Source organism: Chiloscyllium punctatum, chromosome 42, assembly GCF_047496795.1.
Source record: "Chiloscyllium punctatum isolate Juve2018m chromosome 42, sChiPun1.3, whole genome shotgun sequence".
NCBI lineage: Eukaryota > Metazoa > Chordata > Chondrichthyes > Orectolobiformes > Hemiscylliidae > Chiloscyllium > Chiloscyllium punctatum.
This window is the reverse complement of record NC_092780.1, coordinates 15,625,051-15,768,441: the sequence shown is the minus strand read 5'-3', so window position 1 is coordinate 15,768,441 and position 143,391 is coordinate 15,625,051. Positions and strand designations below refer to the sequence as shown.

At 41.8% G+C, this 143,391-nt stretch overlaps 12 protein-coding genes and 1 pseudogene across 12 annotated transcripts; 1 reads left to right on the top strand and 12 right to left on the bottom strand.

Moving 5' to 3' along the window:
* Positions 1-4,450: 4,450 nt before the first annotated feature.
* Positions 4,451-5,497, bottom strand: LOC140465553 (heat shock protein 30C-like). Its single transcript, XM_072561093.1, has one exon. It carries the CDS (start codon positions 5,303-5,305, stop codon positions 4,646-4,648), a length of 660 nt encoding a protein of 219 aa, XP_072417194.1. The 5' UTR covers positions 5,306-5,497; the 3' UTR covers positions 4,451-4,645.
* Positions 5,498-10,146: 4,649 nt separating this feature from the next.
* Positions 10,147-10,933, bottom strand: LOC140465552 (heat shock protein 30C-like). The gene is given in 1 exon segment (XM_072561091.1): positions 10,147-10,933. A coding segment is annotated over 1 exon segment (660 nt). The 5' UTR covers positions 10,807-10,933.
* Positions 10,934-18,090: 7,157 nt separating this feature from the next.
* Positions 18,091-19,050, bottom strand: LOC140465551 (heat shock protein 30C-like). Its single transcript, XM_072561090.1, has one exon. It carries the CDS (start codon positions 18,943-18,945, stop codon positions 18,286-18,288), a length of 660 nt encoding a protein of 219 aa, XP_072417191.1. The 5' UTR covers positions 18,946-19,050; the 3' UTR covers positions 18,091-18,285.
* Positions 19,051-21,940: 2,890 nt separating this feature from the next.
* On the bottom strand, positions 21,941-22,904 carry LOC140465761 (heat shock protein 30C-like). Its single transcript, XM_072561488.1, has one exon. The coding sequence runs from the start codon at positions 22,793-22,795 to the stop codon at positions 22,136-22,138; it is 660 nt and encodes a 219-aa protein (XP_072417589.1). The 5' UTR covers positions 22,796-22,904; the 3' UTR covers positions 21,941-22,135.
* Positions 22,905-27,728: 4,824 nt separating this feature from the next.
* On the bottom strand, positions 27,729-28,649 carry LOC140465550 (heat shock protein 30C-like; annotated as a pseudogene).
* A 10,873-nt stretch (positions 28,650-39,522) lies between these two features.
* LOC140465549 (heat shock protein 30C-like) lies at positions 39,523-40,577 on the bottom strand. The gene has a single exon (XM_072561089.1). The coding sequence runs from the start codon at positions 40,375-40,377 to the stop codon at positions 39,718-39,720; it is 660 nt and encodes a 219-aa protein (XP_072417190.1). The 5' UTR covers positions 40,378-40,577; the 3' UTR covers positions 39,523-39,717.
* A 4,651-nt stretch (positions 40,578-45,228) lies between these two features.
* LOC140465548 (heat shock protein 30C-like) lies at positions 45,229-46,013 on the bottom strand. Its single transcript, XM_072561088.1, is given in 1 exon segment — positions 45,229-46,013. A coding segment is annotated over 1 exon segment (660 nt). The 5' UTR covers positions 45,889-46,013.
* A 7,155-nt stretch (positions 46,014-53,168) lies between these two features.
* On the bottom strand, positions 53,169-54,127 carry LOC140465547 (heat shock protein 30C-like). The gene has a single exon (XM_072561087.1). It carries the CDS (start codon positions 54,021-54,023, stop codon positions 53,364-53,366), a length of 660 nt encoding a protein of 219 aa, XP_072417188.1. The 5' UTR covers positions 54,024-54,127; the 3' UTR covers positions 53,169-53,363.
* Positions 54,128-57,018: 2,891 nt separating this feature from the next.
* Positions 57,019-57,983, bottom strand: LOC140465546 (heat shock protein 30C-like). The gene has a single exon (XM_072561085.1). It carries the CDS (start codon positions 57,871-57,873, stop codon positions 57,214-57,216), a length of 660 nt encoding a protein of 219 aa, XP_072417186.1. The 5' UTR covers positions 57,874-57,983; the 3' UTR covers positions 57,019-57,213.
* Positions 57,984-62,810: 4,827 nt separating this feature from the next.
* LOC140465545 (heat shock protein 30C-like) lies at positions 62,811-63,729 on the bottom strand. The gene has a single exon (XM_072561084.1). The coding sequence runs from the start codon at positions 63,600-63,602 to the stop codon at positions 62,943-62,945; it is 660 nt and encodes a 219-aa protein (XP_072417185.1). The 5' UTR covers positions 63,603-63,729; the 3' UTR covers positions 62,811-62,942.
* A 10,195-nt stretch (positions 63,730-73,924) lies between these two features.
* LOC140465760 (heat shock protein 30C-like) lies at positions 73,925-74,968 on the bottom strand. Its single transcript, XM_072561487.1, has one exon. The coding sequence runs from the start codon at positions 74,777-74,779 to the stop codon at positions 74,120-74,122; it is 660 nt and encodes a 219-aa protein (XP_072417588.1). The 5' UTR covers positions 74,780-74,968; the 3' UTR covers positions 73,925-74,119.
* A 3,504-nt stretch (positions 74,969-78,472) lies between these two features.
* On the bottom strand, positions 78,473-79,435 carry LOC140465544 (heat shock protein 30C-like). Its single transcript, XM_072561083.1, has one exon. It carries the CDS (start codon positions 79,311-79,313, stop codon positions 78,654-78,656), a length of 660 nt encoding a protein of 219 aa, XP_072417184.1. The 5' UTR covers positions 79,314-79,435; the 3' UTR covers positions 78,473-78,653.
* A 14,458-nt stretch (positions 79,436-93,893) lies between these two features.
* kat2a (K(lysine) acetyltransferase 2A) lies at positions 93,894-136,105 on the top strand. Its single transcript, XM_072561485.1, has 18 exons — positions 93,894-94,169; positions 98,816-98,939; positions 100,327-100,472; positions 101,749-101,838; positions 103,858-104,039; positions 105,284-105,475; positions 108,200-108,306; positions 110,481-110,591; positions 112,128-112,264; positions 113,650-113,858; positions 114,548-114,674; positions 123,971-124,081; positions 124,166-124,309; positions 126,146-126,260; positions 129,025-129,061; positions 132,653-132,716; positions 133,508-133,592; positions 135,271-136,105. Exons 1-18 carry the CDS (start codon positions 93,936-93,938, stop codon positions 135,462-135,464), a joined length of 2,409 nt encoding a protein of 802 aa, XP_072417586.1. The 5' UTR covers positions 93,894-93,935; the 3' UTR covers positions 135,465-136,105.
* Positions 136,106-143,391: the final 7,286 nt, after the last annotated feature.

Here is a 143,391-nt window from a genome sequence, read left to right as displayed (position 1 = left end):
GGCTTCCCTTGCCCGTCCCGTCTGTCCCCTTGGCTGGATCAGGATCACGGCACAAACCCTGGCTCAAGTCGGATCACGTGTCTGCCGAGTAGGTTAAAATTTAGATGACCAGTTCAAGAGTGTACCCCGTCCATGTTATCAGGGAGAGTCCATGGTTGATCAACGCCGAATTGCTGCAATAGTTGGTTTGGAATTGTGGCTCCCCTCCACAGTTGTCCAGCCGTTGCTCTCGGTCTGATCGAGAGTGTGGAGCTGGAAAAGCACAGCAGTCAGGCAGCATCAGAGGAGCAGGAGAATCAATGTTTCATGCAGAAGCCTTTCATCAGGAATGAGGCTTGTGGGCCGGGGGCTGAGAGATAAATGGGAGGGTGTGGGGTTGAGCGGGGAGGGTGGGGGGGAAGTTAGCTTAGAAAGCTAACTTGGAAAGGTGAAAGGTCAGAGGGTGGGAGTGATGGACAGGTCCAGAGGGCGGTGCTGAGTTGGAGGTTTGAGAGTAGGATAATGTGGGGGAGGGGAAATGAGGAAGCTGCTGAAATCCATATTTATCCTGTGTGGTTTCAGGGGCCCAATGCGGAATATGAGGCTTTCCTCCTTCAGGCATCGGGTGGTAACGGTTTGGAAGTGGAGGTGGCCCAGGACCTGCATGTCCTTGACAGAGATGGAGTTGAAGTGTCCAGCCACAAGTCAGGGGTGGGGTTTGTAGATGAGGGTGTCCCAGAGATGTTCTCTGAAACGTTCCACAAGAAAGTGTCCTGACTCTACAATGTAGAGGAGACCCCAGCAGGTGCAACAGATGCAGGAGATGACATTGGTAGAGGTAGAGGTAAATTTCTGATGGATGTGAAAGGATCCCTTGGGGCCTTGGACGGAGGTGAGGGGAATGGTGTGGGCACAGGTTTTGCACTTCATGCGATGGCAGGGAAAGGTGCCAGGAATGAGGTATGGGCTGGTGGGAGCGTATGGACCTGACGAGGGAGTCACGGAGGGAATAGCCTTTCCGAACACCTATATAGGCGGGGAAGGAAATATATCTCTGGTGGTGGGGTCCGTTTGGAGGTGGCGGAAATGGTGGAGGATGATGGTTTATATGCGGATGTTGGTGGGGTGGAAGGGGGGGACCAAGTAGGTTCTGTCCTTGTTGCATTGGGAGGAGTGGTGTTTAAGTCAGTGGTGTGTGAAGTGGAGGAGTTGCGCTGGAGGGCATCGCCAACCACATGAGAAGGGAAGTTGTGATCGTGGAAGAAGGAGACCATCTGGTACTTTCTGAGGTAGAATTGGTCATTGTAGTAACAGATGTTGCAGAGACTACACAAGCCAGATCGACTGAAACTGACAAGCTGTTTATTACAAGCGATATCGCTGGAAGAGAAATTGATCAAGGGTTCTCTTCCCTGTGCTGAGAATCAAGCCATTTTATATAGGAATATTGTACAATGATGATTATTAAAAATAGGGAAAATACAATGGTCTTGATAATCAAGTGAACCAGTTACAATGGTGATAATCACAAAGCAATTATCAGAAGAATGTCCTGAATCTAGATACAATGAAGCATCCTGGCAGCTTCAATCAGTTTGTAATTTGAGGAGATTCCAGCTCGCTTTGATGGTAGGTGGGATGGTCTGCTTCCTTGGCATTAAGGTGTTTCCATTGTTGCTCACCTGTGAGCCAGGTGTTCTGATGCCACTCCGACTGACCTGAGTTTTGTGCGGCTTTGGTATCACTGGGGTACAAGACAGCCCTTAGAGCTTTGGGACAGCTGGGTTTAGTGGGTCCAGGAAGCTTATTATCAGGTTGTCTTGGGAAATGTATTTCCTGGTTTGTGAACGACTACGGTCATGTCTGGTTTCCCTTGTCAGCCTGTTTGGTCAATGCTGAGGCATTCTGGGTGTTTCATGTATTCTTTTGACAGGCTTGATTTTCTGTGTTCTGTGTGGCCATGCTGTGTGTAGACAGGTTCGCAGATCTTTTCCCACAATTATAAAATCCCGTTGCGAATAATGGGTATGCTATAGGATTTCCAATTACTGTACAGAAAATGAAGAATGTGCAAAAATGGTTCAGATCAAGCCAGCAACAAACAAGGCCATTTGGTCCACCATGCCAGTGTCATCCCTTTGGAAGCAGTATTCAATTATTCACATCTCCCATGCCCTTTTCCCAAACTCTGCAAGTTTTAGGAAGTGTGTGCACAATTCCAGTTTGTGAGAGTCCTTAGAATCTGTTCCCTGAGTGCATAGGTTTAAGGTGAGAGGGGAAAGATATAAAACAGACCTACGGGGCAACTTCTTCACACAGAGATTGGAACATGTATGGAATCAGCTGCCAGAGGAAGTGGTGGAGGCTGGTACAATTGCAACATTTAAGAGGCATTTGGATGGGTATATGAAAAGGAAGGGTTTGGAGGGATATGTGCTGGGTGCTGGCAGGTGGGACTAGATTGGGTTGGGATACCTCGTCGGCATGGATGGGTTGGACCGAAGGGTCTGTTTCCATGCTGTAAATCTCTATGACTCTATGACTCTAAATAGCACAACAGAAGGAGAATAGATAACTATTTAGTTTCACTATTAATTCAGACTTTTTGACAATTGCACTGCATGTAATATTTTTGTAATGGATCTCCTGTGGCATTGCTCGCTTCTACTCAAGCACTGTTGAGATTGGTAATATTTCTTGCTGTTCTGTAAACTACTTGCTTGTCAGTCAGTGTGATCCAGTCAATGTGCTGATGGAACCAAGTTGCTGAGTGACATTGAGAGAAATATTACACATCTTCCTGATGCTGTAGATAGGGACCATTCATTGAAACATTAGATTCAAAGGATCTTAACATGGTAGATGCTAAACTGATGTGTCACACCAGACAGAAATCCTGGAAGATTGATTTAAAAATAAGGACCGACCCATCGAAGGTTGATATCAGTAGAATTGTCTTCTTTCAGAGGACTATCAGTTTGAGTTCACTTCCGCAATGATCAGTGGTGGCTGCAACATTCAGTGCATTTGATGCTTTGTACAGATTATTGTTTACATGAGGAGTGATCAGTTATCTGGGAGGTTGTGTTCTGTCCATCATTAAGTCATTGGTGACCATATGGAATACAGACATATGTTTGATGGGTGGAATGGCCTACTGATGTTCATAGTAGCATAAGAGTGTAAGACCTTGGAGCAGGAGTAGGCCATCTTGCCCCTCCAGCCTGCTCCACCATTTATTAAGGTCATGGCTGATCTTTTCGTGTCCTCAGTTCCACTTACCTGCCTTCTCACTGTAATCCTCAATACCTTCATTGTTCAAAAAAAAGGTCTATGCCCTTTGTCGCAGTTTCATCTGTCAGTGGAAACATCCTCTCTACATTTATCTTATCTATTCCCTTCATAATGTTATATGTTTCTCTAAAATGACCCTGATTCTTCCAAATTCCAATGAATATAATTGCATTCTACTCAGTTTCTCCTCATACGTCAACCCTCTCAACTCTGGAATCAACCTCGTGAAGCTTTCTCAAGTAAGAGACCAAAACTGCACGCAGTACTCCAGGTGTGGCCTCGCCAGCACTCTATACAGCTGCAACATAACCTCACTGCTTTTAAACTCAATTTCTTTTGCATTGAAGGACAACAATCCATTTGCCTTCCTAATTACGTGTTGTATCTGCACACCAACCTTCTATGATTCATTAAAAAGGATGCCCAGATCCCTCTGCATAGCAGCACACTGCAACGTTTACCTTTCAAGTAATAGTCGTTTTCACGGTTGCTCCTACCTAAGTGGATGATTTCACATTTATGAACATTGTATTCCATCTGCCAGACCTTTTACATGCTCACTTGAAATATTTATGTTCCTTTGCATAGTTTCCCAGTCCACCACACACTTTGCTGTGCCACTCGTCTTAGTGTCATCTGCAAACTTTGAGACATTCCACGTGGTCCCCAACTCAAAACAACTGTGTAAATTGTGAATAACTGTGGTCCCAACACTGTTCCTATTCTTTATGATGAAGTGTATATTATCATTAAGATTATTGAAACACAAACTACATAAACGTTGCTTCTGATGCAAGTAACTTCAACTTTCTTCCCCGACAATTACATTGATCAATTAACCACAATGAAAGTGTTTCCCACCGTTCAATAACTGAGTGGTGGACAGACTGGTGTCTGAGTTGGATGACAACCTGTTGTCGCTCATGATAGTGACGCTGCAGGGATTATCCCTGAGACTGAGGTGTACACAATTATTTCAGCACAGTCTCTTCACAATAGCTTGACATCTTTGTCAAACCTGAGCTCAGAATTCGGCAGATCTTGACCACCTGATTTTGTTTCTGTCTTTTAAATTAATCCAAGTAAAAAAGGCTTCTTTCCCTTAATTGAGAATAATGTAAGTTAGAGTGATATATCAGTTTTCTTTTTATCAATTAAATAGGCAGAATCATCATAATTAAATTTCAAAGGTGTTTATTCTTCCAATATACATACAGAAATAAACCACAAGAACATTGATAACAGCACTTTACAGGTTTCCAAGTTGAAAACTATTAATTGGACAGCAATATCTCTTTATCTCACATTCACAGAAATTCATTGCTGCTTTTGAACAATTATTACATCTTCAGCTGGTCATTGTAACAGAGTCTTAACTGTCCATCTGTTCTTCAGCTTTCTTCATTCCCACATCCTTCCCACTCTCCTGTTTCTCTGTCTCTTGGTCAGGATTGAGCCGGGGAGTGGTTGTTGTATCAGCGGTGATGTTGATGGGGACGGTCTGTTCATTCACAGCTGGCAGTGCCAGGCGCGGGGCTTGAACCTTCAACTGACCGTCCTGTGACAAACAGCATCGAAGAGCTTCAGCATCGACATCCTCTGGCAGCTGGAATTCTCTCCTGAACTCTTCATATTTGTAGCTGTAACAGCCGCTGCCATCATCACATTTCTTCTCGTGTTTTCCTGTCACCAGCACTTTTCTTCCAATTACTTTCACCCTCAGGTCTTCTGGGGAGAAGTGCTGGACATTCAGGGACACAGAAAAGCCATCTCCATCCTTGTCCTCGGATTGTCTTTTACCTTCTCCATTAGCATCAGATTTGTTGTCTCGAGTTCCTGGTATTTCCCCAAAACATTCTGCTGTCAGATCCTCAAGAACTCGATTGATGAACTTCATGCCCTTTCTCGCTTCTTCCACCTGTTCCCACCTGTTACATTCAAGTGGTTCCCAGAGCCTGTGTGCAACAGGCGCCAGTGTGTATATAGGCTGCTGGCACAGACGTGAAGGGTGGAAAGCCCGATAGCTCAGCATTGTCTCTGCCTCTTCTCTCACTTCCCTCAAACTGACTGATGTGAACTCCCAGTCTTCAGTCTCTGATCTGCTGCAGCACTCTGAGCTCACACCTTATATATTCTACTGCCAGAAATCCAGACATTTCCAGAATGTCCTCAAGTTTGCTGGGTTTATCACACGTGAGCTGAAAATACATGACCTCACATCTGAGCCTTACTTTAAACAAGAATGACTCGACTCAGTGACACCCACTGAAGGACATCCACAGACTTCTGGAATGTACTCAGACAGTGACAGCTTGGATGGGAGGAGCAATGTTAATGATTGACAGCTGAGCAGAAGGCTGAGTCTGTGCAGGAAAGTGAGGTGTGTTCAAACACAGAGAGGATTAATTTATTGAAATAAAACCTCATGACAAGCAGGAAGGACGAGGCAGTGTTTGGTTTTTCTGACATTCCTGTTTTCAGTGACTTTCTCGATATGAATGTGATATTGATCTGTTTCAGATGGAGGGAAAAGTAAATGAGTTTCTTTATGTTCAGTAAAGTCTTTATTGCCTTTATTACCTTGTTTGTGATAACGATAATGTATATGAGAAAATGAAACAGTTCAAAATGAAGCTGTGTCCTTTAATATTATAAAACCCCGTTGTGAATCATGGGTTTGATTCAGTATTTCCAATTATAGAAAATGAAGAAGGCGGAAAAATTGCTTTAGATCAATCCAGCAACAAACAAGGCCATTCGGTCCACCAGGCAGGTGTGATCCCTTTGGAAGCACTATCCAATTACTCGCATCTCCCATGGTCTTTTCCCAGACTCTGCAAAATCTGTTTTGTCAAGTGTATGGACAATTCCAGTTTGTGAGAGGTCTGGACTCAGTAACTGCTACTGGAGGAATTCCCGAGTCTTCCGGAATGTCCTCAGAGAGTGACAGCACAGATGGGAGGAGCAATGTTAATGATTGACAACTGAGCAGAAAGCTGAGAATGTGCTGGAAAGTGAGTGTTTGTAAAAGCAGAAAGGGGATTAATTGATTGAAATATAAACTCATGTCATGAGATAATGAAGTGGCTGTATTTGTTTTTCTGACTTTGGTATTTTAAATGATTTGAATGAGATTGATGTGAAATTTATCACCGATAAAAATGCACCAGCCGCTTTTAAATTGAATAAAGTATTTATTCCGCCCTGAAAGCCATTTGCTGTTTTGTAATTGTCATGAAATATATTGAAAGGTGAAAAATGTAGAAGTGAAGCTGCTGCATCCTTTTGAATTACTAAGCCCTGTGACTAATTATGAGATTTACAAAATGAAAAATGGAGAATACACAACAATACGTTTAGAATGTGACAGCAGATGGCGAGGCCATTCGGTCCATCAGATCAGTGTCAACTCTTCGGAAATGCTATGCAATTACTCCCACCTCCCATGCTCTTTTGGTAAGCTCCGCAAATTCTGTCTTTGCAACTATAAATACAATTCCAGTCTGTGACAGGCCTTTGGGGTCTGCTACCTCCTTGCACTCCCATTTTCCGTTCTGGTTTATGAGAAACAGAACCAAAGAAGGAGAACGACAAATCAAATTTTAGGTTCAATATAAATTTTGTGTCTCTTTGCTATTTGTGCTGGATTATTATGTTTCTATTGTAACTCCTGTGGCAGAAGTCACTCCTACTCTTGGACTATGGGTATTGTTGTTAATATTTCTCGCTGTTCTATAAACCACGTGTTTGTCAGTTAGTGTGATCCAGTAAATTGTCTGATGGAACCAAGGTGTTGAGTGATATTGAGGGAAGTATGACACATCTTCCTGATGCTGTGACACAGTGACCATTCTTTAAAGCATTAGATTGAAAGGGTCTTCAAGAAAACCACCACCATCCCTGTGCCAATGAAAGCACATGCAGCGTGCCTGAATGACTACTGCCCAGTGCCTCTGACCTCCATAATTATGAAGTGCTTCGAGAGATTAGTCATCGCTCATATCAACTCCTGCCTCCCAGCCTGCCTTGATTCCTTGCAATTTGCCTACCAGCGCAACTGATTCATGGCAGACTCCACCTCCCTAGCCTCTTTGGAACATAGGGATAATTAAGATAATTAGCTACTACAGCTCCGCTTTCAACACTATAATCCCAACCAAACCCATCTCTAAACCCTGAGACCTGGGTTTCTGCTCTCGACTCAACACCTCGATCCTCAACTTCCTCACCCACAGACCACAATCAGTGAGGATAGGCAACAGCATCTCTTCCACAACAATCCTCAGCACCGGTGTCCCACAAAGTTGTATACTCAGCTCCTTACTGTACTCCCTGTACACTCATGGGTGGTGTGGCCAAATTTCATCTGAAATCCATCTCCAATTTGGCTGATAACATCACTGTTATAGGCTGGATATCAAACAACGATGAGACAGAATACAGGAAGGAAATACAATGCTTAGTGTCGTGGTAATAACATAACAATCTCTCCCTTAAGGTTAGCAAAACTGAAGAGCTGACTTCAGGAAGCAAAGAGGAGGGGAAACCCCTGTCTAAGTCAAAGGAGCTGAGGTTGAGATGGTCGTGAGAGCGCGTTCCTCTGGAGTGACAATCACCAACAATCAATCCAGGACCACCATCATGGATGTGACGGTGAAGTCAGCACAGCAATGCCTCTTCTTCTTCAGGAATTGAAGGAAATTCGGCATGCCCATCGATCCTTCATCTACTTTTGTAGATGCTAGATGCAACATTGAAAGCATTCTGTCTGGATGCATTCTGGTTTGGAATGGCAGCTGCTCTGCCCAGGACTGTAAGAAACTACAGAGACTTGTAAACAGAGCTCAGTCCATCACACAAACCAGGCTTCCATCCATTGACTCCATCTACACTGCTTCTTGCCTCAGAAAGGGGACCACCATCATCAAAGACCCCTTCCACCCCGGTTATAATCTCTTCCAAGCTCTTTCATCAGGGAGAAGTGCCAACAGCTGAAACACACGTATCAACATGTTGAACAACAGATTCTTCCCTGCTGTTAGTAGACTCCTGAATGGAAATGTCCAGTTTCAAATCTAATGTTGATCTTACTTTTTGTGCACTCTCTTTGCAGCCATAACATTGTATTCCTCGAACTGTTCTATCAATTATGCACTTTGTATGGTATGATGTATTTATACTGCATGCAAAACAAAACTTTTCACTGTACCTAGGTACATGTGATGATACTAACTCAAATCCAATCAAATCTTGGCTTGTTAGCTGCTGAAAGGGTGTGTCACATCAGGCAGAAATCCTCAAATCAGCAGCAGAGTTTAAAAATAAGGGCTCACCCGCATAAGGTTCATATCAGGAGTATTGTCTTCTTTCAGGTGATTACCAGTTTGAATTCTCTTCCTCAATGATCAGTGGAGGCTGTGTCATTAAATGTAGTTAAGCTTTGTACATATTCTTGTTTAAATAAGGAGTAATGAGTTCTCCAGGAGGCAGGATTGTAGTGGTCAGTTCATCATTAATTCGTTAGTGACCTCAAGGAATAGCAAAATGTGATTTAAAGGCCAAATGGCCTACTCCTGTTCTGATTGTTTATGTTCAAGGGTATAGCATCATTAATATTATTGAAACAGAACCTTCATAAAAAGTGGCTTTTGACGCAACCAACTTGACCTTCCATTCCCAAAAGCCACAAGAATCATTTAACCCCAATGAAAGTGCATCTCACCATCCAGTAACAGTGTAGGGTACAGATTGGGTTGGATGACAAGCAGTTATTGCTAAAAGAAACTGAAAGAACTGTGGATGCTGTAAATCAGAAACAGAAACAAAAATAGAGGTTGTTGGAAAAGCTCAGCAGGTCTGGCCGTGTCCTCAGTTCTGAAGAATGGTCACTGGAACCACAACATTCACTTTGATCTGCTGAGCCTTTCCAGCAACTTCTGTTTTTGAAGCTGTTGTTTCTGATTATTGTGAAGCTGCAGGGAATATCTCTGAGATTGAAGTGTAGAAAATTGTTCAAGGACAGTGTCTGAACTGTAGTTTGATATCTTTTGACAGAGCTGGTTGCTGGAAGTATTTGCAAGGATGTTGGATCCACTGGAGTGTTGAGTTGTAAGGAGAGGCTGAATAGACTTGGACCTTTTCTCCAGGAAGACTGGAGGCTGAGGATGACCTTATAGAGGCTTATAAAATCATGATGGACACAGATAAGGTGAACAGGCAAGGTCTTCTTCCAAGGATAGGTGTGTCCTAAACTAGAGGGCTTAGATTTAAGGTGAGAGGGGAAAGACTTACAAGGGACGAGAAGGGCGACTTTTTCACACAGAGGGTGAGCTGGCAGAGAAAGTGGTAGAGGCCAGTACTCTAACAACATTTAAAAGACATTTGGCCAATTACATGAGCAGGAAAGGTTTAGAGAGATATAGGGACTAGTTAAGTTTCCGATACCTGTTCAGCATGGTCGAGTTTACATGCTGGATGACTTGATGTCTCTATGACTATATGACCTGAGGTTTGACTTAGGTAGATCTAGACTGACTGATTTTATGCCCAGTTTGAACTTAATCAAACCTAAAAGGTGTATTTACCGTAACCGTGAATAAGGGAGGTCAGAGTGAAGATTATTAGTGATGTATCAGTTTTGCTTCTATCACGTAAGAAGGTAGAATCATCATAGATAAAATTCAGAAGTATTCATTGTTCCAACATACATACATAAATAATTTACCTGTACATGAATTCTGATAAAAGCACTTTACAGATTTACAACTTGAATACAATGGATTTGACAAAAGTATATTTTCATCTCACATTACAGAAACTCATTGCTGCTTTTGAACAATTATTAGATCTTCAAAAGTTCATTGTAACAGAGTCTTAACTGGACACCTGTTCTTCATCTTTCTTGTTCACCACAACCTTCCCTTTCTCCTGTTCGTCAGCCTCTTGGTCAGGACTGAGCCAGGGAGTGGTCCTTGTATCCAGGATGATGTTGATGGGAATGATCAGTTCATTCACAGCTGGCAGTGCCAGTCGCGGGGCTTGAACCTTCAACTGACCGTCCTGTGACAAACAGCATCGAAGAGCTTCAGAATCGACATCCTCTGGCAGCTGGAATTCTCTCCTGAACTCTTCATATTTGTAGCTGTAACAGCCGCTCTCACCATCACATTTCTTCTCGTGTTTTCCTGTCACCAGCACTTTTCTTCCAAATACTTTCACCCTCAGGTCTTCTGGGGAGAAGTGCTGGATATTCAGAGACACAGAAAAACCATCACCATCCTTGTTCTCGGATTGTCTTTTACCTTCACCACGAGCATCAAACTTGTTATCGTTAATTCTTCGCATTTCCCCGAAAAATTCTGCTGTCAGATCCTCAAGAACTCGATTGATGAACTTCATGCCCTTTCTCGCTTCTTCCACCTGTTCCCACATGTTACATTCAAGTGGTTCTCAGAGCCTGTGTGCAACAGGCGCCAGTGTGTATACAGACTGTTGGCACAGACATGAAGGGTGGAAAGCCCGATAGCTCAGCATTGTCTCTGCCTCTTCTCTCACTTCCCTCAAACTGACTGATGTGAACTCCCAGTCTTCAGTCTCTGATCTGCTGCAGCACTCTGAGCTCACACCTTATATATTCTACTGCCAGAAATCCAGACATTTCCAGAATGACCTCAAGTTTGGTGGGTTTATCACACATAAGCTGACAATAAATAGCCTCATATCTCAGCCTTACTTTAAACAGGAATGACTCGACTCTGACACTCACTGGAAGGATTGCAGAGACTTCGGGGATATACTCAGAGTGACAGACAGATGAGAGGAGCAATGTTAATGACGGATTGGCGAGAGAAGGCTGAGCCTGTGCGGCACAGTGATGTTTGTTTGAGAAGAGATTGATTCATTGAAATATCAACTGAAACCATGAGGGAATGAAGAAAGAGTTTTTGGTTGAAGAACTTTGTCATTTTCAGTGATTTATAAAAGATTGAAGGGATATGTATTAGTTTCTGATGGAGTGAAATGCACAAAAGTTTTATTTATTTCCTAGAAAGTATTTTAGGCCTTTAGCTCATTTGTAGTAAAGATAAAATATATTTGAAAATGATATCCTTAGAAATTTAGCTGCTTTGTCCTTCAAAATTACCAAGCCCTGTGCCAACTATGATGTGGTAATATGAGATTTGCAAAATAAAAAATGAATAATATGCAACAATAGTTTTGGTATCACACAGCACAAAGTGAGGCCATGTGTCATCTCTTGTGAAAGCGCTAACCAATCACATCTGTTCCTTTGCCTAACCTCTGGAAATTATACTTTTTAACGTTTATATACAATTCCCTATTTTTGGATGCTTTAAGAGAAGACAAACAAATTATGTTAATATGTTAGATTCATTAAATGGCTATCATTTATTTGACATTTGTGCAGCATTTAACACATTTTTATTGATTCTGTTGTAGTACTGTTCCTTTCCATCCATCACTGTTGATGTTTCTCACAGCTCTGCAATAAGCTTTTCTGTGTCAATGTAACTCCGTAATGTTAATGATGGGAGAAGGCCACTGACTGATGCTGAGGAGAATGTTACTTAGCTGATTGGTAATGTCAATTGAACCTTTATTGAAACATGCCATCAGAGGGAACTTTGGATTGCAGTTGCTGTAAAGATGGAAGAGCGCATGCAGAAATGTAGAGGTAGGGATCACTCTTTATAAATAACGGTTCTCTCAGTGTCAGGAGAAACCTCTTCTGGCAGGGAGTCATTAAATTGAATTCTCTTTCCGAGTGAGTACTGGATACTGCATCTATGAATATATTCAGTTGTGTGGGAAAGATCATTGTTAATATGGAAGTGATGTGTTATTGTGATAGACATAAAACTAGAGTAGAGGCTATCGTCATTATCAGTCGGGATGTTAATGAGCAGCCTCGCAGGATTCAAGGGCTAAATGGCTTACTCCTGTTCCTAGTCCTTGTGTTCAAGAATTTTGTCCATACTCTTATTCAACTGGAACCTTATAAAAGCTATTTATGATGCAAGTAGCTGCTTTTATTCCGAGATAACTAGACCAATTTTTTTTTTCAACCCTGTAAAATCAGTTCCCACCATCCAGTAAGTGTGCGGTGCAGTGACTAGTGTCTGTGTTGAGCAACAAGCTGCTGTTGCCGCCCATTATGAACACGAAGAGGAACTCTTGTGTCCAAGGAGGTCCTCGGGTTTGTTGTACTGGCTCTGTACTGTAGTTCGGTCTCATAGACAGAACCAAGTTCAGATTTAGGCAGATCTTCACTTGCTGAGTCATTCTGTGTTTTAAATTGATCCCAGTAAATTATATTTTTATCTTAACTGTCAAAAATGTCAACTTTGACAATTTTAATGATGGAGCAGTTTCATTTTATGAGGTTAAAAGGAAGAATCATTGTCATAAACTTTCAAAAGAGTTTATTTTTCCAAAATACGTACATGAGCAACACTTATACTAACCCAGTACATATTGACAAGTTGAAGACAAATACGTTTCAGCAATATACATTCATCCTGGTCTGAGAAATACATGACTGCATATGAACAGTTCTTATAACTTCTTCTTTCTCTGTCCCTGTCTCTCTCTCTCTCTGTCTCTGTCCTTGTCTCTCTCTCTCACTCCCTCTCTCTCTGTCCCTGTCTCTCTGTCTCTGTCCTTCTCGCTCTCTTTCACTCTCTCTCTCTGTCCCTGTCTCTCTCTCTCTCTCTCTCTCTCTCTCTCTGTCACTGTCTCAGTCTCTGCTGCCCTGTGGAGCTGGGAAGCCAGTAACACAGCCCCCTCATCCAACCACCCCAGGATCACGTTCCTCAGCAACAAGGGATGTGTGGTGTACTGAGGGAGGGCTGTGGTGCTGGGAGGGATTCCTTTTCTTTCAAAGGTTTCGGGACACCATGATTTCAAGTTTGGGGGGTGGGGGTGGGGCGGGGCGTTGGGGGCTGACCACTTTCCTAAACTTATCTAAAGTCATGCCATAAAGGGTCGCCATACCTACCTTCCTTATTCTGCTCCCAAACGATATTGGCTGGTAAACAGGGTATTCCCTACCTTACTCTCCAAGCCTGATGATTACAGTGGCATTTGTTACTTCCTGGAGAGATTCAGTGTCCGGGGACCGCTGCCTCAGCGGGACAAGTTAGACTTGTCCCCAGGGTGGTCCCTCTCCTGAGGAGTGGGAGTCCCAAAACCTCATGGACGTCTGGTTCGAGCTGGGAATAGAGAACAGACTGCAGCACTGACAAACACAGAAACACACAGGACAAACAGATGAGAGAAAAACAGGACAAACACAAGACAGACAAACACAACAGCAGGGCCCCTGTCAACCTCCCACGGTCTGGGGACTTCTTTGGATTGAAGCAACAATTTAATCGGTGATCTCTCCTTCTATCTTGCCAGGCTTCCCTAGCCCGTCCCGTCTGTCCCCTTGGCTGGATCAGGATCACGGTACAAGCCCTGGCTCAAGTCGGATCACATGTCTGCCGAGTTGGTTAAAATTTAGATGACCAGTTCAAGAGTGAACTCCGGTCCATGTTATCAGGGAGAGTCCATGGTTGCTCAACGCCGAATTGCTGCAATAGTTGGTTTGGAATTGTGGCTCCCCTCCTCAGTTGTCCAGCCTTTGCTCTAGGTCTGATCGAGAGTGTGGAGCTGGAAAAGCACAGCAGGTCAGGCAGCATCCGAGGAGCAGGAGAATCAATGTTTCAGGAATGAGGCTTGTGGGCCGGGGGCTGACAGATAAATGGGAGGGTGTGGGGTTGGGGGGGACAAGTCCAGAGGGCAGTGCTGAGTTGGAGGCTTGAGAGTGGGATAATGTGGGGGAGGGGAAATGAGGAAGCTGTTGAAATCCATATTTATCCTGTGTGGTTTCAGGGGCCCAAGGTGGAATATGAGGCTTTCCTCCTCCAGGCGTCGGGTGGTAATGGTTTGGAAGCGGGGGCGGCCCAGGACCTGCATGTCCTTGATAGAGATGGAGTTGAAGTGTCCAGCCACAAGACGGGGGTGGGATTGGTGGATGAGGGTGTCCCAGAGATGTTCTCTGAAACGTTCCACAAGAAAGTGTCCTGTCTCCACCACGTAGAAGAGACACCAGCGGGTGCAACAGATGCAGTAGATGACATTGGTAGAGGTCGAGTTAAATTTCTTATGGATGTAAAAGGATCCCTTGGGGCCTTGGACGGAGGTGAGGGGAATGGTGTGGGCACAGGTTGTGCACTTCATGCGATGGCAGGGAAAGATACCAAGAGTGAGGTATGGGCTGGTGGGAGAGTATGGACCTGACGAGGGTGTCACGGAGGGAATGGTCTTTCCAAACACCTATATGGGTGGTGAAGGAAATATATCTCTGGTGGTGGGGTCTGTTTGGAGGTGGCGGAAGTGGTGGAGGATGATGCTGTGTATGCGGATGTTGGTGGGGAGGACAAAGTAGGTTCTGTCCTTGTTGCATTGGGAGGAGTGGTGTTTAAGTCGGTGATGTGTGAAGTGGAGGAGTTGCGCTGGAGGGCATCGTCAACCACATGAGAAGGGAAGTTGTGATCGTGGAAGAAGGAGACCTTCTGGTACTTTCTGAGGTGGAATTGGTCATCGTGGGAACAGATGTTGCAGAGACTACACAAGCCAGATCGACTGAAACTGACAAGCTGTTTATTACAAGCGATATCGCTGGAAGAGAAATTGATCAAGGGTTCTCTTCCCTGTGCTGAGAATCAACCCATTTTATATAGGAATATTGTACAATGATGCTAATTAAAAATAGGGAAAATACAATGGTCTTGATAATCAAGTGATCCAGTTACGATGGTGATAATCACAAATCAGTTATCAGAAGAATGTCCTGAATCTAGATGCAATGAAGCATCCTGGCAGCTTCAATCAGTTTGTAATTTGAGGAGATTCTAGCTCTCTACGAGGGTAGGTGGGATGGTCTGTTTCCTTGGCATTAAGGTGTTTCCATTGTTGCTCATCTGTGAGCCAAGTGTTCTGGTGCCTCTCCAACTGACCTGAGCTTTGTGCGGCTTTGGTATCGCTGGGGTACGAGACTTCCCTTAGAGCTTTGGGACAGCTGTGTTTATCGGGTCCAGGAAGCCTATTGTCAGGTTGTCTTGGGAAGTGTATTTCCTGGTTTGCGAGTGACTAAGGTCATGTCTGGTTTCCCTTGTCAGCCTGTTTGGTCAATGCTGAGGCATTCTGGGTGTTTCTTGTATTGTTTGGACAGGCTTGATTTTCTGTGTTCTGGGTGGCCATGCTGTGTGTAGGCAGATTAGCAGATCTTTTCCCACAATTATAAAATCCCGTTGCGAATCATGAGTTTGATACAGGATTTCCAATTCCTGTACAGAAAATGAAGAATGCGCAAAAATGGTTCAGCTCAAGCCAGCAACAAACAAGGCCATTCGGTCCACCATGCCAGTGACATCCCTTTGGAAGCAGTATTCAATTACTCATATCTCCCATGCTCTTTTCCCAAACTCTGCAAGTTTTAGCAAGTGTATTCACAATTCCAGTTTGTGAGAGTCCTTAGAATCTGTTCCCTGAGGGTATAGGTTTAAGGTGAGAGGGGAACGATATAAAACAGACCTACGGGGCAACGTCTTCACACAGAAGGTGGTACATGTATGGAATGAGCTGCCAGAGGAAGTGGTGGAAGCTGGAACAACTGCAACATTTAAGAGGCATTTGGATGGGTATATGAATAGGAAGGGTTTGGAGGGATATGTGCTGGGTGCTGGCAGGTGGGACTAGATTGGGTTGGGATATTTGGTCGGCATGGATGGGTTGGACCGAAGGGTCTGTTTCCATGCTGTAAATCTCTATGACTCTAAGTAGCACAACAGAAGGAGAATAACTAACTGTATTTAGTTTCAATATTAATTCAGAATTTTTGACAATTGCACTGCATGTAATATTTTTGTAATGCATCTCCTGTGGCATTGCTCACTTCTCGATTAGATTAGATTAGATTAGATTAGATTAGATTACTTAATTACTTCTACTCGAGTACTGTTGAGATTGGTAATATTTCTTGCTATTCTGTAAACTACTTGCTTGTCAGTCAGTGTGATCCAGTCAATGCGCTGATGGAACCAAGTTGCTGAGTGACATTGAGGGAAATATTTCCCACTTCCTGATGCTGTAGGTAGGGACCATTCATTGAAACATTAGATTCAAAGCGTCTTGACCTGGTAGATGCTAAACTGATGTGCCACACCAGACTGAAATCCTGGAGGATTAATTTAAAAATAAGGTCAGACCCATCGAAGGTTCATATTAGTAAAATTGTCTTCTTTTGGAGGACTATCAGTTTGAGTTCACTTCCGCAATGATCAGTGGTGGCTGCAACATTGAGTGCATTTGAGGCTTTATACAGATTATTGTTAAATGAGGAGTGATCAGTTATCTGGGAGGCTGTGTTCTGTCCATCATTAAATCATTGGTGACCTTATGGAATACAGAAACATGTTTGATGGGTGGAATGGCCTACTGATGTTCATAGTAGCATAAGAATGTAAGACATTGGAGCAAGAGTAGGCCATCTTGCCCCTCCAGCCTGCTCCACCATTTATTAAGGTCATGGCTGATCTTTTCGTGTCCCCAGTTCCACTTACCTGCCTTCTCACTGTAATCCTCAATACCTTCATTGTTCAAAAAGAAGGTCTATGCCCTTTGTCGCAGTTTCATCTCTCGGTAGAAACATCCCCTCTACATTTATCTTATCTATTCCCTTCATAATTTTATATGTTTCTGTAAAATCACCCCTGATTCTTGCAAATTCCAATGAATATAATTGCATTCTACTCAGTTTCTCCTCATACGTCAACCCTCTCAACTCTGGAATCAACCTCGTGAAGCTTTCTCAAGTAAGAGACCAAAACTGCACGCAGTACTCCAGGAGTGGCCTCACCAGCACCCTATACAGCTGCAACATAACCTCACTGCTTTCAAATTCAGTTTCTTTCACATTGAAGGACAACATTCCATTTGCCTTCCTAATTACGTGTTGTACCTGCACTCCAACATTCTATGATTCATTAAAAAGGATGCCCAGATCTCTGTGCAGAGCAGCACGCTGCGACTTTTACCTTTCAAGTAATAGTCCTTTTCATGTTTGCTCCTACCTAAGTGGCTGATTTCACATTTATGAACATTGTATTCCATCGGCCAGACCTTTACCTGCTCACTTGAAATATTTATGTTCCTCTGCAAAGATTCCCAGTCCACCACACACTTTGCTGTGCCACTCGTTTTAGTGTCATCTGCAAACTTTGAGACATTCCACGTGGTCCTCAACTCAAAACAATTGTGTAAATTGTGAATAACTGTGGTCCCAACACTGATCCTATTCTTTATGATGAAGTGTATATTATCATTAAGATTATTGAAACACAAACTACATAAACGTTGCTTCTGATGCAAGTAACTTCAACTTTCTTCCCCGACAATTACATTGATCAATTAACCACAATGAAAGTGTTTCCCACCGTTCAATAACTGAGTGGTGGACAGACTGGTGTCTGTGTTGGATGACAACCTGTTGTCGCTCATGATAGTGACGCTGCAGGGATTATCCCTGAGACTGAGGTGTACACAATTATTTCAGCACAGTCCCTTCACAGTAGCTTGACATCTTTGACAAACCTGAGCTCAGACTTAGGCAGATCTTGACCACCTGATTTTGATTCTGTCTTTTAAATTAATCCAAGTAAAAAAGGCTTCTTTCCCTTAATTGAGAATAATGTAAGTTAGAGTGACATATCAGTTTTCTTTTTATCAAGTAAATAGGCACAATCATCATAATTAAATTTCAAAAGTATTTATTCTTCCAATATACATACAGAAATAAACCACAAGAACATTGATAACAGCACTTTACAGGTTTCTAAGTTGAAAACTATTAATTGGACAGCAATATCTCTTGATCTCACTTTCACAGAAATTCATTGCTTCTTTTGAACAATTATTACATCTTCAGCTGGTCATTGTAACAGAGTCTTAACTGTCCATCTGTTCTTCATCTTTCTTCATCCCCACATCCTTCCCACTCTCCTGTTCCTCTGTCTCATGGTCAGGATTGAGCCGGGGAGTGGTTGTTGTATCCGAGGTGATGTTGATGGGGACGGTCCGTTCATTCACAGTTGGCAGTGCCAGGCATGGGGCTTGAACCTTTAACCGACCGTCCTGTGACAAACAGCATCTAAGAGCTTCAGCATCGACATCCTCTGGCAGCTGGAATTCTCTCCTGAACTCTTCATGTTTGTAGCTGTAACAGCCGCTGCCACCATCACATTTCTTCTCGTGTTTTCCTGTCACCAGCACTTTTCTTCCAAATACTTTCACCCTCAGGTCTTCTGGGGAGAAGTGCTGGACATTCAGGGACACAGAAAAGCCATCTCCATCCTTGTCCTCGGATTGTCTTTTACCTTCTTCATTAGCATCAGATTTGTTGTCTCGAGTTCTTGCAATTTCCCCAAAACATTCTGCTGTCAGATCCTCAAGAACTCGATTGATGAACTTCATGCTCTTTCTCACATCTTCCACCTGTTCCCACCTGTTACATTCAAGTGGTTCCCAGAGCCTGTGTGCAACAGGCGCCAGTGTGTATACAGGCTGCTGGCACAGACGTGAAGGGTGGAAAGGCCGATAGCTCAGCATTGTCTCTGCCTCTTCTCTCACTTCCCTCAAACTGACTGATGTGAACTCCCAGTCTTCAGTCTCTGATCTGCTGCAGCACTCTGAGCTCACACCTTATATATTCTACTGCCAGAAATCCAGACATTTCCAGAATGTTCTCAAGTTTGCTGGGTTTATCACATGTGAGCTGAAAATACATGACGTCACATCTGAGCCTTACTTTAAACAAGAATGACTCGACTCAGTGACACCCACTGGAGGACATCCACAGACTTCTGGAATGTTCTCAGATAGTGACATCATAGTTGGGGAGCAATGTTAATGATTGACAGCTGAGCAGAAGGCTGAGTCTGTGCAGGAAAGTGAGGTGTGTTCAAACACAGAGAGGATTAATTTATTGAAATAACAACTCCTGACAAGCAGGAATGACGAGGCAGTGTTTGGTTTTTCTAACATTCCTGTTTTCAGTGATTTTGTTGATATGAATGTGATATTGGTCTGTTTCAGATGGAGGGAAATGTAAATGAGTTTTCTTTAAGATCAGTAAAGTCTTGATTGCCTGCAGCCAATTACCTTCTTTGTGATAATGATAATGTCTATTAGAAAATGAATCAGCTCAAAATGAAGCTGTCTCCTTTAATATTAAAAAACACCGTTGCAAATGATGGGTTTGGTACAGGATTTCCAGTTACTGCATAGAAAGTGAAGAATGCGCAAAAATGGTTGAGCTTGACCCAGCAACAAACAAGGCCATTCGGTCCACCAGGCCGGTGTCATCCCTTTGGAAGCACTATCCAATTACTCACATTTCCCATGATCTTTTCCTAAACTCTGCAAATTCTGTTTTAGCAAGTGTACGTACAATATCAGTTTGTGAGAGGCCTTTGAATCTGCACCCTCTTCACATTAACATTGTCCTTTCCAGTTCAGAAGAAATAGCACAACAGAAGGAGAATAACTAACTGTATTTGGGTTCAATATTAATTTAGAATCTCTGACAATTGCACTGCATGTAATATGTTTGTAATGGATCTCCTGTGGCATTGCTCGCTTCTACTCAAACACTGTTGAGATTGTTAATATTTCTTGCTGTTCTGCAAATCACTTGCTTGTCAGTCAGTGTGATCCAGTAAATGTGCTGATGGAACCAAGTTTCTGAGTGGCATTGAGGGAAATATTACACATCTTCCTGATGTTGCACATCGGAACCATTCATTGAAACATTAGATTCAAAGGGTCTTGACATGGTAGATGCTAAACTGATGTGTCACATCAGACAGAAATCCTGGAGTCGGAGGATTAGTTTAAAAATAAGGTCCTGCCCATTGAAGGTACATATCACTAGAATTGTATTCTTTTGGGGGTTATCAGTTTGAATTCTCTTCCCCAGTGATCAGTGGAGGCTACAGCATTGAATGTGTTTGAGGCTTTGTACAGATTGTTGTTTAAATAAGGAATGACCAGTTATCTGGGAGGCAGGATTGCAGTGTTCTGTCCATCATTAAATCATTGTTGACCTTATGGAATACAGAAACGTGTTTGATGGGTGGAATGGCTTACTGATGTACAAAATAGGATAAGAACGTAAGACCTTGGAGCAGGAGTAGGCCATCTGGCCCTGCCAACCTGCTCTGTCACTTAATAAGGTCATGGTTGAACTTTTTGAGCCCTCAGCTCCACCTACCTGCCCTCTCACTGTAACCCTTAATTCCTTCATTGTTCAAAAAAATCTATCTTAACTTTAAAAACCTTTACTGAAGTAGCGTCACTGACTTTAGTGTGCTGAGAATTCCATCGATTCACAACCCTCTGGGTGAAGATGTTAATTTTTAATTCTGCTCCCCCCTAATTTTGCGTCTGTGTCCTCTTGTCGCAATTTCACCTGCCAGTGGAAATATCTTCTCTACGTTTATCTGATCTATTCCCTTCATTATATTACGTGTTTCTCTAAGATCCCCCCTCATTCTTTTAAATTTCAATGAATATAATGTCATTCTACTCAGTCTCTTCTCATACGTCAACCCCTCGACTCCAGGATCAATCGTGTGTAGCTCCTCTGCACCCTCTCTCATTCACGTAAGAGACCAATAATGCACTCAATACTCCAGGTGTGGCCTCACGAGTACCCTATACAGCTGCAGCATAGCGTTCCTGCTTTTAAACACAATCATTTTTACAATGAAAGACAACATTCTTTTTCCATTCCTAATTAGGTGTTGTACCTGCCTACCAACCTTTGATGATTCATGCACAAGGACACCCAGATCCCTCTGCATCACAGCACACTGCAACGTTTTACCATTCAAGTAATATTCCTTTCTATTGTTACTCTTACCTAAATGGATGACCTCATATTTATTAACACTGCATTCTTTCTGCCAGACCTTTACCTACTCACTTGAAATATGTAAGTTCCTCTGCAAAGTTTCACAGTCCACCACACACTTTGCTATGCCATTCATATTAGTGTTATCTGATAAATTTGACACTTTACACGTGGTCCTCAACTCCAAATCATCTCTGTAAATTGTGAATAATTGTGGTTGCAACATTGTTCCTATTTTTTATGTTGAAGTGTGTAGTATCATTAATATTGTTAAAACAAGAAACCAACATATATGTTGCTTCTGATGGAAGTAACTTCACCTTCCCTCCCTGACCGTTACATTGATCAATTAACCACAATGAAAGTGTTTCCCACCGTTCAATAACTGAGTGGTGGACAGACTGGTGTCTGTGTTGGATGACAACCTGTTGTCGCTCATGATAGTGATGCTGCAGGGATTATCCCTGAGACTGAGGTGTACACAATTATTTCAGCACAGTCTCTTCACAATAGCTTGACATCTTTGACAGACCTGAGCTCAGACTTAGGCAGATCGTGACCACCCAATTTTGTTTCTGTCTTTTAAATTAATCCAAGTAAAAAAGGCTTCTTTCGCTTAATTGAGAATAATGTAAGTTTAGTGATACATCAGTTTTCTTTTTATCAATTAAATAGGCAGAATCATCATAATTAAATTTCAAAGGTGTTTATTCTTCCAATATACATACAGAAATAAACCACAAGAACATTGATAACAGCACTTTACAGGTTTCCAAGTTGAAAACTATTAATTGGACAGCAATATCTCTTTATCTCACATTCACAGAAATTCATTGCTGCTTTTGAACAATTATTACATCTTCAGCTGGTCATTGTAACAGAGTCTTAACTGTCTATCTGTTCTTCAGCTTTCTTCATCCCCACATCCTTCCCACTCTCCTGTTCCTCTGTCTCTTGGTTAGGATTGAGCCGGGGAGTGGTTGTTGTATCCGAGGTGATGTTGATGGGGACGGTCTGTTCATTCACAGCTGGCAGTGCCAGGCGTGGGGCTTGAACCTTCAACTGACCGTCCTGTGACAAACAGCATCGAAGAGCTTCAGCATCGACATCCTCTGGCAGCTGGAATTCTCTCCTGAACTCTTCATATTTGTAGCTGTAACAGCCGCTGCCACCATCACATTTCTTCTCGTGTTTTCCTGTCACCAGCACTTTTCTCCCAAATACTTTCACCCTCAGGTCTTCTGGGGAGAAGTGCTGGACATTCAGGGACACAGAAAAGCCATCTCCATCCTTGTTCTCGAATTGTCTTTTACCTTCTTCATTAGCATCAGATTTGTTGTCTCGAGTTCTTGGTATTTCCCCAAAACATTCTGCTGTCAGATCCTCAAGAACTCGATTGATGAACTTCATGCCCTTTCGCACATCTTCCACCTGTTCCCACCTGTTACATTCAAGTGGTTCCCAGAGCCTGTGTGCAACAGGCGCCAGTGTGTATACAGGCTGCTGGCACAGACGTGAAGGGTGGAAAGCCCGATAGCTCAGCATTGTCTCTGCCTCTTCTCTCACTTCCCTCAAACTGACTGATGTGAACTCCCAGTCTTCAGTCTCTGATCTGCTGCAGCACTCTGAGCTCACACCTTATATATTCTACTGCCAGAAATCCAGACATTTCCAGAATGTTCTCAAGTTTGCTGGGTTTATCACACGTGAGCTGAAAATACATGACGTCACATCTCAGCCTTACTTTAAACAAGAATGACTCGACTCAGTGACACCCACTGGAGGACATCCACAGACTTCTGGAATGTACTCAGACAGTGACAGCTTGGATTGGCGGAGCAATGTTAATGATTGACAGCTGAGCAGAAGGAGGGGTCTGTGCAGGAAAGTGAGGCTTGTTCAAACACAGAGAGGATTAATTTATTGAAATAACAACTCATGACCAGCAGGAATGAAGAGGCAGTGTTTGGTTTTTGTAACATTCCTGTGTTCGGTGACTTTCTCGAGATGAATGTGATATTGATCTGTTGCAGATGGAAGGAATTTTAAATGAGTTTTAGTTCGTAAAATATCACGCCACACCAGGTTATAGTCCAACAGGTTTAATTGGAAGCACACTCGCTTTCGGAGTGACGCTTCTTCATCACTATCAACTGATGAAGCAGTGTCGCTCCCAAAGCCTGTGTGATTCCAATTAAACCTGTTGGACTATAACCTGGTGTTGTGTGATTTTGAACTTTGTACACTCCAGTCCAAAACCGGCATCTCCAAATCATGAGTTTTATTTAAGTTCTGTAAAGTCTGGATTGCCTGCAGACAATTCCCTTGTTTATGATGATAACACATTTTTAAAAAATGAAACACTTTGAAATGAAGCTGTGTCCTTTCATATTATTAAACCCCGTTGTGAATCATGCGTTTGATACAGTATTTCCAATTATAGAAAATGAAGAATGCGGGAAAATTGCTTAAGATCAACCCAGCAACAAACAAGGCCATTCGGTCCACCAGGCAGGTGTGATCCCTTTGGAAGCACTATCCAATTACTCGCATCTCCCATGGTCTTTTCCCAGACTCTGTAAATTCTGTTTTAGCAAGTGTATGGACAATTCCAGTTTGTGTGAGGTCTGGACTCACTGACTGCTCCTGGAGGAATTCCCGAGTCTTCCGGAATGTCCTCAGAGAGTGACAGCCCAGATGGGAGGAGCAATGTTAATGATTGACAACTGAGCAGAAAGCTGAGAATGTGCTGGAAAGTGAGTGTTTGTAAAAGCAGAAAGGGGATTAATTGATTGAAATATAAACTCATGTCATGGGATAATGAAGTGGCTGTATTTGTTTTTCTGACTTTGGTATTTTAAATAATTTGAATGAGATTGATGTGAAATTTATCACCGAGAAAAATGAGGCGAAAGTTACACCAGCCGCTTTTAAATTGAATAAAGTATTTATTCCGTCCTTAAAGCCACTTGCTGTTTTGTAATTGTCATGGAATATATTTAAAGGTGAAAAATGTGAAAGTGAAGCTGCTGCATCTTTTTGAATTACTAAGCCCTGTGGCTAATTATGAGATTTCCAAAATGGAAAATGGAGAATACACAACAATACGTTTAGAATGTGACAGCAGATGGCGAGGCCATTCGGTCCATCAGATCAGTGTCAACTCTTCGGAAATGCTATGCAATTACTCCCACCTCCCCATGTTCTTTTGCTAAGCTCTTCAAATTCTGTCTTTGCAACTATAAGTACAATTCCAGTCTGTGACAGTCCTTTGGGTCTGCTACCTCCTTACACTCCCATTTTGCCGTCCTGGTTTATGAGAAACAGAACCAAAGAAGGAGAACGACGAATCAAATTTTAGGTTCAATATAAATTTTGTGTCTCTTTGCTATTTGTGCTGGATTAATATGTTTCTATTGTAACTCCTGTGGCATAAGTCACTTCTGCTCTTGGACTAAAGGTATTGTTGTTAATATTTCTCGCTGTTCTATAAACCACGTGTTTGTCAGTTAATGTGATCCAGTAAATTGACTGATGGAACCAAGCTGGTGAATCATATTGAGGGAAGTATAACATATCTTCCTGATGCTGTGCCACAGTGACCATTCCTTAAAACATTAGATTGAAAGGGTCTTCAAGAACACCACCACCATCCCTGTGCCAATGAAAACACATGCAGCGTGCCTGAATGACTACTGCCCAGTGCCTCTGACCTCCATAATTATGAAGTACTTCAAGAGATTATTCATCGCTTATATCGACTCCTGCCTCCCAGCCTGCCTTGATTCCTTGCAATTTGCCTACCAGCGCAAAAGATCCATGGCAGACTCCACCTCCCTAGCCTCCCTGGAACATAGGGATAATTAAGATACTTAGCAACTACAGCTCCGCATTCAACACTATAATCCCAACCAAACCCATCTCTAAACTCTGAGACCTCGGTTTCTGCTCTCGACTCAACAACTGGATCCTCAACTTCCTCACCCACAGACCACAATCAGTGAGGATAGGCAACAGCATCTCTTCCACAACAATCCTCAACACCGGTGTCCCAAAAATTGTATACTTAGCTCCTTACTATACTCCCTGTACACTCATGGGTGGTGTGGCCAAATTTCATTTGAAATCCATCTCCAATGTGGCTGACAACATCACTGTTATAGTCTGGATATCAAACAATGATGAGACAGAATACAGGAAGGAAGTGTCGTGGTACAAAGATAACAATCTCTCCCTTAAGGTCAGCAAAACTGAAGAGCTGACTTCAGGAAGCAAAGAGGAGGGGACACCCCTGTCTAAGTCAAAGGAGCTGAGGTTGAGATGGTCGTGAGAGCGCGTTCCTCTGGAGTGACAATCACCAACAGTCTATCCAGGACCACCATCATGGATGTGATGGTGAAGTCAGCATAGCAACGCCTCTTCTTCCTCAGGAATTGAAGGAAATTTGGCATGCCCATCGATCATTCATCTACTTTTGTCGATGCTAGATGCAACATTGAAAGCATTCTGTCTGGATGCATTATGGTTTGGAATGGCAGCTGCTCTGCCCAGGACTGTAAAAAACTACAGAGACTTGTAAACAGAGCTCAGTCCATCACACAAACCAGGCTTCCATCCATTGACTCCATCTACACTGCTTCTTGTCTCAGAAAGGGGACCACCATCATCAAAGACCCCTTCCACCCCGGTTATAATCTCTTCCAAGCTCTTCCATCAGGCAGAAGAGCCAACAGCTGAAACACACGTATCAACATGTTGAAGAACAGATTCTTCCCTGCTATTAGTAGACTCCTGAATGGAAATGTCCAATTTCAAATCTAATGTTGATCTTACTTTTTGTGCACTCTCTTTGCAGCCATAACATTGTATTCCTCGAACTGTTTTATCAATTATGCACTTTGTATGGTATGATGTATTTATACTGCATGCAAAACAAAACTTTTCACTGTACCTAGGTACGTGTGATGATACTAAATCAAATCAATTCAAATCTTGGCTTTTTAGCTGCTGAAAGGGTGTGTCACATCAGGCAGAAATCCTCAAATCAGCAGCAGAGTTTAATAATAAGGGCTCACCCACATAAGGTTCATGTCAGGAGTATTGTCTTCTTTCAGGTGATTCCCAGTTTAAATTCTCTTCCTCAATGATCAGTGGAGGCTGTGTCATTAAATGTAGTTAAGCTTTGTACATATTCTTGTTTAAATAATGAGTGATGAGTTCTCCAGGAGGCAGGATTGTAGTGGTCAGTTCATCATTAATTCATTAGTGACCTGAAGGAATAGCAAAGTGAGTGTAAAGGCCGAATGGCCTGCTCCTGTTCCTATTCTTTATGTTCAAGGGTAAAGCATCATTAATATTATTGAAACAAAACCTTCATAAAAAGTGTCTTTTGACGCAACCAACTTGACCTTCCATTCCCGATAGCCACAAGAATCATTTAACCCCAATGAAAGTGCATCTCACCATCCAGTAACAGTGTAGGGTACAGATTGGGTTGGATGACAAGCAGTTATTGCTAAAAGAAACTGAAAGAACTGTGGATGCTGTAAATCAGAAACATAAACAAAAATAGAGGTTGTTGGAAAAGCTCAGCAGGTCTGGCCGTGTCCTTAGTTCTGAAGAATGGTCACTGGAACCACAACATTCACTTTGATCTGCTGAGCCTTTCCAGCAACTTCTGTTTTTGAAGCTGTTGTTTCTGATTATTGTGAAGCTGCAGGGAATATCTCTGAGATTGAAGTGTAGAAAATTGTTCAAGGACAGTGTCTGAACTGTAGTTTGACATCTTTTGACAGAGCTGGGTGCTGAAAGTATTTGCAAGGATGTTGGATCCACTGGAGTGTTGAGTTGTAAGGAGAGGCTGAATAGACTGGGACCTTTTCTCCAGGAAGACTGGAGGCTGAGGATGACCTTATAGAGGCTTATAAAATCATGATGGACACAGATAAGGTCAACAGGCAAGGTCTTTTTCCAAGGATAGGTGTGTCCTAAACTAGAGGGCTTAGATTTAAGGTGAGAGGGGAAAGATTTACAAGGGCCGAGAAGGATGACTTTTTCACACAGAGGGTGAGCTGGCAGAGAAAGTGGTAGAGGCCAGTACTCTAACAACATTTAAAAGACATTTGGCCAATTACATGAGCAGGAAAGGTTTAGAGAGATATAGGCACTAGTTAAGTTTCCGATACCTGTTCAGCATGGTCGAGTTTACATGCTGGATGACTTGATGTCTCCATGACTATATGACCTGAGGTTTGACTTAGGTAGATCTAGACTGACTGATTTTATGCCCAGTTTGAACTTAATCAAACCTAAAAGGTGTATTTTCCATAACCGTGAATAAGGGAGGTCAGAGTGAAGATTATTAGTGATGTATCAGTTTTGCTTCTATCACGTAAGAAGGTAGAATGATCATAGATAAAATTCAGAAGTATTCATTGTTCCAACATACATACATAAATAATTTACCTGTACATGAATTCTGATAAAAGCACATTACATGTTTACAACTTGAGTACAATGGATTTGACAAAAATATATTTTCATCTCACATTACAGAAACTCATTGCTGCTTTTGAACAATTATTATATAATCGACAGTTCATCGTAACAGAGTATTAACTGGACACCTGTTCTTCATCTTTCTTGTTCACCACATCATTTCCATTCTCCTGTTTCTCTGTTTCTTGGTCAGGATTGAGCCGGGGAGTGGTTGTTGTATCCAAGGTGATGTTGATAGGGATGGTCCGTTCATTCACAGCTGGAAGTGCCAGGCGTGGGGCTTGAACCTTCAACTGACCGTCCTGTGACAAACAGCATCGAAGAGCTTCAGCATCAACATCCTCTGGCAGCTGGAATTCTCTCCTGAACTCTTCATATTTGTAGCTGTAACAGCCGCCGCCATCATCACATTTCTTCTCGTGTTTTCCTGTCACCAGCACTTTTCTTCCAAGTACTTTCACCCTCAGGTCTTCTGGGGAGAAGTGCTGGACATTCAGGGACACAGAAAAGCCATCACCATCCTTGTTCTCGGATTGTCTTTTATCTTCACCACTAGCATCAAACTTGTTATCGTGAATTCTTCACACTTCCCCGAAAAATTCTGCTGTCAGATCCTCAAGAACTCGATTGATGAACCTCATGCCCTTTCTCGCTTCTTCCAACTGTTCCCACATGTTACATTCAAGTGGTTCCCAGAGCCTGTGTGCAACAGGCGCCAGTGTGTATACAGGCTGCTGGCACAGACGTGAAGGGTGGAAAGCCCGATAGCTCAGCATTGTCTCTGCCTCTTCTCTCACTTCCCTCAAACTGACTGATGTGAACTCCCAGTCTTCAGTCTCTGATCTGCTGCAGCACTCTGAGCTCACACCTTATATATTCTACTGCCAGAAATCCAGACATTTCCAGAATGACCGCAAGTTTGCTGGATTTATCACACATAAGCTGACAATAAATAGCCTCATATCTCAGCCTTACTTTAAACAAGAATGACTCGACTCTGACACTCACTGGAAGGATTCAAGAGACTTCCGGAATGTACTCAGAGTGACAGGACAGATGAGAGGAGCAATGTTAATGATTGATTGGCGAGAGAAGGCTGAGCATGTGCGGCACATTGATGTTTGTTTGAGAAGAGATTGATTCATTGAAATATCAATTGAAACCATGAGGGAATGAAGAAACAGTGTTTGGTTGAACAACTTTGTTATTTTCAGTGATTTATAAAAGATTGAAGGGATATGTATCAGTTTCTGATGTAGTGAAATGCACAAAAGTTTTATTTATGTCCTAGAAAGTATTTTAGGCCTTTAGCTCATTTGTAATAAAGATAAAATATATTTTAAAATGATATACTTAGAAATTTAGCTACTTTGTCTTTCAAAATTACCAAACCCTGTTGCCAACTATGATGTGATGATATGAGATTTCCAAAAATAGAAAATGAATAATAAGCAACAGTCGCTTTGGTATCACACAGCAGAAAGTGAGGCCATGTGTCATCTCTTGTGAAAGTGCTAACCAATCAAGTGTATTCCTTTGCCTAAACTCTGGAAATTATACAGCATTAGTGGTGCTGGAAGAGCAGAGCAGTTCAGGCAGCATCCAACGAGCAGTGATGCTGCCTGAACTGCTGTGCTCTTCCAGCACCACTCATCCAGTATTTGTTTTTCAGCATCTGCAGTCATTGTTTTTACCTCTGGAAATTATACCTTTAAACGTTTATATACAATTCCATCTTTTTGGACGCTTTAAGAGAAGACAAACAAATTATTTTAATATGTTAGATTCATTAAATTGCTATCATTTATTTGACATTTGTGCAGCATTTAACACATTTTTATTGATTCTGTTGTAGTATTGTTCCTTTCCATCCATCACTGTTGATGTTTCTCACAGCTCTGCAATAAGCTTTTCTGTGTCAATGTAACTCCGTAATGTTAATGATGGGAGAAGGCCACTGACTGATGCTGAGGAGAATGTTACATAGCTGATTGGTAATGTCAATTGAACCTTTATTGAAACATGCCATCAGAGGGAACTTTGGATTGCAGTTGCTGTAAAGATGGAAGAGCGCATGCAGAAGTGTAGACGTAGGGATCACTCTTTATAAATAACGGTTCTCTCAGTGTCAGGAGAAACCTCTCTGGCAGGGAGTCATTAAATTGAATTCTCTTTCCGAGTGAGCACTGGATACTGCATCTATGAATATATTCAGTTGTGTGGGAAAGATCATTGTTAATATGGAAGTGATGGGTTATTGTGATAGACATAAAACTAGAGTAGAGGCTATCGTCATTATCAGTCAGGATGTTAATGAGCAGCCTCGCAGGATTCAAGGGCTAAATGGCTTACTCTGTTCCTAGTCCTTGTGTTCAAGAATTTTGTCCATACTCTTATTCAACTGGAACCTTATAAAAGCTATTTATGATGCAAGTAGCTGCTTTTATTCCCAGATAATTTTGCCGATTTTTTTTTTCAACCCAGTGTAATCAGTTCCCACCATCCAGTAAGTGTGCGGTGCAGTGATTAGTGTCTGTGTCGAGCAACAAGCTGCTGTTGTTGCCCATTATGAACACGAAGAGAAACTCTTGTGTCTAAGAAGGTCCTCGGGTTTGCTGTACTGGCTCTGTACTGGCTTTATTGAAACATGCCATCAGAGGGAACTTTGGATTGCAGTTGCTGTAAAGATGGAAGAGCGCATGCAGAAGTGTAGACGTAGGGATCACTCTTTATAAATAACGGTTCTCTCAGTGTCAGGAGAAACCTCTCTGGCAGGGAGTCATTAAATTGAATTCTCTTTCCGAGTGAGCACTGGATACTGCATCTATGAATATATTCAGTTGTGTGGGAAAGATCATTGTTAATATGGAAGTGATGGGTTATTGTGATAGACATAAAACTAGAGTAGAGGCTATCGTCATTATCAGTCAGGATGTTAATGAGCAGCCTCGCAGGATTCAAGGGCTAAATGGCTTACTCTGTTCCTAGTCCTTGTGTTCAAGAATTTTGTCCATACTCTTATTCAACTGGAACCTTATAAAAGCTATTTATGATGCAAGTAGCTGCTTTTATTCCCAGATAATTTTGCCGATTTTTTTTTTCAACCCAGTGTAATCAGTTCCCACCATCCAGTAAGTGTGCGGTGCAGTGATTAGTGTCTGTGTCGAGCAACAAGCTGCTGTTGTTGCCCATTATGAACACGAAGAGAAACTCTTGTGTCTAAGAAGGTCCTCGGGTTTGCTGTACTGGCTCTGTACTGCAGTTCGATCTCCTAGACAGAACCAAGTTCAGATTTAGGCAGATCTTCACTTGCTGAGTCATTGTGTGTTTTAAATTGATCCCAGTAAATTATATTTTTATCTTAACTGACAAAAATGTCAACTTTGAGAATTTTAATGATGGAGCAGTTTTAATTTATGAGGTTAAAAGGAAGAATCATTGTCATAAACTTTCAAAAGAGTTTATTTTTCCAAAATACGTACATAAGCAACATTTTTAATAACCCAGTACATAATGACAAGTTGAAGACAAATACTTTTCAGCAATATACATTCATCCTGGTCTGAGAAATACATGACTGCATATGAACAGTTCTTATAACTGTAAAAGTCCATTGTAACAGTCTTAGCTGTACACCTGTTCTTCATCTTTCTTGTTCCCCACATCTTTCCCACTCTCGTGTTTCTCGGCCTCTTGGTCAGGATTGAGCCAGGGAGTGGTTCTTGTATCCAGAATGAAGTTGATGGGAACGATCAGTTCATTCACAGCTGGCAGTGCCAGACATGGGGCCTGAACCTATAACCAACCGTCCTGTGACAAACAGCATCGAGCAAAGTGGTGGGTTTCAGGGCAGGGGCACGCTGTACGGACAGGTTAGCTTTGGCCAGTAAAGTGACCTCATCGCCAGTTCTCCAGGTGGCAGTGAAATGCTGGGTTGCTGCTGGATTTAGCAGCAGGGAGACCGAATGGGGAACCAAAACAGTGCATGGGTGACCCAGCACGATGGGGGGTGTCCTTTTCTACTGTTATCGCGGCTGCTGCCACAGCTCTCAAACACAGCAGCGTTCCCCTTACAACAGGCGGTAAATGTACAGAGTGAAAAGCAACAGGGCTGTGGGGATCCCCATGGAGCTGTGTTAAGATGCCGCATGTAAACTCCGCGGATTCATTGACATTGAGGTAAAATGGCTGAGTGTAGTCTGGAACCCCCAGGGCAGGAGCAGAGACTAATCGCTGTCTTAATTCAGTGAATGCCTGTTCCATCTTTGGTGTCCAGGTCACTTTTGTTGGCTGCTTTGGTGAGGATGCCTCCCGTAGGGGCTCGTCAATGGCACGGTGGTCTGGGATCCAGTGCCTGCAATAATTTACTATTCTCAGGAAAGCCTGCAGCTGAGTTCTTGTGGCTGGCGGGGGAAGCTGAGTAATGGCCATGACCCGTTCTTTGGATAGTGCCCTGAGGCCATGTGAGAGTTTGTCTCCCAAGGACTGTACTTTGTATTGGCAGAGTTGCATTTTCTCCATTGAAACCCTGTGTCCATCTTTTGCTAGACAGTGGAGCAATGCCTCAGTGTCCTGTGTGCATGATTCAGCAGAGGTAGAGGCCGGTAATAAATCGACCTTGTATTGGAGGAGGGTGCTGTGGCACGGCAGGTGTAGGGTGGAGAGGGTACAGTGTACTGCAGCAGCGGGGACTGTGAGGCTCTCAGTGTAATCCTGGGGAAGCCGGTTCCATGTGTACTGGCAGCCGCCGTACATAAAAGCAAAAAGGTACTGGCTCTCGGGGATCAATTTAATAGAGAAAAAGGCTGGGCAGAGGTCAATCACACAAAAACAGGGAACGGAGGCAGGGATGCTGCTGAGTATGGTGTTAGTGTCCGTGACTACTGCGGAGCAGGGATCCACAATTGCATTTACAGCCCTCAGATCCTGGACAAAACACCACTTTCTTGGCCTCCCGGGTTTTGGGATGGGTATCATGGGTGTATTACATGGACTGGTCATGGGAACTAGGACACCCTGTTGTAGGAAGGAGTCAATAACCGGCTTGATCCCTTCTACTGCTGCTGGCGACAGTGGGTATAGGTGGCAGAATGGCTCCCTGTTTGAGAGTGACTGTGTGTATTAGGGTGGACACCACTTGGCGTGCATGTTTGGGGTGCTGTGTCCACAGTGATGCTGGAACATGGGCCAGCAACAGGCGGTTTTCATCGGAGGGGTCAGTGCCGGGGTTTGCGTCGTAATAATGGCTTGGAGTGTTGCAGGAGCGCAACGCACACAGAACTCATCCTGCCTAAGTTGGGCAACCTCTACCGGGGGGCCGGGGGCCTGACTAACTGAGTCAAAGTGGAGGGGTTACACTTCTAAAAGAGAAAGCCCAACCCCCGTACAACTGAGGGGAATCTAGGTGCTTGTGAGTATGACCAGGCGCAGCTGGAGCTGGCAGGGCCGGAGCTTCGAGGGAAATGGCTGCCCACAGCATGGAGTAGTGTGTATCCAGGATTTCCAGCGTGAGACCCTGAGGGGGGCAGTGGATGCTGGCATTCAACTTGCACAATGTCTGCCGACCCAGGAGGGCCACTGAGCATGAAGCGGAAATCATTGCAGTATTGGGGACAGTGACAGCTCTGATGCTGAAGTTGACAGGGTCAGATAGTCACTCTACCATGGGTACTTCATACTCCCTGATGAGATGCTGCAGGCTTAAAATTATTTGGACCACGAAGCAACATTTAATTATGCCAATATAATTTTCTGAAAGCAGTATTGGTAGTTTGGGAGATTTAGTTTTAGAGTTTTCTTTTGCATTTTAATTCAGCCATATAAAGTTCACGTTTATTCTCATGCAGAATCATCCTGCACCTCAGTCCAGGATGCCAAAATGCTACTTACACTGTATTATACTATATCATTGAACTCTATTGTATTATTTTTAAATAAACATACTACTGAAAACTCTGATAGAGAAGCAGTGTACAGTCTGAAGCCAATTTAGCTTTAGTGCAACCGTTTGGATCTACTTTAGTCAATTCTTTGACTAGTTAGAGAGTGACAGAAGGGCAGTCATAGTGTATATGAAGAGCAGGAACATTAATACCTTATTAATAAAACTTATGCAGAACTTTCATTTCATAATTACTCATTGTTCCTTAAAAGAAAAACCATCATAGATCACCAAATGCAAATTAATTCAAGACACCTCTGGATCTTCAGCTGCATGGATTGAAACGTTCAATCACCAGCAAGCAAATGTGCATGCAAGGCTGAACCCAAAGAGTCCAAGTTTCTCGAATGTTCAGTGATCATGTGTGTCCAGGCACTAAGACCCTGCTGAGTACCAGCATGAACTGTGACAGGCTGCCGGACCGTCTCTGCTTTCTCTCTCACTCTCTATCTGTCCCTGTCTGTCTCTCTCTCTCTCTCTCTGCGTCCCTCTCTCTCTCTGTTTCTGTCCTTGTCTCTCTTTCACTCTCTCTGCCTTGTCCTTATCTCTCTCTTTAACTCTCTCTCTCTCTGTCCCTGTCTCTCTCTCTCTGTCTCAGTCCTTGTCTCTCTCTTTCACACCCTCTCTCTGTCCCTGCCTCTCTCTCTCTCTCTCTCTCTCACGCTCCCTCTCTCTGTCCCTGTCTCTCTCTCTCTCTCTCTCTGTCACTGTCTCTGTCTCTGCTGCCCTGTGCAGCTGGGAAGCCAGTAACACAGCCCCCTCATCCAACCACCCTAGGATCAAGTTCCTCAGCAACAAGGAATGTGTGGTGTACTGAGGGAGGGCTGTGGTGCTGGGAGGGATTCCTTTTCTTTCAAAGGTTTCGGGACACCATGATTTCAAGTTTGGGGGGTGGGTGGGACGGGGCGTTAGGGCTGACCACTTCCCTAAACCTATCTAAAGTCATGCCATTAAGGGTCGCCGTACCTACCTTCCCTATTCTGCTCCCAAACGATATTGGCTGGTGACCTGTATAAACTGGGTATTCCCTACCTTACTCTCCAAGCCTGATGATTACAGTGGCACTTGTTACTTCCTGGAGAGATTCAGTGTGGGCGGACCGCTGCCTCAGCGGGACAAGTTAGACTTGTCCCCAGGGTGGTCCCTCTCCTGAGGATTGGGAGTCCCGCAACCTCATGGACCTCTGGTTCGAGCTGGGAATAGAGAACAGACTGCAGCACTGACAAACACAGAAACACACAGGACAAACAGATGAGAGAAAAACAGGACAAACACAAGACAGACAAACACAACAGCAGGGCCCCTGTCAACCTCCCACGATCTGGGGACTTCTTTGGATTGAAGCAACAATTTAATCGGTGATCTCTCCTTCTATCTTGCCAGGCTTCCCTTGCCCGTCCCGTCTGTCCCCTTGGCTGGATCAGGATCACGGTACAAACCCTGGCTCAAGTCGGATCACGTGTCTGCCGAGTTGGTTAAAATTTAGATGACCAGTTCAAGAGTGTACCCCGTCGATGTTATCAGGGAGAGTCCATGGTTGCTCAACGCCGAATTGCTGCAATAGTTGGTTTGGAATTGTGGCTCCCCTCCTCAGTTGTCCAGCCTTTGCTCTAGGTCTGATCGAGAGTGTGAAGCTGGAAAAGCACAGCAGGTCAGGCAGCATCCGAGGAGCAGGAGAATCAATGTTTCATGCAGAAGCCTTTCATCAGGAATGAGGCTTGTGGGCCGGGGACTGAGAGATAAATGGGAGGGTGTGGGGTTGTGCGGGGAGGGTGGGGGGGAAGTTAGCTTAGAAAGCTAACTTGGAAAGGTGAAAGGTCAGAGGGTGGGAGTGAGGGACAGGTCCAGAGGGCGGAGCTGAGTTGGAGGTTTGAGAGTGGGATAATGTGGGGGAGGGGAAATGAGGAAGCTGTTGAAATCCATATTTATCCTGTGTGGTTTCAGGGGCCCAAGGCGGAATATGAGGCTTTCCTCCTTCAGGCATCGGGTGGTAACGGTTTGGAAGTGGAGGTGGCCCAGGACCTGCATGTCCTTGACAGAGATGGAGTTGAAGTGTCCAGCCACAAGTCAGGGGTGGGGTTTGTAGATGAGGGTGTCCCAGAGATGTTCTCTGAAACGTTCCACAAGAAAGTGTCCTGACTCTACAATGTAGAGGAGACCCCAGCAGGTGCAACAGATGCAGGAGATGACATTGGTAGAGGTAGAGGTAAATTTCTGATGGATGTGAAAGGATCCCTTGGGGCCTTGGACGGAGGTGAGGGGAATGGTGTGGGCACAGGTTTTGCACTTCATGCGATGGCAGAGAAAGGTGCCAGGAATGAGGTATGGGCTGGTGGGAGCGTATGGACCTAACGAGGGAGTCACGGAGGGAATAGCCTTTCCGAACACCTATATAGGCGGGGAAGGAAATATCTCTCTGGTGGTGGGGTCCGTTTTGAGGTGGCGGAAATGGTGGAGGATGATGGTTTATATGCGGATGTTGGTGGGGTGGAAGGGGAGGACCAAGTAGGTTCTGTCCTTGTTGCGTTGGGAGGAGTGGTGTTTAAGTCAGTGGTGTGTGAAGTGGAGGAGTCGCGCTGGAGGGCATCGTCAACCACATGAGAAGGGAAGTTGTGATCGTGGAAGAAGGAGACCTTCTGGTACTTTCTGAGGTAGAATTGGTCATCGTGGGAACAGATGTTGCAGAGACTACACAAGCCAGATCGACTGAAACTGACAAGCTGTTTATTACAAGCGATATCGCTGGAAGAGAAATTGATCAAGGGTTCTCTTCCCTGTGCTGAGAATCAAGCCATTTTATATAGGAATATTGTACAATGATGATAATTAAAAATAGGGAAAATACAATGGTCTTGATAATCAAGTGAACCAGTTACAATGGTGATAATCACAAAGCAATTATCAGAAGAATGTCTTGAATCTAGATACAATGAAGCATCCTGGCAGCTTCAATCAGTTTGTAATTTGAGGAGATTCCAGCTCGCTTTGATGGTAGGTGGGATGGTCTGCTTCCTTGGCATTAAGGTGTTTCCATTGTTGCTCACCTGTGAGCCAGGTGTTCTGATGCCACTCCGACTGACCTGAGCTTTGTGCGGCTTTGGTATTACTGGGGTACGAGACTGCCCTTAGAGCTTTGGGACAGCTGGGTTTATCGGGTCCAGGAAGCCTATTATCAGGTTGTCTTGGGAAATGTATTTCCTGGTTTGTGAATGACTACGGTCATGTCTGGTTTCCCTTGTCAGCCTGTTTGGTCAATGCTGAGGCATTCTGGGTGTTTCATGTATTCTTTTGACAGGCTTGATTTTCTGTGTTCTGTGTGGCCATGCTGTGTGTAGACAGGTTCGCAGATCTTTTCCCACAATTATAAAATCCCGTTGCGAATAATGGGTATGCTATAGGATTTCCAATTACTGTACAGAAAATGAAGAATATGCAAAAATGGTTCAGATCAAGCCAGCAACAAACAAGGCCATTTGGTCCACCATGCCAGTGTCATCCCTTTGGAAGCAGTATTCAATTACTCACATCTCCCATGCTCTTTTCCCAAACTCTGCAAGTTTTAGCAAGTGTGTGCACAATTCCAGTTTGTGAGAGTCCTTAGAATCTGTTCCCTGAGTGCATAGGTTTAAGGTGAGAGGGGAAAGATATAAAACAGACCTACGGGGCAACTTCTTCACACAGAGATTGGAACATGTATGGAATCAGCTGCCAGAGGAAGTGGTGGAGGCTGGTACAATTGCAACATTTAAGAGGCATTTGGATGGGTATATGAAAAGGAAGGGTTTGGAGGGATATGTGCTGGGTGCTGGCAGGTGGGACTAGATTGGGTTGGGATACCTCGTCGGCATGGATGGGTTGGACCGAAGGGTCTGTTTCCGTGCTGTAAATCTCTATGACTCTATGACTCTAAATAGCACAACAGAAGGAGAATAGATAACTATTTAGTTTCACTATTAATTCAGACTTTTTGACAATTGCACTGCATGTAATATTTTTGTAATGGATCTCCTGTGGCATTGCTCGCTTCTACTCAAGCACTGTTGAGATTGCTAATATTTCTTGGTGTTCTGTAAACTACTTGCTTGTCAGTCAGTGTGATCCAGTCAATGTGCTGATGGAACCAAGTTGCTGAGTGACATTGAGAGAAATATTACACATCTTCCTGATGCTGTAGATAGGGACCATTCATTGAAACATTAGATTCAAAGGATCTTAACATGGTAGATGCTAAACTGATGTGTCACACCAGACAGAAATCCTGGAAGATTGATTTAAAAATAAGGACCGACCCATCGAAGGTTGATATCAGTAGAATTGTCTTCTTTCAGAGGACTATCAGTTTGAGTTCACTTCCGCAATGATCAGTGGTGGCTGCAACATTCAGTGCATTTGATGCTTTGTACAGATTATTGTTTACATGAGGAGTGATCAGTTATCTGGGAGGCTGTGTTCTGTCCATCATTCAGTCATTGGTGACCGTATGGAATACAGACATATGTTTGATGGGTGGAATGGCCTACTGATGTTCATAGTAGCATAAGAGTGTAAGACCTTGGAGCAGGAGTAGGCCATCTTGCCCCTCCAGCCTGCTCCACCATTTATTAAGGTCATGGCTGATCTTTTCGTGTCCTCAGTTCCACTTACCTGCCTTCTCACTGTAATCCTCAATACCTTCATTGTTCAAAAAAAAGGTCTATGCCCTTTGTCGCAGTTTCATCTGTCAGTGGAAACATCCTCTCTACATTTATCTTATCTATTCCCTTCATAATGTTATATGTTTCTCTAAAATGACCCTGATTCTTCCAAATTCCAATGAATATAATTGCATTCTACTCAGTTTCTCCTCATACGTCAACCCTCTCAACTCTGGAATCAACCTCGTGAAGCTTTCTCAAGTAAGAGACCAAAACTGCACGCAGTACTCCAGGTGTGGCCTCGCCAGCACTCTATACAGCTGCAACATAACCTCACTGCTTTTAAACTCAATTTCTTTTGCATTGAAGGACAACAATCCATTTGCCTTCCTAATTACGTGTTGTATCTGCACACCAACATTCTATGATTCATTAAAAAGGATGCCCAGATCCCTCTGCATAGCAGCACACTGCAACGTTTACCTTTCAAGTAATAGTCGTTTTCACGGTTGCTCCTACCTAAGTGGATGATTTCACATTTATGAACATTGTATTCCATCTGCCAGACCTTTTACATGCTCACTTGAAATATTTATGTTCCTTTGCATAGTTTCCCAGTCCACCACACACTTTGCTGTGCCACTCGTCTTAGTGTCATCTGCAAACTTTGAGACATTCCACGTGGTCCCCAACTCAAAACAACTGTGTAAATTGTGAATAACTGTGGTCCCAACACTGTTCCTATTCTTTATGATGAAGTGTATATTATCATTAAGATTATTGAAACACAAACTACATAAACGTTGCTTCTGATGCAAGTAACTTCAACTTTCTTCCCCGACAATTACATTGATCAATTAACCACAATGAAAGTGTTTCCCACCGTTCAATAACTGAGTGGTGGACAGACTGGTGTCTGAGTTGGATGACAACCTGTTGTCGCTCATGATAGTGACGCTGCAGGGATTATCCCTGAGACTGAGGTATACACAATTATTTCAGCACAGTCTCTTCACAATAGCTTGACATCTTTGTCAAACCTGAGCTCAGAATTCGGCAGATCTTGACCACCTGATTTTGTTTCTGTCTTTTAAATTAATCCAAGTAAAAAAGGCTTCTCTCCCTTAATTGAGAATAATGTAAGTTAGAGTGATATATCAGTTTTCTTTTTATCAATTAAATAGGCAGAATCATCATAATTAAATTTCAAAGGTGTTTATTCTTCCAATATACATACAGAAATAAACCACAAGAACATTGATAACAGCACTTTACAGGTTTCCAAGTTGAAAACTATTAATTGGACAGCAATATCTCTTTATCTCACATTCACAGAAATTCATTGCTGCTTTTGAACAATTATTACATCTTCAGCTGGTCATTGTAACAGAGTCTTAACTGTCCATCTGTTCTTCAGCTTTCTTCATTCCCACATCCTTCCCACTCTCCTGTTTCTCTGTCTCTTGGTCAGGATTGAGCCGGGGAGTGGTTGTTGTATCAGCGGTGATGTTGATGGGGACGGTCTGTTCATTCACAGCTGGCAGTGCCAGGCGCGGGGCTTGAACCTTCAACTGACCGTCCTGTGACAAACAGCATCGAAGAACTTCAGCATCGACATCCTCTGGCAGCTGGAATTCTCTCCTGAACTCTTCATATTTGTAGCTGTAACAGCCGCTGCCATCATCACATTTCTTCTCGTGTTTTCCTGTCACCAGCACTTTTCTTCCAATTACTTTCACCCTCAGGTCTTCTGGGGAGAAGTGCTGGACATTCAGGGACACAGAAAAGCCATCTCCATCCTTGTCCTCGGATTGTCTTTTACCTTCTCGATTAGCATCAGATTTGTTGTCTCGAGTTCCTGGTATTTCCCCAAAACATTCTGCTGTCAGATCCTCAAGAACTCGATTGATGAACTTCATGCCCTTTCTCGCTTCTTCCACCTGTTCCCACCTGTTACATTCAAGTGGTTCCCAGAGCCTGTGTGCAACAGGCGCCAGTGTGTATATAGGCTGCTGGCACAGACGTGAAGGGTGGAAAGCCCGATAGCTCAGCATTGTCTCTGCCTCTTCTCTCACTTCCCTCAAACTGACTGATGTGAACTCCCAGTCTTCAGTCTCTGATCTGCTGCAGCACTCTGAGCTCACACCTTATATATTCTACTGCCAGAAATCCAGACATTTCCAGAATGTCCTCAAGTTTGCTGGGTTTATCACACGTGAGCTGAAAATACATGACCTCACATCTGAGCCTTACTTTAAACAAGAATGACTCGACTCAGTGACACCCACTGAAGGACATCCACAGACTTCTGGAATGTACTCAGACAGTGACAGCTTGGATGGGAGGAGCAATGTTAATGATTGACAGCTGAGCAGAAGGCTGAGTCTGTGCAGGAAAGTGAGGTGTGTTCAAACACAGAGAGGATTAATTTATTGAAATAAAACCTCATGACAAGCAGGAAGGACGAGGCAGTGTTTGGTTTTTCTGACATTCCTGTTTTCAGTGATTTTCTCGATATGAATGTGATATTGATCTGTTTCAGATGGAGGGAAATGTAAATGAGTTTCTTTATGTTCAGTAAAGTCTTTATTGCCTTTATTACCTTGTTTGTGATAACGATAATGTATATGAGAAAATGAAACAGTTCAAAATGAAGCTGTGTCCTTTAATATTATAAAACCCCGTTGTGAATCATGGGTTTGATTCAGTATTTCCAATTATAGAAAATGAAGAAGGCGGAAAAATTGCTTTAGATCAACCCAGCAACAAACAAGGCCATTCGGTCCACCAGGCAGGTGTGATCCCTTTGGAAGCACTATCCAATTACTCGCATCTCCCATGGTCTTTTCCCAGACTCTGCAAAATCTGTTTTGTCAAGTGTATGGACAATTCCAGTTTGTGAGAGGTCTGGACTCAGTAACTGCTACTGGAGGAATTCCCGAGTCTTCCGGAATGTCCTCAGAGAGTGACAGCACAGATGGGAGGAGCAATGTTAATGATTGACAACTGAGCAGAAAGCTGAGAATGTGCTGGAAAGTGAGTGTTTGTAAAAGCAGAAAGGGGATTAATTGATTGAAATATAAACTCATGTCATGAGATAATGAAGTGGCTGTATTTGTTTTTCTGACTTTGGTATTTTAAATGATTTGAATGAGATTGATGTGAAATTTATCACCGATAAAAATGAGGCGAAAGTTACACCAGCCGCTTTTAAATTGAATAAAGTATTTATTCCGCCCTGAAAGCCATTTGCTGTTTTGTAATTGTCATGAAATATATTGAAAGGTGAAAAATGTAGAAGTGAAGCTGCTGCATCCTTTTGAATTACTAAGCCCTGTGACTAATTATGAGATTTACAAAATGAAAAATGGAGAATACACAACAATACGTTTAGAATGTGACAGCAGATGGCGAGGCCATTCGGTCCATCAGATCAGTGTCAACTCTTCGGAAATGCTATGCAATTACTCCCACCTCCCATGCTCTTTTGGTAAGCTCCGCAAATTCTGTCTTTGCAACTATAAATACAATTCCAGTCTGTGACAGGCCTTTGGGGTCTGCTACCTCCTTGCACTCCCATTTTCCGTTCTGGTTTATGAGAAACAGAACCAAAGAAGGAGAACGACAAATCAAATTTTAGGTTCAATATAAATTTTGTGTCTCTTTGCTATTTGTGCTGGATTATTATGTTTCTATTGTAACTCCTGTGGCAGAAGCCACTCCTACTCTTGGACTATGGGTATTGTTGTTAATATTTCTCGCTGTTCTATAAACCACGTGTTTGTCAGTTAGTGTGATCCAGTAAATTGTCTGATGGAACCAAGGTGTTGAGTGATATTGAGGGAAGTATGACACATCTTCCTGATGCTGTGACACAGTGACCATTCTTTAAAGCATTAGATTGAAAGGGTCTTCAAGAAAACCACCACCATCCCTGTGCCAATGAAAGCACATGCAGCGTGCCTGAATGACTACTGCCCAGTGCCTCTGACCTCCATAATTATGAAGTGCTTCGAGAGATTAGTCATCGCTCATATCAACTCCTGCCTCCCAGCCTGCCTTGATTCCTTGCAATTTGCCTACCAGCGCAACTGATTCATGGCAGACTCCACCTCCCTAGCCTCTTTGGAACATAGGGATAATTAAGATAATTAGCTACTACAGCTCCGCTTTCAACACTATAATCCCAACCAAACCCATCTCTAAACCCTGAGACCTGGGTTTCTGCTCTCGACTCAACACCTCGATCCTCAACTTCCTCACCCACAGACCACAATCAGTGAGGATAGGCAACAGCATCTCTTCCACAACAATCCTCAGCACCGGTGTCCCACAAAGTTGTATACTCAGCTCCTTACTGTACTCCCTGTACACTCATGGGTGGTGTGGCCAAATTTCATCTGAAATCCATCTCCAATTTGGCTGATAACATCACTGTTATAGGCTGGATATCAAACAACGATGAGACAGAATACAGGAAGGAAATACAATGCTTAGTGTCGTGGTAATAACATAACAATCTCTCCCTTAAGGTTAGCAAAACTGAAGAGCTGACTTCAGGAAGCAAAGAGGAGGGGAAACCCCTGTCTAAGTCAAAGGAGCTGAGGTTGAGATGGTCGTGAGAGCGCGTTCCTCTGGAGTGACAATCACCAACAATCAATCCAGGACCACCATCATGGATGTGACGGTGAAGTCAGCACAGCAATGCCTCTTCTTCTTCAGGAATTGAAGGAAATTCGGCATGCCCATCGATCCTTCATCTACTTTTGTAGATGCTAGATGCAACATTGAAAGCATTCTGTCTGGATGCATTCTGGTTTGGAATGGCAGCTGCTCTGCCCAGGACTGTAAGAAACTACAGAGACTTGTAAACAGAGCTCAGTCCATCACACAAACCAGGCTTCCATCCATTGACTCCATCTACACTGCTTCTTGCCTCAGAAAGGGGACCACCATCATCAAAGACCCCTTCCACCCCGGTTATAATCTCTTCCAAGCTCTTTCATCAGGGAGAAGTGCCAACAGCTGAAACACACGTATCAACATGTTGAACAACAGATTCTTCCCTGCTGTTAGTAGACTCCTGAATGGAAATGTCCAGTTTCAAATCTAATGTTGATCTTACTTTTTGTGCACTCTCTTTGCAGCCATAACATTGTATTCCTCGAACTGTTCTATCAATTATGCACTTTGTATGGTATGATGTATTTATACTGCATGCAAAACAAAACTTTTCACTGTACCTAGGTACATGTGATGATACTAACTCAAATCCAATCAAATCTTGGCTTGTTAGCTGCTGAAAGGGTGTGTCACATCAGGCAGAAATCCTCAAATCAGCAGCAGAGTTTAAAAATAAGGGCTCACCCGCATAAGGTTCATATCAGGAGTATTGTCTTCTTTCAGGTGATTACCAGTTTGAATTCTCTTCCTCAATGATCAGTGGAGGCTGTGTCATTAAATGTAGTTAAGCTTTGTACATATTCTTGTTTAAATAAGGAGTAATGAGTTCTCCAGGAGGCAGGATTGTAGTGGTCAGTTCATCATTAATTCGTTAGTGACCTCAAGGAATAGCAAAGTGATTTAAAGGCCAAATGGCCTACTCCTGTTCTGATTGTTTATGTTCAAGGGTATAGCATCATTAATATTATTGAAACAGAACTTTCATAAAAAGTGGCTTTTGACGCAACCAACTTGACCTTCCATTCCCAAAAGCCACAAGAATCATTTAACCCCAATGAAAGTGCATCTCACCATCCAGTAACAGTGTAGGGTACAGATTGGGTTGGATGACAAGCAGTTATTGCTAAAAGAAACTGAAAGAACTGTGGATGCTGTAAATCAGAAACAGAAACAAAAATAGAGGTTGTTGGAAAAGCTCAGCAGGTCTGGCCGTGTCCTGAGTTCTGAAGAATGGTCACTGGAACCACAACATTCACTTTGATCTGCTGAGCCTTTCCAGCAACTTCTGTTTTTGAAGCTGTTGTTTCTGATTATTGTGAAGCTGCAGGGAATATCTCTGAGATTGAAGTGTAGAAAATTGTTCAAGGACAGTGTCTGAACTGTAGTTTGATATCTTTTGACAGAGCTGGGTGCTGAAAGTATTTGCAAGGATGTTGGATCCACTGGAGTGTTGAGTTGTAAGGAGAGGCTGAATAGACTTGGACCTTTTCTCCAGGAAGACTGGAGGCTGAGGATGACCTTATAGAGGCTTATAAAATCATGATGGACACAGATAAGGTGAACAGGCAAGGTCTTCTTCCAAGGATAGGTGTGTCCTAAACTAGAGGGCTTAGATTTAAGGTGAGAGGGGAAAGACTTACAAGGGACGAGAAGGGCGACTTTTTCACACAGAGGGTGAGCTGGCAGAGAAAGTGGTAGAGGCCAGTACTCTAACAACATTTAAAAGACATTTGGCCAATTACATGAGCAGGAAAGGTTTAGAGAGATATAGGGACTAGTTAAGTTTCCGATACCTGTTCAGCATGGTCGAGTTTACATGCTGGATGACTTGATGTCTCTATGACTATATGACCTGAGGTTTGACTTAGGCAGATCTAGACTGACTGATTTTATGCCCAGTTTGAACTTAATCAAACCTAAAAGGTGTATTTACCGTAACCGTGAATAAGGGAGGTCAGAGTGAAGATTATTAGTGATGTATCAGTTTTGCTTCTATCACGTAAGAAGGTAGAATCATCATAGATAAAATTCAGAAGTATTCATTGTTCCAACATACATACATAAATAATTTACCTGTACATGAATTCTGATAAAAGCACTTTACAGATTTACAACTTAAATACAATGGATTTGACAAAAGTATATTTTCATCTCACATTACAGAAACTCATTGCTGCTTTTGAACAATTATTAGATCTTCAAAAGTTCATTGTAACAGAGTCTTAACTGGACACCTGTTCTTCATCTTTCTTGTTCACCACAACCTTCCCTTTCTCCTGTTCGTCAGCCTCTTGGTCAGGACTGAGCCAGGGAGTGGTCCTTGTATCCAGGATGATGTTGATGGGAATGATCAGTTCATTCACAGCTGGCAGTGCCAGTCGCGGGGCTTGAACCTTCAACTGACCGTCCTGTGACAAACAGCATCGAAGAGCTTCAGAATCGACATCCTCTGGCAGCTGGAATTCTCTCCTGAACTCTTCATATTTGTAGCTGTAACAGCCGCTCTCACCATCACATTTCTTCTCGTGTTTTCCTGTCACCAGCACTTTTCTTCCAAATACTTTCACCCTCAGGTCTTCTGGGGAGAAGTGCTGGATATTCAGAGACACAGAAAAACCATCACCATCCTTGTTCTCGGATTGTCTTTTACCTTCACCACGAGCATCAAACTTGTTATCGTTAATTCTTCGCATTTCCCCGAAAAATTCTGCTGTCAGATCCTCAAGAACTCGATTGATGAACTTCATGCCCTTTCTCGCTTCTTCCACCTGTTCCCACATGTTACATTCAAGTGGTTCTCAGAGCCTGTGTGCAACAGGCGCCAGTGTGTATACAGACTGTTGGCACAGACATGAAGGGTGGAAAGCCCGATAGCTCAGCATTGTCTCTGCCTCTTCTCTCACTTCCCTCAAACTGACTGATGTGAACTCCCAGTCTTCAGTCTCTGATCTGCTGCAGCACTCTGAGCTCACACCTTATATATTCTACTGCCAGAAATCCAGACATTTCCAGAATGACCTCAAGTTTGGTGGGTTTATCACACATAAGCTGACAATAAATAGCCTCATATCTCAGCCTTACTTTAAACAGGAATGACTCGACTCTGACACTCACTGGAAGGATTGCAGAGACTTCGGGGATATACTCAGAGTGACAGACAGATGAGAGGAGCAATGTTAATGACGGATTGGCGAGAGAAGGCTGAGCCTGTGCGGCACAGTGATGTTTGTTTGAGAAGAGATTGATTCATTGAAATATCAACTGAAACCATGAGGGAATGAAGAAAGAGTTTTTGGTTGAAGAACTTTGTCATTTTCAGTGATTTATAAAAGATTGAAGGGATATGTATTAGTTTCTGATGGAGTGAAATGCACAAAAGTTTTATTTATTTCCTAGAAAGTATTTTAGGCCTTTAGCTCATTTGTAGTAAAGATAAAATATATTTGAAAATGATATCCTTAGAAATTTAGCTGCTTTGTCCTTCAAAATTACCAAGCCCTGTGCCAACTATGATGTGGTAATATGAGATTTGCAAAATAAAAAATGAATAATATGCAACAATAGTTTTGGTATCACACAGCACAAAGTGAGGCCATGTGTCATCTCTTGTGAAAGCGCTAACCAATCACATCTGTTCCTTTGCCTAACCTCTGGAAATTATACTTTTTAACGTTTATATACAATTCCCTATTTTTGGATGCTTTAAGAGAAGACAAACAAATTATGTTAATATGTTAGATTCATTAAATGGCTATCATTTATTTGACATTTGTGCAGCATTTAACACATTTTTATTGATTCTGTTGTAGTACTGTTCCTTTCCATCCATCACTGTTGATGTTTCTCACAGCTCTGCAATAAGCTTTTCTGTGTCAATGTAACTCCGTAATGTTAATGATGGGAGAAGGCCACTGACTGATGCTGAGGAGAATGTTACTTAGCTGATTGGTAATGTCAATTGAACCTTTATTGAAACATGCCATCAGAGGGAACTTTGGATTGCAGTTGCTGTAAAGATGGAAGAGCGCATGCAGAAATGTAGAGGTAGGGATCACTCTTTATAAATAACGGTTCTCTCAGTGTCAGGAGAAACCTCTTCTGGCAGGGAGTCATTAAATTGAATTCTCTTTCCGAGTGAGTACTGGATACTGCATCTATGAATATATTCAGTTGTGTGGGAAAGATCATTGTTAATATGGAAGTGATGTGTTATTGTGATAGACATAAAACTAGAGTAGAGGCTATCGTCATTATCAGTCGGGATGTTAATGAGCAGCCTCGCAGGATTCAAGGGCTAAATGGCTTACTCCTGTTCCTAGTCCTTGTGTTCAAGAATTTTGTCCATACTCTTATTCAACTGGAACCTTATAAAAGCTATTTATGATGCAAGTAGCTGCTTTTATTCCGAGATAACTAGACCAATTTTTTTTTTCAACCCTGTAAAATCAGTTCCCACCATCCAGTAAGTGTGCGGTGCAGTGACTAGTGTCTGTGTTGAGCAACAAGCTGCTGTTGCCGCCCATTATGAACACGAAGAGGAACTCTTGTGTCCAAGGAGGTCCTCGGGTTTGTTGTACTGGCTCTGTACTGTAGTTCGGTCTCATAGACAGAACCAAGTTCAGATTTAGGCAGATCTTCACTTGCTGAGTCATTCTGTGTTTTAAATTGATCCCAGTAAATTATATTTTTATCTTAACTGTCAAAAATGTCAACTTTGACAATTTTAATGATGGAGCAGTTTCATTTTATGAGGTTAAAAGGAAGAATCATTGTCATAAACTTTCAAAAGAGTTTATTTTTCCAAAATACGTACATGAGCAACACTTATACTAACCCAGTACATATTGACAAGTTGAAGACAAATACGTTTCAGCAATATACATTCATCCTGGTCTGAGAAATACATGACTGCATATGAACAGTTCTTATAACTTCTTCTTTCTCTGTCCCTGTCTCTCTCTCTCTCTGTCTCTGTCCTTGTCTCTCTCTCTCACTCCCTCTCTCTCTGTCCCTGTCTCTCTGTCTCTGTCCTTCTCGCTCTCTTTCACTCTCTCTCTCTGTCCCTGTCTCTCTCTCTCTCTCTCTCTCTCTCTGTCACTGTCTCAGTCTCTGCTGCCCTGTGGAGCTGGGAAGCCAGTAACTCAGCCCCCTCATCCAACCACCCCAGGATCACGTTCCTCAGCAACAAGGGATGTGTGGTGTACTGAGGGAGGGCTGTGGTGCTGGGAGGGATTCCTTTTCTTTCAAAGGTTTCGGGACACCATGATTTCAAGTTTGGGGGGTGGGGGTGGGGCGGGGCGTTGGGGGCTGACCACTTTCCTAAACTTATCTAAAGTCATGCCATAAAGGGTCGCCATACCTACCTTCCTTATTCTGCTCCCAAACGATATTGGCTGGTAAACAGGGTATTCCCTACCTTACTCTCCAAGCCTGATGATTACAGTGGCATTTGTTACTTCCTGGAGAGATTCAGTGTCCGGGGACCGCTGCCTCAGCGGGACAAGTTAGACTTGTCCCCAGGGTGGTCCCTCTCCTGAGGAGTGGGAGTCCCAAAACCTCATGGACGTCTGGTTCGAGCTGGGAATAGAGAACAGACTGCAGCACTGACAAACACAGAAACACACAGGACAAACAGATGAGAGAAAAACAGGACAAACACAAGACAGACAAACACAACAGCAGGGCCCCTGTCAACCTCCCACGGTCTGGGGACTTCTTTGGATTGAAGCAACAATTTAATCGGTGATCTCTCCTTCTATCTTGCCAGGCTTCCCTAGCCCGTCCCGTCTGTCCCCTTGGCTGGATCAGGATCACGGTACAAGCCCTGGCTCAAGTCGGATCACATGTCTGCCGAGTTGGTTAAAATTTAGATGACCAGTTCAAGAGTGAACTCCGGTCCATGTTATCAGGGAGAGTCCATGGTTGCTCAACGCCGAATTGCTGCAATAGTTGGTTTGGAATTGTGGCTCCCCTCCTCAGTTGTCCAGCCTTTGCTCTAGGTCTGATCGAGAGTGTGGAGCTGGAAAAGCACAGCAGGTCAGGCAGCATCCGAGGAGCAGGAGAATCAATGTTTCAGGAATGAGGCTTGTGGGCCGGGGGCTGACAGATAAATGGGAGGGTGTGGGGTTGGGGGGGACAAGTCCAGAGGGCAGTGCTGAGTTGGAGGCTTGAGAGTGGGATAATGTGGGGGAGGGGAAATGAGGAAGCTGTTGAAATCCATATTTATCCTGTGTGGTTTCAGGGGCCCAAGGTGGAATATGAGGCTTTCCTCCTCCAGGCGTCGGGTGGTAATGGTTTGGAAGCGGGGGCGGCCCAGGACCTGCATGTCCTTGATAGAGATGGAGTTGAAGTGTCCAGCCACAAGACGGGGGTGGGATTGGTGGATGAGGGTGTCCCAGAGATGTTCTCTGAAACGTTCCACAAGAAAGTGTCCTGTCTCCACCACGTAGAAGAGACACCAGCGGGTGCAACAGATGCAGTAGATGACATTGGTAGAGGTCGAGTTAAATTTCTTATGGATGTAAAAGGATCCCTTGGGGCCTTGGACGGAGGTGAGGGGAATGGTGTGGGCACAGGTTGTGCACTTCATGCGATGGCAGGGAAAGATACCAAGAGTGAGGTATGGGCTGGTGGGAGAGTATGGACCTGACGAGGGTGTCACGGAGGGAATGGTCTTTCCAAACACCTATATGGGTGGTGAAGGAAATATATCTCTGGTGGTGGGGTCTGTTTGGAGGTGGCGGAAGTGGTGGAGGATGATGCTGTGTATGCGGATGTTGGTGGGGAGGACAAAGTAGGTTCTGTCCTTGTTGCATTGGGAGGAGTGGTGTTTAAGTCGGTGATGTGTGAAGTGGAGGAGTTGCGCTGGAGGGCATCGTCAACCACATGAGAAGGGAAGTTGTGATCGTGGAAGAAGAAGACCTTCTGGTACTTTCTGAGGTGGAATTGGTCATCGTGGGAACAGATGTTGCAGAGACTACACAAGCCAGATCGACTGAAACTGACAAGCTGTTTATTACAAGCGATATCGCTGGAAGAGAAATTGATCAAGGGTTCTCTTCCCTGTGCTGAGAATCAACCCATTTTATATAGGAATATTGTACAATGATGCTAATTAAAAATAGGGAAAATACAATGGTCTTGATAATCAAGTGATCCAGTTACGATGGTGATAATCACAAATCAGTTATCAGAAGAATGTCCTGAATCTAGATGCAATGAAGCATCCTGGCAGCTTCAATCAGTTTGTAATTTGAGGAGATTCTAGCTCTCTACGAGGGTAGGTGGGATGGTCTGTTTCCTTGGCATTAAGGTGTTTCCATTGTTGCTCATCTGTGAGCCAAGTGTTCTGGTGCCTCTCCAACTGACCTGAGCTTTGTGCGGCTTTGGTATCGCTGGGGTACGAGACTTCCCTTAGAGCTTTGGGACAGCTGTGTTTATCGGGTCCAGGAAGCCTATTGTCAGGTTGTCTTGGGAAGTGTATTTCCTGGTTTGCGAGTGACTAAGGTCATGTCTGGTTTCCCTTGTCAGCCTGTTTGGTCAATGCTGAGGCATTCTGGGTGTTTCTTGTATTGTTTGGACAGGCTTGATTTTCTGTGTTCTGTGTGGCCATGCTGTGTGTAGGCAGATTAGCAGATCTTTTCCCACAATTATAAAATCCCGTTGCGAATCATGAGTTTGATACAGGATTTCCAATTCCTGTACAGAAAATGAAGAATGCGCAAAAATGGTTCAGCTCAAGCCAGCAACAAACAAGGCCATTCGGTCCACCATGCCAGTGACATCCCTTTGGAAGCAGTATTCAATTACTCATATCTCCCATGCTCTTTTCCCAAACTCTGCAAGTTTTAGCAAGTGTATGCACAATTCCAGTTTGTGAGAGTCCTTAGAATCTGTTCCCTGAGGGCATAGGTTTAAGGTGAGAGGGGAACGATATAAAACAGACCTACGGGGCAACGTCTTCACACAGAGGGTGGAACATGTGTGGAATGAGCTGCCAGAGGAAGTGGTGGAAGCTGGAACAACTGCAACATTTAAGAGGCATTTGGATGGGTATATGAATAGGAAGGGTTTGGAGGGATATGTGCTGGGTGCTGGCAGGTGGGACTAGATTGGGTTGGGATATTTGGTCGGCATGGATGGGTTGGACCGAAGGGTCTGTTTCCATGCTGTAAATCTCTATGACTCTAAGTAGCACAACAGAAGGAGAATAACTAACTGTATTTAGTTTCAATATTAATTCAGAATTTTTGACAATTGCACTGCATGTAATATTTTTGTAATGCATCTCCTGTGGCATTGCTCACTTCTCGATTAGATTAGATTAGATTAGATTAGATTAGATTACTTAATTACTTCTACTCGAGTACTGTTGAGATTGGTAATATTTCTTGCTATTCTGTAAACTACTTGCTTGTCAGTCAGTGTGATCCAGTCAATGCGCTGATGGAACCAAGTTGCTGAGTGACATTGAGGGAAATATTTCCCACTTCCTGATGCTGTAGGTAGGGACCATTCATTGAAACATTAGATTCAAAGCGTCTTGACCTGGAAGATGCTAAACTGATGTGCCACACCAGACTGAAATCCTGGAGGATTAATTTAAAAATAAGGTCAGACCCATCGAAGGTTCATATTAGTAAAATTGTCTTCTTTTGGAGGACTATCAGTTTGAGTTCACTTCCGCAATGATCAGTGGTGGCTGCAACATTGAGTGCATTTGAGGCTTTATACAGATTATTGTTAAATGAGGAATGATCAGTTATCTGGGAGGCTGTGTTCTGTCCATCATTAAGTCATTGGTGACCTTATGGAATACAGAAACATGTTTGATGGGTGGAATGGCCTACTGATGTTCATAGTAGCATAAGAGTGTAAGACATTGGAGCAAGAGTAGGCCATCTTGCCCCTCCAGCCTGCTCCACCATTTATTAAGGTCATGGCTGATCTTTTCGTGTCCCCAGTTCCACTTACCTGCCTTCTCACTGTAATCCTCAATACCTTCATTGTTCAAAAAGAAGGTCTATGCCCTTTGTCGCAGTTTCATCTCTCGGTAGAAACATCCCCTCTACATTTATCTTATCTATTCCCTTCATAATTTTATATGTTTCTGTAAAATCACCCCTGATTCTTGCAAATTCCAATGAATATAATTGCATTCTACTCAGTTTCTCCTCATACGTCAACCCTCTCAACTGTGGAATCAACCTCGTGAAGCTTTCTCAAGTAAGAGACCAAAACTGCACGCAGTACTCCAGGAGTGGCCTCACCAGCACCCTATACAGCTGCAACATAACCTCACTGCTTTCAAATTCAGTTTCTTTCACATTGAAGGACAACATTCCATTTGCCTTCCTAATTACGTGTTGTACCTGCACTCCAACATTCTATGATTCATTAAAAAGGATGCCCAGATCTCTGTGCAGAGCAGCACGCTGCGACTTTTACCTTTCAAGTAATAGTCCTTTTCATGTTTGCTCCTACCTAAGTGGCTGATTTCACATTTATGAACATTGTATTCCATCGGCCAGACCTTTACCTGCTCACTTGAAATATTTATGTTCCTCTGCAAAGATTCCCAGTCCACCACACACTTTGCTGTGCCACTCGTCTTAGTGTCATCTGCAAACTTTGAGACATTCCACGTGGTCCTCAACTCAAAACAATTGTGTAAATTGTGAATAACTGTGGTCCCAACACTGATCCTATTCTTTATGATGAAGTGTATATTATCATTAAGATTATTGAAACACAAACTACATAAACGTTGCTTCTGATGCAAGTAACTTCAACTTTCTTCCCCGACAATTACATTGATCAATTAACCACAATGAAAGTGTTTCCCACCGTTCAATAACTGAGTGGTGGACAGACTGGTGTCTGTGTTGGATGACAACCTGTTGTCGCTCATGATAGTGACGCTGCAGGGATTATCCCTGAGACTGAGGTGTACACAATTATTTCAGCACAGTCCCTTCACAGTAGCTTGACATCTTTGACAAACCTGAGCTCAGACTTAGGCAGATCTTGACCACCTGATTTTGATTCTGTCTTTTAAATTAATCCAAGTTAAAAAGGCTTCTTTCCCTTAATTGAGAATAATGTAAGTTAGAGTGACATATCAGTTTTCTTTTTATCAAGTAAATAGGCACAATCATCATAATTAAATTTCAAAAGTATTTATTCTTCCAATATACATACAGAAATAAACCACAAGAACATTGATAACAGCACTTTACAGGTTTCCAAGTTGAAAACTATTAATTGGACAGCAATATCTCTTGATCTCACTTTCACAGAAATTCATTGCTTCTTTTGAACAATTATTACATCTTCAGCTGGTCATTGTAACAGAGTCTTAACTGTGCATCTGTTCTTCATCTTTCTTCATCCCCACATCCTTCCCACTCTCCTGTTCCTCTGTCTCATGGTCAGGATTGAGCCGGGGAGTGGTTGTTGTATCCGAGGTGATGTTGATGGGGACGGTCCGTTCATTCACAGTTGGCAGTGCCAGGCATGGGGCTTGAACCTTTAACCGACCGTCCTGTGACAAACAGCATCTAAGAGCTTCAGCATCGACATCCTCTGGCAGCTGGAATTCTCTCCTGAACTCTTCATGTTTGTAGCTGTAACAGCCGCTGCCACCATCACATTTCTTCTCGTGTTTTCCTGTCACCAGCACTTTTCTTCCAAATACTTTCACCCTCAGGTCTTCTGGGGAGAAGTGCTGGACATTCAGGGACACAGAAAAGCCATCTCCATCCTTGTCCTCGGATTGTCTTTTACCTTCTTCATTAGCATCAGATTTGTTGTCTCGAGTTCTTGCAATTTCCCCAAAACATTCTGCTGTCAGATCCTCAAGAACTCGATTGATGAACTTCATGCTCTTTCTCACATCTTCCACCTGTTCCCACCTGTTACATTCAAGTGGTTCCCAGAGCCTGTGTGCAACAGGCGCCAGTGTGTATACAGGCTGCTGGCACAGACGTGAAGGGTGGAAAGGCCGATAGCTCAGCATTGTCTCTGCCTCTTCTCTCACTTCCCTCAAACTGACTGATGTGAACTCCCAGTCTTCAGTCTCTGATCTGCTGCAGCACTCTGAGCTCACACCTTATATATTCTACTGCCAGAAATCCAGACATTTCCAGAATGTTCTCAAGTTTGCTGGGTTTATCACATGTGAGCTGAAAATACATGACGTCACATCTGAGCCTGACTTTAAACAAGAATGACTCGACTCAGTGACACCCACTGGAGGACATCCACAGACTTCTGGAATGTTCTCAGATAGTGACATCATAGTTGGGGAGCAATGTTAATGATTGACAGCTGAGCAGAAGGCTGAGTCTGTGCAGGAAAGTGAGGTTTGTTCAAACACAGAGAGGATTAATTTATTGAAATAACAACTCCTGACAAGCAGGAATGACGAGGCAGTGTTTGGTTTTTCTAACATTCCTGTTTTCAGTGATTTTGTTGATATGAATGTGATATTGGTCTGTTTCAGATGGAGGGAAATGTAAATGAGTTTTCTTTAAGATCAGTAAAGTCTTGATTGCCTGCAGCCAATTACCTTCTTTGTGATAATGATAATGTCTATTAGAAAATGAATCAGCTCAAAATGAAGCTGTCTCCTTTAATATTAAAAAACACCGTTGCAAATGATGGGTTTGGTACAGGATTTCCAGTTACTGCATAGAAAGTGAAGAATGCGCAAAAATGGTTGAGCTTGACCCAGCAACAAACAAGGCCATTCGGTCCACCAGGCCGGTGTCATCCCTTTGGAAGCACTATCCAATTACTCACATTTCCCATGATCTTTTCCTAAACTCTGCAAATTCTGTTTTAGCAAGTGTACGTACAATATCAGTTTGTGAGAGGCCTTTGAATCTGCACCCTCTTCACATTAACATTGTCCTTTCCAGTTCAGAAGAAATAGCACAACAGAAGGAGAATAACTAACTGTATTTAGGTTCAATATTAATTTAGAATCTCTGACAATTGCACTGCATGTAATATGTTTGTAATGGATCTCCTGTGGCATTGCTCGCTTCTACTCAAACACTGTTGAGATTGTTAATATTTCTTGCTGTTCTGCAAATCACTTGCTTGTCAGTCAGTGTGATCCAGTAAATCTGCTGATGGAACCAAGTTTCTGAGTGGCATTGAGGGAAATATTACACATCTTCCTGATGTTGCACATAGGAACCATTCATTGAAACATTAGATTCAAAGGGTCTTGACATGGTAGATGCTAAACTGATGTGTCACATCAGACAGAAATCCTGGAGTCGGAGGATTAGTTTAAAAATAAGGTCCTGCCCATTGAAGGTACATATCACTAGAATTGTATTCTTTTGGGGGTTATCAGTTTGAATTCTCTTCCCCAGTGATCAGTGGAGGCTACAGCATTGAATGTGTTTGAGGCTTTGTACAGATTGTTGTTTAAATAAGGAATGACCAGTTATCTGGGAGGCAGGATTGCAGTGTTCTGTCCATCATTAAATCATTGTCGACCTTATGGAATACAGAAACGTGTTTGATGGGTGGAATGGCTTACTGATGTACAAAATAGGATAAGAACGTAAGACCTTGGAGCAGGAGTAGGCCATCTGGCCCTGCCAACCTGCTCTGTCACTTAATAAGGTCATGGTTGAACTTTTTGAGCCCTCAGCTCCACCTACCTGCCCTCTCACTGTAACCCTTAATTCCTTCATTGTTCAAAAAAATCTATCTTAACTTTAAAAACCTTTACTGAAGTAGCGTCACTGACTTTAGTGTGCTGAGAATTCCATCGATTCACAACCCTCTGGGTGAAGATGTTAATTTTTAATTCTGCTCCCCCCTAATTTTGCGTCTGTGTCCTCTTGTCGCAATTTCACCTGCCAGTGGAAATATCTTCTCTACGTTTATCTGATCTATTCCCTTCATTATATTACGTGTTTCTCTAAGATCCCCCCTCATTCTTTTAAATTTCAATGAATATAATGTCATTCTACTCAGTCTCTTCTCATACGTCAACCCCTCGACTCCAGGATCAATCGTGTGTAGCTCCTCTGCACCCTCTCTCATTCACGTAAGAGACCAATAATGCACTCAATACTCCAGGTGTGGCCTCATGAGTACCCTATACAGCTGCAGCATAGCGTTCCTGCTTTTAAACACAATCATTTTTACAATGAAAGACAACATTCTTTTTCCATTCCTAATTAGGTGTTGTACCTGCCTACCAACCTTTGATGATTCATGCACAAGGACACCCAGATCCCTCTGCATCACAGCACACTGCAACGTTTTACCATTCAAGTAATATTCCTTTCTATTGTTACTCTTACCTAAATGGATGACCTCATATTTATTAACACTGCATTCTTTCTGCCAGACCTTTACCTACTCACTTGAAATATGTAAGTTCCTCTGCAAAGTTTCACAGTCCACCACACACTTTGCTATGCCATTCATATTAGTGTTATCTGATAAATTTGACACTTTACACGTGGTCCTCAACTCCAAATCATCTCTGTAAATTGTGAATAATTGTGGTTGCAACATTGTTCCTATTTTTTATGTTGAAGTGTGTAGTATCATTAATATTGTTAAAACAAGAAACCAACATATATGTTGCTTCTGATGGAAGTAACTTCACCTTCCCTCCCTGACCGTTACATTGATCAATTAACCACAATGAAAGTGTTTCCCACCGTTCAATAACTGAGTGGTGGACAGACTGGTGTCTGTGTTGGATGACAACCTGTTGTCGCTCATGATAGTGATGCTGCAGGGATTATCCCTGAGACTGAGGTGTACACAATTATTTCAGCACAGTCTCTTCACAATAGCTTGACATCTTTGACAGACCTGAGCTCAGACTTAGGCAGATCGTGACCACCCAATTTTGTTTCTGTCTTTTAAATTAATCCAAGTAAAAAAGGCTTCTTTCGCTTAATTGAGAATAATGTAAGTTTAGTGATACATCAGTTTTCTTTTTATCAATTAAATAGGCAGAATCATCATAATTAAATTTCAAAGGTGTTTATTCTTCCAATATACATACAGAAATAAACCACAAGAACATTGATAACAGCACTTTACAGGTTTCCAAGTTGAAAACTATTAATTGGACAGCAATATCTCTTTATCTCACATTCACAGAAATTCATTGCTGCTTTTGAACAATTATTACATCTTCAGCTGGTCATTGTAACAGAGTCTTAACTGTCTATCTGTTCTTCAGCTTTCTTCATCCCCACATCCTTCCCACTCTCCTGTTCCTCTGTCTCTTGGTCAGGATTGAGCCGGGGAGTGGTTGTTGTATCCGAGGTGATGTTGATGGGGACGGTCTGTTCATTCACAGCTGGCAGTGCCAGGCGTGGGGCTTGAACCTTCAACTGACCGTCCTGTGACAAACAGCATCGAAGAGCTTCAGCATCGACATCCTCTGGCAGCTGGAATTCTCTCCTGAACTCTTCATATTTGTAGCTGTAACAGCCGCTGCCACCATCACATTTCTTCTCGTGTTTTCCTGTCACCAGCACTTTTCTCCCAAATACTTTCACCCTCAGGTCTTCTGGGGAGAAGTGCTGGACATTCAGGGACACAGAAAAGCCATCTCCATCCTTGTTCTCGAATTGTCTTTTACCTTCTTCATTAGCATCAGATTTGTTGTCTCGAGTTCTTGGTATTTCCCCAAAACATTCTGCTGTCAGATCCTCAAGAACTCGATTGATGAACTTCATGCCCTTTCGCACATCTTCCACCTGTTCCCACCTGTTACATTCAAGTGGTTCCCAGAGCCTGTGTGCAACAGGCGCCAGTGTGTATACAGGCTGCTGGCACAGACGTGAAGGGTGGAAAGGCCGATAGCTCAGCATTGTCTCTGCCTCTTCTCTCACTTCCCTCAAACTGACTGATGTGAACTCCCAGTCTTCAGTCTCTGATCTGCTGCAGCACTCTGAGCTCACACCTTATATATTCTACTGCCAGAAATCCAGACATTTCCAGAATGTTCTCAAGTTTGCTGGGTTTATCACACGTGAGCTGAAAATACATGACGTCACATCTCAGCCTTACTTTAAACAAGAATGACTCGACTCAGTGATACCCACTGGAGGACATTCACAGACTTCTGGAATATACTCAGACAGTGACAGCTTGGATTGGCGGAGCAATGTTAATGATTGACAGCTGAGCAGAAGGAGGGGTCTGTGCAGGAAAGTGAGGCTTGTTCAAACACAGAGAGGATTAATTTATTGAAATAACAACTCATGACCAGCAGGAAGGACGAGGCAGTGTTTGGTTTTTGTAACATTCCTGTGTTCGGTGACTTTCTCGAGATGAATGTGATATTGATCTGTTGCAGATGGAAGGAATTTTAAATGAGTTTTAGTTCGTAAAAAATCACACCACACCAGGTTATAGTCCAACAGGTTTAATTGGAAGCACACTCGCTTTCGGAGTGACGCTTCTTCATCACTATCAACTGATGAAGCAGTGTCGCTCCCAAAGCCTGTGTGATTCCAATTAAACCTGTTGGACTATAACCTGGTGTTGTGTGATTTTGAACTTTGTACACTCCAGTCCAAAACCGGCATCTCCAAATCATGAGTTTTATTTAAGTTCTGTAAAGTCTGGATTGCCTGCAGACAATTCCCTTGTTTATGATGATAACACATTTTTAAAAAATGAAACACTTTGAAATGAAGCTGTGTCCTTTCATATTATAAAACCCCGTTGTGAATCATGGGTTTGATACAATATTTCCAATTATAGAAAATGAAGAATGCGGAAAAATTGCTTTAGATCAACCCAGCAACAAACAAGGCCATTCGGTCCACCAGGCAGGTGTGATCCCTTTGGAAGCACTATCCAATTACTCGCATCTCCCATGGTCTTTTCCCAAACTCTGCAAATTCTGTTTTAGCAAGTGTATGGACAATTCCAGTTTGTGTGAGGTCTGGACTCAGTGACTGCTCCTGGAGGAATTCCCGAGTCTTCCGGAATGTCCTCAGAGAGTGACAGCCCAGATGGGAGGAGCAATGTTAATGATTGACAACTGAGCAGAAAGCTGAGAATGTGCTGGAAAGTGAGTGTTTGTAAAAGCAGAAAGGGGATTAATTGATTGAAATATAAACTCATGTCATGGGATAATGAAGTGGCTGTATTTGTTTTTCTGACTTTGGTATTTTAAATAATTTGAATGAGATTGATGTGAAATTTATCACCGAGAAAAATGGGGCGAAAGTTACATCAGCCGCTTTTAAATTGAATAAAGTATTTATTCCATCCTTAAAGCCATTTGCTGTTTTGTAATTGTCATGGAATATATTTAAAGGTGAAAAATGTGAAAGTGAAGCTGCTGCATCTTTTTGAATTACTAAGCCCTGTGGCTAATTATGAGATTTCCAAAATGGAAAATGGAGAATACACAACAATACGTTTAGAATGTGACAGCAGATGGCGAGGCCATTCGGTCCATCAGATCAGTGTCAACTCTTCGGAAATGCTATGCAATTACTCCCACCCCCCCATGTTCTTTTGCTAAGCTCTTCAAATTCTGTCTTTGCAACTATAAGTACAATTCCAGTCTGTGAGAGGCCTTTGGGTCTGCTACCTCCTTACACTCCCATTTTGCCGTCCTGGTTTACGAGAAACAGACCCAAGGAAGGAGAACGACGAATCAAATTTTAGGTTCAATATAAATTTTGTGTCTCTTTGCTATTTGTGCTGGATTAATATGTTTCTAATGTAACTCCTGTGGCATAAGTCACTTCTGCTCTTGGACTAAGGGTATTGTTGTTAATATTTCTCGCTGTTCTATAAACCACGTGTTTGTCAGTTAATGTGATCCAGTAAATTGACTGATGGAACCAAGCTGGTGAATCATATTGAGGGAAGTATAACATATCTTCCTGATGCTGTGCCACAGTGACCATTCCTTAAAACATTAGATTGAAAGGGTCTTCAAGAACACCACCACCATCCCTGTGCCAATGAAAACACATGCAGCGTGCCTGAATGACTACTGCCCAGTGCCTCTGACCTCCATAATTATGAAGTACTTCAAGAGATTATTCATCGCTTATATCGACTCCTGCCTCCCAGCCTGCCTTGATTCCTTGCAATTTGCCTACCAGCGCAAAAGATCCATGGCAGACTCCACCTCCCTAGCCTCCCTGTAACATAGGGATAATTAAGATACTTAGCAACTACAGCTCCGCATTCAACACTATAATCCCAACCAAACCCATCTCTAAACTCTGAGACCTCGGTTTCTGCTCTCGACTCAACAACTGGATCCTCAACTTCCTCACCCACAGACCACAATCAGTGAGGATAGGCAACAGCATCTCTTCCACAACAATCCTCAACACCGGTGTCCCAAAAATTGTGTACTTAGCTCCTTACTATACTCCCTGTACACTCATGGGTGGTGTGGCCAAATTTCATTTGAAATCCATCTCCAATGTGGCTGACAACATCACTGTTATAGTCTGGATATCAAACAATGATGAGACAGAATACAGGAAGGAAGTGTCGTGGTACAAAGATAACAATCTCTCCCTTAAGGTCAGCAAAACTGAAGAGCTGACTTCAGGAAGCAAAGAGGAGGGGACACCCCTGTCTAAGTCAAAGGAGCTGAGGTGGAGATGGTTGTGAGTGCGAGTTCCTCTGGAGTGACAATCACCAACAATCTATCCAGGACCACCATCATGGATGTGATGGTGAAGTCAGCATAGCAACACCTCTTCTTCCTCAGGAATTGAAGGAAATTTGGCATGCCCATCGATCATTCATCTACTTTTGTCGATGCTAGATGCAACATTGAAAGCATTCTGTCTGGATGCATTATGGTTTGGAATGGCAGCTGCTCTGCCCAGGACTGTAAAAAACTACAGAGACTTGTAAACAGAGCTCAGTCCATCACACAAACCAGGCTTCCATCCATTGACTCCATCTACACTGCTTCTTGTCTCAGAAAGGGGACCACCATCATCAAAGACCCCTTCCACCCCGGTTATAATCTCTTCCAAGCTCTTCCATCAGGCAGAAGAGCCAACAGCTGAAACACACGTATCAACATGTTGAAGAACAGATTCTTCCCTGCTATTAGTAGACTCCTGAATGGAAATGTCCAATTTCAAATCTAATGTTGATCTTACTTTTTGTGCACTCTCTTTGCAGCCATAACATTGTATTCCTCGAACTGTTCTATCAATTATGCACTTTGTATGGTATGATGTATTTATACTGCATGCAAAACAAAACTTTTCACTGTACCTAGGTACGTGTGATGATACTAAATCAAATCAATTCAAATCTTGGCTTTTTAGCTGCTGAAAGGGTGTGTCACATCAGGCAGAAATCCTCAAATCAGCAGCAGAGTTTAATAATAAGGGCTCACCCACATAAGGTTCATGTCAGGAGTATTGTCTTCTTTCAGGTGATTCCCAGTTTAAATTCTCTTCCTCAATGATCAGTGGAGGCTGTGTCATTAAATGTAGTTAAGCTTTGTACATATTCTTGTTTAAATAACGAGTGATGAGTTCTCCAGGAGGCAGGATTGTAGTGGTCAGTTCATCATTAATTCATTAGTGACCTGAAGGAATAGCAAAGTGAGTGTAAAGGCCGAATGGCCTGCTCCTGTTCCTATTCTTTATGTTCAAGGGTAAAGCATCATTAATATTATTGAAACAAAACCTTCATAAAAAGTGTCTTTTGACGCAACCAACTTGACCTTCCATTCCCGATAGCCACAAGAATCATTTAACCCCAATGAAAGTGCATCTCACCATCCAGTAACAGTGTAGGGTACAGATTGGGTTGGATGACAAGCAGTTATTGCTAAAAGAAACTGAAAGAACTGTGGATGCTGTAAATCAGAAACAGAAACAAAAATAGAGGTTGTTGGAAAAGCTCAGCAGGTCTGGCCGTGTCCTCAGTTCTGAAGAATGGTCACTGGAACCACAACATTCACTTTGATCTGCTGAGCCTTTCCAGCAACTTCTGTTTTTGAAGCTGTTGTTTCTGATTATTGTGAAGCTGCAGGGAATATCTCTGAGATTGAAGTGTAGAAAATTGTTCAAGGACAGTGTCTGAACTGTAGTTTGACATCTTTTGACAGAGCTGGGTGCTGAAAGTATTTGCAAGGATGTTGGATCCACTGGAGTGTTGAGTTGTAAGGAGAGGCTGAATAGACTGGGACCTTTTCTCCAGGAAGACTGGAGGCTGAGGATGACCTTATAGAGGCTTATAAAATCATGATGGACACAGATAAGGTCAACAGGCAAGGTCTTTTTCCAAGGATAGGTGTGTCCTAAACTAGAGGGCTTAGATTTAAGGTGAGAGGGGAAAGATTTACAAGGGCCGAGAAGGATGACTTTTTCACACAGAGGGTGAGCTGGCAGAGAAAGTGGTAGAGGCCAGTACTCTAACAACATTTAAAAGACATTTGGCCAATTACATGAGCAGGAAAGGTTTAGAGAGATATAGGCACTAGTTAAGTTTCCGATACCTGTTCAGCATGGTCGAGTTTACATGCTGGATGACTTGATGTCTCCATGACTATATGACCTGAGGTTTGACTTAGGTAGATCTAGACTGACTGATTTTATGCCCAGTTTGAACTTAATCAAACCTAAAAGGTGTATTTTCCATAACCGTGAATAAGGGAGGTCAGAGTGAAGATTATTAGTGATGTATCAGTTTTGCTTCTATCACGTAAGAAGGTAGAATGATCATAGATAAAATTCAGAAGTATTCATTGTTCCAACATACATACATAAATAATTTACCTGTACATGAATTCTGATAAAAGCACATTACATGTTTACAACTTGAGTACAATGGATTTGACAAAAATATATTTTCATCTCACATTACAGAAACTCATTGCTGCTTTTGAACAATTATTATATAATCGACAGTTCATCGTAACAGAGTATTAACTGGACACCTGTTCTTCATCTTTCTTGTTCACCACATCATTTCCATTCTCCTGTTTCTCTGTTTCTTGGTCAGGATTGAGCCGGGGAGTGGTTGTTGTGTCCGAGGTGATGTTGATAGGGATGGTCCATTCATTCACAGATGGAAGTGCCAGGCGTGGGGCTTGAACCTTCAACTGACCGTCCTGTGACAAACAGCATCGAAGAGCTTCAGCATCAACATCCTCTGGCAGCTGGAATTCTCTCCTGAACTCTTCATATTTGTAGCTGTAACAGCCGCCGCCATCATCACATTTCTTCTCGTGTTTTCCTGTCACCAGCACTTTTCTTCCAAGTACTTTCACCCTCAGGTCTTCTGGGGAGAAGTGCTGGACATTCAGGGACACAGAAAAGCCATCACCATCCTTGTTCTCGGATTGTCTTTTATCTTCACCACTAGCATCAAACTTGTTATCGTGAATTCTTCGCACTTCCCCGAAAAATTCTGCTGTCAGATCCTCAAGAACTCGATTGATGAACCTCATGCCCTTTCTCGCTTCTTCCAACTGTTCCCACATGTTACATTCAAGTGGTTCCCAGAGCCTGTGTGCAACAGGCGCCAGTGTGTATACAGGCTGCTGGCACAGACGTGAAGGGTGGAAAGCCCGATAGCTCAGCATTGTCTCTGCCTCTTCTCTCACTTCCCTCAAACTGACTGATGTGAACTCCCAGTCTTCAGTCTCTGATCTGCTGCAGCACTCTGAGCTCACACCTTATATATTCTACTGCCAGAAATCCAGACATTTCCAGAATGACCGCAAGTTTGCTGGATTTATCACACATAAGCTGACAATAAATAGCCTCATATCTCAGCCTTACTTTAAACAAGAATGACTCGACTCTGACACTCACTGGAAGGATTCCAGAGACTTCCGGAATGTACTCAGAGTGACAGGACAGATGAGAGGAGCAATGTTAATGATTGATTGGCGAGAGAAGGCTGAGCATGTGCGGCACAGTGATGTTTGTTTGAGAAGAGATTGATTCATTGAAATATCAACTGAAACCATGAGGGAATGAAGAAACAGTGTTTGGTTGAACAACTTTGTTATTTTCAGTGATTTATAAAAGATTAAAGGGATATGTATCAGTTTCTGATGTAGTGAAATGCACAAAAGTTTTATTTATGTCCTAGAAAGTATTTTAGGCCTTTAGCTCATTTGTAATAAAGATAAAATATATTTTAAAATGATATACTTAGAAATTTAGCTACTTTGTCTTTCAAAATTACCAAACCCTGTTGCCAACTATGATGTGATGATATGAGATTTCCAAAAATAGAAAATGAATAATAAGCAACAGTCGCTTTGGTATCACACAGCACAAAGTGAGGCCATGTGTCATCTCTTGTGAAAGTGCTAACCAATCAAATGTATTCCTTTGCCTAAACTCTGGAAATTATACAGCATTAGTGGTGCTGGAAGAGCAGAGCAGTTCAGGCAGCATCCAACGAGCAGTGATGCTGCCTGAACTGCTGTGCTCTTCCAGCACCACTCATCCAGTATTTGTTTTTCAGCATCTGCAGTCATTGTTTTTACCTCTGGAAATTATACCTTTAAACGTTTATATACAATTCCATCTTTTTGGACGCTTTAAGAGAAGACAAACAAATTATTTTAATATGTTAGATTCATTAAATTGCTATCATTTATTTGACATTTGTGCAGCATTTAACACATTTTTATTGATTCTGTTGTAGTATTGTTCCTTTCCATCCATCACTGTTGATGTTTCTCACAGCTCTGCAATAAGCTTTTCTGTATCAATGTAACTCCGTAATGTTAATGATGGGACAAGGCCACTGACTGATGCTGAGGAGAATGTTACATAGCTGATTGGTAATGTCAATTGAACCTTTATTGAAACATGCCATCAGAGGGAACTTTGGATTGCAGTTGCTGTAAAGATGGAAGAGCGCATGCAGAAGTGTAGACGTAGGGATCACTCTTTATAAATAACGGTTCTCTCAGTGTCAGGAGAAACCTCTCTGGCAGGGAGTCATTAAATTGAATTCTCTTTCCGAGTGAGCACTGGATACTGCATCTATGAATATATTCAGTTGTGTGGGAAAGATCATTGTTAATATGGAAGTGATGGGTTATTGTGATAGACATAAAACTAGAGTAGAGGCTATCGTCATTATCAGTCAGGATGTTAATGAGCAGCCTCGCAGGATTCAAGGGCTAAATGGCTTACTCTGTTCCTAGTCCTTGTGTTCAAGAATATTGTTCATACTCTTATTCAACTGGAACCTTATAAAAGCTATTTATGATGCAAGTAGCTGCTTTTATTCCCAGATAATTTTGCCGATTTTTTTTTTTCAACCCAGTGTAATCAGTTCCCACCATCCAGTAAGTGTGCGGTGCAGTGATTAGTGTCTGTGTCGAGCAACAAGCTGCTGTTGTTGCCCATTATGAACACGAAGAGAAACTCTTGTGTCTAAGAAGGTCCTCGGGTTTGCTGTACTGGCTCTGTACTGCAGTTCGATCTCCTAGACAGAACCAAGTTCAGATTTAGGCAGATCTTCACTTGCTGAGTCATTGTGTGTTTTAAATTGATCCCAGTAAATTATATTTTTATCTTAACTGACAAAAATGTCAACTTTGAGAATTTTAATGATGGAGCAGTTTTAATTTATGAGGTTAAAAGGAAGAATCATTGTCATAAACTTTCAAAAGAGTTTATTTTTCCAAAATACGTACATAAGCAACATTTTTAATAACCCAGTACATAATGACAAGTTGAAGACAAATACTTTTCAGCAATATACATTCATCCTGGTCTGAGAAATACATGACTGCATATGAACAGTTCTTATAACTGTAAAAGTCCATTGTAACAGTCTTAGCTGTACATCTGTTCTTCATCTTTCTTGTTCCCCACATCTTTCCCACTCTCGTGTTTCTCGGCCTCTTGGTCAGGATTGAGCCAGGGAGTGGTTCTTGTATCCAGAATGAAGTTGATGGGAACGATCAGTTCATTCACAGCTGGCAGTGCCAGACATGGGGCCTGAACCTATAACCAACCGTCCTGTGACAAACAGCATCGAGCAAAGTGGTGGGTTTCAGGGCAGGGGCACGCTGTACGGACAGGTTAGCTTTGGCCAGTAAAGTGACCTCATAGCCAGTTCTCCAGGTGGCAGTGAAATGCTGGGTTGCTGCTGGATTTAGCAGCAGGGAGACCGAATGGGGAACTAAAACAGTGCCTGGGTGATCCAGCACGATGGGGGGTGTCCTTTTCTACTGTTATCGCGGCTGCTGCCACAGCTCTCAAACACAGCAGCGTTCCCCTTACAACAGGCGGTAAATGTACAGAGTAAAAAGCAACAGGGCTGTGGGGATCCCCATGGAGCTGTGTTAAGATGCCGCATGTAAACTCCTCGGATTCATTGACACTGAGGTAAAATGGCTGAGTGTAGTCTGGAACCCCCAGGGCAGGAGCAGAGACTAATCGCTGTCTTAATTCAGTGAATGCCTGTTCCATCTTTGGTGTCCAGGTCACTTTTGTTGGCTGCTTTGGTGAGGATGCCTCCCGTAGGGGCTCGTCAATGGCACGGTGGTCTGGGATCCAGTGCCTGCAATAATTTACTATTCTCAGGAAAGCCTGCAGCTGAGTTCTTGTGGCTGGCGGGGGAAGCTGAGTAATGGCCATGACCCGTTCTTTGGATAGTGCCCTGAGGCCATGTGAGAGTTTGTATCCCAAGGACTGTACTTTGTATTGGCAGAGTTGCATTTTCTCCATTGAAACCCTGTGTCCATCTTTTGCTAGACAGTGGAGCAATGCCTCAGTGTCCTGTGTGCATGATTCAGCAGAGGTAGAGGCCGGTAATAAATCGACCTTGTATTGGAGGAGGGTGCTGTGGCACGGCAGGTGTAGGGTGGAGAGGGTACAGTGTACTGCAGCAGCGGGGACTGTGAGGCTCTCAGTGTAACCCTGGGGAAGCCGGTTCCATGTGTACTGGCAGCCGCCGTACATAAAAGCAAAAAGGTACTGGCTCTCGGGGATCAATTTAATAGAGAAAAAGGCTGGGCAGAGGTCAATCACACAAAAACAGGGAACGGAGGCAGGGATGCTGCTGAGTATGGTGTTAGTGTCCGTGACTACTGCGGAGCAGGGATCCACAATTGCATTTACAGCCCTCAGATCCTGGACAAAACACCACTTTCTTGGCCTCCCGGGTTTTGGGTTGGGTATCATGGGTGTATTACATGGACTGGTCATGGGAACTAGGACACCCTGTTGTAGGAAGGAGTCAATAACCGGCTTGATCCCTTCTACTGCTGCTGGCGACAGTGGGTATAGGTGGCAGAATGGCTCCCTGTTTGAGAGTGACTGTGTGTATTAGGGTGGACACCACTTGGCGTGCATGTTTGGGGTGCTGTGTCCACAGTGATGCTGGAACATGGGCCAGCAACAGGCGGTTTTCATCGGAGGGGTCAGTGCCGGGGTTTGCGTCGTAATAATGGCTTGGAGTGTTGCAGGAGCGCAACGCACACAGAACTCATCCTGCCTAAGTTGGGCAACCTCTACCGGGGGGCCGGGGGCCTGACTAACTGAGTCAAAGTGGAGGGGTTACACTTCTAAAAGAGAAAGCCCAACCCCCGTACAACTGAGGGGAATCTAGGTGCTTGTGAGTATGACCAGGCGCAGCTGGAGCTGGCAGGGCCGGAGCTTCGAGGGAAATGGCTGCCCACAGCATGGAGTAGTGTGTATCCAGGATTTCCAGCGTGAGACCCTGAGGGGGGCAGTGGATGCTGGCATTCAACTTGCACAATGTCTGCCGACCCAGGAGGGCCACTGAGCATGAAGCGGAAATCATTGCAGTATTGGGGACAGTGACAGCTCTGATGCTGAAGTTGACAGGGTCAGATAGTCACTCTACCATGGGTACTTCATACTCCCTGATGAGATGCTGCAGGCTTAAAATTATTTGGACCACGAAGCAACATTTAATTATGCCAATATAATTTTCTGAAAGCAGTATTGGTAGTTTGGGAGATTTAGTTTTAGAGTTTTCTTTTGCATTTTAATTCAGCCATATAAAGTTCACGTTTATTCTCATGCAGAATCATCCTGCACCTCAGTCCAGGATGCCAAAATGCTACTTACACTGTATTATACTATATCATTGAACTCTATTGTATTATTTTTAAATAAACATACTACTGAAAACTCTGATAGAGAAGCAGTGTACAGTCTGAAGCCAATTTAGCTTTAGTGCAACCGTTTGGATCTACTTTAGTCAATTCTTTGACTAGTTAGAGAGTGACAGAAGGGCAGTCATAGTGTATATGAAGAGCAGGAACATTAATACCTTATTAATAAAACTTATGCAGAACTTTCATTTCATAATTACTCATTGTTCCTTAAAAGAAAAACCATCATAGATCACCAAATGCAAATTAATTCAAGACACCTCTGGATCTTCAGCTGCATGGATTGAAACGTTCAATCACCAGCAAGCAAATGTGCATGCAAGGCTGAACCCAAAGAGTCCAAGTTTCTCGAATGTTCAGTGATCATGTGTGTCCAGGCACTAAGACCCTGCTGAGTACCAGCATGAACTGTGACAGGCTGCCGGACCGTCTCTGCTTTCTCTCTCACTCTCTCTCTGTCCCTGTCTGTCTCTCTCTCTCTCTCTCTGCGTCCCTCTCTCTCTCTGTTTCTGTCCTTGTCTCTCTTTCACTCTCTCTGCCTTGTCCTTATCTCTCTCTTTAACTCTCTCTCTCTCTCTGTCCCTGTCTCTCTCTCTCTGTCTCAGTCCTTGTCTCTCTCTTTCACACCCTCTCTCTGTCCCTGTCTCTCTCTCTCTCTCTCTCTGTCACTGTCTCTGTCTCTGCTGCCCTGTGCAGCTGGGAAGCCAGTAACACAGCCCCCTCATCCAACCACCCTAGGATCAAGTTCCTCAGCAACAAGGAATGTGTGGTGTACTGAGGGAGGGCTGTGGTGCTGGGAGGGATTCCTTTTCTTTCAAAGGTTTCGGGACACCATGATTTCAAGTTTGGGGGGTGGGTGGGACGGGGCGTTAGGGCTGACCACTTCCCTAAACCTATCTAAAGTCATGCCATTAAGGGTCGCCGTACCTACCTTCCCTATTCTGCTCCCAAACGATATTGGCTGGTGACCTGTATAAACTGGGTATTCCCTACCTTACTCTCCAAGCCTGATGATTACAGTGGCACTTGTTACTTCCTGGAGAGATTCAGTGTTCACGGACCGCTGCCTCAGCGGGACAAGTTAGACTTGTCCCCAGGGTGGTCCCTCTCCTGAGGATTGGGAGTCCCGCAACCTCATGGACCTCTGGTTCGAGCTGGGAATAGAGAACAGACTGCAGCACTGACAAACACAGAAACACACAGGACAAACAGATGAGAGAAAAACAGGACAAACAAAAGACAGACAAACACAACAGCAGGGCCCCTGTCAACCTCCCACGATCTGGGGACTTCTTTGGATTGAAGCAACAATTTAATCGGTGATCTCTCCTTCTATCTTGCCAGGCTTCCCTTGCCCGTCCCGTCTGTCCCCTTGGCTGGATCAGGATCACGGTACAAACCCTGGCTCAAGTCGGATCACGTGTCTGCCGAGTTGGTTAAAATTTAGATGACCAGTTCAAGAGTGTACCCCGTCGATGTTATCAGGGAGAGTCCATGGTTGCTCAACGCCGAATTGCTGCAATAGTTGGTTTGGAATTGTGGCTCCCCTCCTCAGTTGTCCAGCCTTTGCTCTAGGTCTGATCGAGAGTGTGAAGCTGGAAAAGCACAGCAGGTCAGGCAGCATCCGAGGAGCAGGAGAATCAATGTTTCATGCAGAAGCCTTTCATCAGGAATGAGGCTTGTGGGCCGGGGGCTGAGAGATAAATGGGAGGGTGTGGGGTTGTGCGGGGAGGGTGGGGGGGAAGTTAGCTTAGAAAGCTAACTTGGAAAGGTGAAAGGTCAGAGGGTGGGAGTGAGGGACAGGTCCAGAGGGCGGAGCTGAGTTGGAGGTTTGAGAGTGGGATAATGTGGGGGAGGGGAAATGAGGAAGCTGTTGAAATCCATATTTATCCTGTGTGGTTTCAGGGGCCCAAGGCGGAATATGAGGCTTTCCTCCTTCAGGCATCGGGTGGTAACGGTTTGGAAGTGGAGGTGGCCCAGGACCTGCATGTCCTTGACAGAGTTGGAGTTGAAGTGTCCAGCCACAAGTCAGGGGTGGGGTTTGTAGATGAGGGTGTCCCAGAGATGTTCTCTGAAACGTTCCACAAGAAAGTGTCCTGACTCTACAATGTAGAGGAGACCCCAGCAGGTGCAACAGATGCAGGAGATGACATTGGTAGAGGTAGAGGTAAATTTCTGATGGATGTGAAAGGATCCCTTGGGGCCTTGGACGGAGGTGAGGGGAATGGTGTGGGCACAGGTTTTGCACTTCATGCGATGGCAGAGAAAGGTGCCAGGAATGAGGTATGGGCTGGTGGGAGCGTATGGACCTAACGAGGGAGTCACGGAGGGAATAGCCTTTCCGAACACCTATATAGGCGGGGAAGGAAATATCTCTCTGGTGGTGGGGTCCGTTTGGAGGTGGCGGAAATGGTGGAGGATGATGGTTTATATGCGGATGTTGGTGGGGTGGAAGGGGAGGACCAAGTAGGTTCTGTCCTTGTTGCGTTGGGAGGAGTGGTGTTTAAGTCAGTGGTGTGTGAAGTGGAGGAGTCGCGCTGGAGGGCATCGTCAACCACATGAGAAGGGAAGTTGTGATCGTGGAAGAAGGAGACCTTCTGGTACTTTCTGAGGTAGAATTGGTCATCGTGGGAACAGATGTTGCAGAGACTACACAAGCCAGATCGACTGAAACTGACAAGCTGTTTATTACAAGCGATATCGCTGGAAGAGAAATTGATCAAGGGTTCTCTTCCCTGTGCTGAGAATCAAGCCATTTTATATAGGAATATTGTACAATGATGATAATTAAAAATAGGGAAAATACAATGGTCTTGATAATCAAGTGAACCAGTTACAATGGTGATAATCACAAAGCAATTATCAGAAGAATGTCTTGAATCTAGATACAATGAAGCATCCTGGCAGCTTCAATCAGTTTGTAATTTGAGGAGATTCCAGCTCGCTTTGATGGTAGGTGGGATGGTCTGCTTCCTTGGCATTAAGGTGTTTCCATTGTTGCTCACCTGTGAGCCAGGTGTTCTGATGCCACTCCGACTGACCTGAGCTTTGTGCGGCTTTGGTATTACTGGGGTACGAGACTGCCCTTAGAGCTTTGGGACAGCTGGGTTTATCGGGTCCAGGAAGCTTATTATCAGGTTGTCTTGGGAAATGTATTTCCTGGTTTGTGAACGACTACGGTCATGTCTGGTTTCCCTTGTCAGTCTGTTTGGTCAATGCTGAGGCATTCTGGGTGTTTCATGTATTCTTTTGACAGGCTTGATTTTCTGTGTTCTGTGTGGCCATGCTGTGTGTAGACAGGTTCGCAGATCTTTTCCCACAATTATAAAATCCCGTTGCGAATAATGGGTATGCTATAGGATTTCCAATTACTGTACAGAAAATGAAGAATGTGCAAAAATGGTTCAGATCAAGCCAGCAACAAACAAGGCCATTCGGTCCACCAGGCCAGTGTCATCCCTTTGGAAGCAGTATTCAATTACTCACATCTCCCATGCTCTTTTCCCAAACTCTGCAAGTTTTAGGAAGTGTGTGCACAATTCCAGTTTGTGAGAGTCCTTAGAATCTGTTCCCTGAGTGCATAGGTTTAAGGTGAGAGGGGAAAGATATAAAACAGACCTACGGGGCAACTTCTTCACACAGAGATTGGAACATGTATGGAATCAGCTGCCAGAGGAAGTGGTGGAGGCTGGTACAATTGCAACATTTAAGAGGCATTTGGATGGGTATATGAATAGGAAGGGTTTGGAGGGATATGTGCTGGGTGCTGGCAGGTGGGACTAGATTGGGTTGGGATACCTCGTCGGCATGGATGGGTTGGACCGAAGGGTCTGTTTCCGTGCTGTAAATCTCTATGACTCTATGACTCTAAATAGCACAACAGAAGGAGAATAGATAACTATTTAGTTTCACTATTAATTCAGACTTTTTGACAATTGCACTGCATGTAATATTTTTGTAATGGATCTCCTGTGGCATTGCTCGCTTCTACTCAAGCACTGTTGAGATTGGTAATATTTCTTGCTGTTCTGTAAACTACTTGCTTGTCAGTCAGTGTGATCCAGTCAATGTGCTGATGGAACCAAGTTGCTGAGTGACATTGAGAGAAATATTACACATCTTCCTGATGCTGTAGATAGGGACCATTCATTGAAACATTAGATTCAAAGGATCTTAACATGGTAGATGCTAAACTGATGTGTCACATCAGACAGAAATCCTGGAAGATTGATTTAAAAATAAGGACCGACCCATCGAAGGTTCATATCAGTAGAATTGTCTTCTTTCAGAGGACTATCAGTTTGAGTTCACTTCCGCAATGATCAGTGGTGGCTGCAACATTCAGTGCATTTGATGCTTTGTACAGATTATTGTTTACATGAGGAGTGATCAGTTATCTGGGAGGCTGTGTTCTGTCCATCATTGGTGACCGTATGGAATACAGACATATGTTTGATGGGTGGAATGGCCTACTGATGTTCATAGTAGCATAAGAGTGTAAGACCTTGGAGCAGGAGTAGGCCATCTTGCCCCTCCAGCCTGCTCCACCATTTATTAAGGTCATGGCTGATCTTTTCGTGTCCTCAGTTCCACTTACCTGCCTTCTCACTGTAATCCTCAATACCTTCATTGTTCAAAAAAAAGGTCTATGCCCTTTGTCGCAGTTTCATCTGTCAGTGGAAACATCCTCTCTATATTTATCTTATCTATTCCCTTCATAATGTTATATGTTTCTCTAAAATGACCCTGATTCTTCCAAATTCCAATGAATATAATTGCATTCTACTCAGTTTCTCCTCATACGTCAACCCTCTCAACTCTGGAATCAACCTCGTGAAGCTTTCTCAAGTAAGAGACCAAAACTGCACGCAGTACTCCAGGTGTGGCCTCGCCAGCACTCTATACAGCTGCAACATAACCTCACTGCTTTTAAACTCAATTTCTTTTGCATTGAAGGACAACAATCCATTTGCCTTCCTAATTACGTGTTGTACCTGCACACCAACCTTCTATGATTCATTAAAAAGGATGCCCAGATCCCTCTGCATAGCAGCACACTGCAACGTTTACCTTTCAAGTAATAGTCGTTTTCACGGTTGCTCCTACCTAAGTGGATGATTTCACATTTATGAACATTGTATTCCATCTGCCAGACCTTTTACATGCTCACTTGAAATATTTATGTTCCTTTGCATAGTTTCCCAGTCCACCACACACTTTGCTGTGCCACTCGTCTTAGTGTCATCTGCAAAATTTGAGACATTCCACGTGGTCCCCAACTCAAAACAACTGTGTAAATTGTGAATAACTGTGGTCCCAACACTGTTCCTATTCTTTATGATGAAGTGTATATTATCATTAAGATTATTGAAACACAAACTACATAAACGTTGCTTCTGATGCAAGTAACTTCAACTTTCTTCCCTGACAATTACATTGATCAATCAACCACAATGAAAGTGTTTCCCACCATTCAATAACTGAGTGGTGGACAGACTGGTGTCTGTATTGGATGACAACCTGTTATTGCTCATGATAGTGACGCTGCAGGGATTATCCCTGAGACTGAGGTGTACACAATTATTTCAGCACAGTCTCTTCACAATAGCTTGACATCTTTGTCAAACCTGAGCTCAGAATTCGGCAGATCTTGACCACCTGATTTTGTTTCTGTCTTTTAAATTAATCCAAGTAAAAAAGGCTTCTTTCCCTTCGTTGAGAATAATGTAAGTTAGAGTGATACATCAGTTTTCTTTTTATCAATTAAATAGGCAGAATCATCATAATTAAATTTCAAAGGTGTTTATTCTTCCAATATACATACAGAAATAAACCACAAGAACATTGATAACAGCACTTTACAGGTTTCCAAGTTGAAAACTATTAATTGGACAGCAATATCTCTTTATCTCACATTCACAGAAATTCATTGCTGCTTTTGAACAATTATTACATCTTCAGCTGGTCATTGTAACAGAGTCTTAACTGTCCATCTGTTCTTCAGCTTTCTTCATCCCCACATCCTTCCCACTCTCCTGTTTCTCTGTCTCTTGGTCAGGATTGAGCCGGGGAGTGGTTGTTGTCTGCAAGGTGATGTTGATGGGGACGGTCCGTTCATTCACAGTTGGCAGTGCCAGGCACGGGGCTTGAACCTTTAACCGACCGTCCTGTGACAAACAGCATCGAAGAGCTTCAGCATTGACATCCTCTGGCAGCTGGAATTCTCTCCTGAACTCTTCATATTTGTAGCTGTAACAGCCGCTGCCATCATCACATTTCTTCTCGTGTTTTCCTGTCACCAGCACTTTTCTTCCAATTACTTTCACCCTCAGGTCTTCTGGAGGGAAGTGCTGGACATTCAGGGACACAGAAAAGCCATCTCCACCCTTGTCCTCGGATTGTCTTTTACCTTCTCCATTAGCATCAGATTTGTTGTCTCGAGTTCTTGCAATTTCCTGAAAACATTCTGCTGTCAGCTCCTCAAGAACTCGATTGATGAACTTCATGCCCTTTCTCGCTTCTTCCACCTGTTCCCACCTGTTACATTCAAGTGGTTCCCAGAGCCTGTGTGCAACAGGCGCCAGTGTGTATACAGGCTGCTGGCACAGACGTGAAGGGTGGAAAGCCCGATAGCTCAGCATTGTCTCTGCCTCTTCTCTCACTTCCCTCAAACTGACTGATGTGAACTCCCAGTCTTCAGTCTCTGATCTGCTGCAGCACTCTGAGCTCACACCTTATATATTCTACTGCCAGAAATCCAGACATTTCCAGAATGTCCTCAAGTTTGCTGGGTTTATCACACGTGAGCTGAAAATACATGACGTCACATCTGAGCCTGACTTTAAACAAGAATGACTCGACTCAGTGACACCCACTGGAGGACATCCACAGACTTCTGGAATGTTCTCAGATAGTGACATCATAGATGGGCGGAGCAATGTTAATGATTGACAGCTTAGCAGAAGGCTGAGTCTGTGCAGGAAAGTGAGGTTTGTTCAAACACAGAGAGGATTAATTTATTGAAATAACAACTCATGACAAGCAGGAAGGACGAGGCAGTGCTTGGTTTTTCTAACATTCCTGTTTTCAGTGATTTTGTTGATATGAATGTGATATTCGTCTGTTTCAGATGGAGGGAAATGTAAATGAGTTTCCTTTAAGATCAGTAAAGTCTTGATTGCCTGCAGTCAATTACCTTCTTTATGATAATGATAATGTCTATTAGAAAATGAAACAGCTCAAAATGAAGCTGTCTCCTTTAATATTATAAAACGCCGTGCAAATGATGGGTTTGGTACAGGATTTCCAGTTACTGCATCGAAAGTGAAGAATGCGCAAAAATGGTTTTACTCGGCCCAGCAACAAACAAGGCCATTCGGTCCACCAGGCCGGTGTCATCCCTTTGGAAGCACTATCCAATTGCTCACATTTCCCATGATCTTTTCCCAAACTCTGCAAGTTCTGTTTTAGCAAGTGTATGTACAATATCAGTTTGTGAGAGGCCTTTGAATCTGCACCCTCTTCACATTAACATTGTCCTTTCCAATTCACAAGAAATAGCACAACTACAGGAGAATATCTAACTGTATTTAGGTTCAAAATTAATTCAGAATCTCTGACAATTGCGCTGCATGTAATATGTTTGTAATGGATCTCCTGTGGCATTGCTCGCTTCCACTCAAGCACTATTGAGATTGTTAATATTTCTTGCTGTTCTGCAAATCACTTGCTTGTCAGTCAGTGTGATCCAGTAAATATGCTGATGGAACCAAGTTTCTGAGTGGCATTGAGGGAAATATTACACATCTTCCTGATGTTGCATATAGGGACCATTCATTGAAACATTAGATTCAAAGGGTTTTGACATGGTAGATGCTAAACTGATGTGTCACATCAGACAGAAATCCTGGAGTTGGAGGATTCGTTTAAAAATAAGGTCCTGCCCATCGAAGGTACATATCATGAGAATTGTATTCTTTTGGGGGTTATCAGTTTGAATTCTCTTCCCCAGTGATCAGTGGAGGCTTTTTACAGATTGTTGTTTAAATAAGGAATGACCAGTTATCTGGGAGGCAGGATTGCTGTGTTCTGTCCATCATTAAATCATTGTTGACCTTATGGAATACAGAAATGTGTTTGATGGGTGGAATGGCCTACTGATGTACAAAATAGGATAAGAACGTAAGACCTTGGCGCAGGAGTAGGCCATCTGGCCCTTCTAGCCTGCTTCATCACTCAATAAGGTCATAGTTGAACTTTTTGAGGCCTCAGCTTCACCTACCTGCCCTCTTACTGTAACGCTTAATTCCTTCATTGTTCAAAAAAATCTATCTTAACTTTAAAAACCTTTACTGAAGTAGTGTCAATGATTTCAGTGTGCTGAGAATTCCATAGATTCACAACCCTCTGGGTGAAGAAGTTAAGTTTTAATTCTGCTCCCCCTAATTTTGCATCTGTGTCCTCTTGTCGCAATCATCTCTGTAAATTGTGAATAATTGTGGTCCCAACATTGTTCCTATTTTTTTATGTTGAAGTGTGTAGTATCATTAATATTGTTAAAACAGAAACCAACATATATGTTGCTTCTGATGGAAGGAACTTCACCTTCTCTCCCTTACAGTTACATTGATCAATCAACCACAATGAAAGTGTTTCCCACCGTTCAATAACTGAGTGGTGGACAGACTGGTGTCTGAGTTGGATGACAACCTGTTGTCGCTCATGATAGTGACGCTGCAGAGATTATCCCTGAGACTGAGGTGTACACAATTATTTCAGCACAGTCTCTTCGCAGTAGCTTGACATCTTTGACAGACCTGAGCTCAGACTTCGGCAGATCTTGACCACCCGATTTTGTTTCTGTCTTTTAAATTAATCCAAGTCAAAAAGGCTTCTTTCCCCTAATTGAGAATAATGTAAGTGAGAGTGATACATCAGTTTTCTTTTTATCAAGTAAATAGGCAGAATCATTATAATTAAATTTCAAAAGTATTTATTCTTCCAATATACATTCAAAAATAAACCACAAGAACATTGAGAACAGCACTTTACAGGTTTCCAAGTTGAAAACTATTAATTGGACAGCAATATCTCTTTTTCTCACATTCATAGAAATTCATTGCCGCTTTTGAACAATTATTACAACTTCAGCTGGTCATTGTAACAGAGTCTTAACCGTTCATCTGTTCTTCAGCTTTCTTCATCCCCACATCCTTCCCATTCTCCTGTTTCTCTGTTTCTTGGTCAGGATTGAGCCGGGGAGTGGTTGTTGTATCCGAGGTGATGTTGATAGGGATGGTCCGTTCATTCACAGCTGGCAGTGCCAGGCGTGGGGCTTGAACCTTCAACTGACCGTCTTGTGACAAACAGCATCGAAGAGCTTCAGCATCGACATCCTCTGGCAGCTGGAATTCTCTCCTGAACTCTTCATATTTGTAGCTGTAACAGCCGCTGCCACCATCACATTTCTTCTCGTGTTTTCCTGTCACCAGCACTTTTCTTCCAATTACTTTCACCCTCAGGTCTTCTGGGGAGAAGTGCTGGACATTCAGGGACACAGAAAAGCCATCTCCATCCTTGTCCTCGGATAGTCTATTACCTTTTCTGTTTTGGCCATACCTGTTGAGAAATAACGATTCTCTCAGTGTCAGGAGAAAACTCTTCTGGCTGGGAGTCATTAATTTGAATTCTCTTTCCGAGTGAGCACTGGGTACTGCATCTATGAATCTACTCAGTTGTGTGGGAAAGATCATTGTTAATATGGAAGTGATGAGTTATTGTGATAGACATAAAACTGGAGTAGAGGCTATCGTCATTATCAGTCGGGATGTTAATGAGCAGCCTCGCAGGATTCAAGGGCTGAATGGCTTATTCCTGTTTCTAATCCTTGTGTTCAAGTATATTGTCCATAATTTTATTCAACTGGAACAAATAAAAGCTGTTTATGATGCAAGTAGCTGCTTTTATTCCCAGATATGTATACTGGTATTTTTTAACCCAGCGAAATCAGTTCCCACCATCCAGTAACTGTGCAGTGCAGTGACCAGTGTCTGTGTTGAGCAACAAGCTGCTGTTGCTGCCCGTTATGAACACGAAGAGAAACTCTTGTGTCCAAGGAGGTCCTTGGGTTTGCTGTACTGGCTCTGTACTGCAGTTCGATCTCATAGACAGAACCAAGTTCAGATTTAGGCATATCTTCACTTGCTGAGTCATTCTGTGTTTAAATTGATCCCAGTAAATTATATTTTTATCTTAACTTACAAAAATGTCAACTTTGAGAATTTTAATGATGGAGCTGATTCATTTTATGAGGTTAACAGGAAGAATCATTGTCATAAACTTTCAAAAGTTTTTTATTTTCCCAAAATACGTACATAAGCAACATATATAATGGCTCAGTACATATTGGCAAGTTGAAGACAATTAATTTTCAGCAATATACATTCATCCTTGTCTAAGAAATACATGACTGCATATGAACAATTCTTATGTCTGTAAAAGTCCATTGTAACAGTCTTAGCTGTTCATCTGTTCTTCATCTTTCTTGTTCCCCACATCTTTCCCACACTCCTCTTTCTCTGTCTCCTGGTCAGAATTGAGCCGGGGAGTGGTTGTCGTTTCCGAGGTGATGTTGATGGGAATGATCCGTTCATTCACAGCTGGCAGTGCCAGGCGTGGGGCTTGAACCTTTAACCGACCGTCCTGTGACAAACCGCATCGAAGAGCTTCAGCATCGACATCCTCTGGCAGCTGAAATTCTCTCCTGAACTCTTCATATTTGTAGCTGTAACAGCCGCAGCCGTCATCACATTTTTTCTCATGTTTTCCAGTCACCAGCACTTTCCTTTCGAATACTTTCACACTCAGCTCTTCTGCGGGGAAGCCTTGGACATTCAGGGACACAGAAAAGCCATCTCCATCCTTGTCCTCGGATTGTCTATTACCTTTTCTGTTTTGGCCAAACCTGTTGTCCTGAATTCTTGGCACTTCCTGAAAAAATTCTCTTATCACCTCCTCAAGAACTCGATTGATGAAGTTCATGCCCTTTCTCGCATCTTCCACCTGTTCCCACATGTTACATTCAAGTGGTTCCCAGAGCCTGTGTGCAACAGGCACCAGTGTGTATACAGGCTGCTGGCACAGACGTGAAGGGTGGAAAGCCCGATAGCTCAGCATTGTCTCTGCCTCTTCTCTCACTTCCCTCAAACTGACTGATGTGAACTCCCAGTCTTCAGTCTCTGATCTGCTGCAGCACTCTGAGCTCACACCTTATATATTCTACTGCCAGAAATCCAGACATTTCCAGAATGAGCTAACATTTGCTGCGTTTATAACACATGAGCTGAAAACAAATGACTTAATATAATCAAGAATAACTTGACTCAATGACACATTGGTATATGTTAGAGACTTCTGGAATGTTTCTTTTTCCCAGTGGCAAGTTTTACAGAATCAATGTGCTAACATTGTAACATGATATTAATTAGTCATAGCGCTTTTTGTTGTTTATTGGACAGTAAACCATGCAAGTACGTATAAAGTAATTAAGCCTCATGAGGTTCAAGTGTCTGTGGGTTGTATGAGAAGCTCTCTTTAATAATGGTGTGACTACTAAGACAAACAGCTGTTACATTCTCCAATGTCATATCCAGACTCTTGAAAACTTACGTAACTGCATAAGTATGTAGCATATTGTTGACCATAAGCACTCAACGACTATTTCCATTCATTTACAAATGCAACCTGACAGCATTTGGCTTTACTTAGATTCTGACTTTTAATACTATTTCTCTGCAGTGGAATTAAGTCAGAAATAGACCAGCATCTCATATCCAAATAAATGTTGACCGAGCGCAGTAAAACAAGTGAAATGGCTTGTGCTCAGAGGGGATAAAAGGACTGAAAATTAATTTGTGAAAGTGTTCCAGGGAATTAATTTTATTCTATATTAATGATTTCTGAGGAAGATAATGGAGGTAAAAAACAGACTTTGCACTTATATAGCACTTGTCATAACCACTTGATATCTCAAAACACTTCGAGTCTATTAAATACTTTCAAATGTCTCTATTGTAACATTGGATATGCAGCGGATATTTGCTCCCAACAGACAAATGTGATAATGTCCAGTGAAACTATTTTTGAGGATGTTGTTTGTGGGATAGCTATCAGCCAGAATACAATTCCATTGATGGTCTTCAAAATAGGGCCAAGCTATCTTTTACCATTACCTAAAAAGGCAGATGGAACCTTGGTTGTATATCGCAAAGTTGGCACCTCCAAAGTGCAACACTTCCTGATTTTTTGTGGTCAAGCCTGAAGAAAACTCTTGTGGCAAGAGTACTTGCCATCTGAACCACAGCTGAGGCTCAAAATAGTAACTGGTATTGTTTCATTCGCACCCAAAGCAGAGGGAAAGTTTTTGGGATCCAATATATAGATAATTTGAGACATGTCAAGTAGAATCCTTAGGATAACAGTGATCTTGGATGCTGCCCATTGCTCCGTTATATTGCAGACTAATTGATACTGGAAGAAAGTGAGGACTGCAGACACTGGAGATCAGACTCGAGAGTCATAGGGTCATAGAGATGTACAGCACAGAAGCAGACCCTTCAGTTCAACTTGTCCATGCTGACCAGATATCCCAACCCAATCTAGTCCCACCTGCCAGCACCCGGCCCATATCCCTCCAAACCCTTCCTATTTATAGATCCATCTAAATATCTCTTAGATGTTGCAATTGTACCAGCCTCCACCACATCCTCTGGCAGCTCATTCCATACACAAACCATCCTCTGCATGAAAACGTTGCCCCTTAGGTCTCTTTTATATCTTTCCCCTCTCACCCTAAACCTATGCCCTCTAGTTCTGGACTCACCGACCCCAGGGAAAAAACTTTGCCTATTTACCCTATCCATGCCCCCCATAATTTTGTCAACCTCGATAAGGTCACCCCTCAGCCTCTGACGCTCCAGGGAAAACAGCCCCAGCCTGTTCAGCCTCTCCCTATAGCTAAAATCCTCCAACCCTGGCAACATCATTGTAAATCTTTTCTGAACCCTTTCAACTTTCACAACATCTTTCCAATAGGAAGGAGACCAGAATTGCATTCAATATTCCAACAATGGCCTAACCAGTGTCTTGTACAGCCGCAACATGACCTCCCAACTCCTGTACTCAATACTCTGACCAATAAAGGAAAGCATACCAAATGCCTTCTTCACTATCCTATCTACCTGTGACTCCACTTTCAAAGGACCTATGAACCTGCACTCGAAGCTCTCTTTGCTCAGCAACACTCCCGAGGACATTACCATTAAGTGTATAAATCCTGTTAAGATTTGCTTTCCCAAAATACAGCACCTCGCATTTATCTGAATTAAACTCCATCTGCCACTTCTCAGCCCATTGGCCCATCTGGTCCAAATCCTGTTGTAATTTGAGGTAACCCTCTTCGCTGTCCACTACACCTCCAATCTTGGTGTAATCTGCAAACTTACTAACTGTACCTCTTATGCTCGCATCCAAATTATTTATGTAAATAACAAAAAGTAGAGGACCCAGCACCGATCCTTGTGGCACTCCACTGGTCACAGGGCTCCCGTCTGAAAAACAACCCTCCACCACCATGCTGTCTGATTCATGAAATTGTTTTGTTTTATTTGTTCAGGAATTTGAGTGTCACTGACAAGGCCAGTGCAATATTTGTTGCCCATCCCTAATTAAACTAGAGAAGGAAATGTGAGCTGCCTTCTTGAACTGTTGCAGTCAATGGGGAATGTATGTTTTGTATGCCTGTGTCCAGAGTCCCGTCATGAAGGGAGTTCCAAGATTCTGACCCAGCAACAGGGAAGGCATGGCCAATTTTGTTTAAAGTCAAGCTGGTGTATGAATTAGAGGGGGATTTACAAGTGGTGCGTTGCCATGTGTGGCAAAGATTATGGAATTGGAAAGTGCTGTCAAAGAAGTTATGAGTTGCTGCAGTACAATTTGTGGATGGTCCACATTGCTGCCTTTGTGGGCTAGTGGTAGAGAGAAGGAACATTTAACATGCCAAATGGGATGCCAATCAAACAGTCTGCTTTGTCTTGAATGGTGTCAAGCCTCTTAAGTGTTGTTGGAGCTGCACTCGTAACTTTTGCTTATTTATATAGCTGTCCACTTGAGTTTCTATTCCATAGTAACCCCAAGGATGTCATTAGTACATGATTTACTGCACTGCCACTGAATGTCAAGGGGGAATGTCTAGACTCTCTTGATGGAGCTAGTCATTGCCCTGTGTGGCACTTGAACATGTGCGTATATTGTGAATATCACTTGATACTTCACAGCCCAAGTCTGTATGTTATCCATGGGAGCATTGACTTCTGCATTGTCTGAGGAATTGTGAATGGCACTGACAATTGTGCAAACATGGGCAAAGGTTATAAAGGTGGGAAGATAGAGCAGCTAAAGATCTTTGGGTCAAGGACATGAGCCAGAAAGCAAGTGAAATCCCAGATAATTTCTTTTGTGTTTTTACTGCTACATATCACTAATATTCCTGACAAGTTAATGGTACCATGCATTGAAATAAACAAGCTGCTGCCACCTAAGAAAAATTAATGTGATCACTGCACAGCATTTAAGACAAAAGCACAGCAGGTCAGGCAGCATCCAAGGACCAAGAGAATCGATGTTTTGGGCATAATCACTTCATCAGGAATCCATTTTGGGCATAAGTCCTTCATCGGTAATTGATACCGACTGACTTCTATCATTGGTCAACTCCATTATCACTGCAACATGCAATTAGCAAGAAGACGACAACAGGACAAAAGAGACCACCCATGAGAAAAATCAGCACTCTGAGGAAGTAATCAGAATGGGGCTGATGTGACTGTCAGGAAGTAAGGCATTGGGGACAGGAGAGGTCAAGAAGTGTGTCCAAGACTCTGATGCTGTGCAACATGTTCTCTATCTGCAAAATCGAGGCAAAAAGACTGTAGGCATGACAGCCCTGATGAAGGGCTTTTGCCCGAAACGTCGATTTTCCTGCTCCTCAGATGCTGCCTGACCTGTTGTGCTTTTCCAGCACTACTCTGATACAAAAACATGACAGCTACAATGTCGATCAAGGCAATGAGGTTCAAAAGATTGTCTAAAGGTTGAGCAAGGTGAAAATCGGGAGTGTAGTGGAAGATTCTATACTTCAGGAAACAAACATAGCTTTCTTTGCAACCACAAGACAAGAGATCTGAAGGTTTCATTGCCCAACAATGCTAAGGTAATATATCCCAAGGCAGGTGGAGAGAATTTGAACAGGGAGGGGAGACATCCCAAGTTTCATGGTTAATGATCTCAGAACAACAATGTAACTAAAACAGAGCAGAAGCTCCTGCTAAGGCTAGTTAGGAGTATTCAACACTGTGCAAAACCAACTGTAAGGGGCTTATGTACTGAAAAGAAGCTGCAACACTTTATTTTTTTAAAAAGTCACTTAAAATTACTCAACTTCTGTGTTGGAAGCTTCAGAATACAATCTGTCTTACAGGAGCTGCAATAACTAGTTACAGACTGAGAGTGAAAATCCAAAGATTACTACCCAAGTCATTTGAAAATTGATAAACAGATCAGAAGAATTAGCATATGGCTGGAGACCTGACATTGAAAAAGAGGGGTGGGCTCCTTTTTATGGGACAGTGTCAAGCAGCAGTCAGTCATGCTTCAACCATTTTGAGACGCCCTTGACCCTGGCATCAGGAAGACAATATACTATCTAGGATTCACTGTCATGGCCGCAGAATCTCCTGTCTGTGCAAGGATCTTTTCCCTTGGGTGGGAGAGTTTAAAACTAGAAGGCATAATTTTAAGATTAGAGGAGAAAGTTTTAAAAAGGACATGAGGGGCAACTTTTCCCCACAGACAGTAGTTTGAATGTGGGATGAACTACTAGAGAAAGTGGTGGATGTAGGTGTAGTGACAATATTTAAAAGATATTTGGATGAGTATTTGGAGGAATATGTGCCAAATGCAGGCAAGTGGGAGAGATTGGTTTGGAAACATAGTTGGTATGCACTAGTTGGATCAAAGGGTCTGTTTCCATGCTGTATGACTCGAGGTCAAGAAATCATATTTAATCATTTTTATACATGAGAATGTTTAACACTAGGTAGAGAGGAATCAACAGGTTGTGCAATGTGCTTTCATATATAAAGTTGGGGCCAATAATTAAGTAATTAAAGAATGCAAGCTCAGCAAACATTCCACATTGTGAGAAACAAAAGCTTTATCAAGGATACAATGTAAAAATCAATAAATAAGGAAATATAAATGACATAAGGCATTTATTCTGTCTTGCACTCATTTAAAGTGTATTCAAAACAATTTTATTTTAAAACATCAAAAACTGCAATAAAATGCATTCCATAACAAAGTTCAGTAACAGATAAAACAAATTGGAAATTCTTGAAACATGAAAACTTCAGTCTTCCATTTAACAATGAAGGTGAAGCTTAATACAGCTGCCAGTCACCACGGTGTTGCCATTCCATTTGCAGGCCTCACTTGGACCTTGCCCTCATCTTCCTACGTTTGCGCTTCAACCTACACAAGAATAGAGACTAATAAGCTTAAAGTGAGTATAAACTAAGCACTGCATAACTTAATACAGCTACAATAAGAAAAAAGATTAGCTAGACACTTAATATAACGGCACTGAAAAGATTGGAGCAATTACTTCCCTGCACCTCTCATGCATTACATTCTGCTATGAAAGTCAAGAGCAAAATATTGTGGATGCTGGAAATCTGAAATATAAACAAAGTGCTGGAGAAACTCAGGACCAATCTTTGGTCATCTGATATAATGTCCTCTTATGTGTCACTACTTGAGTTTTAAAAGCTTTTTGGAAGTTTCATTATATTATGCTATATAAACGTTTTGGGTCCAAATTCTCAGATTCTCACCAAATACAATGGAACATAGTTTGTTTTGGATAGTCTACAGTTCTTCCAAAAATATTAACTTTACTTGTATTTGCCATATCCATAAAGTCTGCAGGTGTAATTGTAATAGCTTTTGCCTTTGATGTTTTCCAGTCCTAAGTATGGGACTCTATGAAGCTTGGTTGATTCACACTTCCATACTTGATCATTGGACAGCACTGTGGAACAGATGCTAACCACATGAAAATTTAATGTGCCATTTGACTCACCAGGCTCAGTGGTTAGCATTGCTGCCTCACAGTGCCAGGGACCCGGGTTCAATTCCTGCCTCGGGTAACTGTCTGTGTGGAGTTTGCACATGTTCCTCCTGTTTGTGTGGGTTTCCTCCGGGTGCTCTGGTCTCCGGGTGCAGGTTAGGTGAATTGGCCATGCTAAGTTGCCCGTAGTGCTAGGTGCACTAATCAGGGGTAAATACAGGGTAGGGAAATGGGTGTGGGTGGGTTACTCTCAGAAGGTTGGTATGGACTTGTTGGGCCAAAGGCCAGTTTTCATACTGTAGGGAATCTAATCTAATCTAATCCTGTGAGAACAAAGTTTCTTAAAAGCAAAAGTCAGAATTCTCAAGTGCCTTTCCCCATAATTGTGTTTATATTCTACGTGCTGTTTTCTGAAAGTTACTGAATGAAGCAGCAGCATTTGGGAAACCAAACAGCAATAACAGGAATTTTGGTCCCACCACAACTCTATTCACCACAAATCTATCCCTCATCTTGGTAACTGTCCAAGGCAGGAACAGACCATTTGTAAACTGATCATATTGATCCTTAGATGACATCTGACCACGTTTCCTTATCATACTAACCATTGCCCATTTCCATATCCATAATACAACCCAATTTCTACCTTAAATTATCTGCTGCTGAAATCTTCACCAAAGCCTCTGTTAGCCTCATACGTAATTAGTGCAACATACTCCTAGCTGGTCTTTTACATTCCACTCACCGCAAGCTTAATCATTCAAAACTCTGCTGCCTGTGTCCCAATCTACACCTACATTCTGTCCAACACCACTATGCTTGCTGATCCACTGAAATGGAGTCATTGCTTAACTGGGAGTCAAATTTCTCATCTATGTTTTCAAAATCCCCCATTATCTCTGAAGGTTCTTGCCTTCAGTTGCGAAGGCATTATGATTCAGATTTTCTTCCCAAAAGCTGTTTTTTTTTAAAAGACATGGTTTTTTTTCCAGCATTTTTTCCCTCACAGCTAAGCTAGTATTTCTGCTCTCGCCAAATTTTGTTTGATAATGCTCCAGGAGAAAGAAACTTGAGACATTGTATTTATAAGCACCTTTAACATAAATTGGTGTTTTTATTCCAAGTTTGACTATTGTAGAATAATGCTAATAGTTAATATTCTACAGTGCAAAGAATAAATATTTGGATTGTTTGTCTTAACTATGTAGTGGCCATTTTATGTCACAATCTGAAAGTATAAAAGTAGCAAATATTTATATTCCAAGTCATACTCAAAATGCTCCAAAGTTTTGTTCAAACTGAGGAAAGAAACACCAATGTTTGAACAGTGTAATTTATTCACACATATGCATTGTAGGCAGTTATTAAAAATGAACACTGAGAAATGCAACAGTATAAAACAGCTGAACTGAAACTAAGGGCATGATTCTTTATTTTGATTTGAAGTTCAGGGGCAAATATGCTAAGTGGGAACTTTGGTGGTATCTTCATCTGCTACAAGCCTCAGAATTGATGACTTGGTGGCAAGTCAAGAGACCAAAACATGTACTTGTCATCAACACTCAAGACAGTAACTAGTCAGGAATGGGTTTGGGATTGAAACAAAGTAGGGTGCCAATCCACAATTTGCTAATTGAAATGTGATGTATTAATTTTAATAAACAGCTAGAAAATATAAAAAACTGTACACCAACCTGCGCATCCTTTTTTTCCTCCACTGGAAATTTTCAAAAAGAAAAATAGGTTAGAATATTTTTCTCCTTCTTTTCTAGAACATGCATTTGATCTTACATGTTTGATTTGTTTGCTAAAAACTCAAGTATACAAATTACTACAATTCAGTAACATTCATCAGTGATTCACAACCTTTTCAGCATAAAGGCACATTACAAATGAGAACACTTCCACAGCTGACCCAAATTTTAATATCTGAATAGATTGATAAGGAAGTCTATTTTCTTGCACTTACTATGGTTACAGCCTTATAGAGTCATAGAGATGTACAGCATGGAAACAGACTCTTCGGTCCAACTTGTCCATGCCGACCAGATATCCCAACCCAATCCAGTCCCACCTGCCAGCACCCATCCCATAACCCTCCGAAACCTTCCTATTCATATACCCATCCAGATGCCTTTAAAATGTTGCAATTGTACCAGCCTCCACCACATCCTCTGGCAGCTCATTCCATACACGCACCACCTTCTGAGTGAAAAAGTTGTCCCTTAGGTCTCTTATGTTTATGCCGTCTAGTTCTGGACTCCCCCACCCCAGGGAAGAGACGTTGTCTATTTATCCTATCCATGCCCCTCATAATTTTATAAACCTCTAAGGTCGCCCCTCAGCCTCCGACGCTCCAGGGAAAACAGCTCCAACCTGTTCAGCCTCTCCCTATAGCTCAAATCCTCCAACCTTGGCAACATCCTTGTAAATCTTTTCTGAACCCTTTCAAGTTTCACAACATCTTTCTGATAGGAAGGAGACCAGAATTGCAAGCAATATTCCAAGAGTGGCCTAATCAATGTCCTGAACAGCCACAACATGACCCCCCCAACACCTGTACTCAATACTTTGACCAATAAAGAAAAGCATACCAAATGCCTTCTTTACTTTCCTATCTAACTGCGACTCCACTTTCAAGGAGCTATGAACCTGCACTCCAAGGTCTCTTTGTTCGGCAACACTCCCAAGGACCTTACCATTAAGTGTATAAGACCTGCTAAAATTTCCTTTCCCAAATGCAGCACCTTGCAATTTTCAGAATTAAACTCCATCTGCCACTCCTCAGCCCATCTGATAAAGATCCCATTGTAGTCTGAGGTAACCCGCTTTGCTGTCCACCACACCTCCAATTTTCGTGTCATCTGCAAACTTACTGACTCTAACTTTTATGCTCACATCCAAATAATTTATGTAAATGACAAAAAGTAGTGGACCCAGCACCGATCCTTTGGCACTCTACTGGTCACAGGCCTCTAGTCTGAAAAACAACCCTCTACACCACCCTCTGTCTTCTACCTTTGAGGCAGTTCTGTATCCAAATGGTGGGTTCTCCCTGTATTCCATGAGATCTAACCTTGCTAACGAGTCTCCCACAGGGAACCTTGTCGAACACCTTACTGAAGTCCATAAAGATCACACCTACTGCTCTGCCATCATGAATCCTCTTTGTTACGTCTTCAAAAGATTTCAATCAAGTTTGTGAGACATGATTTCCCATGCACAAAGCCATGTTGACTATTCCTAATCAGTCCTTGCCTTTCCAAATACATGTACATCTTGTCCCTCAGGATTCCCTCCAACAATTAGCCCACCATCAATGTCAAGCTCACTGGACTATAGTTTCCTGGCTTGTCCTTACCACCTTTCTTAAACAGTGGCACCATGTTAGCTCACCTCCAATCTTCAGGCACCTCACCTGTGACTATCGATGATATAAATATCGCAGTAAGAGGCCCAGCAATTACTTCCCTAGCTTCCCACAGATTTCTAGGGTACACCTGATCAGGTCCTGGGGATTCATCCACGTTTATGCATTTCAAGATATCCAGCACTTCCTCCTCTGACATTCTCTCCTTCATGGAGAGTTTTGCATTATAGTATATATCGGCAAGCTTACAGGAGGATCGAAAGCACTATTATTTCAAATCCGCCAGCAAAAAAGTTTTGGTCTGTGCATACAGATGCATTTTGAAGATCTGCTCAATTCAACTATTTTTAACTATTCATGAACAATGCATTAGAACAAACTGCAAAATAGAGTAAACTGCATCCACAGGGGTGGGAAACTGAAGAGAGGGTCACCTGCAGACCTTGCTTCACTGACAAGAGCTCCACCCTAATGTTCATGTGACTAGTAGTATGCCGCTAGTAGTTAACCTCTCTTGCAGCACCTGAATACTGGCTGAGATATCTTCAATTCATTGTTTTAACTGTTATCAGAGAATGGAATTTTATTGTTTTTTTTGCACCATCAGCTCCTAACATCATACCTATGATTTGTTTTCACATGCAATCACAGTTATACTTTTGGCAATGTTACGGGTTTTACTTTTGCTAAAGGTTCAGCCATCAGGTACCTAGCTTCTTGAGCTTTATCCAAGACCTGCACACACTCCAAATGTTAGGTTGGTCTGCTTGGTGCTTTATTCTCTCACGTTTTTGAAGTATTGAATATGTTTGTTCACTAGAGTTGGGATGTTTTGTCTGTAAATGGCATCTTAACTTATTTAGTACCATCAGTGTTTTCCAAATTCCCTCTGCAGATGAGAAATTCAGCTAATGGGCAACTGACATTTCCTGTCCATGAAAATCCAAAGGCCAGAACTTGCCTTTGTTTCTTTAGGTTCAGATGGTTCATGACTGAATTATCAGAGAAACCACTTTTTTTTGGCAAGAAACATAGCTATTTCTTTTTACAATCTAAGACTCAGACCAGTGGCATAGCTTAAAAAAGAAATCCAAAAATATTCACTTGAAAATCTGTTCTAACAGAATCATACAGCACAGAAATAGATTTTTTGGTCCAACTTGTCCATACTGACCAAGTTTCCCAAACTAAACTAATCTCATTTGCTTGCATTTGGCCCATATCCCACCAAAATTTTCCTATTTATGTAACAAATGTCTTAAATATTGTAACTATAACTGCATCTACTTTTCTTCTGACAGTTCATCCCATATATGCACCACCCTGTGTGAAAACGTTGCCGCTCTAAATCTTTCTCCTCTCATTTTAAAAATTATACCCTCTAGTTTTGACCCACCCCTCAACCGGAGAAAAGACCTTTGCTTTCACCTTATTTATGCCCTTCAAGATTTTATAAACCTCTATAAGGTCACCCCTCAGCTTCCTACGCTCCACTGAAAGAAGTCCTAGCCTACCCTTATAACTCAAATCGTCCAGTTCCAGTAACATCCTAGTCAATCTTTTCTGAACCCTCTCCAACTTAATAATATCCTTCCTATAACCGGATGACTACAAATATGCATGTACTCTAAAACTGGCCTCACCAACATCCTGTACAACCACAATGTGGTGTTCTAACTCCTATCCTGAAAGGTTGAGTTATGAAGGCAAGCATGCCAAACACCTTTTTTTAACCACTCTGTCTACCTATGATGCAACTTTCAATGAACTATGACCTGATCCCCTATGTCTCTCTGATCTACGATACTCTGCAGGGCACATAAGTCTATGGACAAGCAGCACAGTTGATAGGGATGCCAAGTGTCGACAGAGATTGCTTTAAGCAACAGATTTTGAGGTTCCAGAGGAGATCAGAAACATAGGTGTATTCCTGATGCTTACCTAAAGCAGCATAGCTTTCAAAATAATTCATGGTACACTAGTCACCTGTCATAGCACACCAGTTGAAAACCTTCATTTAAACATTACTCTCAATAAAATTCAAGCTAATTTAATTTGCAATCACATCTTCCTTATATTAAGTTAAAAAATGACAACACCAGATTACAGTCCAACAGCTTTATTTGGAAGCACTAGCTTTCGGAACCACCTGATGAAGGAGCAGAGCTCCGAAAGCTACTGCGTCCAAACAAACTTGTTGGACTATAACCTGGTGTTGTGTGATTTTTAACATTTTACATCCCAGTCCAACATCGGCACCTCCAAATCCTTATATTAACAACTTGCTTTGGCTATCCTTTACACAATCAGTGGTGTGAAACCTTCTTGCTCCTCTCCCATCTCTCCTCCTTCATCATTCACCTAATTCCAAATTTTAGCATGTTCTCTCCTTTAATTTTCTGTCTCAGTATTGTGACAAAAGAATAGCTCTTGCTCTCTATTCTAAATCTTTTGCATTTAAGTTGATATCTCAATCTCAAATCCTTTATAATCAGAAAGCATTTCTATTAGCCCTAAGCTTAAACATACGGAATCGCATCATTAAACCCCTTCATTAGTTAAAAAAAAACCTCACACCATAAGTAACATTCTATATACTGATTTTCTTTTAAGGCTCAGATTTAGTGCATTTGTGTTGATCAGGATGGGGAACCAAGCAATAAAAAAATCCGTTAAACCACCACAAGCATTATCCACCTGTGAACACAAAGGGGTAAAAGGAGAATGACTACCCACACACATTTGTTAAACCTTACTGAAGCACAGGGAGAAGCTAAGGTCTGCAGATGCTGGAGATGAGAGTCGACAGTGCATTACTGGAAAAGCACAGCAAGTCAGGCAGCATCTGAGGAGCAAGAGAATTGACATTTCAGGCCGGAGCCCTTCATCAGGAATGAGGCTGGGAGCCTCGGGAGTGGAGAGATTAATGGAAGGGGGGTGGGGCTGGGGAGAAGGTAGTTAAGAGTGCAATATGTGGATGGATGTGGGGGTAAAGGTGATAGGACAGAGAGGAGGGTGGAACGGATAGGTGGGAGGGAAGATTGACAGGTGGGTCAGGTCATGAGGAAGGTGTTGAGCTGGAAGGTTGGAACTGGGGTAAGGGTAAATAAGGAAACTGGTGAAGTCCACATTGATGCCCTGGGGTTGAAGGTTCCCAAGGCAGAAGGTAAGGCGTTCTTCCTCCAGGCAGTGGGTGGTGGGGGAGTGATGATGGAGGCAGCCCAGGACCATCCCCCCCCCCCCAAAACACCCCGGTCCTCATCCCACTGATTTCCACATAAATCGCATCAACTGTCGTCTTTCTGCCACCCACAAGTGGACCCCACCACCACGGATATATTTCCCTCCCCACTCCTATCCATAAAGACCGTTCCCTCTGCAACTACCTGGTCAGGTCCACATCCCCTAGAAAGCCATCCTCCCCTCCTGGCACCTTCCCTTACCACCTCCCCCCTCACCTCCATCCAAGGCCCCAGACGAGCCTTCCACATCCATCAAACTTTCAGTTGCACTTCCACACGCCATTTATTGTATCCGTTGCTCCCGACGCAGTCTCCTCTACATTGGGGAGACTGAACGCCTTCTCGCGAAGTGCTTTAAGAGAACATTTCCAGGACACCTGCACCAATCAACCCCACCACCCCATAGCCGAACATGTCAACTCCCCCTCCCACTCTGCCAAGGACATGCAGGTGCTAGGCCTCCTCCATCACCACTACCTCACCATCCAATGCCTGGAGGAAGAACACCTCATCTTCTGCCTCGGAACACTTCAACCCCAGGGCATCAATGTGGACTTCACTAATTTCCTTATTTGCCCTTAACCCAATTCTAACCTTCTAGCTCAGCACTACCCTCATGACCTGTCCCACCTGTCAATCTTCCATCCCACTTATCCACTCCACCCACCTCTCCGACCTATCACCTTTATCCCCACCTCCATCCACCTATTGCACTCTTAGTACCGTCTCTCCATCCCCACCCCTCCTATTTATCTCTCCACTCGAGGCTCCCAGCCTCATTCCTGAAGGACTCCAGCCTGAAACGTCAGTCTTACTGACGCTCAGACATGGTAGTTATGGAATGTTTGTTTCACCTTGTGTGAAAATCTGGGGCCATAATCATGTACTGTAATGTCAGAGTCAGGCAGAGATTGATTGGATTTCTTTCTTTCAAAGGACAGCGAATCGGTAGAATTCTTTACCACAGATGGTCATTACAGATATTCAAGGCTGAGACAGATTTCTAATCTGTTAGGATTAGATTAGATTCCCTACAGTGTGGAAACAGGCTCTTCGGCCCACACTGATCCTCCGAAGAGAAACCCACCCAGAGCCATTTCCCTTTGACTAATGCACCTAACACTATGGGCAACTTAGAATGGCCAATTCACCTGACCTGCACATCTCAGGGAATCATGGAGAAAAGGCAGTTGATTATTATGATGATCATCATGTTAACAATGATCTCTCAGAAGACTCAATGAGGAAAATGTTTGGAGAAATCCTTTAAATTCACGAGGTATGAGGAAGGGATCTCTGTCCTGTTTGGTGGCATTAATCCTTTAAATATCGCTCCTTCGTCCCACCCATGATATACAATGATTTAGTTACATTCTCAGATCGCTCCCCCCATAATATAATGATTTAGTTACATCTTCCGTTACAGAGTATAAAAGTGAGGGCAGAGGCGCCTATTGCCTACCCGTCTCCATAACAACATGGCCGCGGTCTCCAACACAAACACCATGAGGGAAGAAGGGGAACCAACACCTTCCACACTAAACACTTAATCTCACTTTTATTTGCTTGCGAAGTATGATTTTTGATTGATTGTGACTGATCAACTCTCACCCACCTACCTTCGCCCTCATCATGCACAACCTCCCACTCTCGTTCAGGCTTCAAAAGCCTCTGCTCCAAATGATAGCGCGCATGCGCTTCAATGCCGACGCCGCTCCAGAAACTACAACTCCCATGATGCCTCGCCTGGGTTTAAATGAAAACGTCATTACCTTTAATACAGATTACCTCCGAAGAGTTTTACACTGTACTTGCGTGTGAGATGTGTTTGATAAATTTTATTCGTTACGGTAATATTTTTGTTTTGTGAGGGCGTGGACTACAGTTCCCAGGTTGCATCCCGTGTCGCGTCTGCGCGCTGCCGGCTCCGGCTGGTTGCCATGGCAGCGGGTGAGGAGAAGGCGGGGGTAAGGGTGAAGAGGGGGGTATCCTCGCGGCTGATGGCGGAGGCAGCCCAAGCGTCGCAGGCCCGGGCTCAGGCGCCTTATCCGTCCCCATGCCAGGCCCAACTCCAGGCCGCGGCTTCACCTTCCCCCGCCGCCCCGAGCCCGGCCGATCCGGCCCGTCCGGGTGCCAGCAGCAGCCAGCAGCGCTCGGTGCAGCGGAAGGCCCAGGTCCGCGCTTTCCCCCGGGCCAAGAAGCTGGAGAAACTCGGCGTCTTCTCAGCCTGTAAGGTAAGTTACAGGCAGAGCGACTGGGGTCTGCCCGAGCAGGGCCACAATCCCCACCTGGGTCCATCAGGCTGAGACTTGGTCACTTTTTTGTTTTCTCACCGTCAAACTGGGCAACACTCTATCTGTTTTGGAATTGAAATCTGCAGAATGAAAAGCTCCAAATTTTTCCTTCATTACCCTTCTACCTCGCCATCAGTTACTCTGCACACACATTGTTTTAGGACTGTACAAACTGGGAGTCGTGGACAACCTGTGGAGCTGCAGTCAGAAAATTGATAGGCAAATTGATGCTAAAGTAACGATGTTCCCGAGTCTTTCAGTGACTGCAACGCCCCTTGAATAGACAAAGCACCTAGAAAATACCGTGCGTTTCAATTTGTAACTTTAGCAAATAATAATTATATAAGCGGTCAAATCACACTTTTTTAAACACACAAATCGTATTTTTTAGTTGAATGCTTCAAGCCACCCCTTTCAGAGATCAATATGAGTTCTACTAACCTGAAGTTTGGATGGTGACCAAAGCAATTGGAGGAAGAATTTGCCTATCTCTATTGAGGTAGAGATATAAAGGGCAATTGAAAATTTGGGACTATGCAGGAAGAAGAGTATCGTAACAGAGTTCCTTAAATTGTTTGGAACAAGAATACAATTAGAGTTGGAAGAGCAGAGGATGTCTAATGGCATAGTCTTAGATAAAACTGAGGAGCTTGGTGATAATGGATCAGATGTAAGTTTGAAACATGACTGAGGGTCAAGGACTGTCAAATTTGGCCTGCATGACAGGAGTTTAAAAACAGAAAATGCTGCAAATCACAGCAGGTCAGCTAGCATTTGTGGAGGGACCAAAGGGAACCACTTCACATTTATGACCTTAGGAGCTGGGAAGTCATGTTGAGGACGTTGGTGAGGTCTCTTCTGGAATACTGTGTCCAGTTCTGATCACTCAGTTATAGGAAGGATATCATCAAGCTGGAGAGGGTTTGAAAGAGAATTACCAGGATGATGCCGGGTGGGGAAAGCCTTGATAAGCTGCACCTTTTCTCACTGGAGCATAGGAGGTTGAGAGGTGATCTGATAGATGCTAATAAAATACAGAGGAACATTGATTACTGAAGGAAATGGGCGGACAGTATTTTGGTTGGATAATCGAATGCCACATAACATAGTTTAAGTGAAAGTGAGGACTGCAAATGCTGGAGATCAGAGTCAAGATTAGAGTGGTGCTGGAAAAGCACAGCAAGTCAGGCAGCATCCGAGGAGCAGGAAAATTGAAGTTTCGGGCAAAAAGCCCTTCATCAGGCTTTTAGAGGTTGGTTTGGGTGTGGAATGAACTTCTGAGAAAGTGATGGAAGCGGGTACAATTGCAACAATTAAAAGACATTTGGATAGATACTTTAAATGGGAAAGGTTTCGAGGGATATGGGCCAGAAGCAAACAGGTGGGACTAGTTTAATTTGGGATTATGTTTGGCATGGACTGGTCGGACCGACTGGTCTGTTCCATAATTATTGACTCTACGATGGATATGGAGTTAAATGTGAACAGAATTGGAAAGAAAGGCCCAGAGTGAGCTGGACAGAAGCTTCATAAGTCTTAATAATGAGATATTAAATTCCCCCAGTTGCAATGATGGGATTTGTATCTCCAGGGCATTAGTCCAAGTTTCTGAATCCCTAGTAGAACATTGAACATTACAGTTGGTCCGCAATATTGTGCCAACCCGCTTGAGTAGCATTGCCATTATGTTACTGTTCTCATGAGTGAAGCAGGATCACTGGAAAAACTCTGTGGAAGAAGAATGAAAGTGGGAGTGTCTAGCAGAATTCTGTCAGAGCAGCCTGAGAATATCCTCAAAGTGAGCCAGAATGTGAGCAACCACAACTGCCTTGAGAAAGAAGTGGAGCTGACAGTTGAGAGGACAAGTCATAGAGTCATAAGGTCATAGAGATGTACAGCACGTGTACAGACCCTTTGGTCCAACCCATCTATGCCAACCAGATATCCCAACACAATCTAGTTCGACCTGCCAGCACCCAACCCATATCCCTCCAAACCTTTCCTATTCATATACCCATCCAAATACCTTTTAAATGTTGCAGTTGTACCAGCCTCCACTACTTCCTCTGGCAGTTCATTCCATACACGTACCACCCTCTGCATAATAAAGTTGCCCCTGAGGTCAAGATTAGAGTGGTGCTGGAAAAGCACAGCAGGTCAGGCAGCATCCAAGAAGCAGGAAAATCGATGTTTCGGCCAAAAGCCCTTCATCAGGAAGGGCTTATCCTGCTCCTCGGATGCTGTCTCACCTGCTGTGCTTTTCCAGCACCACTCTAATCTTGACTGTAATCTTCAACATCTGCAGTACCCACTTCTGCCTAGAGACTCGACATGGTATATGATGAGAGGAAGCATCTTCTCACGCAAGTGACTGGAACTAGGGGGAGCAGGTTAAAAATATCAGGTCTGCTATTTAAGACTGAGAGGAGAAGTTGTTTCCAAGAGTTGTTGTGGAATTTTCTTTCCAAACAAGCAGCTGAGGCAAGTCCTTAATGTTTTTCAGGCAGTTAGACAGATGTTTGATTGACATCTGAGTTAAAGTATATCAGAGTGTAAACAGGAAAGTAAAATTGCAGCCATAATTGGATCAGCATGAACTCGTGAAATGGCAAAGTGGAGTGGAGGGATTGAATGGTTTACTCCAGCTCCTAATTTGTATGTTTCTATGGATAATGTAGAAAATAGATACATTTTGGATTATATGATTCGAGGTGAATTTAAAGAGAAGTTTCTGAATTCAAAACTGCGAGAAAACCCCTTCATTATGGACAGAAATTGCTGGAAAATTCAGATTTGGCAGCATCAGTGAAGAGAAAGCAGAGTTTGTGTTTTCGGTCCAGTGACCCTTCTTCAGAACAGGACCTGAATTGTTAATTCTCTTCACAGATGCTGCAAGACCTCCTGAATTTATGGAGCAATTTCTGTTTTTGTTTCTGATTTTCAGCATCTGCCAGTCTCTTTTTTTTTCTGGAAATAGTTGTACCCTAAAGCCCTGAACTGCTCCACATTTGTTTCAACTACATTTCCATTAAAAAAAAATCACTGCCCTTTGCTTGCTTTACAAAAGTACTACGTGTGCAGAATGGATTTGCCCTGGTCAGCAGTGGTGTGATAAATATGTCTGCTGGACTACTTAATTGTGAGCTATTCAGTCATGATGCATCCAAGATATTTATCATGCTATATACAGTTGGCCACAACACAATTATTTAACCGCTACTGCTAAAATCCATCTGTCAAATAAACCTACATAAAAGTAGTGCTTTCATTTGAATTATTACTTTAAGTTCTCTACGAGACATTTATTGTGCAGTATATATGGTTTGATCAAGTAGTTCCAAGTGCAAAGGTGATATTCTTCCCATCTGTGCTTAAATAGTTAGTCGTGTGTTTTTATCACATCACATCTGAACCCAAAACTAGAATAAATAGCTATGTATATACATGAAAGCAGAGAAAAATTCAGCTCTGTGAATGTTAGACATTGCAAGAGCTTTACGCTCAGAATAAGAAGTCCTGAGAAGTCTGTACTAGTTACTATTCATGTATGAATAATATTAAGAAACCATTTTTAATATTGAGATGTTCAACAGTTGAAATCAAGGAGAAGCTCCTCTAAATGAATTCCCTGATTGAAATTAAAGATAATGGTGTTGATTTGAACTGCAGCTTCACAGTTTGTCAGCTACTGAGAAACATTTGGTTAGCTTATTTACTTTTTGTAACAATTCCTGTCAGATCCAGCACAGGTTCTGGTTTTATATAATTATATAGAGGCATAATCATTTGGCTGTGGTCATCATTTGTTATGGGTGCAGTTTCTGGGAAACAGTGACTTCAGTATTTTATTCATAAATTTCCTCTCTCACAATGAATTATAGAATTGTTACAGCACAGAAAGAGGCCATTTAGTCTGTCATGTCCCCTCTTCATAACTCACTTTTGTGTTTCTTTTCAGGTGTATCTCCCATCCTCTTTTGAAATCTGCAGTTGAACTTCCCTCCACTGCAAACTCAGTCACTATATTTCAGTTCCTAAAATACTAACACAAAAGCTTTCCTCAGCTCTAGCCTGTGTATAAATGGGATGCCCAGAATTTGATGCAATACTCTAGTTGAGGATAAGCCAGTGTTTTAATCAGGCTCATTATAAGTTCTTTGTTTTTCTATTCTATACCTCTATTTAAGTTGCTCTATTTAAGCCTTTTTAAATACTTTCAGCATGATGTGCCATTTTTACTAATTTGGGCACTCACACCCCCAATGTCTCTGTTTGTACACCTAATTTAGAATTGTGCACATTATTTGGCCTTTCCTCCATTCTTTATTCCAAAATGCATCATATTGCACTTTATTATTTAATTGTTCAAAGCCATGGCCAGTCTTTCCAATGGAATTATAGGGTTACCAAGAAACAAATGAGTGATATATTTATAAATTAAATAAAATTGCTTCATCTCAATCCCTGGCACTGCCCAGATACCTTCATGTCAAAACCTATGGAAGTTTGAGAGAGCCTGTGCTGAGTTGATCATCTTGATTAATGCAGCTATTGTTTACATATTCATTTTTAAAATTTTTTCCTAGGCGAATGATACCTGCAAATGTAATGGCTGGAAAAATCCAAATCCTCCTACAGCTCCAAGAATGGATATTCAGCAACCAGCTGCCAGTCTGTGTGAACCTTGTCGTAGTTGTGGGCACACATTGGGTAAGTGTTTTTGTGGACTAAAGTTTTAATGTGATGTAAGATTTGTGATAACTGGGTGCTGCAGCAACACCCCACTTACGGCTGGTACACTGTTTTGACCCCAGCCCAATAGGATGGAATGAAAGCCTTCTGTCTTTCAGATGTAAATACAGTGAATTTTTGTCAGCTGACTCTAGATTGCAGCATATCAGATTCCACAGTGTGTAACAACTCAATATTCAGCGTGCACAGCCTGGGATGTTTGGCCTCACTCAATGGCACAAAAGTGACTGGTATGAAAAGTAGAAATGGGTGAAGACTGACCTTTGCTTTGGATTGAGGTCCATGTGATGATTTTCCCAATATGATTTACCTGCCTTGCTTGAGCAAAAATAAAATACATGCAGTCTGGATACCAGTGACTTTCCCACAAAGATGGTGTGGGTGTGGTAGGACTTGTAATTATTGGCTTGCCACTTATAGATTAACATGGTAAAAAAAGTCATCTGTGTTGCTCAGCCAAATTGGAGGGCTATTGAATGTAGTTTTACTTCATGTAAAGAAGTGATGTAAAAAAAGTGACATTTCAATTTTAGAATTCTCACCCTTGTTTTCAGATTTTCCATGGTTTTGCCTCTCCCTGTTTCTATAAACTTGTTAATCTTAATAAACTCCTGTGGTGTTGCACCTCCAATTCTGATCTCATGTAGTTCCATGATTTTAATCCTTAGTACTTTTAGCTGTCAAGAATCTAGCAGTTCCCTCCCTAAAATTCTTGGCGCCTCAAACTCTCACATTTCTCCTTAAAAATCACCCTAAACCTATGTCCTCTAGTTCTGGACTCCCACCCCAGGGAAAATACATTGTCTATTTATCTTACACATGCTCCTCTTGATTTTATAAACCTTTATAAGGTTGTCCCTCAGCCCCCGATGCTCCGAGGAAAACGGCCCTGGCCTAATCAGCCTCCCCTTATGTTTAAAAGGGGCAACCTTTTCACTCAGAGAATGGTGCATGTATGGAACGGGTTGCCAAAGTAAATGGTAGATACTAGTACAATTACACATTTAAAAGGCAGCTGGATAGGTATACAAGGACATGGGCCATAAGCTGGTAAATGGGACTAGACTAGGTTATGATATCTGTTCGGCATGAACGAGTTGGGCTGAAGGGTCTGTTTCCATGCTGTATGTCTTTGACTCTAAGATGCTTTAAAGAACATGTCTCTGACTAAGAGGATCATCCTTTATGACTCTTTTTTTTTTAATGCTTGTGTGCTTTTTATTTCATTAAAGATATGAAATGCACTGTCGCTGTAGAAATTACATCATATCTGAAAACGTGTAGCAAACTAGTCAGATGACATTCTTATGCTCAGACTGTAATAGTTTGCATGTTTGGCCATTAGCGGACCATGTTTCTCACTTGGATAATGTCTCAGAAGATGAGATTAACAGGCTTCTTGGGATGGTGGTGGATGTGGAGAATCTCTTCATGTCAGTTCACAAAGAGGAGGACACGGATACAAAACAAGTCTATTTCTATCTTTTCAAGGTAAATCTGTGCGGCTGGTGCTCTCTGGACGATCTAAATTGTGTTATTTCTGAAATTAGTGCAACAGTTTTTTGTTTCCTTTTTGTATTTTAAGGAATATTTGCTGAGCTCTCATTAAATCCTAAGAAACTTAATTTTGACTTCAAGTACAAGCTAAATGTATGTTGCACATTGCAATGAGGTATTGTGAGGCTCACTACGAATATAAGCAACTCATTATTAGTGAATGCTAATGTTATAAATTTTAAGATCTTGTGAGCAAAGTAAGTCTTTTGAGCAAAAAACATAAATACGCAGTACTGTTACTGCATATCCTTTTGTTGCATAAATGTTTCTGCATAGTTTTGAAACATCGTAATTGTAAAACATGCACATGTTATTGCTATTTGTAAATATTTTATTTGAAGTTTTCAAAAAAACAGGAAAAGAAGAGTCAGCATTTACTTGTATGCCTTATAACACCTCAGGTTGTCTGAAATTGCTTAAGTTACTTCTTAAAGAGTAATCATTAGTATAATGTAGAGAAAATAATATGGCCTGTGAACTCAGGGTGCCACAGAGGTATAAGATGGATGCCCAGATAAATGATGCCAGTTCTGAAATAAATGGTGGGCAGGGCAAGAGGTGAATTACGATGCGATTCTTTAAATAGTGATGTAGGCTGTTTTTACACATTTGAGAGGACAGAGATTGATAGATACCAAAGACATCGAGGGCAAGAGGATAATGTAGGAAAATGATTATATTCAGCTGGAAAATCAGTCATGATCTAGTTGAATGGCGAAACAGGCTTGCGGTGCCAACTGACTGACTCCTCCTATTTCCTGAGTTCCTTTACCAGAATCACAGAAAGGATCCATGAGGAAAGGATTAAAAGGATAGGTTAGAAGTTCAATGATCAATTCACAACATTTCTAGAATTTTCTATTTTTAGTAATACTTAGCATGTCAGGCAGCATCTGTAAAGTAATAATGTAGGTGGATGTCCTTTGCTTGGTTAGAATTTATATTTTGGGTTGCTGTATTTTGAGAAGAGTACAATATATGTATTGACTTTTTAGAAATCCAGTGAAACAGACATGTACGCAATTTGCCTGTAATATTAAAGCTCTCCAGGTAAGTTTGATTAACTGAAGAGGATAAGCATTATTTTTATGTTGTGTAGAGTTTACCAAGCAATGTACAAGTTGAAACTGCTGTACTTTAATTGCACTCAATCTGTACTGTATTTCACACATGGTAATAAAGCAAGTAACTTTGATTTCCTTTCTGTTAGCTTTTACGGAAATGTATTTTGCAAATGGCCCGTCCTGTAGTGGAAGGAAAATTGGGAAGCCCTCCATTTGAAAAACCGAGCATTGAACAGGTGAAATTTTATCCTAAAATTTGTGGTTGTTATTTTGACTGGAATATAAGTGACAGAATATTCTGCTCATAATCCAAACCAACTGACTAAACATGTGAATGCAGCGGGAATGCAAATAGTCCTTTATCAAAACTTGCATCACAACAAATACTTGACTAAAGTTGAGTGGTTATGAGATAGTAAAAAACCAACGGTGGTCAATTTCAAATATTGTAGATTAGAATATCAATGAGGATAAAGGCCCAGTTTTTGATTTTTGTGTACTTTAGACTGGGCGAGAAAAGCATTTCTAATTTGATGTCTTGTTCCATAACTAAATATATTGACATAATGCATTTTAAATAAGCCAAGATTGTCTATTATACAGAAATTACTCCATTTTATAGAAGAATTTTTTATGAATGTTCTTGCTTTTTGGAGTTGAAATGAATAGTAAGCATTGACTTTACCTGAACAGCATGGCTCCCAAATGGGGGAATGTAAACCTCCATCTCACTCTGACATGTTATTGACACCTGGACACTGTCACTTAGTACATTTGACCCTCTTGGTAAGTCATTTTTCAAAACTGAGAAACATAATGATGCCTAGATAAGACACCATCATGAGTCCTTAGCATTAAAGAGAAGTAGAGGCAAAAGGTAGCCGGTCAAGCTTAGATTGGGGGTTGGTTAGCTCAGTTGGTTAGACGTCTGGTTTGCAATACAAAGTGATGCCAGGGGCATGGGTTCAATTCCAGTACCAGCTGAGGTCACCATAAAGGTTTAGTTGCTGTGACGCTCAGGTTAAAATTTCTACCTCAGATCTTGCTGAGCAGCGTATGGGTCTCTGGGGCTATGACAAATTTCACAATTATTAGATAACAACAATCTTGGGTTTGTAATATCTATGTATTCCAAGAGTAAGTTTAAACTGAGGAAGATGAGTTCCACAATTTGGATACAGAGGGGGAGATGTGTCGAATGATAAAAATGTGTTGGACTAGGAGACAAAGCATTGAGACTTGACTTCAACACAGTGGCAATATAGGGAGGAACCAAAGCATTGCAATGGTTGGAAGACAGACCGACAAAGAATGAGAAGCAAAAATTAAGAGGAGTACTGCCCAAATTATCATCATTAGGTGAAGGTCAGTGTACAAGTGGCTTGAGCAGACTAAGATTTTATAAACAGTTAAATTTCTTTAGTGACTCAAAACTTGCCAAAATATTTTAAAGCAGTTGGAGCTCTTGTAAAGTGTAGCCAGATTCTGTGCTTGAGTTCTCGTGAAAGGGTCTTGTACTCAGAACCTTAGATCTTCAAGAGTTTGAGTTGATGGAAAAAGTTCGAAGCAAAAGAAAATGGAGTTTCTTGAAGATAAAGGAACGAGCCGTGGTGCCTTTAACTTGTTAAAATTAGCATTAGTGGATGAGGCAGTATTCTCTAAATGAGGGTGATTGCTTTTCTGCCTTGTTGGAATCTGCCAATTTCAGATAATAGATCTCTGCTTAAATGCAAATTTAAGGTCACTTATTATAAATTAGACCTTCAGATAATAGTACAGTACAAGTCCTTGGAATGTGATGCTGGTCAGACGTTTGAGATTCTGAAAATGCCAGTTTTAATTTTTTTTGATATTGTTCTTTGCACCACATAAAAATAATCTGGGTGGTCTCCCCAGGGTTTTCGTGTCATGATCCCCATATTTCTCTGCATGCTTGCTCTGTTGCTGCAATGGGTACCCTAAAGATTGTTCAATAATGCAGCTGAATTGTCAACTGGAAGGTCACTTTGAAGCAGGCAGCTTGAACATTCTGTTCAAATTAAACCTGAGCTTCAAAATGCTCTCCAGCTATTTTGGTGACAGTTAATTTATTTATCCTGTTGACTCTTACTAGTTTAAATGTATTACAGTGAGGTCAAGGCAGTTGATAATGTAGATTTAAGAATGGAATCGTTAAAGGTAAGTTGTCTTAAACTGAAGCAAAGTATCTTGAGTACACATGATAATTTAAATCTTTGATATTCTGTTTCTACCAGGGGATTTTTAATTTTGTTCAGTACAAATTCAGCCACATTCCTGCCAAAGAAAAGCAAACAATGTATGAACTTTCCAAAATGTTTCTGCTCTGTTTGAACTACTGGAAACTAGAAACTCCATCTCAGTTCCGGCAGAGGTCACAGAACGAGGACGTTGATGCGTACAAAGTTAATTATACCAGGTATTAATTGGATAGCATTATAAATATATTTGTGTAAAGTTCAGTAATTGTTTTAGAATTTGCTCACTATGAAGAATCTGAGAAGCAAACTTGGTGTGAGCATAATCTTCTTTCAGCCAGACTTGAACTAAGGTTCTCTTCCATTTTACTTTACGAACATTCTCAGCAATATGTCGCAGTTTGACTGTTGGAATAACATTCTATTGCACAAATGTGACACTTTCACTTTCTGCAGCATTTATTGTGACAGACATAATATAAATTTGCCAAATATTGGGTATTCTTGCATATTGGCTGTTGTCAGCAATTGTTTAAGACCGCCACAGCTCATTTTATATTGGACTAACTGTTTCAATCCCAAAAGTAAAATGGATAGTGGGAAAAGTTATTTTGGCACCTGGGGTATATTATGTTAGTTCCCTTTTGACTTTGTTGAATCAATGAATTTCAAAACAAAACCGGTTCAATATAAAGACCACCTGAGGTCCAACTGAGAAAAACGAGGAAGGAATCTTAACTTTGTGTCCTGGAGTACAGTATTAAATTTGATATAGTTTCCATATGCTACTTGGGAGCTGTTGTTTTATTTGCTAATCCTTTCCTTTTGAGTATAGTCTTGTGAAATTTTTAGTTTCAAGTCAACAATTACTTGGTGACGATAGTTTCTGTTCTTGTCTGTAAATGCGAATAATGCGCTTAGCATTGCAACCTCTGATCTGTGTAAGACCAGTTACTGTGTGGGAAGAAGGTTTTTGCTGTTTTGCTGGGGAGGCTTTAATGTTTAGTATTATTTTGTGAATTTTAAGCCGATTAAAGTGAAGGATGTTTAGCAAATAAAACAGTCTGTGGTAAGCGTTCACTGTCATGTACCAGCTGGATGCAAAATGTAAAGCCCTTTCCATTCTGCCCCATAATCTTTCTCATCACCAAACTTAGAAGAACAATCCCTTTTGCACAGTGGTGTTTTGAATCTTCCTCTTCACTATTTTTGTAGTGTTCCATAATTGTTAATTTATGTGAGCAGTTTAAGTGCCAGATAAAGGAAGGAACTCTATCATTGTATAATAGGTCTAAGTTTTTCTTTTACTGGCATCATTTTAGAAATATTGACATACATTATTTCTTTTCAGAATTGAGTAAAATTTTTACATTGGTTTCTAAGGTTTCAGTCTTGGCTTTTTGAATTTCTATTTGTAAGAATACGGGGTAATTTTTTAAAATCGTGGGTATTCTTTGTATTCCAGGTGGCTCTGCTACTGTCATGTCCCTCAGAGCTGTGACAGTCTTCCTCGATATGAAACTACACAGGTCTTTGGGAGGACACTGCTGAGGTCCATCTTCACAGTCACACGACGGCAGTTGCTTGAGAAGTTCAGGGTGGAGAAAGACAAGCTGATGCCAGAAAAACGCACACTTATCCTCACCCACTTCCCAAAGTAAGAGGTTAATGCTTCAGGATTACACACAAAGTGAGGAGAAGTAGGCTGTTTGCCCTTGGAGCCTGCTTTGCCATTCATATGATCATGGCTAATCATCCATGTCTAAACTCTGTTCCTGCTTTCTCCCCATATCCTTTGACATAGTTCTTAAGGCTGAAAGAATCAAACTATTTGATAACAGTAAATGTTTTGACCTCAACTGCTTTCTGTGGCAGACAATTCCACAGACCTACCACTGTCTTGGTGAAGAAACTTCTCCTGACCTCAGTCCTAAATGACCTATAACATACCCTTGACCCCTGGTTTGGTACTCCGTTCATCGGTAACATCCATCCTATGTTTTTTCTGTCTCGTTCTTTTCAAATTTTATAGGTTTCTATGAAACCCCCCATCTCATACTTCTGAACTCCAGTGAATATAGTCCTGTTCGAACCAGTTGGTGGTCTTATGTCAGATCTGCCATCCCAGAGCTCCGTCTGATAAACCTTTGTTGCACTGTCTCCATAGCCAGAGCATCCTTCCTCCAATAAGGAGACCAAAATTGCATGCAGTACTATCTGTGTGATCTCACCAAGACCCTATACAATTGTAACAAGATATCGCTATCTATTTACTTTCAGCAACTAGTGTACAAGGCCACCCAGGTCTTGTTGCACCACCTCCTTTTTCAATCTATTTCCATGCAATATAATCTACCTTCTTGCTTTTGCTACCAAAGAGGCCAGCCTCACGTTTATCCACAATACTGCATCTGCAATGCATTTGCCTAGCCAGTGTGTCCAATTCAGCATCTCTGCATCTTTCTCATTTTTTCACCTTCCCACCCAGCTTTGTGTCATCCACAAACGTGGAGATATTACAGTTAGGTCACTCATCTAAATCATTAATATAATTGTGTGAATAGCTGAGTTATAAGTATTGATTCCTGTGGTACCCCACTAGTTGCTGGTTGCCACAAAGAAAATAATCCATTTATTCTGACATTGTGTTTTCTGCCTGCCAACCAATTCTCGAGTTAGTACAATTAATGGAATCTGAGCAAATGCTTTCTGAAAGTTCAAGTAAACCACATCTGCTGTTTCCCTTCTCACTCTACTAGTTACATCCTTGTAAAATTCCAATCGATTTATCAAGATACATAGATTTATGCTGACTCTTGTCCAATCATGTCCTAGCTTTAAGTGCTCTGCTATTAAGTATTTTGTAATGGATTCTCGCATTTTCCTTGTAACTAATGTCAGCCTAACCAGTCAGAATTCTCCATTTTCTCTCTTCCTAGTTTTTAAAATGACAGTTATAATAGTTGCCCTCCAATCCATTGTCGACAGAATCTTGAAGGATGACCACCAATGCATCTGCTATTTCTAGGCCACTTCCTTTACGTACTCTGGGATATTGATTATTGAACCCTAGGAATTTATTTGCCTTTAATCCAATCAATTTCCCCAACACCATTTCCTTACTAATATTTTTTTCAGTTCCTTCCTGTTACTAGACACTGTGTACCCTGACATGTCTGGAGGTTAATTGTGCCTTCCTTTGTGAAGGAAGAACCAAATATGTATGTTACTCTCATGTTTTCCCTTTCTTAGTCAATCCCTTTGTCTGTCTTTGCAGCAATATTAACTCCTCCCAATCCTCAGGTCTGTTGCTTTTTTTTTTGGCTAATTTGTATGCCCTTCCTTAGATCTAATACCACCCCTAAATTTCCCTTATCGTTGATGCAGCACTTTTTTGCAGTATTTTCTTTGAGGCTGTGAAAGAAGCACAGCTTAGAAGCAGCTATCAGAATAAACATTTTGCTTCTGACATCGCCTCAGAAACTGTTCGTACACATACACCTTTATCCTAAATATGTGGGCGAATCAATGTTTCAGAAGTCCTGGTTATCTTCACCAGCAATGTCCTATCAACTGTTCTAGTAATCTATGTTCCTGCTAAAGCCATCACACCCCCATCATTCACCTACCAACAATTTCTCTCTGATCTCATTCATAGTACTGATAAAAAGTAACATTTGTTGAACAAGGCTGGAGAGTGCATATATCTGGGTTTGATTCAAACACTAGAATCATCAATTGATAGCACTGACAAAAATTGTATGATAGTGCATAAATATGTTGATTAAATTCTACTTTGTTGCCGTGGGAATCTTTAACTAGCTGCGTAGGGCTTATGTGCAACTTGATCTACCTCGCAAGTTTGAGCTCAATTCAAAGAGGAGCTTGAAAGCTCAAAAATTAAGTTGCCTAATGTTTTTTAAAAAAATCTTTACCTAGGGTATTTAACCACTTAGTTTTATGCTGAAGCAAACGCTTGGAAGTGAGTCTGTTCTTATTAAACAAGTTAGAGTCTTCACAGGACTATTAGTGCAGAGTAAGGCCTTTTGGCCTTTATTGTGTTTGCACCAGCTCTATTATCTAATGCCAACCTTCTACCTTTTCCCTATATGCCTGTACACTGTAACAATTGACAAAAACCAATCAGTGCCCTCTTGAATACCTCAACTGAACCTGCCTCCACCACGTTTCCAACCAGTGAAAATGTTCTTGCTCTCATATCACCCATGCATTGTTTACATCACTTTACCCTGGTCCCTCTTATTTGGAGTTCTTATCTGGGTAATATATAAAGGTGTGTTTTAAGCTGTTTCAACTAATGTCTAATTTTTGGATACAATGATCTTTCCAAAATTGCAGTTTAGTTTTGTTTATCTTGCAGATTCTTGTCAATGTTGGAAGAAGAAATTTATGGTCAGAGTTCTCCAATCTGGGATTCTGATTTCACTTTGTCTGCTGCAGAAGGGGTGCAACTGGGGCAACAGACAGGTATCTGCCTGTATATTTGACACTTGCTGCTAGTGTGTGCTCTCACTTGTGTTGGAGGATTCATTGAAGAGTCCCACCGGTGAAAGTTTGTTTTTTTATCATCCATGTTTTCTTTAGTATTTAAGTAGTTGTGGATTGAGCAGAAAACTGTCCTTCCTCCAGCATTAACTAGAAGCCTCATTCAGTGATGCCACAAAATTACTGGTGAGAGAATGTGCTTTACTAAGGGGGACACTGAGACATCCTGGTTCAGAACAAGAAAAACCTTAAATGTGCATCTTTTAATCTTGGAACACTCAATGTTTTAAGTCTGCTATGAAAGGTGTTCATCCTGTAGCTCTTCTCAAAATTATTCTGTGGTTTATGACATCGGTGGCATGCCCAGCATTTGTTGCCCGTCCTTGATTGGCCTCTGAGATGCTGGCGAGCTGCTGCTTTGAACTGCTGCAATCCATCTGGTGGATATCCCACAGTATTGTTGGGATGAGAATTGAAGATTTTTTTTGATCTAAAAACCAACTATATACAGCAACCATTTTGTTAGCTGACACCTATGAGACCAGGAATGTGCTAATTGATCAACTATTCCAGTTGATCAAGAGATCCACATGATCAATGTAGAAACACACACTAATAGAAATGTAATACAAGGGGTATATACTTTATTTAAAGCATAAATCACTTGAGTAATAATGCAACTTTGCCTTAAACTTGGTGGCAGAGAGGCTTCTCACTTCCATCCTCCACTGATTACTCTGACCTCATGGCGATCATGATAATACTGTAAGCTTCCAGTATTATAATGTTTGCCAGTTTATAAAGAGTGCTAGCGGTTAAGCTGCTGATTAAAACAAAATTTGCTGTACTTCCAAGCCAGAATGTTATGTGGCTTGAAGGGGAATTTGCAGGTGCTGGTTGTAGAAGTTACAAGATTAGGAAGTGTTGTTGATGGAGCGTTGGTGAATTGCTGCAGTTCATCATGCAAATGGTTCATATTGTTGCCACTGGACCAGTGAGTGTTTACTTTAGATGGGGCACCAATTAAGTGTTGTCCTGGATGACATTAGCTTAAGTGTTGTTGGAGCTGCCCTCGTCCAGGTAAATGGTTTTCAGTCACACTGCTAACTTGTACATTGTAGATGTTGGCTGGCTTTGGGGAGTCAAGATGTGAGTTACTTGCTGCAGAACTCCCAGCCTTTGCCCTGTTCTTGTAGCCACAGTAATTTAAATGGCTCGTTCAGTTCAGTTTCTTTGGAATGATACACCTCAGCGTGATGATGGAAGGATCAGTAATGGTAACATCATTGAATGTCAAGTTGAAATGGTTATATTATCTCCTGTTGGAAATGTTCATTGACTTGCATTGCGTGACATGTGTACTACTTGCATGCCAAACTTAATGTTAACCAGGACCGCTTAGTATCTGAGGAATGGGAATGGAACTGTATATTGTGCAGTTCCTAGTGCACATCCTTGGTTCTTATTTTGTGATGGAGGGGAGGTCATAAATTAAGCTGAAATGTTTGCATTTCAGGAAGTACCCTAGGGTACTCCAGTAGTGATGTCCTGGTCCTACAGTGATTGACCTTCATTAACCACAACCATTAATGAGCTCCCCAACTGCCAGTATATTTCTTTTCCAATTGGGCACAAAGCAGGAAAAAAATGCTTTTTTATTTATTAATTCCCATTTCATAATTTTTTCTGCAAATCTAGAAACTCAGTTTGGGTTTTATTGATTTATGTTCAGAGCAGTGGTTTAAAATATGCAGGCAGAAATGTGAACATACAGAGAGCTTCAGTTCCCAGCTTTCAACTGTACATGCTTAGTATATATATGAAATGGGCCATTTGAACTTAATATTGAATATTACACAGTAGCATGTGGATGACATGTATGACAGCAAGCCTGTAGTTCCTAACGTTCATAGTGTTTTAATGCTGCTTCAGTCCTCGAAGGATTAATGCACATTGCCCATACTAATTTGAAGCTAGAACTGCACTGCAGATATCCAATAGTGCTCAAAGACTCTTTCTGGTTCAATGTGCATCACTTTAATGTAGCTTGGATGTCCGATCATCTACTGTATATATTTATTTGTGTAATGATGTATTTGTTCATAGCAACTTGTTTTGGAATAACAATGTCTTATGACTGACATTTTATTTTTCAGCTGTTAGTCCATCCCCAGTGCCTAGTATCCCTACATCAAGCAGAAACATCAATTGTAGCTCAAGTCCAGCATCCATTAGTGTTGAAATGGGGGTTTCTGAGCCAGAGCCAGGTAATTATTATGCTCCAATGAACTGCAAGAGGTTTTTTCTGACATGGTTATCAGATTAAAAAATCAGAAATGTTGTTATTTAGTTAGAACTAGTGCATGTTATGCATGTAAATAGATGGATCAGTAGAATCCTTTCAATAGGTCAGTTTATGATCATTAAATTGTAGGATTAGGATTTTTTTAAACCTACTTTTTTTTTTAAAGTTTGACTGTTCAAGTGCAAGTGCCTAAGACATTCAATTGAAAGCAGTCTGTACCATGATCTAACAGCCAAGTTAATTGATGAGGCTGTGAGCCATCTCTTTACTACTTTGTGCTTGTCGAGTAAGCACCTACCATTTAGCATGTCAAATGAAAAGAAGTAGACATGAAGTGCTAGATAATAGATGATGTATTGTAGCATGACTTAGATATTCAAGGCTTAACCTAGCTGTGCTTGCCAAGATTAGCTACTGATGTTCTCGTCACATTTGCTGCTTTTCTTAAATATGCAGTTATACATCTTGGTCAGATGGTGGCATCCACACACCATTTATTGACTTATGCTTTAAATTGTTACGAGCCTTCTAAATCACAGCAGCAATTTTTTTTAATGCCATGCAAAAATACAGTTGTAGGGGAATTCACATTTTAAATGGAGTGACCTGATGGCATAGTTTTCTGTGTTGAAGTGAAAAAGGAAACTTAATCTCCAATGAAGGAACTTTTGAGATCCATGTTAATAGGTTACATCACTTTTGTGATATCTGGTTTAGCAACGAGCACAGTGACAGGAAAGCTTAATACTGTACACACATTTTTTTCCTCCTTTCTCTCAATGACTTAGAATCCTTTTTAATGTAAGTCAAATAAAGTGGGGTAAGTTTTCTTCCGGACTCCTTTCACTCTTCCTCTAGTGTGTACCATTCGCTGCTCAGAGTAGAGTTAACTAATTTCAAGGTATTTGCCAATGTCACACTAGAGAGGAAAACTGATGACTCACTTGTGAATTTCCTTCCTTTTTGCAAGCAACCTAGCATTGATTTTAGTATGCAGACCCTCAAAAAAAGTGTCTACCTAGTTTTCCTCCAGAACATGATGATAGTTAGTGGGATCTGATTTCATTGCTACCAGGAGTTGCTCTTTGCTCGAGAGTCTGTGCAGCTCTGGTCAATAGGATATTTAGCAGCAGGGTCAGCCCTGTTATAGCCAGCCTGCTATGATCCAGTGGCATAGACATCTAGTTACTGGAATGCAGTCAGGCAGAAAAAAACGCAGCAAATACAGGTCAAGCTGTTATTTCTGCAGAGTGCAAACTGACTTTGAGAGGCAGCTGAATCTTGATGGCATCTAAGTGCAATATTTATCCATTATTTGTGTATATGTTTTCAGAGCAGAGGCTATGAAGGTAATTTTACTATTGTGGTCAGCTCTGGCTGAGACAAATTAACTTGAACAAAGACAAGTGGTTGAATTTGTGAATTACCTGAAGCCGTGCTTTTGAATCTTTTTAAAAAGAAAATCCAATACTTCAAGGTAATTGTTGGCCTCTTACAGGTGAAAAAAGGAAAATGTCTGACACCATGACCCTCGAAGATGCAAAGAGGATGCGTGTGATGGGTGACATTCCTATGGAGCTGGTTAATGAAGTAATGTTGACTATCACAGACCCAGCAGCTATGTTGGGCCCAGAGGTAGGTTACTGCTGGAAATAATGCAATGTATCTACGAACCTTATACTTTTAGTCCAAGGGGGGAATATCAATCAATATTCCCTATCTTGAAAGTACGTCTGCATAGGTATGGACTAAGGGATCAGTTGTGATGCTGTTTCCTATTTCAGTTGCATTTGTTTCTTCCCTGGCATGGTTCTTCCCACCTCCATCTAAGACTGTGCCAAGTCCTCCACAAATTGAATGTTTCCTTGTCTCTGTCTCACCACATGCCTCCAATCCCTCTAAGCCACTGTTCTTTAGGAGGACCTGACATATATAGGTCCCTTTTTTCACTAAAATGGGGCTCAACCTGTCTCATCCAATGATGCATTCTCCCCCTCATGAACTTGTTCACATTGAAACATTTTTTCCTTTCACTCCACTCACTTCCTCCAAATACAAGCTATGTTACTATGGATACTCAAACGGTCCGACTTTTGCCTGCCATTTTAATGGGCCTTTTTAAGAATTTTATTCCATGCTAGTTTGGGTCCTGTCCCTCACTGTTTTTATTTTGTATATCAATGATTGTTGAATGTATTTAGGAACAAAAGAGTAGAATTCATTTTCTCCTGTGCTCACAAATTGAAATGTTTAATCAACTTTGCTTCTACTTTCTAACCTTCCCTTGCCTTCATAGGTGCTGTCTCCAATTTACCGCTTCCTTGACTTCTCCAAATTCATTTATCAATTGAATGCATAGATTCCCACATCTAACTTGATTTTGCTTCATCCATCCCACTTCCAGTAAGAGTTCCCAGTTTTTCTCTCTATCTCCTCTCCAAAAATGCTATTTTGCATAACAGCTTTTTCTATAAGTCTTCGTAGATCATCAGCTGCAGATTCTCCATCACAATGTTCACTGAAGCGTATAGTAGGTTTCCCCTTGTCCCTGCCATCCAATCCATAAGCCTTCACATTCAATGCATTATGCTCTGTCATTTCTAGTGTACATTTTCGCCCTGCCCCAAAACGCCCATGACCACCTGTGCAAGAATCGCCGATGCTGTCTTCCCTTCCGTTTATTTCCTTTTGTTTACTTTGTTGTGAATAAGGACATTATGTGGGAGATGATAATCAAATATGGTGCTTTAATTTACAAACAAGCAGCAGAAAAAGCATTGCAAAGCAAATTAGTAAATTTAAGTTATTGCATCTTGTATCCTATGTTGTAATTCATTATTTAGATAGTACTGTAACTATACTGCTGCAAGTTCATCAATTTTTCTGTTTTACTTTAAAACAAACCTTTCCCTTGAAGTTTTGCTGATGAGAATGAACTGAGTTGCTTGTAATGCTACAACCATTGTTGTAGGCAATGGTTGAGAATTCTAATGTACATTTTGTTTGTGGGTTTCTTTTAGACAAATTTGTTGTCTGCAAATGCAGCTCGTGATGAAGCTGCACGTCTGGAGGAGCGGCGAGGTGTTATTGAATTTCATGTCATAGGAAACTCACTTTCTCAGAGGTCAAATAAGAAAATAATGATGTGGTTGGTTGGCTTACAAAATGTTTTCTCACATCAGTTGCCACGTATGCCAAAAGAATACATCACAAGGCTTGTCTTTGACCCGTAAGTACTTTTTGGAGCATTTTATGATGTAGCTGAGTTTCACACAGACAAATGGTACCTTATAATCAGCAATGATTTTTAAAATATGTACCTTCTATATAAAATAAAAAACTTCTAAGAACTACTTAGAAATCTTAACTGCTAGAAGACCAACTGATGTATATAGTTTCTTTTTGGTTAGAATTGAAATATTCAGTGAGCTCACACATGAGCCATTTTGAAATTTATTTAGGGAAGTAGGGATAATTCTGGTTTATTTCAAATAAATCTTTTAATTTGGCTCTGAGCTACCTTTTAATATTTTTAAGGAAAGATCTTCATGAATGTGTTTTCAATGTTGCGACACATTGAGAAAATAAATTTTAACCAAATTGTGTTCACTTCAGTAAAATGTCCTGAATTGTGACACATTGAAATTAAAGCATTTGAAGTTGATGGTAAAAATAGTTATGCATTTATTGGTCTGCGTATCTATCTAAATTGTATTTCAAATTGCAGTTAATGGTGACATTTTTGATTGTATCCTTGAAATAGGAACTGAGTATTTCAGTACCATTTGTGTAAGCATCACAGGTAACCTCTTAAATCTGAGATTAAACTAAAACAGGTTGTATTATCTTTATGTTTAATGAACTTTGCAAAACCTATTTCAACTATAGCACAATATGTGACACACCCTGTTCCTACAGAAAGCACAAGACCTTGGCCCTGATCAAAGATGGTCGAGTTATTGGAGGAATATGCTTTAGAATGTTTCCCACTCAAGGATTCACAGAAATTGTATTTTGTGCTGTCACATCCAACGAGCAGGTGAAGGTGAGGAATAATTTCCTGGAGCAATTCCTTTCAGGGGGTCCTTGCATACCACAGGAACAGGAACCAGCTGTTCGCCCCACCATTCATTACATCTCTATAAGGGAGCTGAGTTAACCTGTGATCCATGGCAGTTGAACTTTATGTAGGTTTGCTCGCTGAGCTGGAAGGTTCATTTCCAGACGTTTCATTACCCTACTGAAGATGTTACTTAGTGGGCCTTAGGTGAAGCACTGCTGATAGTTCCTGCTTTCTATTTGTGTTTGGGTTTCTTTGGGTTGGTGATGTCATTTTCTGTGGTGAAGTCACTTCCTGTTCTTTTTCTCAGGGGGTGATAGATGGGGTCTAACTCGGTGTTTGTTGATAGAGTTCCTGTTGGAATGCCACGCTTCTAAGAATTCTCGTACGTGTCTTTGTTTGGCTTGTCCTAGGATGGATGTGTTGTCCCCGTCAAAGTAGTGTCCTTCCTTATCGGTATGTAAGGATACTAGTGAGAGAGGGTCATGTCGTTTTGTGGCTAGTTGGTGTTCATGTATCCTGGTAGGTTATTTTCTGCCTGTTTGTTCAATGTAATGTTGGTTACAGTCCTTACACGGTATTTTGTAAATGATATTAGTTATGCTTGAAAGACCCTATTCAGACTACAAACTGAAGATGTTACCTAGTAGGCTGACGAAATGTCTGGAAATGAACCTTCCAGCTCACCGAGCAAACCTATCCAGAACCTCAACCTCAGCTACAAATCTTCTCAAAACTTGCTAAAATTGAACTTCATGTCTGTTTTTTCATCTTTGCCTGACCTGTTTGTTTCAAATGAGAAAGCTTGTAAACAATACATAATACATAGCGTATTTCACACATTAGTAATGAATGCCATGTCAATGAACTGAAATTGAGGTAAAAACAATGACTGCTGGTGCTGGAAACCAGATTCTGGATTAGTGGTGCTGGAAGAGCACAGCAGTTCAGGCAGCATCCTGGATGCTGAACTGCTGTGCTCTTCCAGCACCACTAATCCAGAATGAACTGAAATTATCTAGACAATAAAAGAAAACTACAATAGAAAATAAGTATCGAAAATAAGTTGTGTTCCAATATAGAGATGTTATGCATTTTAATACCTCATGCATTTTTAATACCTTGTACATTGATTATCTCCCCTCAAAGGAAATATGCACTGCAAGGTTTGACAGACCATTCTCTCAACTATATGGTTTTAGTTCGTCAGTATTAAAATGGCAGACTGTACATGTTATTTCTTAGAAGTAGTAGCAGAAAGCAGCAGTAACCTTTTCTCAGCTTTCAAACAAATGCTCACAATGCTGGGAGGTCTGTGTAAGAAATGTTGAAGCTATTTTACTAACAATATTGATTCAAACATGATCATTGAATAAAAAACAAAACTTTGAGAGATATGTAAAAGCTTATACAATGAAGCTGGTGAATTCAGTGCTGCCAAGTGTTGTCTGCAATTAGTAAAAGTTTTAAAAAAAAAAAATCTCTGATCAAATTTTGGCTCTGAAAATATAAAACCACATGCATTTCACACTTCTGTTTTCTCCTGTCTCATGAAATAACTCTGTACACAATTTGACAAGACATGTTTGTCAAGAAAATGAGAAATATGAGCAGAAGTAGGTCATTGAACAGACTCAATGACTGAGCTCCCACAGAACTCGAGACAGAGCATTCTAAAATTCAGTCTTTGAAGAAATTCCACATCATCTCAGTCCTAAATGTACAACCCCTTCTGTTAAGATTGTGTTCCCTGGTTCTAGAACTCTTCCCACCCCCACCCCAACAAAAACAGACACTTTCCTGTATCTACCCGGTAAGAACTTCTCAACCCTGGTGAATATGACCCATTGTATTCATTATTTCCATGCAGGATAATCGCTCCATCTCTAGACTTAGTTTGAACCTTCAGTTCCAATACCTCAATGGCAAGTACGTGTTCAAAACTGGATAGGAGCCATTCAGCCCCTTGAGCCTTCTCTGCCATTTAATATGATCTGACTGTAACCCCAAATCCGCTTATCCCTGCTAGCTTTTTACCCCCTTGATTACCAAGATTCTATCCAACTCTGTCTTTAAAAGCCATGATGTGGAAGTGCTGGTATTGGACTGAGGTAGCAGTCCTCTGATGAAGGAGCAATGCTTCAAAAGCTTGTGATTTCAAATAAACCTGTTGGACTATAACCTAGTGTTGTGACTTTTGACTTCTTTAAAAGGAATCAAGAAGAGAAATGGTATGTTGGCCTTGAAAATATCTCCCGACAATTCTGAGACTTGGTGCAACCCAACTGGAAACAGTGTGTTTAGTTTTCCTGACTCTTTGTATTCAATTTTCCCTCTCAATAACTGACAGTGTTCTATTGGCTTTCTTAATTGCTTGTTGTACCTATATACGAGCCTTTCGCAATTCATGTATTAGGGCACACATTCTATCTGCACTTTTTTACCATTTAGATATTGTGCTTTTTATCCACATGGTAGCTACATTTTTGTCCATTCATTTAACCTATCTATCTATCTTTTAGCCACCTTAAGTGTTCGTTACAGCTTGCTTTTCTACCTATCTTTCCTCAGGTAAGGAGACCAGACTGAACACACTATTCTGCGTATGGTCATAGAGTCAGAGATGTACAGCATGGAAACAGAACCTTCGGTCCAACCCATCCATGCCAACCAGACATCCCAACCTAATCTAATCCCACCTGCCAGCACCTGGCCCATATCCCTCCAAACCCTTCCTATTCATATACCCATCCAAATACCTCTTAGATGTTGCAATTGTACCAGCCTCCACCACATCCTCTGGCAGCTCATTCCATACACGTACCACCCTCTGCGTGAAAAAGTTGCCCCTTAGGTCTCTTTTATATCTTTCCCCTCTCGCCCTAAACCTATGCCCTCTTAGTTCTGGACTCCCCGACCCCAGGGAAAAGACATTGTCTATTTATCCAGTCTATGCCCCTTATAATTTTGTAAACCTCTATAAGGTAACCCCTCAGCCTCCGCACTCCATGGAAAACAGCCCCAGCCTGTTCAGCCTCTCCCTGTAGCTCGGATCCTTCAACCCTGGCAACATCCTTTTAAATCTTTTCTGAACCCTTTCCAGTTTCACAACATCTTTCTGATAGGAAGGAGACCAGAATTGCATGCAATATTCCAACAGTGGCCTATCCAATGTCCTGTACAGCCGCAACATGATCTCCCAACTCCCTGTACTCGATACGCTGACCAATAAAGGAAAGCATACCAAATGCCTCCTTCACTATCCTATCTACCTGCGTATCCACTTTCAAGGAGCTATGAACCTGCACTCCAAGGTCTCTTTGTTCAGCAACACTCCCTAGGACCTTACCATTAAGGGTATACGTCCTGCTAAGATTTGCTTTCCCAAAATGCAGCACCTCGCATTTATCTGAATTAAACTCCCTCTGCCACTTCTCAGCCCATCGGCCCATCTGGTCCCAGTCCTGTTGTAATCTGAGGTAACCCTCTTCGCTGTCCACTACACCACCAATTTTGGTGTCATCTGCAAACTTACTAACTGTACCTCTGATGCTCGCAACCAAATCATTTATGTAAATGACAAAGTAGTGGGCCCAGCACCGAATCTTGTGGCACTCCACTGGTCACAAGCCTCCAGTCTGAAAAACAACCCTCCACCACCACCATCTGTCTTCTACTTTTTGAGCCAGTTCTGTATCCAAATGGCTAGTTTTCCCTGTATTCCATGAGATCTAACCTTGCTAATCAGTCTCCCATGGGGAACCTTGTCGAACGCCTTACTGAAGTTCATATAGATCACATCTACTGCTCTACTCTCATCAATCTTTTTTCACTTCTTCAAAAAACTCAAATCAAGTTTGTGAGACATGATTTCCCACGCACAAAGCCATGTTGACTATCCCGAATCAGTCCTTGCCTTTCCAAATACGTGTACATCCTGTCTCTCAGGATTTCCTCCACCACCGACATCAGGCTCACCGGTCTATAGTTCCCTGGCTTGTCTTTACCGCCCTTTTTAAACAGTGGCACCACGTTTGCCAACCTCCAATCTTCCGGCACCTCACCTGTGACTATCGATAATCCAAATATCTCAGCAAGAGGCCCAGCAATCACTTCTCTAGCTTCCCGCAGAGTTCTTGGGTACTCCTGATCAGGTCCTGGGCATTTAATCCACCTTTAACCGTTTCAAAACATTCAGCACTTCCTCCTCTGTAATCTGGACATTTTGCAAGATGTCACCATCTATTTCTCTACAGTCTATATCTTCCATATCCTTTTCCACAGTAAATACTGATGCAAAATATTCATTTAGTATTTCCCCCATTTTCTGTGGCTCTACACAAAGGCTGCCTTGCTGATCTTTGAGGCGCCCTATTCTCTCCCTAGTTACCCTTTTGTCCTGAATATATTTGTAAAGACCCTTTGGATTCTCCTTAATTCTATTTGCCAAAGCTATCTCATGTCCCCGTTTTGCCCTCCTGATTTCCCTCTTAAGTATACTCCTACTTTCTTTGTACTCTTCTAAGGATTCACTTGATCTATCCTGTCTATACCTGACATATGCTTCCTTCTTTTCCTGAACCAAACCCTCAATTTCTTTCGTCATCCAGCATTCCCTATACCTACCAGCCTTCCCTTTCACCCTGACAGGAATATACTTTCTCTGGATTCTTGTTATCTCATTTCTGAAGGCTTCCCATTTTCCATCCGCCCCTTTACCTGCGAACATCTACCTCTAATCAGCTTTCGGAAGTTCTTGCCTAATACCATCAAAATTGGCCTTTCTCCAATTTAGGACTTCAGCTTTTAGATCTGGTCTATCCTTTTCTATCACTATTTTAAAACGAATAGAATTATGGTCGCTGGCCTCAAAGTGCTCCCCCACTGACACCTCAGTCACCTGCCCTGTCTTATTTCCCAAGAGTAGGTCACATTTTGCACCTTCTCTAGTAGGTACATCCACATACTGAATCAGAAAATTGTCTTGTACACAATTAACAAATTCCTCTCCATCTAATCCTTTAACACTATGGCAGTCCCAGTCAATGTTTGGAAAGTTAAAATCCCCTGCCATAACTACCCTATTATTCTTACAGATAGCTGAGATCTCCTTACAAGTTTATTTCTCAATTTCCATCTGACTATTGGGGGGGTCATTAATACAATCCCAGTAAAGTGATCATCCCTTTCTTATTTCTCAGTTCCACCCAAATAACTTCCCTGGATGTATTTCCAGGAATATCCTCCCTCAGCACAGATGTAATGTTATCCCTGATCAAAAATGCCACTCCCCCTCCTCTCTTGCCTCCCTTTCTATCCTTCCTGTAGCATTTGTATCCTGGAACATTAAACTGCCAGTCCTGCCCATCCCTGAGCCATGTTTCCATAATTGCGCTGATATCCCAGTCCTATGTTCCTAACCATGCCCTGAGTTCATCTGCCTTCCCTGTTAGGCCCCTTGCATTGAAATAAATGCAGTTTAATTTATTAGTCCTACCTTGTCCCTGACTGCTTGACTCACTTCTATTCTCAGCTGTACCTGTCTCAGATCGATCTCTTTCCTCACTATCTCCCTGGGTCCCACCCCCCCACCTTACTAGTTTAAATCCTCCCAAGCAGTTCTAGCAAATTTCCCTGCCAGTATATTAGTCCCCTTCCAATTTAGGTGCAATCTGTCCTCCTTGTACAGGTCACTTCTACCCCAAAAGAGATTCCAATGATCCAAAAATGTGAATCCTTCTCCCATACACCAGCTCCTCAGCCTTGCATTCATCTGTTCTATCCTCCTATTCCTGCCCTCACTAGCTCGTAGCACTGGGAGTAATCCAGATATTACTACTCTTGAGGACATCCTTTTTAAATTTCTGCCTAACTCTCTGTAATCTCCCTTCAGAATCTCAAACTTTTCCCTTCCAATGTCGTTGGTTCCAATATGGATAATGACCTCCTGTTGGCCCCTTTCCCCCATGAGAACATTCTGCACCCTCTGAGACATCCTTGATCCTGGCACCAGGGAAACAACACACCATTCTGCTTTTTCTCTGCTGGCCACAGAAATGTCTGTCTGTACCTCTGACTACAGAATCCCCGAACACAATTGATCTCTTGGAAGCCGACGTACCCCTTGTTGCATTAGAGCCAGTCTCAATACCAGAAACTTGGCTGTTCATGCTACGTTCCCCTGAGAATCCATCACTCCCTACATTTTCCAAAACAGCATACCTGTTTGAAATGGGTATATCCACAAAAGACTCCTGCCCTAGGTGGCGACCTCTCTCACCCTTCCTGGAGTTAACCCATCTATGTGACTGTATCTGAGACTTTCCTCCCTTCCGATAACTGCCATCCATTATGTACTGTTGCTGTTGCAAGTTCCTCATCGCTTCTAACTGTCTCTCCAACCGATCCACTCGATCTGATAAGATTCGCATCCAACAGCATTTATGGCAGATATATAATCGTTAGTAACCCTTAAACTCTCTCTTTAAACTCCCACATCTGACAAGAAGTACATATCACTGCAAAGGCCATTTTTGCTCCTTCACAATCTACACACCCAGAAAATACACCATCTTATTCCTCTACAAACACTGCCCCAGGTTAAATTAATAGCTAGGCTTATATTTTAAGTTTAATCAAGAGACTTCTCTCCAAAAACACAGAATCCACTATACTCACTACTGCAGCCTTTCTCTTGGACAGACTTAAAACAACTTATCTGATTCTGTGCTGTGAACTTCGCCCAACAGTTCCTCCAAGATTAGTTGTGAATTTCACTGTTTGTTTGTTAATTTTCCCAGATGCACTCCAATGTCCAGCGATACACAAGTTCAACCAGCAAAGGCGGTAACTGTGCAGGTTCTCTCGCGCTCTCTCTCTCTCTTGCGCGCTGTCTCTCTCGCACTCGCTCTCCCGTGCTCGCTCGCTCGCTCTTCTCTCGTGCTCGCTCTCTCGTCTTCTCTCGTGCTCGCTCGCTCTCTCGTCTTCTCTCGTGCTCGCTCGCGCTCTCTCTCTCTCTCGCACTCGCTCTCCCTCTCTCTCTCGCGCTCGCTCTTTCTCACGCACACTCTCACTCTCTCTCGCACTGTCCTCACCATGTGCTTCCTTTGTCTGCTCTTCTCCCTTTTAATCTGCTGTTGTTTAGACTTTTTTTTCCCAAAGTTCCAAAACAATGCAACAGCATATAAAACAGTAATTGCTCCTCCTGGAATTCGAGGAAATCACCTCCAACACCTAAAATACCTCAAAAAAAGGAGCAGCTCTTACAGCCAGAAATTTTCCCATCCTCCATCTTGTGTCAGGCTTTATAGAATTGTAGTGAGACTTCTTCAATTCTGTACTCGTTCTACTATAATAAAGGCTGAAGTGCCATTTGTCACCTTAATTGCTTCCTGTAACTTCATGTTATCTTTCAGTGATTAATGAACAAAGATATCAAGGTTCCCTTAAAGTTCAAAGCTTCCCAGCTCTTCCCCCCCCCCCCCCCCACCATGTTATAGTCCACCTACCAGATTTTTACCTTTTCACTTAACTGATCCAGTTCTCTGAAATTGTCTTCACACCTGTTTGCAACCCTCATTCTCACTAGTTCTGTGTAACCTGACAATTGGGAAATAGTACATTTAATACCACTGTCCAAATCATTTCAAAATAGATTGTGAATTGCTGACTTTCAAGTACAGGTTCTAATATATAGCATATTTTGTACATCTTTCGATGAAAATGAGAACAAAATAGTTGCCATACTACCAGATCCATTCGCCCCTCTCCCAATTCTACAAGATCAAAACACCACTGACCTGACCATTATTTTCCAGTACCACTTAACATAAATAGATTACCTTTTGGCTTCACTCCTGCCATCCAGTCATGTCTACATCTGACTAGCATTGCATTATTATCTTCTTATCCAGCCTAGGCTCTTTCATCAATTTACTTCTGTTTGGCAAGATCAGCTGCAAAATGTCTTTCGATAATTTATTTATTTATAAATAGTACAATATAAATTTCAGGTTATCCTAGTTTCTTGTTGAGCTAGTGTAAAGCATCAAAGATGTTCTTCCATTTTGGATTATTAACTGGAAATTGGAATTTAGACTGTAAGTTGAAGACCAACTGAGATTGTGTTATGTAAACTTTAGCCGTACAAGCTAAAGTTTCCACCAAGTATCCACCAAGTGGTGGATACTTCGAGACAGTAACACAAGGAAAAGTACTTAATGACAGCCCTTGGGTCAGTCTGCTTGCAATTTGGAACAGACTTACGCTTGGTGCAATAAGACATCAGAAGCCGAAAAAAAAAGCAAGCATCTCTCATTTCTTTGAATAAAAAATATGAAGCTTGAAGGCTCTGAAAAGGGAGAGCTTTACTATGAGAAAAGACCTAGGTCTATGAGATCAATTGTTTTTATGTCAATATTGATTCTGAAATTTACACTGAAGTTAGATTACTTACAGTGTGGAAACAGGCCCTTTGATGAAGGGCTTTTGCCCAAAACGTCGATTTCGCTGCTCGTTGGATGCTGCCTGAACTGCTGTGCTCTTCCAGCACCACTAATCCAGTATGTGATCAATTATTGAGTAAAGATTGACTATTGCTGTATGGAAAAGGATCAGTTTACCATGAAAAAACACAAGAATTGCGAGAAACCAGTCACCCTTCAGAATTTGTTTTTCCCTGTCTGTTCTTCCACCCATTAAATTTTTGTCAAGTAGTCTATTTTTGTCTGCCTTTATTCAAGAATGAGCGTGTATGTATGCTTAGCATTTTAAGAGTGTAGCTTAGTTGCACAGTAGTAATTAATAATCCAAATTTTTGGTTACCGTTTATTAAAGAATAAGTGTGTTGCTTGTTAGTGACCAAACCTGGTGTGAACTACTTTTGTTAGTCAGGAAAATTGGTCACCTTGTTGGTTTTATTGTGTATTTATCACATTGCTGATGACTTGTGCAAAAGTGGGGCACAATTGAATTATGATGCTATCATAATGGTATGAAAAAAAGTGGGTTTTTTTATACGTTTTGTCTACCAATGAATTTTTTTTTTGAATTATTGTATCTATTGGACAAAAGTTTAATTTAAATTTGTTTTTTATGTGACTCATTCTGTTCTTAGTGCAATAGTTCAAACTTCAATGACACTGAAATTTTTGCGGTTGTTCAATCCTTGGTGTTGAGATGAGCTTTTCATTGAACTTGTGTGAAGTATATGTTCTCTCACTAGTATACACCAGTGAATGTATAGGAAATACATATTAACTAATAATATTTCAATGTAACAGGGTTATGGGACACATTTGATGAATCACCTGAAGGAATATCACATTAAGCACAACATTCTGCATTTCCTGACATATGCTGACGAATATGCCATTGGCTACTTCAAAAAGCAGGTACCGCTCTAATCAGAAAAATCAGGTTCATGGATTCAAGACACAACATTTGATTTTATGATACTTTGTTCTGTCTCTTTTCAGGGATTTTCAAAGGATATAAAGGTTCCCAAAACCCGATATGTGGGTTACATCAAGGACTATGAAGGAGCAACATTAATGGAATGTGAGCTTAATCCCAAAATCCCTTACACTGAATTGTCTCACATTATAAAGAAGCAGAAAGAGGTAAGACCATCTAACCCACTTGAGAAATATTATTTCTGTATTGTTAGAGACCTTTACTTCTGTATGTTTGGCTTAGATGTGTGATAATATTACACAATAGTTATCTAGCCTGAGTATAGGGCTTTAGTTAAACCATGAAGTCCTGAAGGCAGTCATGGCTTCAGTGCCAGGTTTAATACATTCTAGTGATTTAACCTTTTTTTAAAAAAATTAGGTATTCTTTCCAAATATTTAAAGCTTTAAATCGTATAAACTTGTTCATTTTTTGGCTTATAAATTCTTATGTCCACATGTAATTTTATCACATTGTAGTTGCTCTTCCTGCAGTGTCATCACTGGAGCGAGAAAGTCATTACAATGTTTAATTCAAAGAGTTCCATTACTAACAAATTTTTATATTTAAAAAAATCAAAATAAGGAGAGAAGTGTGTGATGTAAAACAACTGCAGCACAAAGCCAGTGTCACCTTATTAATTATCTTCCAACTCTGATGACATTGCAATAAATGCTGGTCATGATTCTGCTGTTGTCATTTACAGCTCCACCAGACATATCTTTTGTTTCTCGTGCTGTCCTTTGACCGTGTTCTTTTGCTTTTAACATTTAATCACTTCTGCCTTCCACCTTATCACAGATCTACCTGAATAAAAGTACAATACCATAGAATCTGAAACAAACACAAGTGCTGAAGGAACTCAGCAAGTCTGTTTCTCTCTTCTCAGATACTGCCAGAGTTAACATTACGAATCCAATATGATTTCTTCAGAGCTATCTTGTTCTGTTCACCCCCCCCCCCAACGAACCAACAATGCACATGTGCAAATTCCACCCCCCTCCCCCCGCACCATTTGGTATGCAAGTTGTTGCTTCAAAACCTCTCAATAGTAGTGGCGATCCCCCCTTGTGTGCAGGTTCAAACCTTCTGGCACTCTTATTTACCACATAGCCACGTATGTTGCCAACAGTTCAGGAATGGGGTCATCCTCACACCTGCTACATACTCCAGCAACATGTGCTCCTGCAGCAGGGCAACTGATATTTGGCCAAACACCTCCCAGTGGATGTTCAGACCCCTGAACTCCAACCACTGATCTTGATTGATTGGGTCCACAAAGGTTGGTGCTAAATTGGCCATGTTTTTCAAAAGCCACCCTTTGCCTCCCCTAGCCAACATTTATAGGTGGCTGACTTGACTTGTATCCCAAAGGCAGGATAGCAACTGAGGAAGAAAAGTCCTGTCCAAAATCTGGAAAGCATTACATACCAGCTGTGAGTGACTAGTTCAATATATATGTTTAATATTTTATTCACCTAAATATCTGTTGAAAACCTAAGGTGTACCTCAGATTCTCTCTGTAGTTGTATCTCTGTAGGTGTCAGTACCATTTACAAGTGACATTTTTGTACAAGTTATGCATGTCAAAGAAAAGTTTGGTTGTATAACAAGACACAAAAGCCATTTTAAAAAATGTTTCTCAGCTGTTGAGCATCAATTCGAAAAGGTAATAATGTGTGAATATTGCTAACTTCTTAAAATTATTCATGTTCCTGTGTTTAAAAAAAAATTTAACATGCTCTACATGCTGAAAGTTTGCAGTATCTGGGTAGCATTTTTTTCCCCCAAATTGGTTACAGTTCTGAAAAATGTGTTGCTGGAAAAGCACAGCAGGTCAGGCAGCATCCTAAGGAGCAGGAGAATCGACGTTTCAGGCATAAGCCCTTCTTACAAGGATTTGGAAAAAAACAGCATCTGCAATCCTCACTTTCTCCTAGTTGGTTACAGTTCTATCAACCTATTCTAATCAAAGCCATTGTAAACCTCTGCCTCCCATACAGATCATAAAGAAATTGATTGAGAGAAAGCAAGCTCAGATTCGGAAGGTTTACCCTGGCCTCACCTGCTTCAAGGAAGGAGTTCGGCAGATACCCATAGAGAGTATACCTGGAATTCGTAAGTTTTCCATTTCAGAAGAGTGAATAAAGAATGCGTAGAAATGCTGAAGGTACATTGATTATGAGAATATGATAGATACATCAATATCATTATGCAGGAAATGTATAGTAAACAATGCAGGAATATATGTGATCTGTTTTAATGAAGACTTGATCTTGAAGCAAGATCTAAACAAATTTTAGTTAACTGTGCTATGAAAACAGGACTAGAAGTTGATCATTCAGTCCTTGTGCCTGCTCTACCATTCAGGGCTAATCTGTTTGTACTTTGAATTCTACATTCTCATCTGTCCCCACTAACTCTTGATTTCCCCTTCCTAATAAGAATCTATTCACCTCTGTCTTACAAATGTTCGGTGACCCTGCCTGCACTGCTTTCTGAGAGAGTATGTTCCAAAGTGTCTCAACTAAGAGATGTAGGGGGCATCCTTGCAAGCAGACGGTGTCTCAGTTTAACTGAAAGACACGCCTGACAGAGCAGCACTCCCTCAGGCGAGCAGTGGAATATTAGCCTAGGTTTGTGTGTTCAACTCTAACTCTGTTAAGTGGGAGTTGAATCTACAACTTTGTCTCCTGATTTGAGAATGCCACAAAATGAGCCACTGCTCAGCTGAAAAAATATTTTATACTGCATAAGATCTGAAACTACAGCAACCCAATTTGTATATAAAAGTTATAATTTTTCGATTTCTGGGATGCACAGTTGCATTGCCAATGAATATTTTACATATTTCCATTATCCCCCTCATAGCCCTTGTTGTTCAAGTGATTCCAAGAATCAGCTGTCTAGTAAATCACATTTCCAAATGCATTCCCAAATAAGCAATCTATAATGTTCTTCAATTAAATTAGGTTCTCCAAATCTGAGCTGATGCAAAGCCTAAAACTGGTCCACAGGTGAAGCTGAGGAACCTGGTTCTTGAACAATTTTGCATGGTGCTGCCACTGATGCTATTTGTGTACCAATTTTTGTTTGATCTGTGTAATTACTCAAATCATCCTTTTGAGTAAACGTTCACCCTGACAACTGTGCACAGATTTAAAAGTTTGTGTTTAGCGCAAACCTTCACATGCAAAATATCACAAATGTCAAGCATCCTGCAGGCAAAAAAAAATTTGAATTGATCCAAGTAATCCCTATCTGCCAAATTAATAATCTACTGATTATCTAGGTGGAAACAAACAACAAGTTATTCCATTCACTCATTGGTTAGGAAGAGGTGGCACTGAGGAACTGGCATCCAAAACACACGAGGTGGCAAATTAGTCCATTCTTTCTCCAAATCAGTCAAATTGCTCTCAATTTTGCTCATCATCTTTCAGCAATTATATTACGTTCTAAGCCACTGACTTTTAATTGTAAATTAATTGACACATTAATTATGAAACAAAGATATCTGTTTCCTTTGTCTAATCGATTATCGGGAGGAAGAGGCTTCACAAATATCTGCAAATGCAGTGCTGGTACCTAGCACGTAAGTGCAAAACACTAGGTTCAATCATTTGTAATCACCTTCAGCTAAAAGATTTGAGTGGGCAACCTGTCTCAATCTACTGGCAACCTGATCACAGGTGCTGGTCTTAAACCAACTTAATTAACAGTTGTATACGAAAAGGCTGAAGGGATTGGACTCTGCAATGGGTGTGACCCCAGCAATGATCTGGTAGTAATGAAGATTTGTCCACCATAACTAGCTGCCTCTACAGCCAAGCTGTTTCAGTACATCCAGAAGACAGCCATCTGTCTGACAGGATAGTACCGAGGCAACTTTCCACACTAACTACAAAAAGTAGGATAAATTCTTCCGAGCAATTACCACCTCATCGGCCTCCTTTTGATCATCAGCAAAGCGATGGCAGGTGTTGTCAAAAGTATTATAAATAACACTTAACAATAATCTACTTGTGCTAAATGTAGTTCTGCTGGGGCCCTCTGCTCCTGATCTCATTACAACCTTGGTCCGAACATGGATGGAGGAGGTTTGAGAAGACTTATAGCTTAGGTTGAGGTTCTGGGTGTAGGTTTGCTCACTGAGCTGGAAGGCTCAGTTTCAGACGTTTCGTCACCATACTAGGTAACATCTTCAGTAAGCCTCCAGACGAAGCACTGCTCGTGTTTCCTGCTTTCTATTTATATGTTTGGGTTGGTGATATCATTTCCTGTGATGATGTCATTTCCTATGGTGATGTAATTTCCTGTTCTTTTTTTCTCAGGGGGTGGTAAATGTCACACACGAGCATTCCTAGAAGCATGGCATTCCAGCCAGAACTCTATCAACAAACGCATTTGACTTGGATCCCATTACCACCCCCTCAACTCATCAAGGCTACTTTTTCAAAAGCATCATCCAATCAGTTGACCTGAAAGAACGAGGGCAGTATACACGCGGGAGCACCACCTGAAAGTTCCCCTCCAAGCCACACATTATCTTTACTTGCAACTATTTTGCTTCCCCCATGTTTTACCAGATCGGAATCTTAAACTTCTTCCTTAATAGCACAATGGCTTGAACCTAATGGACTGCAATAGTTCAAGAAAGCAGTTCATCAGTTCCTTTTTAGGAACAAACAACAAATACTAGCGTGTTCTGTAATGTCCATTTACCACAATGAAATATGCTTTAATCATTCTAATGTAACATTTTGAGCAATTGGAAGGTATGAGAAACTTTTTGTTTTAACTATGTCCCAAAACCCAAGGTAGTGTTTATTCTTTACCTTTAACCCAAGTTGAAAAATCCTCATCTTTTTCTCTCCAACAGAGGAAACTGGATGGAAACCTAGTGGCAAGGAGAAAGGGTAAGAATGTTTTGTCAAAGGCTTTTTGTGCCAATATAACCCAAGAAAGATTTGCTGAAAACGAAGAGCGAATGGAGATAAACACCCCAACTTATTACATTGTCACTTATTCCATGTGCTGCTCAACCCTATTGGTATTTGAGGGGGAGTTGGTGCACTGCATCTTGTTGAGCAGATGAATTGGAGACAGTGTAGGTCAATATTGACTAAGGTGGTGAGAGCTAGGTCAGTGGTCTGAGCTGTAGTGCTAACTCTGAAACGCTCTGCCTACATCCTTGGCGAGCAAGGTGAGTTATCTTGCCTGAACCTTTCAATGTTGAAGATTTGAGGAGTTGGAAAGTGAGCTGTGGTTACGTCGTTGTACCCAGTCTCTTTCCTGCTCTGGTGGCCATGTGTGTACAGGGTTGGCTCACTTTAGCTTATTAGTTAATGGAGATGTTAGCATTTGGGGTTCAGTGATGCTGGTGATATTTAAGGTTGGGAAGATGACAAAACTTTTTCTGGTTAAAGTGGGTTGTTAAATCTGATATTTATATGGTTCACATGATTCTTGCCATTCAGCACATTTTAAAAATATATTATCCATGCTGCTTTATAAGTTGTTATGGACAACATCATTATCCCAAGTGTTATGAATGGAGATTGAATATGATGTCACTGTCCTGGCCCATTCCAGTAAAAAGAAGGATATTGGTGAAGTATTGCATTTGTCTGGTACATATCTTTATAGCTGTTTCAAGTTAAGAATATACATTTAATTTCTCAATGACTTCAAGGAGTCTGATTAAGAAATTTCCATATTTGTAACTAAGGTAAAGCTTGCCTTAGTCCAAGAGGCCATAAGACTGCTCTCATTTGAGAGAGATGATTGGTGGTGGTTTAAACTGGCGTGGTCATGCCTCAGGCAAGTGGAGAGGTTGAGAAAGAGAGTCCTTCACAGGTGGTCTGAGCCAGTGCTGTTGACATCACTCTGCACTGCAATCCAACCATCTAGCCAACAGAGCTATATAACTATAAATCAATGTATCAATTATAAATAATAACTGATCTGCTTTCTGTTCACTAGATCCCAATTACCTTGCAGCACAGTAGCGCTTTTGTTGTGAAGTGGTATCATGAGCATTTGATCTTTAAACAGTTATTAAAATTAGTTAAGTCTGTTTTAATGTAAGAGGGTTAATGGTTACCTCCCTGAACATAAACCCTTTACCATTAGTTTTTACTGCAGTTTGAGTGCAGGAACCATGAAAATTTTATTACTATTTATGTGCTTCCTCTGTAAAAGGAAGTAAAGCTTTCTGTTTTGTACTCATTTGCCATCTTAATTGGATGATCTATTCCTTCATAATGATGATGTTCCATTAAGTCTGCATTAAATAGAGTTATTGATTTCTCTTTAGGTTAATTGTCATGGTAGCTTAAAGTTTTTTTTTAATAAAATGTATGTACATTAAGAATATTTAACGCTGAAGCAAAGCTCCATTTCCGTTCTTTGTACAAATTATTGACACCAGTGGCTTTTCCTGCCTGCATTGTAAATCTGCCAGACAAGTGGTGGAACTGTTAGGGTGAAGGGCAAGGCTGGTAGGTGTAGGGAATGCTGAACGAGGTTCTGGTCAGTGAAAAGAAGGAAGCAAAAGTCAGATTTAATCAACAGGGATCGAGTGACTCCCTAGAGGAGTACAAGGGCAGTAAGGAGTGAAATCAGGGCAAAAGGGGGACATGAGATAGTTTTGGCAAATAGGGAAAAGGAGAATCCAAATGGATTCAACAAACACATTAAGGACAAAAGAGCAACTAGAGACAGTTGTTAAAGATCAGGAGATGGGTGAGATACTAAATGAGTACTTTGCATTCTTGTTTACTGTGGAGAAGGATGTGGAAGCTAGCAAACTTGGAGAAATAAATGATGATATCTCAAAATGTCCATATTACAAAAGGAGGTGGTGTTGGACATGTTAAAACGTGTAAAAGTGGATAAGTCCCCACGACTAGATCAGGTGTACCTGGGAACTTTGTGGGAAGGTAGGGAAGTGATTGCAGGGGCCCCTTGCTGAGATATTTGTTTCATTGATAGTCACAGGTGAAGTGCTGGAAGACTGGAGGGTGGCTAATGTGGTGCCACTATTTAAGAAATGTGGTAAGGAAAAGCCAGGGAACTACAGACCAGTAGAGCCTGGTGTCAGTAGTGGGCAAGTTATTGGAGGAGATTCTGAGGGGCAGGATTTGCCTGTATTTGAAAAGGCAAGAATTGATCAGGGATAGTCAACATGACTTTGTGCTTGGGAAATCATGTCTCACAAACATTGAGTTTTTTTAAAACGTTCTGAAGAGGATTGATGAAGGCAGAGTGGTGGACATTGTCAATATGCACTTTCGTAAGGCATTTGACAAGATTCTGCATGGTGGATTGGTTAACAAGGCTAGATCACATGGAGTGCTGAGAGAACTAGTCATTTTGAATCAAAATTGGCTTGAAGGTCGGAGATAGAAGGAGGTGGCGCATCACTTTTCAGACTGGGAGACCTGTGACTGGCATTGTACCTCAAGGATCAGTGCTGGGTCGACTGCTTTTTGTCATTTATATGAATGATTTGGTGCGAATATAGGAAGTATGATTTGTAAAATTGCAGATAGCACCAAAATTAGTGGTGTAGTGGACTGCGAAGAAGGTTACCTCGGAATATAACAGGACCTTGGGCTGATCTAAATAAATGAAATGTTACATCTTGGTAAGGCAAATCAGGGCAGGACTTGTACACTTAATGGTAAGGTCCTGAAGAGTGTTGCTGAACAAAGAGACCTTGGGGTGCAGCTACTTCTTTGAAAGTGGAGTCATGGGTAGGCAGGGTAGTGAAGAAGGCATTTGGTATGCTTGCCTTTATTAATCTTTGGATTGAATAAAGGAGTTGGGAGGTCATGTTGCAGCTGTATAGGATGTTGGTTAGATCTCTTTTGGAATGCTGCCTTCATTTCTGCTCTGTCAGCTATAGGAAAGATGTTGTGAAACTTGAAAGGGTTCAGAAAAGATTTACAAGGATATTGCCAGGGTTGGAGGGTTTGAGCTACAGGGAGAGGCTGAAAGGGCTGGGGCTATTTTCTTTGGAGTGTTGGAGGCTGAGGCCTGACCTCCGATTTATAAAATCATGACTGGCATGGATATAGTGAATAGTTAAGGTCTTTCCCCTAAGGTAGGGGATTCCAAAACTAAAGGGCATAGGTTTAAGGTGAAAAGAACAAGATTCAAAAGGGGTCTAAGGGGCAATTGTTTCAGAGGGTGGTGCATGTATGGAATGAACAACCAAAGGAAGTTGTGGAGATAGGTACAATTACAACATTTAAAAGGCTTCTGGTACATGAATAGGAATGGTTTAGGGGGACATGGGCCAAATACTGGCAAATGAGACTAGATTAATTTAGGGTATTGAGTCGGCATGGACGAGTTAGACCGAAGAGTCTGTCTCCATGCAGTGCATTTCTCACTGTATATAAATGATACATTTTCCCAGCTATAATAACTGAAATTGCATTAGTCTTTAATTAAAAGTATTGTTAGTGAAGATCATAGTTAATTTCTATTTTGTTTTCTAGGAAGGAACTGAAGGATCCGGATCAGTTGCACAATTCTTTGAAAAATTTACTGGCACAAATAAAGGTTGTGAAATACGGGACGCTTAGGATGTGCTTAGGATACGTTTAAAGGACTGTTTTACTTGTGTGAACATTACAGTTGTGCTAATCTCCTGACTTCTGACATTGAACACCTATAATTGAGTCACTGTTTTTGCAATAATAGATGCATAAAATCCAAAATTACATTGAATTAGCATGAAATCTTTACCGAATGTGTTTTCTGAATGCATTAAATAGCATTTTGTGCTGAACCGCTACTAGCAGTATCAAATAGTTAAATTGCATACATAAATATAGTCAGTGAAATTTCTATGATAAATCAGTTACAATTTATGAGCAGGATTCCGTTATCCATTTGGCTGCAAGTTTTTTTTGGTTTGCAGTGTTGGTGGTATAACCAATCTTGTTGTTTTGAAACCAGTCTCATACTGTTCTGAAGTCAAGACTTTAAAATTCTTTCTTTCCTTGAATTTTCACACAACATGAGTGGAAATAATGATAACGTTATTGCTCGTGCTGTTCTGTATTCCAAATGCAATACTAGATGCTAACCAGGTTGTACCTGAGTGGGAGTCCATGTAACTTGCCTTTCACTGAAAGCAACTAACCATCTTCTTTTGACAACTACCCATGATAATACTGCTGAGGTAGTCAACCTCTGTAGAGAACAACAGAGCCAGATCTCTCTCCCACTGCTTCATGGTATTGAAAATTGGCTATATTAATTAGTATGTTTTACATGTGCCCTTATAAACAAACTAGAATTCCAGTTTTAGTATTCACAATCTCATGTAACTCACTTTTCTTTAACAGAGTCACCCAAGTGCTTGGCCTTTCATGGAACCAGTAAAAAAGTCTGAGGCTCCAGATTACTACGAAATTATTCGTTTTCCAATTGGTATGTTAAATTAATGGCACAAGTTTTTCATTTTCACTTTCACAATTCTGTTGTAATGGACACATGAAATATTAAATAATTGACTCTGCATAGAGTGTAATTTAATTTTTAATTGGCTATTTGCATTTGATCAGAGAACTTTTCCGCAATATTACAGTTAGTTTCTGTAATTATGATTGTGATGACCTGGGTTTTAATGACCCAATGTTAATCAGTTGAACCATATGGTATATTTTAAAACTTATTGATGAGTCTACAGAAGAGAGTTTCAAAAGTCATAGCCATTTGAGGTATTTTATCTTATTTCTCCCTGAGTCGATGCCAGCTAATTTTAATTTGAGCCAGTGTATACTCTAGTGGGCAACTTATTTCTTGATGCACATTCATTGGTTTTGCTTTCATAAAAAAAAATGATATTTTGATTTAATTTTCATTCTTACTTCAGGTCAGTCTTTTGGTCCTTAAATGCACAGCCATAGCATCAGTTTCTTCCTTAAATGCCAGCAGTAAGTCAAAATGGGGCAATTGGACTGACAGCAGACAAGAGTGTAAATTTAGCCACTCTGTCTGCTTTTGACCAGTGAATTCAATGTAAGTTTGTGGATGACACCAAGATTGATGGTATAGTGGACAGTGAAGGAGGTTATCTAAGAGTCCAATGAGACCTTGATGAACTGGGCCGTCGAACAGCAGACTGAGTCTCATTTATTTCAGTGTGAGGTGTTGCATTTGGTAAGACAAGCCAGGGCAGGACTTACACAGTTAATGGTAAGACCATGGGGAGTATAGTCAAACAAAGAGACCTAGGAATACATAGTTCTTGAAAGTCACATCACAGGTAAACAAGGTGGTGAAGAAGGCACTTGGCATGCTTGCCTTCATTAGTCAAAGCATTGACTATAGGAATTGGGACATCATGTTGAGGTTGTACAGGATATTGGTGAGACCACTTTTGGAGTACAGTGTACAGTTCTGGTTGCCCTGTTATAAGAAGGATGTTATTAAATTGGTAAATGGTGCAGAAAAGATTTACAAGGATGTTACCAGGACTGAAGTTTTGTGTTATAATGAGAGGTTGGATAGGTTGCAACCTTTTACCTTAGAGAGTAGGACATTGAGGGTTGAGCTTATAAACGTTTATAAAATCATGAGGGAAATAGATAAGGTGAATAGCAAAGGTATTTTTGTTAGGGTAGGGGTGTTTAAAACTAGAGAGCATAATTTTAAGGGGAGAGGAGAAAGAGTTAAAAGGGACCTAGGGGCAATGTTTTCACAGACGGTGGTTCATACATGGCATGAACTGCCAGAGGAGGTGGAAAATGAATGTATAGTTACAACATTTAAAAGACATTTAGGTAGGCATATGAATAGGAATGGTTTAAAGGGATATGGGTCAAATGCAGGTAAGTGGGACTAGTTTAGTTTGGGAAACCTGGTTGGCATGGATGAGTTGGACCAAAGGGTCTGTTTCCATGCTGTGTAACTTGACTCTGAAATTCTGAGTCATATTTTACATTGTGGAAACCGCAACATCTTTCAAGCTACAAACTTGATAGATAAGTATTTCCTATTCTTTGATTTTTAAAAAAAAAAAATCCTCTATATTATATTTTCGTGTTAATTACAAACTAAACCCCTCTGTGGAATTAATGGGCTATATTGATTCTTGTTTATATAGATTTGAAAAGTATGAGTGACCGGCTAAAGAATCGTTATTATGTTTCCAAGAAATTATTTATAGCTGATGTCCAACGTATCATTACAAATTGCCGTGAGTATAACCCTCCTGAGAGTGAGTACTGCAAATGTGCCAACATGTTGGAGAAGTTTTTCTACTTCAAGATTAAAGAAATGGGTCTTTTGGACAAATGAAAACACTCCCAAAAGGAATATATCTGAAAGCCAGGCATTCAGATCCAGCAGACCATGAGCACAGCAGAATGAATAAACTACTCTTGAACTGCAATTCTGTCGGATCAGTATTTCAAAAAAGTGGCATTACTGAAATTTGTTTAAAATCATTATGGTATCCTGTAATTGCATGGGCTGGTTATTGGTAGCCATAATGAATAATTATGTTTTCAAGCATCCAGTCTGTTCCAGTGTTTAACTGTTGAAGTACCCATCTCACTGCATGCAGTTTCTGCTGTCAAAAATGTACACAAATAACTGACATTGGATGCTCCATTTGGATATCTAGTGCTCTCTAATATTCTCACATCAGCAAAGATGATGCGCATCACAAAAATAATCACTAAGCATTTATGTTGCTTATTGAAATTGATGATGGAACCGACGCAAAGTCAATCATTTCAGCAGAATGCATACTACTGTGAGCTTCTCACGTTTCACTCTGTGGAGTCTGTGACTTCAGCGTTATCTGTCAGTGAATGATAGGGCATGTTGTGATAATGCCTGACTACCTTCCAATTTTGTAATTTTTTTTTAAACTGAGTTGCATTTTGTATGTTTGCTGTAGCATTTTGCTGATGTAAATAAATTCAGTAACTTCACTCAAATTTTAGTCTTTATTTCTTGCTCTTTGTAAAACACTTGGTTGTCACCATATAAAAACATTAAGACTAATGTGGATTAGCCATGGGAAATGTAGGGATTACAGGGATAGGGTAGTCTGGATGAGATGCTCTTCGGAAGGTTGGTGTGGACTCAATGGGCCAAATGGCCTGCTACTACACTAGGAATTTTATAAATGAATACCACTTGGGATATTTGAGCTGTATAATTGTACTTTTTTATTGTTATTTATCTATTTCTAGTACAATTTTTTTCACATCTGTTAATTTAGATTATGCCACCAAGCATAACAATTTTGCAAAAATTATCACATCTTTCACGGTGGCACAGTGGTTAGCACTGCTGCCTCACAGCGCCAGAGACCCGGGTTCAATTCCCGCCTCAGGCGACTGACTGTGTGGAGTTTGCATGTTCTCCCCGTGTCTGCGTGGGTTTCCTCCGGGTGCTCCGGTTTCCTCCCACACTCCAAAGATGTGCAGGTCAGGTGAATTGGCCATGCTAAATTGCCCGTAGTGTTAGGTAAGGGGTAGATGTAGATGTAGGGGTATGGGTGGGTTACGCTTCGGCGGGGCGGTGTGGACTTGTTGGGCCGAAGGGCCTGTTTCCACACTGTAAGTAATCTAATCTAATCTACACTCATTACACAGTTCATTACATAAGAAGGTTTTGCTGCCCACTGGGGCCAGTTACAAAATGTTCTACAAAGTTTTATCTTACTTTTTAAGTACTAAAAGGAAGAGTGGAAACTTTGATCCAATGTGTGCAGATTTGGCATTTAAACCATGACTCCAGTTGCAACATATTTTCTATGTGTAGCAGCCAGGATTACATTTGACTGGATTAATTCTGGAAAGCCCAGCAAAAAACACAGTTTGTAATTTACGGTTTGTAACTGTGTTGCTGGTTGTGGTTTTTATTTGGAAAATGTCTCTTACTCTTGAACTTTGTCGTTCTCATAGCAATCAAAAAGCGATCTAAGTTTGAATCTTGTGAAGTACAGAAGCTGGCAGGATCTACAGTAGACCTCAGTACGAAATAAAGTAATCATCAGGTGAGCTTGGAAACAAGGGAAGCTAGAATAAGGGATTAAGGTTTCCACAATATTAGTTTTGCCTTTGATTAGCGGAACTGACACTTCTTCTCCAAGGGACTGCTGTGCTTAATGTTCAGCTCTCCTTTATGCACAACACATGTTGCTTCCATAAAGAACTTTGAGCATTTTTTTAAGCATGATTTCTGTTCATGCAACCATGTTTACTCCGCCTGATTGTATTGAAGTGCCCTACTTTAACTTAATAGCTTCTAACATTTTCCATATGACAGGTGTGCAACCTGTTTAGCATATATTTCAAGCAACACTATGCAAGTGATCCAGATTCTAGTGCTTTGTACAAAAAGCTATAATGTGCCACATATTCAGTTAGGCATTATATTGATAGGATATTGAAGGAGTTATTTTGTATGTTGGCCTTTATTGGTTAGTGCATTGAGCGTAGGAGTTGGGAGATAATGATGTGGCTGTACAGGTCACTATTGGAATACTGTGTGCAATTCTGGTCATCCTGCTGTAGGGAGCATGTTGTGAAACTTGAACGAAAAAGCTTTACAAGAATGTTGTCATGGTTGGAGGGTTTAAGCTATAGGGAGAGGCCGAATAGATTGATGAGGCTGTTTTCCCTGGAGTGTCGGAGGCTGAAATTTAGAAATTTATACAATCGTGAGGGGCATGAATAGGGTAAATAGACAAGGTCTGTAACCCAGGGTAGGGAAGTCCAAAGCTAGAGGGTGTAGGTTTAAGGTGAGAGGAGAGAAATTTAAAAGGAATCTAAAGAGCAACTTTTTCACACTGGGTGGTACGAGTATGGAATGAGCAGCCAGAGGAAGTGGTGGAGGCTGGTACCATTACAACATTTTAAAAGGCATCTGGATGGGTATATGAATAGGAAGGGCTTAGAGGGATATGGGCAAAATGCTGGCAAATGGGACGAGATTTACTTCTGATATTATGTGGCTGAATTGGTCCATTGGCTGTGTTTCTGTGCTCTATCTCTGTGACTCTAACTCTAGCACTTAATGTATTGTACAGCTCTTTTTGAGCATGTCTGACTCCTAGATGATTATTGTCTTGCTTTCAGTTGTCTGATTTCATTGGTAAATTGGGCATCTAACCTTTTCAGAAATGTGAATGTTCTCAATAATCTCATTTCCTCTGAGGCGCCAACTTGTTTACTCCTGTTCTGAGTATTTCATTAAAAAGTCAGTTTCTGTTTAGGAGCAGTGTCTTGATTAATTTCAAAAGCTGTCTTTCTACCCTGAGTCATGTTTGTCATTTAATGTCTACAATCCATTCTTCAGGGCAGCTTCATCATGCATTTCACATGCTCGTTATCTCATTTTTTACAACCACTGGCGTTTTGGTATTATGCAAACTATTACTGAGCTTCAAGTTGATTGTTACAAAAGGTTCAGTGTCGATGATTCTTTTTTGTCCCACCCTGCATGGCCCCAACAAGATGGGTATTGGCCAAGCTATTGAGTGCAGTCTTTATTTCATTGAGGTAAGAACACCAACATCGCTACGTAGAAGCAACATATTTTCTGTTCTAGCATGTGTTTTCTTGACTTCCACTAATTGCACATTGTGCTCTGATTAATATACTTGAGCAAATTTGGAGCCAAGTCATCTACTTCAGTTTAAGAAAATTTATATGAAAATTCTCATTTAATGATGTAATTTTCCCTCTTTCTATCTTGCATCTTCCTTAGAGGATCTTACCACTTTGCCTCATTCATGGACCCTAATGAACTATTCCATCCAATGCAATATTACCTTTAAAGCATTGGTCGAATTTTTATATTTGGAATAAATTATAACTTCTGAAGCAAATATGCCATCCTACCTGGTCACTCAGTGCTACAGCAATGTGATTGAGACTGAAAAGGTCTGGAAGGACTTCCACATACCAAACCGCTACAGAGAAGTCAATAAGGAATGAAACCAAAATTGCCTACCCAGCCTTGACCTAGGCACAGAAGCAACTATGATGTCCCACTCCTCAAACTTGCAAAGTTCCCCTTACTAGCATCTAGAAGTTTGTGGCAAAATTGAGAAAACTGTCCCATAGATTTGTTCAGCAATAGCCTGATGTTTGTGAAATTATACCGTAGTGTCCCAGGTGCCACCAACCCTGGGTCTGTCCTGCCACATTCAGGATGAGCCCACCAATCTGGGATTTGGAAGAAAGTTGCTCTGGGCTTTTGACTGGTGACTCTATGTATCTCATGAAGTCCCATAGATAGGCTGTTTACCACCTCCTGCCATTCCATGCTCCTCTGCTGTAAATCTACTTCATTTTGACCATCGCGCAGATGAAGCACTGAATGTACTGAGTGCGGACTTCAATGTATGGTACCAAGAGTAGGCCAGTGGAATCACTATTGAGCTGGCTGAGTCCTAATGGGGAATAGCTATTAGACTGGGCTTGTGGTATGTGATAGGAGTATCCGCAAAGCTTGTCTTGTCCTCAACAATTGACAGACCACAAAATGAACACACCTACTTCAATATCCGTAGGCGTGACCACTGAACAGTTATGTCTTCACATTGAGGATATCCCTTCTCCATGTGTGGCACCAGTGTTGTGATAAATGGGACACATTGCAACAAGTCTAATAGCTCAAAACTATGCAACCATCAGGCAGTGTGAGCTATCATCTGCTGAATTGTATTCACCCAAAATCTGTAAGTTGGGGGTTGATTAACTCAGTTGGCTGGACAGCTGGTTTTTGATGCAGAATGATGCCAACAGCATAGGTTCAATTCCTGGTGTGGCTGAGGTCCCAGTTTCTTAACCTCTCCCCTCAAGTTGAACTCAACATCTGTCACCTGTCTGTAATGAGAAAGAAGCCCTCTGGTTCTCTGGGAACCTGATGACTTTACTTTGCCAAGGGATCATTTTCTATATGATAAATTTTCTGTGATTCTATTAATGCTGTGGCCATAAGAGCAGATTAGAGGCTAAGAATTTGCAATGTGTGACTCCTCTGTCTCCCTGAAGCCTGTCCGCCATCTACAAGGCTCAAATATTCCCCATTTCCCTGGTTTGGTGTAATCCCAACAATAGTGAAGAAGCTCATGAGCATCTAGAACATGGCAGCCCCTTGATTGGTACCCTGTCCACCACCAGTGATGCATAGTGGCAGCAGTGTGTACCATCTAAAATAGTACACTGCAGAAACTCACCCAAGTTTCTCTGACGGCACCTTCCAAACCTGTGACCTCTACCACTCAGAAGAATAAAAAAGACAGTTTACATGGGAGCATCATCAACTGCCAAGTCCCCTTCCAAGCCACATACATTCTGACTTGGAACAATACCTCACTCCTTCACTGTCTTTGGGTTAAAATCCTGGAACTGTGACCAACAACATTGTTTATCCCTAATTGCTCTTGAGAAGGTGGCAGCGCTACTGGTGGCCTGTGCACAGAAACAATTAACCAGTGTCCCCCATGTCTCTCAAAAGAATGAAAGAAAAGGCCTTTGGTTTTTCCCACTTAATAGATACAGTTGCAAAAGAGAAAAATGGAAAATAAAACTTGGATTCTACCTGCTGAAATTTAGTTGACAGCCCAGTACTGACCATGTCCCACACTCTTGATTTAGATTGATCTTCATGGCTGACCAAACCACTGACTGATCTCTGTGCAGCTTCCTGACTGACCTGCTGCGATTCCCTGAACTGCTTATGCTGGAACCTCCAGGGCTGACCATGACCCTATTGCTGGACTGTAGTGGTATGGACCTCCTGACCCTGACTGCTCCAACTGGCTGAATGACCATGCCCATGCTTTGAGACTGATATTGGATGTTGCACTGGACTTATGGTGCCAGTGTCTTTAGACTGAAGAGTGTCTCCCTTGATGTGGCTGAAGAATCCTTTAGACATTGAGACATGGCCAGTTGGTTGATGCACATGAAGTGTGTTTCCTATGTGCGCTGCTGGCATATGGTGAAGGTGTCAGATTGGCATCTCACAATGTGGTACAGCAACATGCGCAATCCCCTAAGACAGATCACTGCTGACAACCATGACAAGCTGCCTGGCTTTATATTTGCACTAAGTAGCAAGGCAAGACAGAAGGATTATAATCCTTTAAGCTCTGGCATAGGGGGCAAAGCACAAGGATACAGCACAAAGTGAGTGAGGGCTAAGAGAGCAGGTGAGGAGCCTGGAGATGCAGCCTGATCTAATCCATGAGTTGGGTGCCTGTCCCTGCACGCAAAGTATCTTGGTAGCAGCATTACAACAAGAGATGGCAGGGTCCTCCAAAGTACAGCCTTGAAGTGCAGAACTGTATTGTAAGTGGCTTAGAGATGTACCATGAAGGTGCAGTGAGGCTGGTACATGACTAATGCCAATCTCTGTGGATTGGGCACATGTGTGCAGTCTTTGTCCATGGAGTGTGTGCCAACCATACCAGATGGAGGTTTGGAGTCTCCAGGTAACCTACTCTGACTTTCATGTCAGGAATTCATTGTCAATTTTAACAGGAATGGGGAGGAGTAGGAGAATGGGAACCTGCATGTAAATGAGATGAGATTAATAATTATATGCTAAAGCATACAAATACGTGCAAATAGGCCACTTACTGCTCCCTTGTGAGATTCTCGTCTTGTCTCGTTTCATCATTCAACCCTGAGATAGAGAATTGGACTTTCTGTTCTCAACATTGAGAATCTCAATATTGCTGGTCTCAGCTGATTTTTCTAACTTACTTGTCAGCTGGGGATGGGAAACTTCTGCCCTAAATGATCCAGAGGCATGAATTCATGCCACAGCTGTTGAAAAATTTACATTCAGGTAATTAATTAACTGCAGGAAAGCAAATAATGGTGATCGTGAAATTATTGATGCCAGAGATGAAAGGTTAGACTGATGAAGAGACATTGAGTGTTTAGGCCTATACTATCTAGATGATTGAGGAGAGATCTAATTGAGATATCTAAGGTGCTAAAGGGAATCAACAAAGTAAATGTAGAAAGGATGTTTCCTCATGTGGGGCAAAATAGAACAGAGGTCATAGATTTAGGAAAAGAGGTAGCAGGTTTAAAAGAGGTGAGAGGAAATGCCTTCCCTCAAAGCGTTGTGAAGCTGTGGAACATCCTATCCCAGAGTGCAGTGGGCACCTGGATACTATACAAGTTTAAGGAGGAAATAGATTTTTAATTAGGGGTTAGGGTTATGGAGAATGGGCAGGAAAGTGGAGTTGAAACTGAGATGAGATCGGCCGTGATCATATTGAATCGAATTGAATTGAATTGAATTTATTGTCATGTGTACTGAGGCACAGTGAAAAGCTTTGTCTTGACAGCAATACATGCAGCTCAGATAGTTCAGTAGCATAGATAGTAAATAATAGGTAAACAGCGGCAAAAACAAAAACACAGGTACAGGCGAATATCCAGACTTTGTGAGTCCATGCAGTATTCTAACAGTAGGGTAGAAACTGTTTTGAAACTGAATAAATAGTAGAGGAAGCTCAAGGGGCTGAATTGTCCCTTGCTCCTAATTCTTACGTCGTCTTATTGTCAGAACCCATATTTTTCTCTACCAACCTATAAAAGCAGGAAACCTGCTATCGACACACAGTACAGACTGTATATGTGACATCCAGGCCCACAGAAATATGTCTTGATCTTTAAATATACTCTGAAAGAAGAATGAGGGAGGACCGGACAGGCTGGATGTGGGAAGAATGTTCCTATTGTTGGGGAAGCCAAGAACTCAGGGTCACGGTCTAAGAAAAAAGGGCAAACCATTTAGTACTGAGATGTTCGCAGGGAAAGGGATGGCTGGAAAATGGGAAGCCTTCAGAAATGAGATAACAAGAATCCAGAGAAAGTATATTCCTGTCAGGATGAAAGGGAAGGCTAGTAGGTATAAGGAATGCTGGATGACGAAAGAAATTGAGGGTTTGGTTAAGAAAAAGAAGGAAGCATATGTCAGGTAGAGACATTATAGATCAAGTGAATCCTTAGAAGAGTATAAAGAAAGTAGGAGTATATTTAAGAGGGAAATCAGGAGGGCAAAACGGGAACATGAGATAGCTTTGGCAAATAGAATTAAGGAGAATCCAAAGGGTTTTTACAAATATATTAAGAACAAAAGGGTAACTAGGGAGAGAATAGGGCGCCTTAAAGATCAGCAAGGCGGCCTTTGTGTGGAGCCACAGAAAATGGGGAAGATACTAAATGAATACTTC

Coding starts and splice junctions, on each gene's coding strand:
- LOC140465553 (XM_072561093.1), bottom strand. CDS start 5,305: ATGCTGAGCTATCGGGCTTTCCACCCTTCACGTCTGTGCCAGCAGCCT.
- LOC140465551 (XM_072561090.1), bottom strand. CDS start 18,945: ATGCTGAGCTATCGGCCTTTCCACCCTTCACGTCTGTGCCAGCAGCCT.
- LOC140465761 (XM_072561488.1), bottom strand. CDS start 22,795: ATGCTGAGCTATCGGGCTTTCCACCCTTCACGTCTGTGCCAGCAGCCT.
- LOC140465549 (XM_072561089.1), bottom strand. CDS start 40,377: ATGCTGAGCTATCGGGCTTTCCACCCTTCACGTCTGTGCCAGCAGCCT.
- LOC140465547 (XM_072561087.1), bottom strand. CDS start 54,023: ATGCTGAGCTATCGGCCTTTCCACCCTTCACGTCTGTGCCAGCAGCCT.
- LOC140465546 (XM_072561085.1), bottom strand. CDS start 57,873: ATGCTGAGCTATCGGCCTTTCCACCCTTCACGTCTGTGCCAGCAGCCT.
- LOC140465545 (XM_072561084.1), bottom strand. CDS start 63,602: ATGCTGAGCTATCGGGCTTTCCACCCTTCACGTCTGTGCCAGCAGCCT.
- LOC140465760 (XM_072561487.1), bottom strand. CDS start 74,779: ATGCTGAGCTATCGGGCTTTCCACCCTTCACGTCTGTGCCAGCAGCCT.
- LOC140465544 (XM_072561083.1), bottom strand. CDS start 79,313: ATGCTGAGCTATCGGGCTTTCCACCCTTCACGTCTGTGCCAGCAGCCT.
- kat2a (XM_072561485.1), top strand. CDS start 93,936: ATGGCGGAGGCAGCCCAAGCGTCGCAGGCCCGGGCTCAGGCGCCTTAT. Junction 101,839..103,857: donor AAAAACCGAGCATTGAACAG/GTGAAATTTTAT, acceptor TGTTTCTACCAG/GGGATTTTTAATTTTGTTCA. Junction 129,062..132,652: donor CCTAGTGGCAAGGAGAAAGG/GTAAGAATGTTT, acceptor TTTGTTTTCTAG/GAAGGAACTGAAGGATCCGG.